The following is a 116,307-nucleotide window of genomic DNA, read 5'->3' as shown; positions in this document are numbered from 1 at the left end:
TTCATATATAATTTAGACAGGATTCCGTCAACCCAGCAATGTGTTTAAGTGAAGTATATCTGGGAGAGTGTGAAAGGACTGATAGATTATATGGCCAAGAAGTTACTTCTTACTTCCTGCTAAGGGGAGATCATTCTGTAGAATTGCTCTGGGCTTGAAGAGAAGGATATAGACATCACATGGTGGGGTTTCTTGCAATTCTTTCTCTTAAAAGCTTTTGTAAGTGCTGAGGATGAGAGGAAATAACGGAGCTTTGTTCTATAGCTAAATATACAATCATGCTTTGCTGCTGCCTTATAAGTCTGCATCAGTTCCCCCCTCCATAACCATCAGCCCACACAACTGCAGGCAGAGGCTGAGAGTTTCTCCACTTCATGCCACTGGTGGCTATCGTCGAGAAAAGCTACATTCTCATAGTGTATAGGACGACAGCAGGGGTTTCCCAATGCTGGGATCTCGCTCTTCTGCAACAGAATTGAGAGGGTCAAGTCATGATTGCTGTGTGCCTTGGGACAGGTCCCACTACAATACTTGAAAAGGATAGTCTCTTCAGAGTTGTAGCCCAAACTTAGATCTTTGATACGAACCAGCAGACTTCGTAATTGACATTCTTGTTCTTCGGGTCTCTCCCATGTATGCCTCTTTTGGCGAATCCTGGTTGGGCCAGAGAACAGTGGGGTTGGGAGATTTGAAGGCTTGTTCTGGAGAGTTGTGAATGTTCCTTTAAATGACTGTGTTTCTGTAATGAGAAGAAGAAGAAGAAGTAAAATCAAAGGAAGAATGGCATTATCTTACATAATCTTTTGTTGGATCTACTTTGATTAGGAGGAATAGCCATTCGTAGATTTAAGCATCTGGAATGCTTAGGCCTTATATTCTGTCCAGGAAAGGATTGTATGTGTATTGTTCAGAGTGTGTGTAAGTTTGAGAGTTGGAAATAAATAATTCATCTTGCTTGTATATAATACATTAGTGTTTAGCCCTTGCTTGGTTAGATTAAAATAACCAAAGGAATCTGTTTCAGGTTGGTGGATTGACTGAAACACATTGTTTTGATGTTTGCAATACAAAATCCAAGTTCTCTTCCCTTTGGGCATTAAATATAGAATCAGAAATGGAATAAGACACAGAGGATGCTGCTTTATCATGCACTCCTAAAGTTACTACTTCTAAGTATTGTGCATCTGTTTTACCTTTTCATTATTGTCTATTTTGTGGAAAAGAAACTATAAAAAAAGAGCTAGGAAAAAAAGAACGTTACAAATAGAACATGTAGTCAGGAACAACATAAAGCAGTGTGATTGTATAATAAATAACATCTGACAACATCTTCAGAAATTTTCCTATTAATGTTAGTGTAGTAATATAGTTAGTGCTTTCTCAATCTGTGATGAATTACTGTTAATTTCTGATATCTCTAAATAAAATAGGAAACAATAGAGAGTAGCAGAAAAAGATTATGAAGAGCCAATGCACAGTAGTAGTCTGTGTGGTCCAGTTATCTCACCTAGGATAATGCAGTTTACATGCCCCAAAGTAGAAACAGTCAGTGAGTTAATCCATACGCACACACTGGTTTAGAATTGCTAATGAAGATGTGTATGGAGAGTCTCAATCATCCAGGTCATGGTTGTCTCAAAGGTGCTTTTTCAAGAGGCAACTGGACTTGTTGTTTTGAAGATGTTTTGCTTCTCATCCAAGAAGTTTCTTCAGCTCTGAGTGGATGGTGGGGAATGGAAGGATTTATATTCCTTTCAGGCAGCTGGTCATTTGCATTCTTTTAGAGAGTGGTTGAGGCCACTTGGAGGCTTCTCTGTGACCTCAGGGTCACCTGAGTAGTGCAAATGGGTGTGAAGCCTTCTTGGAACTGCTGAAAGGACTGTGTTGTAGACTAGAGATAGATGATGAGTATTCCTCCCCCTCTGTGGAAAGAGGGCTGTCAGCTGTCAACACAGGAGGAGGGATATGTCATCATCTATCTCCAGTTCATGGCTCAGTTCATTGAACTCTCTTTCATGGCTAAGATAGATTGAAAGGAATATAAACCTCATACTGCTAGACCCAAGGCTGATATGCCAACAATAATTCCAGGTATTTTAAAAGGAAGCTACTCAGATATATAAAACAAGGGACATGAGTGGATCAAGTTTTATAAAAAGATAGGGTCTAAAAGGATAGTGCCTAGAAGAAAATGATGGTGATGGACAAAGAGCTTTTGTTGCTTTGAAAATCCACACCATCTCAGTTTTCATGTCTTTGGACTGGTCTACATTTCTACCATTTTAGCAATACTTTATCTATCAAAAACTGTCAGTTATCCTGTTAATAATACATATCACACCTTATAAAATGCATGTACTGTATTCTGAACTGTGAATAATGGATATCAATACACATCTACCAAATAGAGAGAATATCACACAGTGCATGCTTTTCCCTATATGCCAAACATTACCTTCAACTTTGTCTCTGGTATATCCAAACCCAAAGCACTTTGCCTAAAACTAATGAAAAAGGCAAAAAACAAAAGACATCCCTTTGTCACATTTCGAGAAACCACTGGTCCCTCAGATATTAAATTATAGTTTTCATCATTGCTTACTTTTGGCTATGGTATGACAGCTAATTCTAATTGTAACTCAGCAATGCTTGGGGTGTGTGTGTGTGTATATGTGTTTGTGCATTCCTTATATCCCTGCTATATATAATCTTCATTGTGATACTTTGCTCATAAAAATTGCAGCTTCCTGAGAGTCTGTTGGAGATTTCAAATATCTTTCTGTTCCTGAGAGGAAGACTAGTGTAGTAAGATTGTTTAACAAGAAGGAAAAAAGTGAGAGATCTTTTCCCCCCTCATCTTCTGAGTACCATGATAAAATAGATAGAAATCTTGGTATAGGGGTGACCTGTGACACAGGTATATCTTAGGTGTTAGATGCCTAAGTCAATTCAATAATGTTGTTTTGTAAAATGCTAGTTACTGATACCCTGATGCTGAAAGTTCATTTGGCAATTGATAACCTTTTCTTTTCATTCATGCTATTTTTGTTCCATTTACATTATCCCCCCACACCCAGCCACTCACAATGTCCCCAACCTCCTTGATTTTCTTAACTCGATTCCATTCTTACTTGGCCTTCCTTCCTCCTTCACCTGCCTCTCATGAAGCATCCTTCTGCTTTCATTTCATGCAGCATTTAGATGGTTGCTATTACTATTGATGCACACTGTTTATCTCCCCATGCCACTCTCTTTCTCCAGGAACCTCTCAGCATCTTCTGTGACTTACAAATAGAGTGCACTTTTTGGATTTTATACTCCTGTATTAGGACTTCAAAAACATTCTATGCAACTGCTAATCTAGACAGAGTTCTGTAAAACTCAGAACATTAGCAATGTTCTGGAACATTATAGGAATTGAGTTTACATGATGTACTTACCTTGGTTACTAAATTAACCCATTTCCATGTACATGCAATATATTAAATACACTGTAAGCTGAATTTGCCCAATACATTATATCACAGAAAACTATAATGAAGATTAAAAAAAATAGTGAACTTTAAATTACGGAAATGCAGCCTCTTGGTTATCTTTTGGCCTGATTTAACATGATGTACCAACCCAGCCTGGAAGTTGGATGAGTAGGTATTTAAACCTAGGCTGCTTAAATATAGTGAGCTATAGTCTGTCAAATGAATAGCCTTTTATCACCATTGCTGGTGCCCTGCTGCATGACAAATCCATGTCTTGGCAAATCAAATCAGCAATAGTAGGAGCCTTGAACCAATTTCCAAGCAATTGTTGTCATACCTAGTTGTCTCTGTAATACGTCTCTGATCCAGGTGCCTGACTTTTGCATCATGTTGCCATCAGTGAGTTGGGAAGGAGTTGTTTGGATCAACAGGATGAGAGACAGGCCGTAGACAAACTGAGGTGTGCCCATCCCTTCCCCAGTGAGCAAGGCCAAGTTCTATAGGGAAGATAAATCTTTCTCTTCCTTTATATCTTCTTTGAAAGAATGGGTGGGAGGAGGAATTGTCCGTAGACTGGTTGGAACAAAAGTATTAACCCTTGCACCTTTAAACTGTTATAGATCATGCAAGACAGGGTTCCTCCACAGCAGGCTTAGACATTCAATACATAAATCATAATGGCTTTGATGAGATCTGTATGCAGGACAGGCTTTCCAACAGCCTGTTAACCTTTCCTCTAGATCACTGTGAGAGTCTCTTAACCAAGAAACAATTGATAGCCATGCTTGAACATGGCAAACATCCACTGCAGTGTCCTTGCCAAGAAAAAGATTGAGCCAGCCTGACAATGTGCAAAACCCAAGTGGCCACCTGAAGCGGCAGCAGACGTAATGATATCCCATCAAAGAGATGCTGTCTAGGCCGAGTATGGTCAGATAAGAGGGAGCATGAAGAGCAAGAGACTCAGGAGGGATTATCAGGCTGTAAAGGTGGACAGGGCTTCCCAGCCTTTTCTATATCCCGCACCCATAGAACCCTTCTGATATATTCTCGTACCCCTTACAAAAGTAAATAATTATATGCATATAATTATGCATATACACTAAATTTTCAAACTTGTAAACCCAGGTTTTTGCACCCCCTGGAGTATTGTCTGGCACCCCTGTTTGGGAAACCCTGCAGTAGGAGAATGCTACTTTCAAACTTGCAAGATTCTGTTAATGTAACTTTGAAATTATTACGTTATTTGGCTATGTTTCCTGTGTGGTCTGTGATTGCGAACCTATGACACACATGACAAATGTGACATGCCACAGTATTTTGAATGATATGCCAGTGTTCACCAACACCTGGCAGCCACATTCTCACACAATTTTTGGTGACTGCAAGAATGGAGTTTGCTTCTCACGGGCTCTGGACTCTCCAAAGGTTGCGCAAGAGGAATATGCTATCGAGCTTCCTCCAAAAATGAATTTGTTTTACATTTGATTTATTTGTATTTCATTTTTATAATTATATGGTTTTTCCTTATATAATATATAGCGCCACATGTGATTAGGCTGTATTTTTAAAAAATGAATATGTAAATAATAGTTTCTCTTTTGTTCAGTGGGTGGAGTATGTGACATGCCAGCAGAGTCAGGTTAAGTATTTTCTGAGTGTTTGACATGCTGAGGCCAAAAGGTTCACCATCACTGGTGTACCTGTAATGCTGACATCAGCAATATCCTGAGGGCGCATTAAAAAAAGTAATGTCCTTTGTAATGTTACAGCAATTTGAAGTCATACACAGTCCTCCATGTCTTCACCACATATTCTGGTTGCAGTTCAGGTGCTGTATTTTACTTGTAGCAGTGAAACATCTTTGTCTAATCCTGCTCACAAATAGTGGGTTTCACCAGTTGGAACTCTTGAGTTTTTGTCAAACATGCTGTATTCTGAAACAGTTAAATCTTTAAAAAACCCTGAATCCTTGAATGGAAATTCCTGGAGTTGATTACGTCCAGACCTGCTGCTGTGAAATGCCTTTGAAAGGAGTTGGGGTGTGTGTGGAGGAAAGAAAGACTACTCCATAAATTATGCATATATGGAACATGCTGAAGTGACTTTCTTGGCCCTGGCTTTAGAGATACAGTTTTTGTGAGCTATCCTGAAAGAGAGACTTCTTTTTCATGCACAGATGGTTGGTAAAGAGATGGATCTAGGCCTTCCTCTTGAGAGAATTTGAAGATAGTGATGATTTTTGCTTCTGATTGGAAAGCATTGTTACACTTCCTGGTGTGCACATGACAAGTTATTGAACTGAAGGGATAATGAAGGGAAGCCACAAGGTTTGGGAGGAAAATGTATCCAGCTGTTCAATAAGTTGCAGAGCAGTTGTGATGTTCCTTGATTCTTTGTACAATTATAGGACCATTGGAAAAATATAACTTTCAGATGCTTTAGTTTACAATAAAAACTTGTGTTCTGATGCACCATCTCTTAGTACTAGATACCAGGAACATACTGGTAGAAGAAGGAAATATGGGTGACTTTTGGGTTAAAAATATGTTGGTCTGATATGGTCCAACAGAAATCATCCTACACATTTCTGCAATAATTAAATTAGATAACCTGCTATAATAAACACTTTCTCTGTAAAGTTTCAGATCTCTTCCAAATACTGTTCAAAGTGCATTCCCAGACATTATTTTTCAAATTTTTCTCCCATATTTTCCTTTTAGCTTCCTTCCAATATCTTCTCCCAAATATTTTTTTCCCTTTTACTTCCAGTCACATCTCATTTTTTGTTTCATGGTTGAAGCTGGTTGGCCTTCAGTGTTGTCTGGTTGTATAAAGTCTCTGTTCTCTCACCATTAACATAAAAAAGCAGGATGTGGGAAGAAACATTCAACATAGAATAGAAACTGTCTAGAACATACCTAGATTTAGGTAGTGAATAAATTTCATACATAGAATAAAATGTACTTAGAGCTATGAGGTTTCCTTTAATGAGAAGTACATAATATAAAGAATGTTTCAAATAAATAAGCAAATGCTATCCTCTCCACCTCTGATATGGCTTTTAGAATCTGATATACCATTTAGGCTTACCTGAATAGGAATACACCAGCGAATCCTATTGTGCTCCATTTCATTCAAGTGACATTTCTCAAAACCTGGGCTTTAATGTTTACGGTATCTGTTTTGGGCAGATAAATATGTGCTGAATGTTTTTGCTCTTTTTGAGGCTAGACCAATACTGTGTATGCTTTCTCAAGCCCTGAGTGGAGCTACTCTATTTATTACCCTGCTATTAACACTTCCCTGGCTACAACATAATGGAGACAACCTGTTGTGGACACTGCCCAACATCATATATAAATTTGCACCTTAATTCTTTCATCCTTAGTTCATTAAGGGAAATATACATATTCTCTCAGCTCTCTGGATGAGTGAATTGGAGGGATGTATCAGATATGGTGTCTCTGAGTTTGCAGACTGCATACAGCATAGTGAATAGGACAAAATGGACAAATGGCTCTTCCTTCTTCATGTGAGGGCTGCAAAAATAAAATACTTTGTTGCTCTTTTTATATACCCTGAATGTCCTTAACAGTCCACACTGGAAAAATCACCAATGGTCATCACATCTGCATCATAATAATCAGCAATAGAATTCAGACCAGAAAAATCATGGACTCCACCTTAGAAAAATCTTTAATGATTGGCTGATTAATGTTATGGATATGGAGTCCATCAGTGATTTTTCTGATGTGGATCATTATGTTGATCATTATGATTATTATGTTGATGATATAGAAATCAGTGATTTTTCCAATGTGGACTCCATGATTGATTCAACAGATGTGTATTCCATTCTCGATATTTTGAATCAGACACAGAATAATGAGGAATAGCTTGCATTGGCATTGGAGGCCAATATGGGATGCAGAAAGCTTTGTATTTATGCCTTGATATGAACAACTGTCATCTGTAGGATTCTAGCTCGGGACAAAAGCACGTTGTGATTATTGCGGTGAATTAGCATGTATATAATTGTATAATTCATTCTTGTCATATTCCTTTTTTGTGATCTGTTAGGATTTTTGATATTTTTAATGTAGGTTTACTACTTTTTGAAGATGTTCTCTTTTTTATTATTTATCTTATTGTTTTCTGATCAGAACATTCAATTTTGTGCCATGCAAATAAAGAGGGAGAATGGTGATGGTATCATTCCATCCAGTGGTCTCTGTCAGTGTTCTTGTGAGATATCCTATCATATAGCATGTCCAGAGAGGGGGAGAGAGAGAGACATGATCACAATTGAAAGGCAGCTACTGAAGCTAGAAGTGCTTTATGGCTTTTGTGCACAATTCTGCTATGAGCTGAAATTCTCCAGTTGCTAAATTCATAACTGGGCCACCATTGTCTGTGACTTAGCAGTGGTTGCTATTGGTCAATGGCTGCTGCACCTTGAAGAGCTTCTCCTTGGCGTATTTGATATTTTTTGGGCTTCTTTTATATTTCTGAATCTGTGCCCCCAGGGCTGCTAGCGTTCCTGAGATGCCGAGGTAAAGGTCAGCAAAGGAAGAAGAGGAATTTGGGGTAGGCGAGCTGTCATCTGGTTGTCGGCTTAGCTCTGTGGTGTACGGAACATCTCCTTGAACCTTAGTGAGGCTAGGAGGGCTTGTATGTGGCATGGTAGAGCCAATAAATCATCATCAGGCTGACACAAGAGGGATCTCTGCTGTCTGCATTTGGTCTCTCCAAGCAGTACATTCCTTCCACTTGGCATTGCACATACCACAACAGGACCCAATGGAGGCTTAGCAGGAATGGAAACAGTCTGGAGGATCATAAGAACGGAAGAACAGACTGCAAGTTAGGTGGATTCTTATGGTTAGGCCAAGGGACCCCAATCTTTTGGGCCAATGGGCTCATTTGGAATTTTGAAAATATGTTATGGATGTTCCACAAAATGTCTGCTACTGTGGGTATTGCCAATTGTAACAACACATTTATCAAAAGACCCTAACTTTTTATCCTCTCAAAATGTTCCTACTGGTACAGTTCACATTTGTTTTCTTTAGAGAAAATGACAGATGGGTACACAAAGCATTCAGGTTCAAACCATTATCATTTCCTCCCCTAAAGATGCCTATGTGGGATCCAGATTTAATTTCGGATATAGGTTATGCTTGAAGCTGATACTTTGTTTTGCAGGATGTTAGCTTCCCTTTCATTATTCTTTTAATTAATATATAATAAGGAAGGGGTGGAAACCAGAGGTGGGTTTCAGCAGGTTCTGACCAGTTCTGGAGAACCGGTAGTGGAAATTTTGAGTAGTTCGGAGAACCAGTAGTAAAAATTCTGCCTGGCCCCGCCTCCATCTATTCTCTGCCTCCCAAGTTCTATCTGATTGGGAGGAAATGGGGATTTTTCAGTAACCTTCCCCTGGATTGGGGATGGAATAGAGATTTTACAGTATCCTCCCCATGCCATGCCTACCAAGCCATGCCCACCAAGCCATGCCATGCCCACCAAGCCACACCCATAGAACCGGTAGTAAAAAATTTTGAAACCCACCACTGGTGGAAACCTGTTAGCTGGCAGGAAATGTGGCCTTTTGGGACCCAGAGGTTTGGTCTGGTGTGGAAGGAAAGACAGATTCCACTTTCCAGAATAACCTCAGTTTAACTGGAAAATCAGGATCTAGAAGACAGTTTTCAAAAGTATCTAGAAAATCCTGGCTTTTCTCATACTTTTGGTAAGGATACAATATTGAAAGTCATTCTCAATAATAGTTTGTCTGAATGAAGGCCTCTCACCTTATTGAGCATCCTCTTCAAAGTGCAGGCTATGTTCTAGAATCTAGATTGTATATTTTTGTACAGGCTGTATGTGAGATCCAGCAAACCTTCACATTATTTTGTAAGCACTGAATATGATTTAGAGACTCCCCAGCTATTCCATACCACAATCTTCAGAGGTTTCACATCACTCACTCACAAACACACACTCCAAGGGGCAAAAAACTAAAAGATGGATTTCTGCACAGGGGAATTTGGATTCAGTTAGGCCTAGGAAAAGAATAAGATTCAGAATCTTTCCCAAAGGATATCTTGAAATGACAGTCAAACTATCAGATTTTTATGCTCTTGGAAGCAGGTGAGTCCTTGAAGTTCCTTGAAATGTAGCATAGCAGTTTGTGCTGCACCTAGCTTTTTCTTATATTCCCATTTAATGTACATGTTCAGAGGATGAACAGAGAGGGATTACATTTTTCAGTTTTTGCCACTCTGTTTTGGGAGGGGATTGATTAAATGGGAACGAGGGAGAGTATTTCCCCAAAACACCTAGAATTAAATGTTGCCTATATATTTTGTGTTACAAATTCCATTACCTTGGGAGCAGTTGACTGTGCTGGTTGAAGAAGGCTACTTGAAGTCTAGCATGGACAGTCTACAGCTTCCAGAGTGGACTTGTTTTAAAGCAATCTGTGTAAGAAAGAAGTTGTGATAAGCAGCTATGTGCCCAAGCAACATCTCATTGATTTGCAATTTTATTAATCCTCTTAATAGTGGACTACAATTTGGCCTGCATCTCATTAACCTAAATCAGATTATAACAATCATCTTAGTGTTTTTCTTTTTGGTCCAAAACAGATACTTTGGATCAGCAAGTCTCTTATTATGTGGCACCTTTCTCCTTTGTTTGTTTGTCTGTACCATTTGGTAGGAAGGATATATATTACTCTAATTATTTTAGTTAATGTTAATAGATAAAAAGCATAATTTTATCTAATTCAAATTTCTGATGCTCTCCATAGGAGTTCAGGAATATGTAATTATCTGAAGGTACCATGTTGAAATTCTAATATTTTATAATAAAAATATCCTTTTTTTTTAGATCAGGCAAGTGTGTCTGTGTGTATAAAAAAATCCACCTATTTCCAGCAGAGGCCTTCTTGGAAACCCATAAATAGTGCATAGGAATGCTTGAAAGAAGGGAAGCCCTTTGTTTTTAAAAATGAAAAATTCTTTTCCATAGTGAGTATGTCCTTGGCCTCCTCTAGTTTCTGAACAACATATCCTGGTTTTATTTCCATTCATCCACTCCCCATTTTCAAACTTAAAAGTAAGAAGCTTGCTACTTTCAGAAGAATGAGTTGCAGCAAGTAGTTTTGCAAGGAAATTTCCTTTCTTGCTTCTTCCTGGTACTTGGCTGCAAGGAGGTAGCTGTTTCTAAGTATTGGTGTGAACCAATACTTGTGTATGCTTCTTAAGTACAACTACTTGCTTCTTGGTTCTTGTTCTTGCCTTAAGGTAAAGTGAACTTAGCAGACAAGGATGTCTGAACATGCTTTCACCATATGATATGCTGCTGTAGAGGTAGTCCTCGACTTACGACCACAGTTGAGCCCAAAATTTATCTTGCTAAGCTAAGTGAGTTTTGCCCCATTTTACAACCTTTCTTGCCACAGTTATTAAGTGAATCACTAAATGAATGATTGTAAATCGAGGACTACCTGTAGTTGTAAGGCTTTTATCCCACAGGTATCAGCTCAAAGCAAGGCATTCTCGAATGGTCGTTGTAGAAACAAATTTGTTGATCAAAGCATTCAAATTCAGCAGAAGACTTAACTAAGATTTACCTTTATATTTATAAAATCACATCACATGACATGTAACAATATAACATATTTCCTTTTATTCAGTGTATTGTTTTCTGAATCTTCTTAAAATATTGATTTAGGGAGTTATTCCGAATACCAGAAAGAGTAGCTGAGGGGCAGGTGGATGGTTCTTTCAGCATTCATGAGTGGGGCCTTGGCACAAATGAGTCATTGCTTAGCCTCAACCTCTGCAAGTATGATCAGTGGTCATGAGAATCAGAAGGTATGACTGAGCCTCTACAGTAGTTTTGCTGATTTGGTATTGGTGAGTTTGCTTTTACCTTGATTATGATTTATATGTTTTGAATTGATATGAATGAATGAATGAATGAATGAATGAATGAACGAATGAATGAACGAATGAATATTTTATAGTGCTTTTATGAATTTGAGGAGCTCTTAGTTTCATCACTGAAAACTAAGTATGGATCTACATATAAATCCAGGTAGTTATAGTGTATAGTGGGAAACTTGGACAAGCAACATTACTTAATAACTCACAACCATTATTGTCCAGTTAAGACCTCACTATGCATAGAGCCCCACATTCCTTTTGACTGATGTTTAGGTCTTTTTTATTTGACATTTAGATTATTCTAACAATATAAACTGCACTTTATACAAAAAAAGAAGCTTGGTTCAGGTGCTCTGAGTACTAAGACCCACAAACATATTTGTACCATCTTAGGTTGTTTTTTTTACACTTAGAAGAGTCAAGTTTTGAAAGAATCTTTGCAGGGTTGGTCAGTTGCAGTTGTTGGATTTGTCCTAGAAAAGGCTAAAAGCAACTTAATTCTACTGACTTTAATACAGAAGAAGACGTAGTACAAATTCTGTCTCTGAAAGACCATGAAAACTATTCTATTTGCAGACACAGTGGCTGACACTCATCTGTAAGCCTGAAGCAGCTAAAAACTCTTGTCTCTGTGCAGGTGTTACCCCAAGCCAGTTATTTTTAGCCTGGACATCTATAAAGTTGTTCTACTGCCAGTAGGTATTGGCATGTAAGGAACAACGTGAGGAATGCTGCTGCTGTTCCAGGCTAGGAGATAGTGATTTCCTAACATAAATCAAACTTGGGACGCTTGAGGCTCCTGAAGTGATGATGGATGAAGACTTGATATTAAAATGGCACTAAACCATTTTAGAGAAATCACCACTGCTGTTTATGTGAAGAAGAAAAAAAACAAGAGGAAAGAAAAACCACAGCTGTAAAAAGGCTTCAGATCTATTTGGGAATGTGCTAACTTAGGTGATTCACCTTAATGCCCATTGTGCATAGACATAGAGCTCCAACTTAGTGTCCTCTGGCTATGCTGGGTACATATAAATGGAATTTTAGCTTGAATTGCTCTAAGAATGGGACTTAGGTCTATGACTTTCCTAATGACAGTTTTTCATTGCTAAAGCACTAGAGAGGCCAGGGACTTATGATATTTGTGAATGGACTAAAGGGCAGAATAGCAATATGGTAGCAGCACCAGCAAGCACATAATCATCTCCTTTAGTTTCTAATTGCTTTTGGTTTAAGTTCTCACAAAACTGGGAAAAGCAGTGGTCCCACAGAGGGCAGTGGTCAGTGCCCTCTGTGGGCCTGAGTCTCCCCTGAGTGAATAGGCCCAGACTTTTCAGCCCTTTTTTGGATTTGCTAGGCAAAACGGGTCAATAATTTTTTTCAGGGACTTGAGATATGGATTTCCACCTTTTGGAACTCTCCAAAATTATTCTATCCCCATCTACTTTGGGGATATGACCCTCACTATGGCACAAGGACAGTGCACATCAGTGGAAGCTGGGGTGGGGGGGGGAAGTTTCCATTCAGCAGAACTGTCAGCCTTTCTTCCTTCAAGAGCATACACATAAGCTAAAATGTTTAGCACATAACCTTTTTAGCAGATATATCACAATTAGGCCACTCATCCCAGAGACCGTTAGCTTAGATTGTAACAAATAATGATACAAGACTGAACCTTTGAAATGGTGGCAAAAGTGTGACTTTCTAACATAGATAGATGTTCAGGCAGTTGTTTTGCTGAAGTGATCCCTAGAAAAGGAGTGCCCGAAGTATTTTCCTAGGGAACTGGTCTTTACGGAAAGGAAAAAGACATCTAGTCTTTGAATACAAATATATGCAGAGAGGGTTAAGTTTAGCCTTGCATCTTCACTCCTCCCAGCTTTGATTAGATAAACACTTATGCTCAAATGAGCCTCACATTTTCAGATCTGCTGATAGGCTGCAGGATATAGAGGGCTGCATGTACGCTAGATACACCCAGACCCCATTTGGATTGCAACTGCTCCATCGGAAGTGGAAGAGCCAGCAAATATAACCAATATTGCCTCTCAGCCTAGCAATCCATATATTTATGCCCATTAGATCTTCAACACATAGCTATGCAGAATGAGTCCATCTTCACCACATCCATATCCTTTACACTTCAAAAGTGCAGTCTAGAAGGGTGCACAAAAATAATACTGCACTTGCATTTCAAATCAAATTGTATGACAGTCTGGTAGGCCAGGTGAAATGGAAAAAGTATTTTCAGATGCCTCTATAAATTATCTTCCCTCTTCCCAAATCCGCCACTAATTAAGAATTCTTTATTTTTGTATTTACCTTCTTCCAAAAGAAATTATGATATAAGCAATTATAAATTATTTTAAAATATAAAACTTTAGAATATATGTGTGCAATCTACAGCATTTATTCTCTCCTCTAGTCTTTGAAATTTAAGTTGTTTTTTCTGCTAGACTGAAAACAATCATGCAGGAGGAAATTGATCACAGCAGGGTGTGTTGTGTGCAAAGTCCTGTCTCCAGTTGCCTGAGTATATAATTTTAGACCCTGACAAAAATATTAAATGGAAAAGTATGTTTTTAACCTAATGACTTTCTCTCCAAGTCATTTGCTTTTAGAAGAGGCAAGAAGATCAGCAGGAGAGATTCTTAGGGCTCATCCATGCCAATATTATAAAGTGCCCTCACAGCCTAACCCTAATTATACCTTGGCATTGAGATGATTCAGTGCTGTTCTCTGTGTGGTAATTTCAAGGCAAAGAATAGTGGCTTCTCCACCACCTTCTCCTTCATCTTGCATCTCCATGAATTATTCTCTTGAAAACCAGAGAGGGATGGCTCAACAAGAGTTGCAGTTGATAAGAATGTTTTTAAAGGTTCCAACTGTAATAATATCAAGTAGTAGTTGTTCCTATGGCTAAAAGACTTTCTTGATAATCCTAGAGTATGAATGAGGACATGGACTCTCTGTCCTCCATCTTCACTCAGCTTTTAATTTCCACAATTGCACCCAGCATGCTGCTAGCCCGGAGACGAGTCCTTCCTCTCTCCCTCTTCACTACAAGAGAATAACTTTGGCATCTTAGAATAAATTATTGGATATAGAGGTGGGGACGGAAGACAAATTCTCCTTGTTCCATGCTAGCCTACATTAGATGCAATCTAATAGATCACTCCTGTTTCCACTAAAAATTCAATGGAAATGCACATAACTGCACTGGCAAGAGAAAACAGTCCAAGAAAATTGCCAAGATAATTTAGCAGCTTCTATCTTGAATGACTGCAAATCAGCCAAACCCCTTCATGTGTGTGCCTTCTTCCGAACTGCCACTTCCCATTTTTCAGATTGGAAATTGGCTTCTGTTTTCCAGGGAAGCCACTACTATAATGCTGGGACATCTTGGACTGGCTTCAGCCTACTTTAGCAATAGGTTTCCTATCAGCCGGAAGCTTCTTTGTGAGGAGATATCCTCAGCAAGCAATAAGTGGTTATTTTCATGACATACCAACTAGGTTCTGTGTGTGAACAATGAGTAAAATGTGCAAGGACACAGGTTGTAATTTCTAGGTCTTCCAGAAAAAAATAAATACAGGGAACAGAGTGTAAAATATGTCCAGGTTTATTTCCAAAAATGGCAATGTCTGTTAACTCTCTTATACATCCCTACATCTCATTCAGAAAAATGGCATCTTCCATACCCTGTAACAGGTTATGCCAAACTCTTCCCCCACATCTACCACTCTCAATTTCCAGAGGACTTCCAGGTGAAAGCAGAGCACGGGCTTCTCCCTTTCCCCAGAAGGTCAGATGCCAATCTCATGGTTTCAGTTCCCAGCCACCAGTGGGGAACCACAAGAAGCTCAAAGCCAGCTGTACCCTGAACAGTACCCTGTTCATTCCTTAAGGAAGAAGTGCATCTTGTCATTGATGTTCTTGCGCTCAGGGTTGAGGCGCTTAAGAATCTGTGCCAGTACATTGACTGTCTGTTCACTGCTTAGTCCAGTCTTCTTGGTTTGGAATTTCTTTAGGAGATCCTTAGTGGTCATGGGCTTGCGAGTCAGATATCGGCGCACAGCATCTTCCGTCAGCTGTACATCACTGCAAAAAGGAAACAGGTTAATGGACCAATCCAGACACTAGGTATTGTTCTAACTTTGAGAAGACATTCACAGAAAATCATTTCCGTGTATCACTTACTTTGGGAAGTGAACACTTTATTGTGTGAAGAGCTATATATGGCAACTTGTGCATAGTTCCAAGTGAGCCAAATTTGAGTTGCATATGTCAGGAAGGCACCAGGTTAGAAAAACTTAACCTTATTAAACTCTTCATGTGGCTTTATGTTAAATTTTGCACAAAGAAATCAAATAATTACCATTTAAATATTATTGGTATTTCATATATCTGCATATCAGTAGTCTAGGTTTAAGTAGTCTTGATGGCAGGGGCAAAGTACCAACAAGGCACATGGTGAAACACTGGAAAACTAATGTACATCTACGTTTAGAATGACAGTATTTAAAAAGGTGAGAAATTGCACAGGTTTAATACAAATTTTAAAAATATTTCAGATAATGGTTATTTTATTAGAATCTGATCTTAACCCTTTACGAATATAAATAAAATATATTCCAAAAAAGTAAGTTCACTTATACCACTTTCTTTGGGGGGGGGGGGGAGCCTATCAAATATATGTTTTTACAATACTGTTTTTCACCAAGCTGAATATAATCAGGTCTGATTAGCACTTGGATGGGAGACCTCTATGGAAGCCAGAGCTCTAGACAAGACTAAGAAATTGGAAAAATATCCTGAAAGGAGGTAGTAGCCTTTTTCATTTTTTCCCCTTAAAAATGTTACTGGATTTTTTTAAAAAAAGAAAATGTTTATTTCTGAATGTGACGTATACAATGTATTCTCATGTTTTTAATACCATATTTAAAATATGAATATTTTCACTACTGATACTATTTCACTTAAGAAACATTAATAGGCAATTGATGACCAGATGCCATACGTTTTGATATAAAGCAGATAGTTCAGTGGGCAATAAAGCAGTAGAAGTGGGCAAAGCTGGGATTTTTGTTTTATTCCATGCAATGAATGTTGGAGAATTCGTTTTACAGAGGATTTTTTGGAAAGTTTACATGTCAGTTTTTATATTTCCTACTTCAGTATTGCAAGAAAAGCATAGTGTTAATTTTCAGCAATGATATACAAACGAATCTCTAGAAGTTATAGTGAAAAAAAATCCCAGGGAAACACACTAATCATGATGCTGGAAAGTAGATAAGGGTTGACCAGAGTCTGTGACTTGTCTATGTTGGTCACTAAGGTAGGATTCAAACAAAACGATTTCTCTTTGCTTTTCTTAGATTTTCTCCTAGTACAGTATGTGTACAATTAGGCAAGTGAGTATATTGACCATATCATTTTTATGCATATTTTCTATCTCCAAGCTGTATAAACTTGAATGCTTATTGGATATAAGCATATCAGGTGATATGTATATGTAAGCAATATTTAAATATTTATTATAAATGCCTGACTTATATTTAATGAACTTTCGGTGTTCAAAGCCCTTTTTAACATTTCATACACTTTTTCTTTTGTTATTATTCCAACCCAATCCACCACACAGTAGCCTCACTTCCTATTTCTGCTTCCTACTAGCTATTCATATACTTACCCACTACTGGGCGTTGATTTGCCTGACTGTGGCTGTGGGGTAGATTTCCCAGATGTGGTGGCAGCCTGGGCTCCAGCATCCATTTTCAACCTCTTAGCTGCTGGGAGTTCACTGGACCCTGCCTGTCGCTTGCCTGTCCAAGGCAAACAAAGTCAGATAAACTTCAAGCTACAATTCAGAAGCACCTTCTGGTCCATTCTCTCCTGGCAAACAATTCCAAGGACTCTGGCCCATGTAAGGACAAGTGGGAGAGAGAAAGAACAAACTACCTGGAGTCTTCTGATAGCTTTAATTCAGTCTCAAGATATGACTCTGTTCAGTGCCAGAGATCTTGAAAACTCATTACCATAGTAGGAGAAACTTCACAGCCAGAGACAAATTTGTTTTCCTACTTCACTATATGAACAGTTGCAGAATTAAGATCTTTAAACTTTAGTTCAACAATCCATGCTCTGAAAATCATTCTGAAGGAATACTTTGGACCTCACACAAGTGAAGCATCTTGTGAGATTCAATAAAGTAAAAAAGCTTCCACGCAAATAAAAAATCACTGGCAATGTTGTCAGAGTTATGTTAATTTTAATATCTTTAATAAGAGATTTAATTAAAAAAAACTCTTTTTAGGCTTATATCAAACCCTGAACAAAGTATTGTCCAGATTATTTTCATGAGTAGCACAAAGGTGCCATATTCACAAGAATTCCAAAGCACATCTTCCAAATCATTTTAGGGAATGCACAATTCCAGTAGTGGAACAGTAGCTAGATGAAATACAAACAACGTATTACTAAAAGCCACAGAAAAAGAAGCAGATAACTAAGCAAGCTTAGAGACTTTACTACTGAACACCAGTGCTTGGCTGAAGTAGACGACCTGTGCATTTTCAAACTGTCTCTAGGCAAGCATTTGAAATACTTGCTTTGAAAAGGAAGTCTTCACCATGGCCTCCCAAAAATACACTGAGTTTAGAGGGACAGCAAAGAGACAGATACGGTGAAATTCCCACACATGGCCCTACCTTGCTCCAGCTTGTTGGCTGCAGCCCGCAGCATGGATGAGGTGCTGCCGGCATCCACCAAGGGGGTCCCTGGACGGCTGTTCCCTTGTGAGCTGCTGGCTGAGCCCTTGCGCTCCTTTTTGGGAGGAGTCTTCTTTTTCTGTGAAGGTGACAGGAGCATGAGCTCAATTATGCTCCATTGTTCTACCCATGCCTGAGCCTGAGCCCCATACTGTGCTAAAAAGCCTCCTGAGTAGACAGAACATCAGCAAGGACTGCTCTGTGAGGAGCAAAATGAAGTTGGTGCTGGAAGAAGCACTTCACCTCAGACAAGGAAGCAGCAGCAAAATAATCAACCTTGTGCTGTGGAATCCAGAGGGCCAGTTTATGTTTGTCAAATAGCTACTACTAGGACACATTTTAAAACCTCAATGCCAAAAACATAAGCCAGGCAAAACGTTTTATAGAGGAGTTGCTTCTATCCATTAATTTGCAAGGCTATCAAGCAAACCAGACAAATGAGTGGAAGTATAGAACTGGGAAAATAATTTGTAGGATTAACAACTATTCAGTGAAGTTAGGGTATGTGCCTAGTTCACAATATGCAAATATAGTTGCCCATCCAGCTGAGCTGCAGTGGTAGAAACAGAAAGGGGAATTTCACTCTGGCCTTTGTCCTTGACAAAAGTTCTGTTCTAACTCTGGGGTTCACAAACCAAGTAAGAGAAGCAGAGAAGAGATGGGAGGGGTTCCTGGAGATGCCAGGAACAGCAGCTAGCCATCCTGCAGGAGGCAAGTTCAATGCTAGCTACCTCCTCTTCTCTGGGCAAAAGAAGCTGCCTCTGGAATTACCGTCATGAAGAGAGCTGAAGATGCTTCGCTGTCGATGTCACTATCCTCTGATGTCTCCGACTCATCACTGCTGTCTGCAAAGCACAGTCAAGAAATCAGCGGGAGCTTTCTCTCCTTTCTTCAAGACCACCAACCACATTGACATGAGGGTGCTGAGCTGCTATTGGCTCATCAAGCCTGTCTCAAGAAACTTTCATAACTGCTGCAAAACTGTGCTCCAAAATATTCAAGTTTTCCTCAAGCTAACAAGACCAGAGAAAACATTTGGCTGCTCCAATTCCCAAAGCAAATGTTGCTGGAGGTTTATTTTGGTGGCCCTGTGTGGTAAAAGAGTTGAATTCCACAAGAAAAACAGAATTTGGCAGCTGATATAAAATCAGGCAATTTAAAAAACCGATTACCATAATTTGCTCTACTTCTTTTTCTTGTCAAAGCATAAGGCTTTTGGGAACCTGGATTGTATGCTTCATACAGTGCTCGTGATTTCTATCAAGTCATACCACAAACAATTGTATTTTCACTTTCCCAAGCTTGATTTATACTCCCCTTTCCAGAGCTCCTATCCCATCCAGCTTCAGGCTTCATCACCTTTCTTTTTCTTTTTGTCCTGTGGAGTAGGGACCTTCTTCTCCTCCTCCTCCTCTTCTTTCTCCTCTGCAGGCTTCTCCTCCTCACTCTCTTCACTGCTCTCGCTTGCTTCATCTATACCTGAAAAACAACATGGCTTGGATCATGGAGGAATCAGACTTTTCTTGACTTCAGCTTTTCATTTTTTTTCATTAAACTTAAGAGCACATGCCCCCATTGCTTTCCTTTGCCCAGGATGAGGAATGCACATCTCCATTCATTAGTATGTGTGGCCTCTTTTGGCAGTAGAGTAGCTCTCACATCTGGCCAACATTCGCTCTAAACATAAGCCTTACAGATCAGTAAACTAGCTAATCTAATGGGGATGCTGCTACGTCCCTGAGATTTTCTAGGGAAATGTAATTTAAGACATAGAAGTAGAGATATAAAGATCTTTAAATAAAGGATCCTAGGCAGCTTTTATTCAATCCTCAAGGTTTTTTCCAGAAAAAAAAAAGAATCATCGGCTAACAGATACATATGCAAACTACACAATAACTCCAAAGGGCTAATAAATCAGATGTAACAATGCACCCACAGAATGATTTCCAAGATAAAATGCCTTGAAAATAGTGACTATGTCATTAATTTTGCTCATTTGTATAACTGCTGCTGGACTGATTCCACCACATACCTTTTGGGGTGTCTTCTTTGGCGACTTTGGGTTTGCCGACTGCTTCCTCTGCTGAGCTGCTGTAAAATGACAGAAAAAACCCAATTCTGAGCAAAGCAATACACCCTATAAATTGGCAATCTATTCTCAGAAAAAGACCGTGAATTAGCAGCATACCCATGAAGGCATCCTCCAGACGGATGAGACTCCCAACACAGCAAAAGCAGATGCTAGAGGAGCAGCAGCTAAGCCACATGAAGAATAATCGTGCAATTGAGCAGAAATTGTTTGTCCCTCTTAGGGGCACGTACCTTGATCCATCAGACATGTAGTCCACTTCCTGGCCCTCAAAATCTCCATCATCACTATCTTCAAAGGCTTCGTCATCTGATCCTTTCTTCTTTTTCTTTTTTTTGGTGAGAGGTGCTTTTTTCTTAGTTTTGGCAGGCTTTTCACCTATGGAAGGATGCCAACATGACCTATTTTCTTATGAAAAACATTTCAAAGCCAAAATCTATAAGCCATTTTGCCCAAGGGGAAAACGGCAGCAAACACGAATTGCAAGCTATTGTAGAGAGATGGTCAAAAATGGCACAAAAGATAAGCCTATCTTTATGCAAACCAGGACCACCACCTCCTCCTCCTCCTGGATCTCAACAGTAATCGAGTCTGGACCTCTTCTCAATATATTTTGGCTGCATTGTCTATGAATTCTGGGAAATGATCCACTCATCTGGAGAGCACTCAACTATGATAAGAACTACTTTTTTCAAACCCAACCTCCCCCCGCCCTGCCCCTCCCACATGCCGTACCATCGGTGTCACTGAACTCGCTGTCATCCGAACTCATCTCCAGTTCATCTTCCAGGTCATGGATTTTTAGATCGCTGCCTTTCTTTTTGCCTTTCTTCTCTTTCTCCTCCTCTTCTTCCTCACCCTGATCCTTCAGCCGCCGTTGCTGCATGATGCTGAAGTGGTTTAGGACTTTGTTTCTCCTGCAGGTGAGGAGGATCAACCAGATGGCCTGTTAAAACCTACTCAGGAGAGAAGAACTACTTGCAAAAGCTCTTGCAAAAAACTTGTAGAAGATGAAAAATGAAACCGGCATCCTCAAACACCTTGATTTTACTCCATGCCTTAGGATCTCTAGTAGCAGTTATTTATTAAAAATTATTAATCAAATGTATACACTTCCCATCTCACTATTTAAGTGACTCTGATTGGTTTACAAATTGTATATAAATCTATATAAAAGTATCCTATAAATACTTGGTGTTTGACTAGAATACCAATTTGTTTACAAGTAGCCTTGTACATACATACTGCTCTCCAGATACGCTGAAAATGCCAACATTCCAGGCCAGTAGGGGTGATTGCAGTGGTGGGTTGCTGCCTGTTGTAACAACCGGTTTGCCCAGAACTGAAAATGTGAGCACGCGCCTGGGTGGGTGGGTGGTTGGGGCCAGCCACTGGTCGGAACTACTAGTTCACCTGAACTGATCCAAACCGGCAGCAGCCCATCATTGGGTGATTGTCTAAAAAGCTAGGCTTCAAAGAACTGCATTGTAAAGAGCTGGTGTTGCATTGCAGCTAAAAGCAAAAGCTCTGATTTAAATTTACCTGCCATAATCACAGTACTTAACTTTTAAGTAAGGTTTCTCGCTACAACAATTCCTTGCTAGAACAGGAAGGCCTATTTTACAGGTGGGAATCAGGTTAAGGAAGGCCTTGCAGGCCTTTCTGGGATTAGTTCCTGATGGAGCATGGGCAGGAATATCATCTTCCAACTCTCACCTTTCCCATTCCTCCTCAGCTTCCTCTGCAGTCAAGGTGCGATGCTTGGCTATAGGTGTAAAATTATACCAATTGTTGACCGGGAAAGCTTCAAAAGCACCATCTGGACACTGAGTAAAGATGTAATAGGATGTGTTTTCAGTCACACCACCCTTTTTCACTCCTTTGAACCTGAGTGAAAAAAAATCCACACACGGTAACTTCAGGATTTAAAGCTGAAACAGAATGAGAAGGCCAGGAAGAGGGGCAGACTCTTGTTTTGTATAGACAACTTCATGCATTCTTCCATCCTCCCTGAGTAATTCTCTACTCATAATCTGGAGTGGGCCTAACCATTTTCCCAGCAAGGAGTAGTGGGGAAAAAATAGCCCACATTCTAAAGCCAAGGCCAAGACTAGTAATATCAACTACTCACTTGCGTCCAGCCTTGCCATTGACTTTCAGGATCCAAGGCTGATCTTCAAGTTTGAATTCCTTCAGGACAATGCCATATTTCTTGCGCCTTGCTTCCTCACGCAGCTTGCGGTTGAACTCGCTGCCAGCTCCAGATTCTGGCATCTCTTCTTCCTGGTAGATCTTCTTATTGCTGAGATCTCGCTCCATCTTTGCCTGAGGAAGATCAGGAAGTAAAGGGACCAGGAAAGAACCATTTCCTCAAAGGAAATGGAAGGATAAAACTGTTCCTCAGCACATTAATACCATTTTTCCATGACGTATGGATTTCCAAAAGCTTTAATTCCCTGAAATATATATGTACTTTAAAGAAGTATATTATATCTCATGTCAATTCAGCTACAATCAGTTAATTCTGAAAATGATGAAAAGTATTCTACTGAAGGAACATGTATGTGCAACAGGAATCTCCATAGATATGAAGGCCAAGGACCTGTGCTAATGAGATGAGAAAACATGTTTTCTACTGATGCCCCAATTTAAGACTTATATGGCTTCCATCACAATCACTTCCATCCATCACAATCTAATTTTATTTACAGCAAAGATTCGTAAATGCACACATTTAATAACTGCATAATGCAGCAGCACTAGATTTTTTTTTTAATTGTTGCCCTTCATAGGCCTCTGTCATTCTTCCACAGGAGACTTGCCAAACTCAGAAAATAAGATATGCAAATGAAAAATTTTTGTTTTGGTGGCTGCTTGGATTAGTCCGTGCCGTTTTCTTGGCAAGATTTTCAGAAGTGGTTTTCCTGGGCCTTCTTCCTAGGGTTAAAAGGAAGTGACTGGCTCAAGATCACCCAGTTTGCTTTGTGCCCTAGACAGGATCAGAACTCTCCTCAATGATTAAAAAAATTATATAATTATTTACTCAGTAGTAAGTTAGAAGGAGAGGTAAAAGAAACAATGATAGCTTGGGCTAAAAATTTTGGATATATAAATGGCAGCAATTATGGGAAAGAAACTATAAATTAACAATGTCTACAGCATATAAGGAGAATCAATATAAAATGTTTTATACATGGCATATGGCACCTCAAAAATTGGCAAAAATGTTTAAAGATAAATCAGCTAAATGTTGGAAATGTCATCAGATACCATATATCACATAGATACCACATATCATATGTGGTGGACATGCCCAGAAGCGAGAAATTATTGGGTTAAAATTTGAACATGGTTACAGGAAATGATACACCATAATGACTTAAAACCTGAACTGTTCCTATTGGGTATCTTACCAGAGAAATATATTAAAGAAAATATATACTTGATTATACATGTTATTACTGCAGCAAGGATGGCATTTGCACAAAAACTGGAAAGCAGAGAAAATCTTATAGAGGGAGAAATAATTAAGAAAATATTGGAATGTGCAGAAATGAATAAATTAACATTGGCAATTAAAGAAAAGGAAGAATCGGAGTATTTTAAGGTATGGGGCAATTTTATCAATGGTTAGAAAAGAGAGATATATATGAAAATTAATATAATTAAAATTTATGGAGAAAATGTAGACATAAAATGAATTAACATAAAAGTAAGAAATTGGAAAGAATGTTGTAACAAATTAAATGAAAATATAAAGATATGATAGAAATATAGTAAGAGAATGGAGGAGGAAGTAGAAGACACAAAACATGTACTCAGATGAAACACTGAATGATTAATGATGAATTGTATGTTTGTTTAAAAAATAAAAAACTTTTTACAAAAAAAAAAACCTCTCATTCTTCTTGTTTCTAGCAAGATGTCCTAGCCTAGTGCTTCCCAAATTTTTTCTTTCATTACCCAAAATTCTGCATCAGAAAGTTCTTTTTACCTCATTCTAGAAAGTCCTTATTTAAATGTCTCTGTTGTGATTGCATGTCATTACCCAAAGAAAAAACACTTTTACCTACCAGTAATTTTGGATAGTTTGCCCAGGTTTGGGGAGCACTGCCTTAAATCACTACACCAAACTGCCTCTCAAGTTCAAAAAATGGGTTGTCAGGCATTTATTATTTACAAGTATTAAATACATGAAGCCCTCACATTGTCATTTAAAATCATTAAAATGATCACAAGAAGGGAGAACCACTACTTCTCTAGTACAGAGTCTGATCTTTTCAACCAGCAAAGTTTCTGAGGCTGCAAGCCATATACCGTAGAAGCTTGCATGAGGTACTAAAGGCAAAGATAGGTAATCGTGGCCAAAACCTTAATGCTGGACTTGTAGCATGCAAGATGCAGTTTCTTACTGTAAAAATTTTATGCACTGAATACAGGTTCCTACCTGGTGCCAGGTGGCAAAGTTGACCTTGTCAGCAGCATTGAAGGCCATAATATTATATTTCTTGGAGGTGCTTCTTTGGAAACAGAAAAGGAAAATGAATGTTAGATTAAGATTGGTGGCATCCAAATGCAACACCTTCATTCAGCTATATGAACTCACTTGGTGACTTTGGGCCAATAATGATCTTTTAGCTCAGCCCATTTAACAGAATTATTATGGGGACAGAACTGTAGAAGGAAATGCTACATAATTTTCTCTGACCTCTTTCTCTGACCTTTCTTTAAAAAGAAACTAAAAAATACTAATAGATCTTTCAGTTTAGATACAGTGCACAGAATTGATAAATTTCCTCCAACAGGATGTAGGGGTGAATAATGGGCCAAGTTTTAAACCAATAAACAGTAAGACTACTAAGGGCTGTGGTTAGTTTTGATAGTTATATATTATCTCTGATAATCTATGGGAGACATCTCACTGTTGCATTTTATGTCTTGGTTATGGGCTTCCCAAAGGCATCCACCTAATGATTACATAAGGGGAAAATGTGGCCTAATTAATCTTTGGTCTTACCCAACACAACACTTCTTAGTAGCCAAATTGTTATGGACCACTGGGTCTGGCCTTTGCAGGGTGCTGACCACCACATGTAAGACACTTATGTTCTACTTCTCTAAAAAGCTGCTTTGGGCAGAGATTTGTCTGGTGGTCTTTGTACTGAGCAGATCATGGTTGATCTCCCAGAAGCTAAGCAGAACTGGTCCTGATTAGTACTTGAAAATTATAGACCTCATGGCTAGAGGGGGGAAGTCAAAACACAATCCAGAAGAAGCCAGCAGCAAACTGTGTCTAACACTGCCAAGCAAACTGCATGCCTCAGTTGCTTCTGCATCAGCTATGGCCTTGGTCCCCCTGCAGGAGCTGGCTGACTGGCCGTTATTTGCGGTACAGACACAGTATACTCCATTTTCACTTTACAGAATCCACTGGCCAGCCACAGGTGCAGCTGAGCTGGTATCCGGCGATTCTGATTTATTCTGCTATACACCAGAAGTGGAAGATACGCAAAATAAATAATTTTCCTACCAGCCATAGTTCCAGACTGTGGTTAAGACTTAGCACTTCTACTTGAGTCTGGAGTGGTTTGAGGATGTCAAACAAATGTGTCACAGGACAACCTATACCAAGGGAGAGCTTTGTCCAGTCATAATGATCAGCAGACTGCTGAGGACCTATCATGCCTGCATGCCATGTATTGAAGCTAGAGACTTTAGTATAAGTACTCGACACAATTGAGCCCAACATTTCTGTTGTTAAATGACAGTTGTAAAGTGAGTTTTGCCCCATTTTACGATCTTTCTTGACATCATTGTAAGTGAATCACTGCAGTTGTTCAGTGAATTTGGGTTCCCCATTGATTCTGCTTGTCAGAAGGTCACAAGGTAATCACATGACCCTGGGGTATTGCAACCATCATAAATATGAGTCAGTTGGCAAGCATCTGAATTTTGATCATGCGACCATGGGGTTGCTGCAACAATTGCATGAAAAACGGTCATAAGTCACTTTTTTCAGTACCATTGTAACGTTGAAAGGTCACTAAACAAACTGTTGTAAGTTGAGGACTACCTGTACTGTGTTGCAAGACAAAGTATAAAAGACCATCAAAGGCTCTGAGTGTTACAAAATAATGTTGCAGGCTGTAAGAGAAAGCCTTTCCGAAATAACAATTTGGCTTGTTAATGTTGTGTTTCTGTGACAGAAGCATACAGATCATAACTGCTAGCTAAAATGCCAGTCAGAGGAAATCTCTTAGCACACCTGTATGTCCCTCACTGCCATATATGAGTCTGAGAGTCATTCCTTTGTCATAAGCTGTTATATGATGCAGGCCTTCCAGTTCATTTAACTGCTCCACATTGTAGAATCCTTTTCTGTCCTGACTTTTCATCACCCCAACCCCTCATCATTTCAAAACCAGAGCTGCAAGTAGTGCTGTTCATTCAAGGTTGCAGATTTGTTTAATTAATTGGCCAGTGCGGCCAATACATTTGTACCTGAAATGGCAAAAGTAGCAAGCAACTCTTCTATTATTTGCAGTCTTGTTTAATGTTAAGTTGTATCTGACTGGATTATTGCAAAATATTAAAATTATAAAAAAAAGTTAAAAGAATGGAAATGAAATGAAATGTTGAGAGAGAAAAATGTGTACTGACTTGGGAACCCGGACGACATATTCAGTTACTCCCTGGTTGCTGGTTCCCTAGGAAAGAGAAAGAAAAGAAACTATATAAATACAAGAGGAAGCAGGTAAAAGTGGCTGGCCAAGTTATGTCAATGCATGTCAGTAGGATACATGGGTATTAAAGACACAAAGTTTAGCATTGTGAAAATAAAATATGTCGTTATTTAATCAATATATTCTGTCCTATAGAAAGTAAACAGCAGCATGGAAGGTCACAATTCAAAAATAATATAAAATGTCCAAGGATTAAGACAGAGTATATTCCCATCCCAACAAGCCCACCCACTTATCAATGACTAAGATTGACCTGATGGCTGGTTTTGACAATCTCAGAAATGCATGGAAAGAGAAACAGACTTCAGTTTCCCTGACCTAATATCCTCCAGATGCTTTGAGCAATGATCCCCATACTTTTTCAATAAAATTGCCAAGGGCTGGCAATTGCTGATCATGGCACTGCAGTAAAACATCTGAAGGCAACTGGTTGGGAAGGCTAAACCAGATGAAGTTCCGAGTGGAATTCTGGACAGTTGGCATTCTAATTATGAATGGCCTATGTGGCTTTACAGTATTCAGGATTCCATTCAGGATTCCAACCCCCTCCGCCAAGGCTTCTCAAAAGTAATGTAAGAAGGAATTGAGATAACCCTAGCCTCAAATGTAGTTTAGCCATGAAAATAAGAACTCACCAAAGAAGTCATTTCTGATGTTTGAACCACGTTTCTTTTTCAACCGCAGATTCTAAAGAAGAAAGAGGGGCAGTCAGTTTTATAAAAGCCTGGGAGAACAAGTTAGCTGCAGTATCAGAAAAAGTCTAAAATGCCAAGTGAGCAAAGAAAAGCAAAGGGATGCTTTAGCTGGGATTGCCTGGGGGCCCCCTTTAAATAGAGGCTGAGTGCGTTCACGCAGAAAAAAGCTCTGAAAAAGAAGCAAAGCAAGCAGAGAGCTTCTGGTTTTTCTTTTTTCTTTTCCAGATGGCCGGTGATCGTGTGTAGGAAGCTTCTTGCACTGAAAGATAACATTTCTATTTTTCTTTTAGGGAGCATTTTCGTTAAGAAGCAAATAACTTAAAATAAGTGATACGAACCAAACCCAGCTCGGGGACATTCCTTCCTCTCCTTTCTGGCTGAGATCTTTCCTCCTGAGAGGAGCTGGGAACTAGGATACCAAAATCTAACTGGCAACTAGAGAAAGGCGAGCAAGGGAAGATGTGGAGCCCTCGGAGCCCGGACGTCTAAAGCCCCCGCTAAGCCGGCTCGATTCTGGAGCGGCTAGAGACAGAAAGCGGGCACTGGAAGGATGTTGGGATCCATCCCGGAGAGGGAAAGATATCCAGGATTCAGAATGCCTTGATCGATCGGCAAAGGCGATGGCAGCCGAGGACGGGATCGGCCGGGTCCTTTCCCCCGGAGCCTCCCTTCCCTTCTCCGGCGATCCCTCGTTCTTACCTAAGCAGTGTCAGCCGGATCCTCAAACTCGCATGCGCAAACCCTGGCGGCGGCTAAGAAGGAAGTAGACGTTGTGGTTGCTAATAAACTTCCGGCATCGCGTCGCGGTTACTGTACAAGCCTCCCTGTGAGAAGCCCCGCAGGCTCGCTGAGCGTTGTTTTCGTTTTTGATATTGGTCTGCGGAGACCCAGCGTTACAGCGATTGTCAACGAAGCTGGCCAACAGTTAGGGTCTACCGAGCCCTGACACGCCAGGGGGCGAGCAGACCTATAGCGGGCAGAGAGAACGCAAGGGCTAGGAAAGGTCTCTCTCTCTCATCCTTTGCAAAAGAAACGTGCCGGGTGCGCGCGCCGGTCCCTTTAAGGGCAGTGAGAAAGGCCAGGACCAGCCTCTTACGGAAACACAAGGGGCGGAGCTGCGCTTGGTTCAGGTGTCCCCAGGGTGAAGCCCAAGACTGTTCCACGTAGTGCCTGGACCTGACGCTGGAGTCGGCGATGCGCTGCCCAGCCTCGTTTAGGGGAGGACTAGACTGCGTGGTTAGTTTGAGCCAGAAGGGCAGAAAATGCGTCCCCTTGGATTTCCTGGACACTCCAGTCATATCCAGCTTTCTGGATGCTTGGCCAGAACAGTGCGAGAAAATGGCTCTGGCCCGGTTGGGAAGTAGTACCCGGAGAGAGTTTGGTTCCCAAAGCGCTTCCTAAGAACTGGCAGGCTCAGGAAAGATCAGATCCGATCAAAGAAAAAGTGGGAAATGGCAGAGCTTCTCTCTGGAAGGGGGGTTGATTGGGACTCCCTATACTTTCCGGGCAAAAGTCAGCCTTGGCAGTCTTAATCCAAATCACTATAGTTACCAAGATGAGCTTCTTGCAAGATGTTGTTTGGTGGGAGAATGTAAACATAGGGGTTGGAGTCAAATAAATGCCGGTTGTCTCTCCACAGCTTTCTAAATAAACTTTCATGTCAGATTGATATTATACAGCCTCCCCAGGGATGCAATCTGGGTTTAAGGGGCTTCAAGTCAGTATTGATTCCTGATGATTGCCTGGGACGATCTTCGCAGTTTGCAGCTTGCCTTCTTCCCAAAGCTGAGAATGACTGTCCCAGGGCCGCCCAGCTTAGCTTTATGCTCAAGGCATAAATCACGGTCTCCTTTTCTAGCCCGGTGTAAGAGGAGGAGCCTCTTAAATAGATAAATACCACTTGGCGGGGTGGAATTCAACCCTTGCTTCTAACACGGTGTTAACGTGGTCTTTTCTTGTAACGTGTAAGCCTAATCGAGTTCATACCAACGGTTTTCAGATCAGCAACACAGATATGTACGGTTCGCTTTAGAGAACGAGAAGCTGCAGTTTTGTCCATTTCAGTAAACCCACCTTCCGATTTATTCGTGCATCCACTCTGCTCTTGTTCCGTGGCGGTTTGCAGCCTGAACCTGAAGTTGCACTTTTCCGGCTTGAAAGGAAAATCTCTTTGGTTTCCACCTATTGTTGGGAGTATGGGCGGAAACGCCTGTTCCTCTCAGCGGAAGTTGCGGGGTGGGTCTTATGAGATCTTTGAGTTAGCGTACGGTAACCTGGTTTGGCAAGTAGGGTGGGGAGATGGGAATAACTTACTGTATTTAAAACATGGCGTAATTTCATGCTTTGCAATAGGAATATATGATGTATAGCTCCCTTTCAAAGGAGCGTGGGGGTGAACAGACATTTTTAGACTCCACTGTGTAATCCCCTATTCAGTACAGAATTGAACTCAGGACTTACCATTTTAACTATTACACCATGCGGGTTTCTAGGTATATCTCCTAATCAGTTACAGGTATATACAAAACAGTTCATATATAAGAACTGGTGGAACCAGAAAACAGACAAAGTAATAGAAAATGAAGGTAAAGTGCTCTGTGGCTTCAAACAGACAAGCACACACAACACCTCAGACTTAACTGTTCAAGGCAAAAAAAGTGACTAGTGGGTGTGGCACTACCTGGAGACAGCAGAAGAGAAGGAACTGGAGAAAATCACAAAATAACAAAGCCCTGCAAATAGAAATTGAACGACTGTCTAGTTGACATCCTTTGTTTCTTGAGAGTTGAGCCAAGAAGAGAGGCACTTCTTTGTGGACAGTGTTTAAGTTGCAACAGATTACCAACCATGAAAGCAACCTGCCCCTTCCAGCTTTGCTTGCTCCAGGTTTGGTTAGTCATGACATCAGATGTCTGTGACATCAGAAAGAGATCCCAGGGGAGTCACTTGTCAGCTAAGCTGAAATGGCCAAAATAGTTTTGTACATCAGTTTGCAGTCTGCTGGACCAGTGCCTTGTGATCCTGGGATGAGTCTTCAGAATGGGGATTTGCCAGGGCAGCCTTCCAAAATCCACTAAGCCCTTGAAGCATGAACTAAAAGGTACCCAGTTTCTTCCTTTCTGCATATGCTGTAATATTTAGAATAGTATATCAGCAAGCTTCTAGTCATCAGGCTTCCTTTGATTACATTTCCTGGCTTAGGGATGAGGAGGACTATTCGCTTGAAAACTTCCTCAATACCCAATACACAAGGAATTTCTGTAAGCTGTAGCAGAATAAATATGCAAGTTCTAATTCATCCAGTAGGGCTTGATAAACTTCCAGGGAATCTCATGCACTACATGAGTGAAGCTGGTCTCTCTCCCATTTGGCTCTTCTGTCTGTCACTTGCTGCTGCTGCCCCTCCAGCATTGGCTCTTTAGCAAACTTCACATTTACATGTGAAGCAACTGCCTGTGTCGTTTCTCATTCAAAATAAATGGCATGGTGGGAGTGTGATCCAGTATATTTAGGGAGAGAGTTGGATCTGAATTTCTCTGATTGGAGAAACCCAAATCCAGATGTGTTAGGGAAGGACTGAGATCATTCCCAGCCATTATCATAACGGCTGTTTTGGTACAGTTCTGTTCCATCTGCTTAATGACAGTTGAACAAAGAAGAAGAAAAAAAGGCTGCAAACTAAGTGCAACAAATTCTCCCCTTCTGTGGAGCTTTTAAATCAACTTTATGGTCAACTTGTAACTAACCAAAATGACACCAAGAATGTGCATATATTCAGACTCTTCAAAATTCATTATGTTAGAAACTGTCTGAAATTCAGGACAGAGGAAGAAGCAACAGAGTCCTAAAATGTTCCAGACCAGATGTTCCACACTTGAGATTCAGAATTGAAATTTAAGTCCTGATATAAGATTGGTAGACTGAACATGTCAGTGGTTAGTAAGATTTCACTTAGCATTCAGGTAAAGGAAAACTGATATATCTTGCCCAGGACTGTTCGTGTTGGAACACATGGCTTGCGCATATATATTCCCACATTTATATTGTGGGAATATAAATTATTGGATGAGAGTGACTGACAGATTACCTCACTTTAAGATAGCTTTATGTGGAAAAAAGATATTCCACCAGATTGCTCACTCCGCCTAGCGGTATCTACGTTTAATTGTATTGAAAATCTATAAGACTCTGTCCTTCGTAAGCTGTTATGGGTCCCAATTTGCAAAGTGCAATTGTTGTTTAATAGAAACTGCCTGAGGAACACATCCTTCCATGTGACTGTCTTTTCTTTTGCTGCAGAAAAGTTGAAAGACTCTATCATCATCTTTATGTTGGGAGGTCCTGGCTCTGGTAAAGATGTGCAGAGTATCCGGCTAGCTAGCAAATACGATTTCTCCCATGTGGCTATTGGAGAGCTGCTGCGGGAAGAAGCCACCAGAAATACTAGCAAAGGGAAAGCCATTAGGGAGATCCTGCTGAAAGGGGCTCTGGTGCCCTCGGTAAGGCCCTACAGTATTATATATTCTGGGCAGAATCTATTTTTATTAAGAATATTTTAAAAACCTGGGCTAGATGTAGGCTGTGCTTTCTTCCTACTGAAATGAATACAAATTACTCATTAAATTAAGGGCTATTTATTTTGATGAGACTGATAATAGTGTGGATTCAGTCCACTCTATGTTGCATTTTAAAGCAGCTCAGTATTTTCAGAGGAAAAAAAATGATTTCTGGAATAATAACCAACTGCATGATTATAATTACGTAAGCAATATATCTGAGCTAATATTCAGTTCATCCCTTTCATTCTCGTCCTGAAGATGGAGGGGTGTTTTGATGTCTTCAGTTAACCTATCCTATCCTGTTAATTTTACTGTCAGTTAACATGCTTATTGCTCTTCAGAGTCTGGAGATTCTCAGTCAACCAGGTCATGGTTGTCCCAAAGGTGCGTTTTTCAAAAGGCAACTGGACTTTGTTTTTCCTTGAAGCCATTTCGTTTCACATCCAAGAAGCTTCTTCAGTTCTGTTATTGCCATTGAGTTTTACTTTTTCTACTACTTTAAATTCAGCTATTGCCATAGAGAATTTACTTCTATTTGGATGTTAACAGATTATTTAGAATCTTTTACCATGCTTGACATGTCAGATTTTGAGTTAGATAAAACCTTTGAAATTCAGCATATTCTGTGGCATAATTTGGATTAGCGAAGGATGGATGATTATAATTTTTTTTTAGATCAGTCCAGCAATAGTTGTCAATAATAAATTTCTTTGCAGCCACCGGCAATCTTTTCTTAGTTAGAATAGCAGGTGGGTCTCGCACAGAAGTTTTGTTATTAAATGGAAGCATTTAACATTCCAGCCTTAAATAAAAACGGTGACTGGGACTGAGACAATGATGTCGCACAGTGGCAAATGGGTTATTACAGCAGAGGGTTTTTAAAGGCTTCTTTTTAGATGTGGAAAGCCAAACGGATGACCTCCATGCAAACCGGTTTGAAGAATAGCAGGGAATTGTGCTCTGTGATTGGGTAGCTTTTTACTGGATTTAAGAGGTGTAAACTCTGGAGGAATACTACAAAAAAGGAGGCGTGAGCCCAGCACTGCCCATTCTTACTGTAATAATCACCAAATACAAGTGCAAAACATGACACAATCATGATGATGTATTTGAGATCTCATTGACTTCAGTCAAAAATCAAAACAGGTTTTAAGAAATAAGACAGTTCCATCTCCCGCAGCTGTTCAGAAAGACAAAAGGCAAATGGAACTTCTAGAATCAGAAATATATGGCTGAGTATAAAGCCATTGTGGAACAATACTGGAAATACTTTGCATACCCAGCTTGTGGATTTTCTGGAAAGATTTGGCTGCTTACAATGGGAGTATTGCTGAAAATAAATTTCAAAAAACTTTCAGTTTTCCCATTAAATTGCTATAGTTTTGCAAAAAGGCTAACTAGAGATTTATAAGCCAGTTCTAAGGCTTTTTTTTGTGTGTGTGTATGTGATGCATGTAGGCACCCTGTAAAATGATAAGGACTTGGTTCTGTGATTCTTTATAGCCAGTTTCTGATTCTGGTTTTCTAGGACTAAGGAGGAAATTGATATGAACATTGCATTTTTGAGACAATAATACCCTTTAGAGGCAATGACAGCCATTTCTCAGCTTTTCTTTTTAATTCCTTTTTGCCGATTCTCAAAGTCCAAGAAAGCTGAACTCTGTTTACCATTTTGAATAAAGGGGCTGAACTTTTTTCTTGACTTGCTGCCACAAAATTTTGGATATCAATATGGTTAAACAGCTGTCCCTATCCTGAAAGGAAGATGGAGCAGTACGACTTGCAAAATTAGGATCTTAAGAAATTCATTGCACTTTTCTCTCTAGGGCTACATCTTGGAACTGCTGACTGACAAGATGTTAAAAGCTGAAAATTTTAAAGGATTCTTTATTGAAGGCTTCCCCCGAGAAATCAATCAAGCCAGGCTGTTTGAGGAAGTTGTAAGTATAGTCTCTCTGTGTATGTGTGAAAGGACTGCTTAGTTTACAGCAGATGCAGGCAACCTGTAGCCTTTCCAGTGTTCAGACTTCAGTCTGCATCATTCCTCGCTGTTGGTCAAGTTTGTAGATTGAGAAAACTGACACCATCTTGCCTATACTCGCCATAGGATGTCATGAATTGGAACAGGAGTCATTGAAGAAGAATATGGAAGTAAATATTGGGAGTATATTGGTTGGCTCAATATAGGACTGTTCTGTTTTAACTCAAGGAAAGAAATTGAAATGGCTAGTTTAGACCAAAATAAATTTATGTTAGATATTAATGAAAAGCTAAGGGTGAAGCAAGGATGTTAAGAGATGCTGATCCTGCTGCAGAAGATGTGTGAAAGTCTAGAGTAAGAAATGTAGTTCTTTCAGTTCAATTAATTATTGCATTCCTCTCCCCTACTAATATCTTATTTTCATATTGCCATTTCTACGTTAGAAAGAGAACACCATCTCAATTTTTAAACTGAGACACAAATCTTCTGAAAACTTTTACTTGTAGTAATATTTTGGTTTGTTCACAAACATCTGGATATTTAACATAATTTTTCAGTTATTAACAGATTAAGCTATGTATGAGCTAAAGGAGTTTATTCTCTGATCTGAGGTCAGTTTTCTTCATACGGCCCAGATCTGCATTTTTAAACATGATATTCCCATTATTCGAGGTTTCTCAATAGCAACAGCCTTTTGCAAAATTTTGAGTAGCTTTTCTTCAAACCAGGCAAACTGGCTTGCTTTTCAATACCATTTTGCCACACATAGTAACTTCCTCCTGAAATGTAAATATGCTCTGATATTTTAAGCATTGACTTCTGACCATAGTCTTCTCCATTACCATCTAGAAGAGTTTCAGGCCAAGCACTGAACTGACCAATTTATGCCATTCTCATTACAGGTGGGACGTTTGCCCAACATTGTTATAGTGTTTGACTGTTCTACAGAGACTATGATCCAGCGGCTGATGATCAGAAGCCAGCTGGGCCAAAGAGTGAATGACCATGAGAGAATTATCCGGCAGCGGCTTGAAACTTACTATACACTGTGTGACCCTGTCCTCACCTACTACCTGCAGAAAAGCATACTCCGGAATGTAGGTCTTTGCCCTTCCCCCCAATCCTGGGCAAAGAAAGCCTAGCTGCTTGGGATGGGAGAACTATGCTTAGTTTGATTCTGTTTTAGACTAAAGCAACACTTTCCAACAACTTTTCTTTCCCATTAAGCTTCACCTATGAAGTAGGTGATAAATATAAATGATATATAATGATAGCGGTAAGGGGGGGGAGGAGTATGTGACATAGTTAAAATACAAAAAGTAGAAAGTATACTAAGAAAATGTTTTAACATGTTGCTATCACATAGATATACAAGTTACTCTTATACTCACATTAAGGTACACAAATTTGTATTTGGTTTTGGTAAAGCTCACAAAACATTCTGTCCCACACACATAACTAGAAATTAGAGAGAACATTGCTTAGGGAAAACTTAAATTTGCTGCATTAGGGATATTGTATTAGAAGCAACGCTTAATTTACTTTTCCTAATACTGTGTATATAGAGTATTAAGAAATTTGTGGTAGTATTGCAGATATTTAACTTGTATTATGGCTCCCTCTATTCACCAGCAGCATGAATCCTAAATGTTCAAATCACATTCCATTTTTTTAAGCATGTTGCTTTTGATCCAATAAAGGAAAAGAGCTATATAAATTCTTAAAAGTATGAAAAGAGTATTTATTTTTTCCCTTAGAAGAGCTAAAATAATCTATCCAGTCTCATGTTGCTGTCTTGAGAGCATAGCAATCCACATGAATATATCCCAATATCAGTTAATTTCATTGTTTCTTAAACAAAAAATATTACAGTACACCCTAAAAGGCTATTTTAGCATAAAATGAAATATGGAAGAATGAATTGATATTGCAGGCTAACTAGTTCTTACAATTTTCATATTATGTTTTTATTCCTCTCAGTCACCCAACAAAATTGACAGGAAATAACTTCACAATAAATAAAGTGCATAACACATTTCTTCACTGAAATCACATTTTGCATAGTAAATTAACTGTCATAAGATGAAAAAGACTGCTCATTTAGGGTTTTTTTAAAAGTTTGGCTATAACATCTTGGGAAAATCTCAGTGTTCAGTATCCCATAATGGTGAGGGCTTATTTCCATACTTCTCAGCAGCATCTGAATAGATAGCAGTAATTTATTTAAGCATTTTACTGTATTTGGGCTTGTTTAGACATTCCCATAACTGTAACTCTATGAGCTAAGGCAACCCTATTTCTAAACCCGGTGTTATTCAAAGAGCTTAAAGAGGCTGGAGCATTCTAGAAGAGGTATCTAAGAATCCCATCACTGTTTTTGTATTTGCAGATCCTTGGGGAGGAACCCCCAGAAGTAGTCTTTGCCAAGTGCTGCAGTGTTGTTGATGATGTGATAAAAGCAGCTACCTCTGTGGTATAGCTATTTAGTTCTACAGAAAAATAAAAAAAAAATTAACCTCTGGTCTATTACCATGCCTTCCTCAGAACTCTCTCTTTTTTTAAAAAAAAAATCCATTTTGGTTCACAACTACATCAACCTCACCTAATAATCTGAAGCATAGTAAGTAGTCCTGTCTATGATGATGTATTCAAAAATCTGTTAAACTACATCCTGCAATCCTCAAGAAAAGCCATGACTGCAAATGGTTCTCTGTAAGTAAAATTTACTGCTGGCCAAAACATAAGAGTGAAAGATCACTTTCAGAGTGAAAAATCATAGAATAAAGGGGGAATTACTGTTGCAGCATATATGCAAGCTGTAATTTATAATCTTAGTTCATTCCCTTAATTGGGATACTCTTTCTGGAATTCCTCAGTCAAGGATACATTGCCACTTGTTTAATTTATCTCTAGAATTAACACTATGTATTTTCAAAGTGTCATATCTCCAAGTCATGTCTGAGGTAGCAAAATTCCAGGCTAAGACATTCTGGCGATTACTAAGTAGCCATAAGGATTTTCAGCTGGTGGTGATGCATATCAGGAACATGAAAAGATAAACTTGGGCAAATTGGGCACTTTTCCAGCACAACATTTTTGAATTGTAATATATACTTTTCACAGAACTGAGGTCACAAATGAGTATCAGCAGGAGGTGCAGTGACATTTGAAAAACAATTGCATATTAACCCATCATTTCCATTAAGTTATGACTACAGGTAGTCCTTGATTAATAACTGTTCAGTTAAGATGGTTCAAAGTTATGACACTCAAAAGTGATTTATGACATGTCCTAAAAGTTACGACTGCCACACCACCCCCACCTGATCACAAATCAGGCACTTAGCAACTGGCTCATTTACCTTTTGCAACATCCTGCGGTCATGTGATTGCAATTTGTGACCTTCTCAGCCAGTTTGATAGGTTTCCAGCAAACAACCTCAACTGGGGAAGTCGGATTTGCTTAAAGACAGCAGGAAAAATAGTTGTAAAATTAAGTCTGGTCACATGATGACTCGCTTAATGACTGCATCTCTCAGTGACTGAAATTCTGGACCCAACTGTAGTTTTAAGCCAGAGACTACTTACAGTCAGGTCCAGAAATATTGGGACATCGACACAATTCTAACATCTTTGGCTCTATACACCACCACAATGGAGTTGGAATGAAACAAACACAATGTGCTTTAACTGCAGACTGTCAGCTTTAATTTGAGGGTATGTACATCCAACTCAGGTGAACGGTGTAGGACTTACAGCAGTTTGCATACGTGCCTCCCACTTGTCAAGGGACCAAAGGTAATGGGACAATTGGCTTCTCAGCTGTTCCATGGCCAGGTATGTGATATTCCCTCATTACCCCAATTACAATGTGCAGATAAAAAGCCCAGAGTTCATTTCAAGTGTGCTATTTGCATTTGGAATCTGTTGCTGTCAACTCTCAAGATGAGATCCAGAGAGCTGCCACTATCAGTGAAGCAAGCCATCATTAGGCTGAAGAAACAAAACAAACCCATCAGAGAGATAGCAAGAACATTAGGCATGGCCAAAACAACTGTTTGGAACATTCTCAAAAAGAAGGAACACACTGGTGAGCTCAGCAACACCAAAAGACCCGGGAGACCACGGAAAACAACTGTGGTGGATGACCGAATAATTCTTTCCCTGGTGAAGAAAACACCCTTCACAACAGTTGGCCAGATCAAGAACACTCTCCAGGAGGTAGGTGTATGTGTGTCAAAGTCAACAATCAAGAGAAGACTTCACTACAGTGAATACAGAGGGTTCACCACAAGATGTAAACCATTGGTGAGCCTCAAAAACAGGAAGGCCAGATTAGAGTTTGCCAAACAACATCTAACAAAGCCTTCACAGTTCTGGAACAAGATCCTATGGACAGATGAGACCAAGATCAACTTGTACCAGAGTGATGGGAAGAGAAGAGTATGAAGAAGGAAAGGAACTGCTCATGATCCTAAGCATACCACCTCATCAGTGAAGCATGGTGGTGGTGTCATGGCGTGGGCATGTATGGCTGCCAATGGAACTGGTTCTCTTGTATTTATTGATGATGTGACTGCTGACAAAAGCAGCAGGATGAATTCTGAAGTGTTTTGGGCAATATTATCTGCTCACATTCAGCCAAATGCTGCAGAACTCATTGGACGGCGCTTCACAGTGCAGATGGATAATGACCCAAAGCATATTGCAAAAGCAACCAAAGAGTTTTTGAAGGGACAGAAGTGGAATGATATGCAATGGCCAAGTCAATCACCTGACCTGAATCCCATTGAGCATGCATTTCACTTGCTGAAGACAAAACTGAAGGGAAAATGCCCCAAGAACAAGCAGGAACTGAAGACAGTTGCAGTAGAGGCCTGGCAGAGCATCACCAGGGATGAAACCCAGTGTCTGGTGATGTCTATGCGTTCCAGACTTCAGGCTGTGATTGACTGCAAAGGATTTGTAACCAAGTATTGATTTATGATTATTTTTCTGTCCCATTACGTTTGGTCCCTTAACAAGTGGGAGGCACATATGCAAACTGCTGTAAGTCCTACACTGTTCACCCGAGTTGGATGTACATACCCTCAAATTAAAGCTGACAGTCTGCAGTTAAAGCACACTGTGTTTGTTTCATTCCAACTCCATTGTGGTGGTGTATAGAGCCAAAGATGTTAGAATTGTGTTGATGTCCCAATATTTCTGGACCTGACTGTATATTGCCCATGTCAGGAGGTATGTAAATGCCTTGCATTAGAGAATACTACATACTTCTTTCCCTTTCAACTCAAAATAAAAAGCATCTTGTAGGCCTCAATCTTTAGTTGTATACAGTCCTTTGTTTTTAAAATCCCTCTGTAATATCAACTCAGACTTAAACAAAGTAATTTATCCCAGCCCATCATGATGGGTTGGAGATGGGAGGCAGGGAGGGAGACCAAATGCTGAAGAAAATTATTCTTTAGTGGAATAAGAACCTTCATTCCAAGTACCTTCTCAGATCCTGCAAAGCATTTTAGACCAAATTATCCAAATGGATTTAATGATGAATAATCTGCTGGGGGTTCCAGCCATTGGTGCAAGAAGCTAGAAAATCCACTTTTATAATGTACGCCTCTCATATGCTGATACTGAAAAATGAAGCTGTTTTAAAACTTTACATACATGGAATTTCAAGATCATCACAAGCCAAACCACAATTCAGTCTATGGAACCTCACTGAGAAATAGCCTGCCCCTGGCTCACATCAAATATCTGTTCCCACTGCCCTGGCAACATTCAAACCTTCTGAGACCTGTTTTTGGAAACATACACATTTGCATCAGAGACTTTAAAACAAAAAAGCATTTTATTCAACAAAAATGCACAAATGCCTGCTCAAACTATAAAAACACAGGAAGCTCTTAATTCATGACCATTACCAGGCTTTTACAACAGCTATATTGTGAACAAACATCAGCTTCAAAAAACCCTATAGACAGAGAGAGAGAAAGACAGACACCACCCAGCAGACACAGGGGGATGTTTTGTTATCATTTATTTGTGAAGTTAAAAACGAGCGGTAAAAAGTAAAAATTTGAGCATATAATTGTTTGTTCCAATTTCCTCTTGAACAGACAAAAACACGATCAGTCCCAGCAGTGGAGAAAATGGAAGGGCAGGGATGGGGTTGTCTGAAACACCAACACCTTTGTCCGAGGAATGTTCCAACTCTAACTAAAAAGCAGAGTGACTTTTCCTTGTAAAGTTTATTTTTAAAACAAAACAGAAAAGAAAAAGAAGTGTTACCCTGAAAACTGAGGTGCGTGTCAGGCAGGATGGGGTCTGGTGGAGGCGGTTTTAGTCGGCTATCTTCTACAGCTGCTGGCTCAACATTAGGTTTGGAGATCTGGATTTATTTTAAGAGAGATGTGAAGGCGGCATGGCCAAGATTCCCAGAAGAAACCCAGCAATCAGAGCAACAGGCCAGTTCCCTTCCCACCCTGCCACTTCCTGCAGTGGCAGCAGCAGCCGCCACCTCTCTCTCCAAAACAAAAGGTTCTCGGAGATGGGGAGGGTCACATTCAGCTCACTGAGCCTGTGGAAAGGAGAAAACATGAAGGAGTCTGTCATTGAGAAAGGAAATAAGAGAAGGTGTTTATCCCGTGGTTTCAGGTAGGGAACCTCATTTGCTAAAGGTCAGAGCACCCTTGAACATTACAGTTTTTCCGGGTACAGTAATACAATAGAGAAATAAAAACAGTAGACAATAAAACAGGCAATATATGCTTAATATACATGCAATTCTGTCTTTCTAGCTTATTTCTAGCTCATCATTTGGTCTCACCCCAAATGTCACCACCATTCCATTTAGCAAGCAGTTCAATAGCAAGGAAACAAAATGAAACTGGTGTCCGATAGAACTTCCTGTTCATCACCCATCCACTGTTTATTAGGGAGTTTGTGGAATGCTTCAGTTCTCTTGTATTTTATAGAGCCTCTTCCCCTGGCCAGTCACCGAGACAACAGCGTCTCTCATCCTGAAGAAATGCCATGCAGAAAATGAATAAGAAACGGCCTTTCCACTTTAAAGTTTTGCTCATCTGCCAGTGACTTTCATAGAACACCAAGTAACAATTGGAAGGGACCTTGGAGGTCTTCCAACTCCGTTTGAGCAGGAGACCCGATATCATTTCAAACAAATGGTTGTCCAACCTCTTCTTGAAGACCTCCAGTAATGGAGAATCCAACAACTTCTGGTGGCAAGTCGTTCAACTGATTAATTGTTCTCACTGTCTTTAATTCTAGGTTGGATCCTCCATCTGATATTTCTTGTTCTGCCCTCTGGTGCTTTGGAGAATCGGTCAGCCTCCTCTGTGACAGCTATCATGTCACCCTTAGTCCTTTTCTTTGCTAGACTAGATATACCTAGTTCCACAACTGTTCCTCATACAGCTTAGCCTCCAGACTGTTCTTTGTTGCTCTTCTCTGCACTCCTTCTAGAGTCTCAATATCTTTTTTGTACCATGATGACCAGAACTGGATGCAGTATCCAAGTGTGGTCTCACCAGAGCAGTATAAAGCAGCATTATCACATCACTTAATTTTGATACTATCCCTCTGTTGATGAATCAGATTTTTTGGCAGTTGCAGCACATTGCTGGCTCATACTTAAGAGGTTGTCCACAACACGTAGATCCCTCTCACTGTCACTGCTGTTGAACCAGACACCACCTATTTTATACCTTTTTTTTTGCTTAAGTGTAAGACATTTTCTCATCATGGAATTGCATTTTGTTGGATAGGACCAACAAAGCTAGTTTGAACTAACTTGAACAAAGTTCAAGTCTGTCAAGATCCTTCAGTATCTTGGATCTATCTTCTAAAGTGTTGGCTATTCCTCCCAAATTTGATGAATTACCCTTTTGTCTAAATCATTTATGAAGATGTTGAAGGGTACTGAGCTTAGGACAGAACCTTGGGATACCCCACTGCATGCTTCCCTCCATGTCAATCTAGTTCCATTGAGGACTACATGTTGAGTGTGGTTGGTCAGCCAGTTACAAACCCATCTGGTGATGCTGCTGCCTATCCTACACTTTTCTAAGTAAACTACAATCACAGTATTTACCTGATCCATTAATTTAGTCAAAGAATGCAATTAGATTTATCTGGCACGATCTGTTTGACACACCCATGCTGGCTTGTAGTAATAGCTTTACTTGTTTCTAGGTCATTGCATTGCTTGAAGAAAGGACCTTTAGCTTGACAGTTTTGCTCATCTGTCATTTATTTTCCCTACAGAATATGCTATCGGTCTGGTGCACCAGAAGCATATTCACAGAATTTAGTACTGGAGAAAAAAATTAGTGTACCCAAAAGCTCCTGTTTTCTATTATGAAAATAATGATCAAGTTTTCATGGTTGTGAAAATACATTTGTAAACACGTTTCAGATATTTTGAACAAGAGAAAGGCCAGGCTTCTTGGAACCTTTGTATCAATAGCCACATGTTTGATGTATATGCAATCTGTACTACTTGGCTACACTTGGGAGAGGGAAGACAATTTATGGTTCTGATTTAACCAACATTATTGTATTTATTAGATTTTTATCTCACTTTCATTACTCTACAAGCAACTCAAGGCGGTGAACATATATAATATTCCTTCCTCCTCCTATTTCCCCCATAAGAACAACCCTATGAGGTGGGTTGGGCTTAGTGACAGACCCAAAGTCACATAGCAGGCTTTCATTCCTAAAGCGTGATTAGAAGTCTACTGGTTTCTAGCCTGGAGCCTTAACCACTAGACCAAACTGGCTCCTTCCGAATAATCTCACCCATGAGGAGATGTTAGAAATGACGCATACGCTCACCCTTTTTCTGGTGCAATCTACGCTGGCAACTTAGTCTGATGGCAAGAATGTTACATCCTACTGTCTCAATGTGAGCTCTGGTGATACCTTTATTTAAGTTTATATACCTGTCCTTCTTGTCAATGGATGGTTGCTGGTGCTAATAGATAGAAAACTGGGTGCCCCCTATCACAGATGAAGCAAGAGTGGCCAAATACTTAATACTTTTAAGATAAACTTAAAAGTATATGCATAACAAATCCTAGATGGCAGAGATTATATCACAGGAATCAGTTGCTAAATCAAGCTGCTCACCTGCTGTCCCTGCTGTGTGGGGGGTGGCACTGGTCCGCCAGCACCAGGTGTCTGTCCATAATAGGCAGCTTGTTGTCTGTAGTATTCTGCCCACGCTGCGCTATAATCTGGTTGAGGTCCTGGTGGTGCTGCTGGCCCTGCACCGGTCGCTACTTGAGCTGCTTTCAAAAAGAAAAGGATCTCTCTAGTCTATCCCATCCATGCCTATTCAGACGCGCGCACGCACCCCGCCACCTTGATTCAGTGCAATTTACTCCTGTATAAGAATGCACAGAGCAACAAAAAACCTTTGGCATTCCAAAGCCAATCCAGTTTGTCTTGGAAAGCCTGTGGCATTCTAGCTCACCTTGCTTCTTATAATACTCCTCCCAGGCTTTTGTGTAGTCCTGCTGGGGAGGAGCTCCAGGCTGCTGTGGCTGCTGGCCTGTAGGACAACAAAGGACAACAGGACTTGGTTGCACCTGAAGCATTTTGACCACCCAAGAGACCTATTCCCTTACAGAATCCAGAACTTTAAAAGCAGGGACCTCAATTACTAATGGCATTATTTACCAGCAGTCAGCCAAAAATTATAGGTGCGAGAATCAAACAGTAAAGGCTGAAGACTTGAATAATTTTGTTTTGTGTTCAGCATTTTTAAAAAATAATACAAGACAGCTATATTTTATCATACTTTTGGAACTATGGGAGAGATGCTCAGCATTTATAAACTCATATAAGCAGAAGTTTTCACATGCAGTCAACCACTGCCCAGAAAAATACTGGGGAATCATCAGGCACGGCAGAATTATCCTGAAACATATTCCAACAATATGGAATAAATAACAAATATTTGGGAACAAAATCAACTATGATGCTCGATTAAAAAGAAAACACATGGTCAAGATACCCAGTTATTAGGACCAAATATTTTGCTTTGTTTTCTAATGTGTAGAAATTTGCTTGCTTGAAAACAGGGCCTTGAAGTTTAAGGAAACACGTAAATTAATTCAGTTCTTTCAGCTTAAACTCAAAGCACCCAATATCCAGAATACCGAAAAAGAAAATGAAAAGATTAATAGGAAGAGAGAAAAGAGCTGAAGTGTTCTGAATCAAGTTGTCACCTATAATCCTAGCAATCATTCCATTAATGCCCTTTTCCAGTAAAAGAGAAGAAGCACCTGTAGAGTTACCTAGTTTTTTGTAGTACTCCTCCCATGCTTTTGTGTAGTCTGACTGTCCGGTGGGGGGCGGCTGGGGGGGCTCTCCTTGCACCGGTGGTGCAGTGGGGGCTGGGGGGGCTCCTGGAACTGGGCCAGGAGGCTGCTGGTAGTAGTGCGAGTAATATGCTGCCCAGGCAGCATTGGGGTCTGCTGCTGCTGCTGCTTTACCTGGAATCAGATGACAGTCTGAATACAAGCCTGGCCATTTCTGAATCCACAACTGTAATTTGTAATCCACTTTGATGAGGACTAACAGTGAAGTTTGTTTTTTTAAAAAACAGCAAAAAATTCTAACAAACACTTACTTGGATCATGAGGAGCTGGAGGTTGCCATTGTGGGTAGGCATTTCCCCAGCCTTGAGGTGGATATTGAGGTGGTGGTGGTCCCCCAGGGCTGAAAGAAGAGGTGGGGGAGAAATTGGTATAATTGATCAAATGTAAGGATGTACATATAGGGATTTCTAAGTAGCAAATGGGCCAAGAAGTTACTCTAGAGAAATAGTACTACTGCTTGGAGAAACTGGAGAGCTCTCCTTCCTGCCCCACATAGCACAGGATTTCAAGCCAACTTCCCTTGCTGAAGAGGGTGCTGGACTGTCATTAATCCAATTTGCTATCATGGATTAAAATAAATTGCCAGTGGCCAAGACAAAGTGAGTTTGCTGTAGCAGTGAAGTTTCTAGGCCACAGACTGAGAGTTCTAGTCCTCCCTTAGTCATGAAAGCTGACTGGGGGACTCTGGGTCAATCCCTCTCCCTCAGCCCAATTCCCTTCCCTTTCTAAGGAAAATAGGCAGAAGCATTGTGCAAGGCACCTTGAATTATACAAAATAAAGTGAGGATAGAAATCTATCAATATATAAACATTAAAGATAAGTAAGTTTCTAGAAGGAAGCTGGGAAGTTACTTTTTGAGAACTTTTAACTTGCAATAGTGACAATCAAGCTACCAACAATAGACCATGACAAAAAGGCCATATGAAATGGCAATTTGTTTTTATGTTTCCATATCAATGGTTCTTTCTATTTCTATATAGAATAGGTCGTGACCAGAACGGTGGCCAAAATGGCCACAATCAGCCAAAAGCCAAATCCCTTTTGAAAACTTTTGTACAGATAACAAGCAATAAAATTAGGATGCACAGCATAAACCACGTTTCTTTCCCTCAACAGCACTATTACATAACTCTTTGGACACAATTCTTTTTCCTCCATTCACATAATCCTTGAAAAACCCCTCGAACAGGGGAAGGGCTTTTCATGAGAAAAAGTTTTGTCAAAAGGGACTTCCTGGTTCAGCTCAGCACAGTTGCTTTTCTAGGTTCCGAGCTCAGCATCTTGACTGCAGCTAAGACTCCCCAAATAGAAGGAAGTGGTACTTACTGAGGGGGTGCACTGGGTGGTCCTTGATTGAACGGCCCAGGATTGAAGGGACCCATGGGTGCTGGTCCAGGAGGCCCACCAGGCCCAGGTCCTGGCCCAACTGGGCAGAGGGGACCCTAAGAAAGAAACATGTAATCTGTTAGTGAGAACTGCCATATCAAGCCTGGGGATTTCTTGTGCAACTAAAGGTGGGTAGTTACCTCAATCTTCTCCTCAATCAGTTGTTTGGCATGATCAATTTGCTGAGGTGAGCCACGAATAATGAATAATTTGAAATTGGGGTCTCCGTTGGGTGGTAGCTGCCGAGATATTTCTACAAAGGCTCCTGTCTGCTGGTTTATGGCCTTTACATTTTCCCCACCTAAAAAATAAAGAAAAGGTAGCAACAGAATGCTTGATGCACACCTGCTTGGGACAACTAAAGAAAACAGGAGATGCTCACCTCTGCCAATGACCAGACCACATTTGTGCGTAGGTATAGAGAAGGTCATCTCTCCTCCTGGAGGCCCCCAGTTGCCCTGCCCTCTGCCCCTACCTCTGCCTCCAGGAGGCATTCCTGAACCTGGAGGGCCTGGTGGACCACTCTACAAGACAAGAATACAATTAACTTGAATGACGTGGGGAAAGCAGAATAAAATATTGCCCCAGAAGGGTTTCCAGAAGGGAGAGCTCTCTCACTATGTTGTCAAATGGTGCATTTAAGAATTACAATAATGATGTTATTTTCCTGAATGAGATCACAAGAGTGCTCAAACTGCCCTGAAAGGCAGCTTGATATTTCTCCTGCAGTGTGTTCTGCAAAAAGATTTTGAGCACATTCTAGGACACATATTCCATGGACTGCATGGTGTTACCTAGAACTTGGTGGAACCCCCAGTGCTCTTTCCTAAACTACTCTGGCAATGCCAGCCTTTAATTTAAAGTACAATTTACTTAAAATAATAACAATACCAATGATGAAAATAAGCAGGTATGCGCACATAACTTGGGACAAAGCAGCCCCTTAGAATATTCCATCAGAACACTCTGCATGGGTATGTGGCAACAGGACAAAAGTCAGTATGTTTTTGATGTTCTATACAACAAAAGTGGAAACATTTTGACTATTTCAGATATTTGAAAATATAGGAATTTGGGATAAGTTTCTGCTCTCTGCCCTGGTCCCCACCGCGGTACTGCTTAATCTGAAAACTTTTTATAAAACAAAACAATTACAACTGGCAACACAACAATCACAACACTCAAAATATCCAAAAACCTGTCTTCTAAAAGCTGAGCAAAACCAACATGCTTTCTCTCAAAATCACAACCAAATCTACAGATCAATACTTCGTTTTGAGCTCAAAACAGTGGTTTTAAATCAGAATGCTTTGCATTATCTTGGCAATAATAAATTTCATCTTCTGATACAATTTCAGTAATGATAACAGTAAGTTCATTTGGGTCAATATATAATTCTATTTATATTTGTAACAACACAACTCCACCCACTTTTCAGGTAAGCCTAACTGACAGCAACGTCCCAAATCAGATCCAATAAATTTCCACTAAAGAAATATTGCTCAATCTTGTTATATGGTGCACTGTTAGTTTGTGCAACAACAAAAGCTGCTTGATATGCTGAATCAAATGTAAATGCTATGGGGCAGAAATTCTAAACCACAAAAAAATGAAAATCCTTGAAGGAATTATGCGTGAAAATCTGATGAGGTATACCTTTCTGAGTTATATACGACAGAATTAAAATATAATGGAAAAAACTGTTAATAACCAAATTCAAATTAAATTCCAGATTATCAAATGTATTATTAAAGTTCTGGTTATGTTTCTTAAGATGTTTTAGTATCTCTTTAGTCAAATGTGAGTGAAAATGTCTTACAATTGTTTTTAAACTTCCATTTCACTGAGTTGACTGTAGGTGGCGCAAAAAAACTTAAAACCAAACCCCCTCAGTAATATTAAGTTATATACAGGCTCTACTTATGACTACAACTGAGCCCAAAATTTCTGTTCCTAAGTGGGACAGTTGTTAATTCAGTTTTGCTCCATTTTATGATCTTTCTTGTCACAGTTGCTAAGTGAATCATTGCAGTTGTTAAGTTAGTAATAAGGTTGTAAAGTGAATCTGGCTTTCTTATTGACTTTGCTTGTCAGAAGGTTGCAAAAGATGTTATGACCCCAAAACACTGCAACCATCATAAATATGAGCCAGTTGTCAAGTGTTCAAATTTGATCACATGCCAATGGAGATGCTGCAATAATTGTAAGTGTGGAAAATGGACTTAAGTTACTTTTTTCAGTGCCATTATAACTTTGAATGGCCAGTACACAAAAGGCTGTAAGTTGAGGACTACCTGTATATAACTTACATATTTTGAACACATAAGTTATATAGTTTTTTAAAAAACAAATATAACAATTTATATAGCAATCTACAAAAACTATAATACAGTTGCTTAATTAATTCTTCGCAATTCTTTTATTTCCAAGACTAGATCAGCTCAACTAAATTTCAGCACTCTGATGGATGAGATAAACTCCCAAGGAAGGTCATACCCGAAGACTCTGGAGAAGGTCATTGATAATCCTGGCAGCATGTTCACATCTATCAGGCGGGCCCATGATATGGGCAATTTTTTCAGGACCTGTCCCATCATCTGAAATGACAGTCAGAACATGTTCTACAGTCAACTGGAGTTTAAAAATTAGAACCCTTGTCTGTGGTCTGTGAACACTCACTCCCCCTCCCTCTCCCTCTCCCTCTCTCTCTCTGTGTGTGTGTGTGTGTGTGTATACACCAAACAGCATTCACATTCAACAGCCATCCATCCAATTAATGGTTTCCTCCTCAGGAGCAAAAATGCCCCGATTTCATGTGAGGACATGTATAGTACACCCACACACCCACACAGAAAAGTAGATATGGGATGTATACAGTTCTAGACAAGGAAAAACCTCTGTCCAAAATTCAGAAGACCCAATTCAAGGCAGTGGAACTACAACAAACTTGATAGACCCAGGTTTTTATAGGGGAACTTGCCAAGTTTCAGTTACATCTGCCTGAAAAACCTGGATTGTGCCAAGTTTGAACAAAGAATAAAATGTTCTACAGATTTTCAGTTATCTAAAATGTTTTAGAGATTTTGCCTTAGATCACAACTGAGAAAACTGCACCCCCCAATTTCAGAAAAGAGCGCTGGGTAAAATAACGTTACACAAAGGAACAAAAGCAAATTTGAATTAGCAACAATAATGATAACCAAATAAGAATTTGCGTTGAAGAAGGGTGGACGGAAAAGGCACACAAGCATAAACCTGACATTTTACCCTGCGATATGAATACAGGCTCTGAAGTAGGGGTGAAATCTACTTACCTTCCTTACCAGTTCAGAAGTGCACGCGCCGCCTGCCCGTGCGTTGCTCATGTCACATGACCACGCATACTCTGCGCATGCGCAGAGGGTAAAAAACACATTACTTCCTGGTTAAAATCATGAAGTAACGACACCAGGCGGGTGGGTGGAGCCTCACGCTGCCACAGCTACCAGTTCTCCCAACCACCTGCCAGAATCGCTACCGGATCACCCGATCTGGTCCGAACTGGGAGCATTTCACCCCTGCTCTGAAGGTGAGAGAGATTTGGGGTTCTCACCTTGCTTGAACTGGATTCGAACTCCAGCATCATTCTGTATTTTCTTAATCATTTCTCCACTCCGCCCAATGACCACACCAACAGAATGCCGGGGGACTGGGACCTAAGCAATTGAATAAACATCTTATTTTATTTACTAGATCTATATGTTGCTAAATCTTCTCAGATTTGTGGCAATTTATAACAATAAAATTCAATTAAAAAAATAAAGTTTGTGTGTGTGTGTGTATATATGTTATATATATATGTTTTATATATATATATGCATATTCTTTCTAGCCAGGTTTTACCTACGTAAACTAAGTTGTTCTGTAGCTCTGGTTGTGTGAAATCTCATTCACAAGCTTCAGGGCTTTTTTTCTGTTGACAAACTGCAACTCTGTGTTGCTCTCAACACAGAGTTGCAGTTTGTCAACAGAAAAAAAGCCCTGAAGCTTGTGAATGAGATTTCACACAACCAGAGCTACAGAACAACTTAGTTTACGTAGGTAAAACCTGGCTGGGTGTTTGTATGTAGGTCTTTGGTTATTCGGGTTTTCTCCCGCGTAAAATTGGAAGTGTCTTGGCGACGTTTCGACGAAGTCTCATTCGTCATCTTCAGGCTGGTGTGTTTTCGGCTTCGTGCTTCTAGAAGCAATGTGTGATCGCAGCTGTTTCTTCCTTTTAACTGCCAATGGGGGTGTGAACTGATTGGGTGGGAGCTTGGCTGTGTTCTGATTGGGTGGAGGTGTGTTCTGATTGGTTGGGGGTTTGGCTGTGCTCTGATTGGAAGGGGGTTGGCTGTGTTCTGATTGGATGGGGGTGTGTTCTGTTTAGGTGGGGGCTTGGTTGTGCTCAGGTTAGTCTGAGTTGCAGGGGGATTTGAGCTGGTGAGCTGCATTGCTTTTGTTTGCTTTGTATTCGTGGTCGTGCCACATCTTCATGGTGGGTGTCAGTTTGCTTCATACGGATTGGAGGGGTTTAAAGTGGCTAATGATGCAGCTGTGGTCTGGCTTCTGGTTTGTGGTCGTGCCTCATCCGTGTGGGTTTACTTTTTGCGTGGATGTGTGGTGGTGACATCCTGTGTGGTTTTCGTGTGTGTGGGTCTGGTGTCCTTCTTTGTGTTAGGGACTCGTTTGTCAATGAGGGCGGGTTTCCAAATGGCTGGTAGGCGGGAGGTATCATCTCGTTTATTCATGCTGTGTGGGCGTTTTTCTATCTCGATGGCTTCTCTGATTATTCTGTTGTTAAAGTGTTCAGTTTTGGCGATAGTTCTGGTCTTTTTAAAGTCAATATCATGTCCTGTGGCTTTAAGGTGTTGGACCAGGGAAGAAGTTGGTTCCTCTTTTCAGACTGAGTTCTTGTGTTCTTCAATGCGTGCACTTATTCTTCTGTTGGTTTGTCCAACGTATGTGGTGGGGCAGGCGGTGCCTGGGATTTCATATACTCCTTAATTTTCTAACTCAATTTTGTCTTTGGGGTTTCTTAGGATGGTGGATATTTTTCGGTTTGTGCAGAATGCTGTCTTGATGTTGTGTTTGTGGAGGATCTTGCTGATTCTGTCTGTGGTGCCTTTTATGTATGGGAGGAGGAACACACCTCCACCCAATCAGAACACAGCCAAGCTCCCACCCAATCAGTTCACACCCCCACTGGCAGTTAAAAGGAAAAAACAGCTGCGATCACACATTGCTCCTAGAAGCACGAAGCCGAAAACACCAGCCTGAAGATGACAAATGAGACTTCGTCGAAACATCGCCAAGACACTTCCAATTTTACGTGGGAGAAAACCCGAATAACCAAAGACATACATACATACATACATAAAATGAACTACAATGATGCTTTTTATATATAAAAAGTACATAGAACATTATCCAATGAAAGTAATAAACGCGGCTGATGACCTATCAGTCAACAAATACCCTCAGGGAGAGCTCTGTATCCACCAATTTCCAAAATGGAAGGACTGATTTCACTTCTAAGGAAGCTGTTCCAAAGTATAAATACCAGAATAATAATAAAAAAAACACCAGTAAATAAATAAAATAGAGGGATTAATGCCCAACTGAAGCTGTTTTTTCCATTACCACAGAAAAGTACCAATAATGTTCTCACATCTATTCCTCCACCAATCCTTGAACCATATTCATTCCGATCACCAAAGCCTCCCTGGTCTCTCTCTCGTAAGATGTCCATTACCATTTCACAGGCTTGCTGCAAAGAAAACTCAGCATTAATTTTGGGATGATTTGAAACATACCATAGAACATTTCACCTAAGAAATGTTAGAATTTCCAATGAAGAAAGCCTTTTTCTGTGTGTTATCAGGGAAGCTGAGCAATTCCACATCACTGGTAGAGTACAGCTGTAGATAATACTGGCAGAAGATTTTTCAGTGATCTTATGAATTTGAGAAACAAAGATAACAGGAAGGAACAAACTGGAGGGCAAGGACAGAGGTTTAGGCTTGAACAAACCAGGAAGTGCTTTTAAGAGGTGAGATAAACTTTAGGGGGTGATAGGTCAGTGCAGACCAAGATCCAATCTCTGAACCCTCCACTGAAAAAGGAATGTTACCATTTCCTCAGAACAGGGAGAAGAATCCAGTCAAAGCCTTTAGTAAGTCACTATCAACAGGAAGATAAATTAATAGATTACAAATGCTACTTATCTGGCCTAGGATAAAGCCATATGTTCATAGGAAGGGAATCAAGACAGCATTCAGATTCAGAGAGCAACTGAATATATGATTGTATAGTGTGAAAATCAAAATACAAGAAGAAAATTGCAATAGTCAAAGAAGAAGCAACTTGAACTTTAATTGAAAAATTAAATTTAAGAAGTAAAACTGTAAATTTTAATGTTGTTTTAACTCTTCTTTTGCCTGGGCTTTTAGTCATATTTTATATTATTTTATGATGTTGTTTATAAACTGCCACTTAGATAAGATGTGCGGTGTACAAATTTTATAAACAAGTAAATAAAATTTTAAAAAGACAATTTATCATGTAATTCAGCAGAACTGGAATGAAAACATTTGAGTAAACTAACCTAATATTGTAATTATAGCTAAAGCATTAACCTTTTTTATAACTATGTTACTCACTCCTGTTCTGCTAAATGTGCCTCATACAAACTCAAGCTAATGTATTAATAAAGATGGAAGTTCTCTGGCTTTTATCAGACTGTACTTTTAAAAAAAGTTAAACTGTAAAAAACAACTCCAATTCTTAGTAGCAATTGTGCTGAATAGGAAAGAGGCTAATTTCAATTGCCAGCTAGAATATAGAAAGAGTTCTTGGCTCTGTTGCAAACAGATTGAACCATGGAGAAGCTCTGAAGAGAGGATTCTGCCTTTGATCACTGCTATGATATTGGAGATCCTTGCCTTTTTAGAGGGTGATCAGTAGGGGGGAAAACCTGATTTGCTCTTGAAAGGCTCAAAACTGGAGGGCAAACTGTTCTCATTCCCGCTAATAAAATACATCTTAATGAAATGAAATGAAAACAAAAAAGTTATCATATCTTGAGAAAGTAAAACAAAGATGTTTATGAACCAAAGACCTTTCCTCTTCAGTGCACTTTCTGGCTAGAGAGCCATAGCTTTCCATTCTATCTGAACTGAATAATCATACTTTTCTAAATCAAATACAATCAAAAACTAACTGGCAGTATTGAATAGTAGTCTTTTAATCAAAAAGAATAGTGATACAGGGAACTACTAAAAATCTATCACAGTAAAGGGAAAATTAAATTACTCTCAACCCCGCCCAAATGCAAAATGATGAAATCAATAAGCAAAACAAAGAGTTGGCCTTACCTGCACTTTGTATGGGTCACCAATTATTCGAAGAGGCTTGTCTACGTTTGTGTTTTGTGAACCGTCCTGAATTAGAATCATTTTCACTCCAGCCCGCTCCTACATGAACAAGAAATCAAAAGGGTTGCATAACTGTCAAAAATTCCTGTATGCTCTTCCTCCTTATATGTAACTTAAACCAAGCCAATAGTAGAAGAGGAAGAAGAGGAGAAAATGATTTTGATGGTGATATGGATGTTTGTAATACTTCAAGCTCACCTGTAACTGTTTAATGGTCTCTCCTCCTTTGCCGATCACCAGGCCTGCTTTCCCAGCTGGGATCATGATTTCCTGTACTGTACCATTCTGTCCGTTGGCATTATCATGGAACTGACTGGGTGGCCCACCACGCCCTCGAGACACAATATCATCAAGCATCATCTTTGCCTTTCTACAGAGGAGAAAGAGTCAACTCTGAATGATGGCAAGTTACAAGATTCTCAACATTTCCTCTCTGATGACGAAGATTTGAAATGGAATTCCCAGCAATATTTTCAAGCCTGAAAAGTCTACAAATCAGCATGTTCCATGTTTGTTCCACAGCTTCCTGCATAATGGTTAATAGAATTTATTCCAGTTGCAAACACAATCACTTTATTTTTGCAATCATTTGTATTTTTGAATTTACATACTGCATTTATTTTAGTTCTATCTGTGCTTCTTTAGCAAGTACAGATATGCTATAACTGTAATATTCAATGATGATTTTAGTCCCATGCTAGCCTAGAAAAACATTTGTGTTAAGTAAAATGTTTCTCTATATGCAAGATCAAAGTCAGCAGCTACTTGTGCCTTTTAGGTACTGCATGCCCAAATTATTATTGTGTCTTCGTCCTGAAAGGCAACCATCTTCATTAAAAACCCAGCATCTATTTACAAAACAAATTCCTGAATTGTTAAAAGAGCCAGAGGAACATAAAACTTGGTCATTCAAATAGAAGTTGGCTTAACTCCCCCCTCTCCCCCTCCCCCCCAAACAGCATGAAACAAACCCAACTTTTGCAATAAAAGTGATGCCTCTGATCTTCTTGAAAACACTGACAAAGACTAAAAACTACTCACTGCACAGATTCTGGTGATCCTGTCAGAGAGACACTCCGTTCTGGTAGTCCTCCACTGTCTGTAAGGGAAAGAAAAGCCATCAAAAGACAGTTGTCAACTTCTTTCTATATCAATACATTTCCCCAAAGAATCTGAGCCTTCCATCAATCATGTATTATCAAAAGGACCTAGGATAGTTGGATAGGTCTATAAAACACAGCTTGCACTCTCTACAAACTGGGTTCTGGATGTACTTGACTAGTTTGGTGTTAAAAGGAAACAGCAATCAGACAGAAAACGTAGGATTCTTAACAGCTGAAAAATCTACTGCAAAATTACAGGCAGTTCACAGGTTACACAAGACCAGACTTCTGTGATTTGATTGGGTGAAAGAAATAGAAGACATAGTGGTTCCCATATTTACGTATGCATCAACATGACAGCCAACCTACATAAAAGTCAACTTGACAAGTGATCCAAGAACAGAACGGTATTTAAGGCTGTGTTAAGTCAATCCTCAATAATAATAAAAAAAAGCTTTTTAGCTGTGCTGTGTAAGAATACTGCAAGTGTGTTTCCATTTTGACAATATTTTTCTCTATGGATTTATACAGCATGGTAAGCCATAATGTATCTGATTTGATTTTGGTTTAGCAATAATGTGGAAACAGATATCATGGTTCATTGTAATGGTTTGCAAACTATGGTTTAAGACTTAGCATGTGTGAATATTCCAAATGGCTTAGGCAACCAACTATGATTGAGCAAACCATAAATTAGCACAAGGCAAGGCAATTTCTATGGCTCCAAAGACTCAAGTGATCCTTGAGAAATAAAAATAGGCTTATCACAATTAACCATGACCTCCAAAACCCATTCCCACATCTGTGATGAGGCTCCTACTATTTTGGAGACCTCAGTTCCTTTTCTCCAAATGTTAAGTACAACTTTCCGCTATCCAAAGATGTCCTGCTCCTGGTAATATGTAAACATGTAATTATTAAGAGAATCAGAGTACCAGTTATATTACCAACATTGGAATTCCTTGCTGTCTTCCATTGAAGGATTGCCCAGCTTTCCAGCCCAGACGAGACTGGAAAATAGCAACACTTTCTCAATCTTTCAAACAAGGACATCCCACAGACTCTGAACATTGTCTTTGTAGGTCCCTGAAACTGCACCAGTTATGTTTAGTCAGGCGTAATTTCCCACTTACCTAAAGCTCTCCCATGACGCAAAAAAACCCATATTAACTGGCCCTACTGATTGTATTTATTTCCTGATCCAAACTCATGGCTGAGTTCCAGTCAGAGATACTATTAGATCATTGCTCTACCCACTAACACTCCTCTGGCAGTCCAAAAGAAAAGTACAACTGTGGCCTCAATCCAGTGAATGATTGCTCGCCATAGCTTCAAACTAACAACAGCTACACTTGTTACATCTCTCCATCTTCAAGTATAGGTTTGGAAAGGAACAAATATATGCTTGTGTTACATTAACCATGTAGTGACTTATTCTCTATGCAGTTTAGCAAAAAGGACAAATGCTAAGAAACAAGCTTTTGAGATGTCTCAAAGCTCAGATGAAAATATTGTATTTTCTCATGAAAATAAAAGAGACAATAGAATGACTACTTAATGTTACTACTCAAACCTTCAAGAACAAACTAACAATCTGTTTTTTACAAGCTATGTTGTTATTTATTAGAACTGCAATGCTTTCGATTTGATTCCCCAAAATTGCTTTGAAGTGGGAATAGTGAGAGAATGTGAACATTGCACCATTTCTGCAATTTTTCAAAGCAACTATATTTTTTCTCAGAATAACACGACAGCTGTATAATTCTGGGAAAAACCACAATGAATTTAAATAGTTGCAGGCAAGAGTTGCCGTTTCTGGTCTTAAATGAGCACTGAGAGTACTAACACAGTATTTTAAGAAGGACCAGCTAGAATTCAATTATCAGAAAACCCAATGGAATTTGCCAAAAGGCCCAAGAACCATTCCTGGAAGACAGATGGTCACAAGATTGAACAGGTGTCCTATTTCAAATATCTAAGAGTACTCCTTCATTCTGCCAATAGAAAGAAGCTCCATGAAGACCTCATTTCTGAAAATGCACAGAGAAGCTTATCTGCCATCCTCAAATCCCACAAGATAAGAGGTGGACACTATACTGTGAATAGTGCAACTTTTTAATGGTACCCAGCTGGGCCCCTTTGCAATTTTTCACCATTAGGACTTGCTTAATCCAAATGTCTAAGAATGACTCTTTGAATCCCAAAATGTGTCTCTAACACTATCCTGAGACTGGAGACAGGCCTCATGAAAGTGGAAGCTAGAGGGTGGGTAACTATACTCAACTACTGGCTCAAATCCCCCCCCCCCCACCATGTCTCATTAACTATGAGGGATGACTTTCAGTCCACATGGAAAAAGATAGTGGTAACTAAAATCTCACCCTTGGCCTTCTCTCCAGGTCTTCTACTCAGCACAAGACATGATCAGGCTAAAGCACCCATTAAACAATATGTAACAACTGGATCTAGCCAGGCTTCCAACCTTTATTACCAGTGAATCCAAGAGGTACTCTGCCTGCCCTATGACATACCTAACTAACCTTAAAGAACCTAACTACTGGAGGTTGCTTATTCTGGCATGTCGTCATGCACTCCGTAAGCTGTCATGAAGGCCGATATAGGAAGATTCTCTATCCAGAGAGACAATGCTTGTGACTCCACACAGAATGTAGTTCTACAGAAATATTTCCACTAGCCTCATCTCTCCGTTTTTGCATCAAAGCTCATGCCTCATAGAACAATTCTCTATCTCCCGTCAGCTCTCAGATACTAACCCTGCTACAATATATGTTGCCAGATTCTGCATAGCAATACTTAACATCTGCCGCAAACTAGTCTTAATGAACATCTAGTTTTTCATTCTAGAATGCTCTGTATTGAGATACTTTGCCGCACATTAGACTTTCTGCTCCCCTACACCCATCTAATGCTTCTTCCCTTCCTTTTAGATGTTTGCTCTTTAAATTTTTAGCCTTTTGATATACTTTCTATGCTTTTTAATTGACCCTCCTTATACTGTTTTTGACACTAACATTTATTTGCATGATGCTGCTGGTTAATTATGTGCACATGACTGTACATGCCACAGATTTTTGAAACAAGTCTTCAGAAATTCACATGATCAGTGTTCATGACTGATGTGAAATGTTATTATCATGAACGAGACTTAGAGGAAACACTTTCTGTGTGTTCCATAAACCCTGCAGCTGCAAATCCTTCTTTGACTGATTGGGAATGAGACAAACCAACAAAGCTAACGGATAAGATGGGATTAATCTCTCTGCACTTGTGGCTCTCTACCAGAAAGTGGTAACCAAATCCACCTCATAGTCTGCTCTACAATTTCACGCCTACCTGGTGAGATCTGTACTTTGCATCCAGAGTCCTGCTGTATTTTGTTAATCTGCTCTCCACCTCTTCCTATGACTGTAAAGCAAGGAGAATAATGCTGAGAAAATCTTGAGATAAAAGTAGAAATCTTATCTTCTAGCAGGTAGATTTAAATACAACACTTTTTCATCCTTCCTCAAAAGGGATAGGAAAGAGCTTTCGGATATATTGGAAAAGCAGAAACAGACAAATCTTCAGCAGAAACAGACAAACCCAGTGTAAATTTATTTCTATTTTAAGTGTATAACTTTTTCACTGTACAAACTGCATTAGCACAATTAAGTTTAAGACTGCATTGTGTGCATGAAAAAGTAGTTGAATGGAGTATTATTTCAAGATTCCTTCAATTCACCATTTACAGAAGGAATAATGGAGGATAAGTGATTCTCCTAAATGCCCAATTCAAACAAGAGTATTGAAATAAAGATCTCGGAAGCAACAGAAAAAAGATAAATTACAATAGCCAAAAAAGTACCTCAGCACCCATTCAGACAATCTCTAGCTTTCAGAGCGTGAATGCCAGGCCAATTTAAAGCTAGGGCTTTTGAACAAATTGCCTACTGCAAATCAATTCTCCCTTGCTTAGTTAAAACTCAACTTCAGGCAGTGTTTTGCAGCCACCATTCCTTCTGGCAAAAGGGAACTATAATCACTCACAGAAAGTTGATGAATCCAAAGCCAAAGCCACAAGTAATCCAACAAGGAATTCTGAATGCCTGTTGCACTCCTAGCCTGAGTGTCCAAAGTGAATCTGTATTGTTGATTGACAGCAAACCCCTCCCCTCCCCATTCCTGCTAGGATGGGAAATGCTTACATGACGTCTACCTCAAGTTCTCCTTAGAATCCAGCCCTCACCATTTAATGAATGTAAAACTTGCTGAGACTTTGTAAAACAGAATACCCACCCGGCATTGCTGGAGTAATCTTCCACATAGCTCTGAGCAGCATACAAAGAAACGCAAATGCCTGTCATCTCTCAAAAAACCCCCACACAAATAGGGCTACAAAGAAACAAACCTGCCTGAGCCTTCCCTGTAGGAAGCTCAGCCAACTGGCATCGAGAAGCCAAAGCAGCACTGGTTAGTAAAGGTGAAGTAGCAGTCTTTCAACTATGGCAACAGCAGGTTTCTCTGCTCCCTGTCTAATACTCACTGAGTCCCACCATGCCATCAGGTACTCTGTACTCTTCAGTCACTGTAGACCTGCAAGGAAAACGGTCAGCAGCTTAAAGTAAGGAGTGGGAGAGTTATAGAAATGGATCTGGGGTTCACCAGCATCCATCAAGAAACAAAAAAAGGAGAGTTTTCCTCCTCCCAAAAGAGCAGAAAGGAAGGTGGCTGAACAATTAAGCACCGCTTTGTGGAAATCACCATGTGATTTTCCTGCACTGCCTGGCAGGACTCATGAGCAACTAAGTGGCCCAGAGACCACTCCAGCAGCATTTGCAAACAAGGATCTTCAGACAAGTTTCAGAAACAAAAGCTATGAAACTGAAGCTACACAAAGACTTGTAATACTCAGTCATGGCCAAAGAGCACAACGCTTCACTACCTAACAAGGCATCCATGTGCCTGGAATTCACATCTCTCACTAATTTGGATGCTGATCTCCACCTAACAAAACAGCCTTCTTTCTTTAGGGCAGGGAAATGCTACCCCCTCAGAGGTAATCTAAACCCACAATCTCAACCCTGAATATTGGTTTAAGCATTCCAGCTCAAATACTGATGGAGAAAGAAAAAAAGGCCCATAACTAAGTTACCTTGAGGGAGGATGGATCGGTCCAAGCTGAGGTGGTGGAGGCATGGCTGAAAAGAAAAGGAAGAGTCTGATCATAAAGTCACATTCTAAAAAGAAATATGTAAGCCAGTCAAATGGAAACTCTAAGATATTATAATATAACTTTGTATGTAATTAATACATCCCCTAGCAATTAAAAAAAAAATACATTGTACTTACGTTCTGGCTGGGGAGCCATTTTTTTGCTTTCTGGCTGATCTATTAAAAAAACAAAAACAAAGAAAAGAAAATGGATATAGATTAGGATAACCTCCTTTCTATTCTGCTATTCAGAATGAAGCATCAAGATTGCAGCTACAAGAAAGTCCATTCTGGAGGCTGTAGTATTCACACGACAGTGGACGGTAGCATTCACATGACTTATCAACCAGAGATAGGGAAATGGACAGAACTGAACTTTCATCAGTCCAGGTGTTTCAGGAGATGAGGCTGGAAGGGGATGCCCCTGCTCAAAAACCCTGTCCTTGATGTGATTTATGTTTTTTTCTTATGCCTGAGAAAACAGGCTACTGTATCATCAAGAATAAAGCATTCCTATGTAGCTGTCATAAGGAGCCAACAAACTCACTTTGGCAGGTTGAAGTGGTGAGTCTTGGCTCAGAACATGTCCTTGCATAGAGAAGAATCAGTTCCCCTGCACCTTTTCCATTTGGAATATCTATTGTGTGGGGATGTGCAGTGATCGCAACTGTGAGAGCAAGTTGTAAATGACGTTTTGAGGCTGCCGTTATCTTTGAACCACTATTAAGTGAATGGTCTTAAGTTGAGGACTAGTTGTATTTGTCTAGCCACCCTCCATCCGTTTTTATGGAATCTTTGCCTAAATTTGCTGCACAATTTATAAGGACATATCTGCATCCTTTTAACTGTTTCTCGTGGTATGTGAGACTGAATAACTGTTTAAAGGAAGGGATCAGGCAACCTTGTTTAATGACACTAGTCCAGTGACCATTTGAATTTATGATGGCAATGAACAAGTGGTACTTACAATTGGTTTTTGTACTTAAATTAATTGCAGTGTCCCCACAGTCATGATTTCCATTTAAAACTTTCTTTGATAGCTTCTATAAACAGTCAATAGGAGAGCTGGCAGGAGGTTGCAAATGGCAATTGCATGACGTTCTTGTTTAATGACCCCCAATGATATTTGCTTAATGGCAACCAGAAGTGCTGGCATTTGTGTTGCTAAGGATGTGGTCACCCAACTTCACGCTGTATGACTGCACCGCTTATTGACAGCAATTCTCGTCCCAATTACTGTTATTAAGTTAGGTTTGTATTTATTTAAATTTGTAGCTACCCAACTTCAATAGACATTGCGCTTGACTTGGCTCTACTCAGAGTAGGCACACAGTACCTCCATCTTCTAGTTGTCTCTTCTGACCACCAAATCCAAAATCAGGTGTAGTGTTATTCACAGTTGTGGCTGAATCACCCCCAATTTTTGCTGCTATCTAAAAGTAAAATTGACACTATGATTACAACAGATTAAGCTGTAAACCACAGAAAGAATTAAAAATAAAACTGTTAAAACAAAAGTGTTTGAAACACAAGAATCTTCAAGTAATTAAAAATATATCCCAAACCTATTTACTGAATAAAATACAAAGGGTCTGTAGATGAAAAAACTTGACACAATTCAAACTTTTAATTCTTACATATGTACTTTACATTGCTCTGCTAATACAGTTAGAAATTTAACTATGCAGCAACATTTTATATATTGACTCACATCAGGCATTCTTAGTGGCTAGGCCAGGCCCTTCTCAGTTTTTCTTCTCCCCACTTATTTGACCCTGTAGCATGGAAGGTTTACTACAGACACCCTCTTACTTAGATCCATTCCTGTCCCCAGAATTCCCTTCCCAATTTTGGTCAGTTGCAGCTATCATCTTTTTAGCTTTAACACTGTTGCACAGAAACTAAAGAAGGCAAAAAGAAGGCAAAGTCCAGTCATCAACTGCAATAGCAGTTGAAGAAAAGATCAGTAAATTCTACTGTATTGGCTGAGTGAATGGCCTGAGCCCATCCAACACTGCAGCCATATTTTTTGAAAGAGAAAAGTTGCTTCCAAGGAATGGATTAAAAGGAACCCCCGGTTGAGAATATTATGGGGTTTTGTTGAGCTAGGCAGCTGAAATTCAGGATGGCAGAGAAAACGAACAAAAAAAAAAAAAAAAAAGTAAGAATTTTTCAGATAGAAGGAAAAGGAATAGTGGAAAATCAGACTGGGAACAGGGAAGTTCATAAAACAGACTGTGGATGTAAGACTCTCAACACTTTTACAATACAGTATGGCATTTTATTGTACACTATCAGAAACATCAAGGCATTTGGTTGGCCAACTATAGGAACAGACTGTATGATTAAAATTAAACAAGTTCCTAGAACAGAGCTCTTGAGATGTTCATGCTTCTTTTTTCATGTTTTATTGAAGTGATTACAATAAATATAGATAATGGCCACTATGAAAGTTTACTATAGATTTTTGGCTCTCAGCTCTTCTGGGATGGTATTTTTTTTTTTTTTTTGGCCAAAATGACTCCACTTGAAATAAATGAGAATTAACTCAACAGTAACCATACTAACTCCAATGACTTCATAAGTATCTATGTGTGCTATAATTATTCCAATCCTGAAAAACATTAAATAGTTGCTTTGATATGTACTTCCTAAACAATGAAATTCTAACTTTCTCTCAATATAAAATAATATATATTTAGATTATGGGAGGAAAAATGCTTTTTTTTAACCATACATAATGATTACAGAATCTTCAGCAATTATTTAAATTTAATCTACTCCATGGACCAGCATTGGTCCAAAGCATGCCAGAAACTGGTCTGCACAAACAAGTGAAGCCCCATCTGTGGGATGCAGGCAGCATGTGAAATCAAGCCCCCTCTGGTCCGCGGAAAAACTTCTCTCCACGAAACCAGTCCCTGATGCCCAAAAAGCTGGGGACCGCTGCTTTAAATGTCAAATTTGGAAATGATTATTGGTACCATATCCTTGACGTGTCTCACTTGTCCCACTATAATCTTAAAAATAAAGACTATGGTGAATTCTTAACTAAGAAAGGCTATTGTAATGAAAAAAGTAAACTGAACAAAGGATACCTAGAGGGCAGAGTCTGAAATAAGGAAGTTGGCAAGGTACTTTAAAGGACAAAGAAGAAATAGGTTGCATTGATTTTGTACCTTAGCAGTAATAAGTAAAAATGAAACCTGGTAAGACATACACAGACAGAAAAGGAAAAAGTGGTAGCAGGAATGCAAATTCTGAAAAATAATGAACAATTTCTTCTTCAAGAAAGGAATTATAAAAAACTGAACTGTATATTTCATAAAGATTATCAGACTCAGATAATTCTAGAATGATTGCAATGGCATATTCCAAACCAATGTCCAAATGTTTATGCATTAATTGAACACATTAGATTAGCATCTATATAGATGAAAACATCTATTATAAATGCCTGAGTTCAGATTAGTTTCTACATTGCCATAAGCAATATGGCACAACCAGCTAGTTTGCCATTAATTTCAATGTTTTCTTGAAATTCAGCTAAGTCAAGATATAATCAACATCTAGTTGCAGAGATCTCTAAAACACAGGTTATTTCCTTTTTGCTTAAGAAAGTCCAACTTCAAATAATTTAGATGCTTTATGTTTTATTTTGCACCTTACTTTTTTTTTAAAGACATTCAAATGATTACATTTTGGTTTTTTGGCAATATCCAACCATAACTTTGTGGTGACATGAGTAGCAAAGAAATTAATTAAGAAAACAAACAAACAAACAAACAAACAAACAAACAAACAGATGACTGATTCCATTTTTACTGCTCTGTGACTTGTTCTAGCAATAGTTAAATAAATGAAATTCATATCTGGGCTTAATCAGCAAAGAGTTTTTTTTAAAATAATGTTGCAATCTCATTAATTGTACTATAATCCTGGAATAACGTACTTCCATCCTTTTTAAGAAAACAATGCATAGGGCACGATAGCCTATTTGGTATAAAATACCCATGTTCCTAATAATTTTGAAAGTTTGCAGATCAATTCAGAAAATCAACCAGTTTGCTAAACAGTAACCAGTTGCTATTCACTTAAAAATTATTCACAATCATTTTTCTATTGAAATATAAAGTCATATAATTTATGTAAGTCCGTAAGCAACAGTGACTGACATAGAACTTCACAGATGATCTCAAGCTAATTTTTCTCCCTCTGGCTAATATTTCTTCAATAGGCTGTAATGATCATGAGCTATCCCCACATATTCTGTATTTCCTGAATAACAACAAGGCCCTCTGACCAATACTATAGAAGCCCTATTCCAGTGTCTGGAGCTGCTGGGGACAGAATGGGATGAAATGGGCTCCAATGAAATACTAGCAAGACTAAGTGGCTGTGGGTATTGGAAACTTCCTGAGACAAGGTTATTCCATTTTTAGTTCTGGACAGAGTTGCATTACTCGAGACACACCCAATATGCAATCTGGGTCTCCCTACTCTTTGAAGCGCAGACAGATGATAGTATGGCTAGGAAACCCTTTGCACACCTTCAGGTGGTATGCCAGTTACACCCATTCCTGGACCAGGAAGCCCTGCTCACCCCAACTCATGCCTTATGTTTAGATTAATGCAATGTTTTCTACATGGACTGCCCCTGGAGAGCATTCAGAAACAGACAGAATGGAACTGCACAGGTAATAAATGATGTCAGATATACAGAAGATGTAACACCACTATTATGTGAGCTGCACGGGCTACCAGTATGACTCCAGATGCAACTGAAGGTGCTGGCTGTCACTTTTAAAACCCTATATGGCTTGGGAATGGGTTACCTGAGGGACTTTTTCCCAAGAGTCTCTACCTGTCCAACCCAATCTAGCAGATTGGGGCACTATGCAAAGAATATTGGATGGTAGGGACTAGAAGTCAGGCCATTTTTTGCAGTCGTCCCTGCTCTGTGGAATATCCTTCCCCCAGAAGATAGCCCCAACTCTGCTGGCCTTTCATAAGGCTTTAAAAAATTGGCTGTATACCTGAGCCAGGGGTTCAGAATGTGGTACATATACCGTTTGGCTTTACTGTTAACTGATTAAATACATACAGCAGCCAAGAAAATTATCAGTGTCCCACAAATAAGCTAAAATGTTTTGGGTAAAAAACCACCTAACCTTCCCAATCCAATAAAAAAGGCACAATCAATCAACATTGGGTCTTCCTGAGTATGCTAGCTTTTCTACTTGCAAGTATGTGTTAAGGAAAAAAATAAATCAATGACAGAAATGTACAAAAGACAATTACAAGAGCAACAACAGCAAGACTTACTCCTATCACTTATTCTTTGTGAAAAATCAAAGAATTCAATTCAATCACTAGAAGTTTCCAACTGCTTTCACTCCTCCAGGAAGCAAAAAAGGCACAAATATTTGATTCATCAACAATCTTCTTATAGACCCAATGTTGATTGATTGTTGATCTTCAATCCTGCATATATTGGACGTGCACTGAGACACTACTTCTCCACCCTTCTTTCTTGAGGACAAGCTAAGAAATTCAGTGTTAGAAATATGGATTGCATAATTGTAATCTAGATTGCAAGTAGAATCACATTTTATTGTCCTGTGCAAAAAGCACATGATGCAAGGAGAGCATTAGGACATAATGGGCAATCTTGAAACTAAAACAATTCTCCCTACTCCAAAAAAAAAAAAAAAAAAAAAAATCCAAATAAATTTTAAATTCTTTTGCTTCCCAAATAGATAAAATTCATTTTCTAATGTCTTTCTAGTGCACACATGGGATACATCAGGCAAACATGTACTGTACTTAAATTACAATTCCAGAGTACAAGGTAGATATTTTGAAAGGGCGATCCAAAATATTAAAAGTGAACCATGACATCTGGAAGTGTTAAGAATGAGTCTCTAACCCATTAAAACAAGATAGCTTTCTGGTGGTGCTCCCAATACCAAAATGCAGTTTAAAATATTGGCCTCTTCTGCCACGTGAAGCGATACTGCCCATAAACACACACACCCATTTAGCCCCAAGAAACCACCCTTCATGTAATAAAGATCAGGAGGGGCTTGCGGGCCACTCTGTTAGCTTCCGATTGGCAAACAAAAATAGAAAAATAAATAAATAATAAGACGGTAATTTCCTCACTTTCAACTGAGGGAAACAAAAACTTTTTTGTAAAAAAAAAAAAAAAAACAAGCCTTCTCTGTTCCTATTTCCCGGCTTGGTTTCCCAGTCAGAACCGACCCACGTGCGCCGGGTTTCCACTTCCTTTAAAGTAACCTTCCCGCAGGAAGAAACTAACTCGCCCAACGCTCTTTGCTTTCTGCCTCCTTCCTCCCCCCCCCCGAGGCGCGTTAGGTGGCACAGTCCAGAACTCTTGTCACCTCAGGAGTCGACTACCTCAGCCTAGGGCCGATCTCCAGCTTCCCTACAGCACCGGGCCTTCTCCGGGGCAGCCGGGGAGAGATGCAACGCTCCTCGCCCTCAACCGCCCTCCTCCTCCTCCTCCCCACGCGATCGGGTTCCTCCGCTTCCCATCCACCTCAGCTCCTCACCTGCCGGGCGCGCTGAACAGCATCGGCGAAAGCGTCCTTACGGATCCCGCCGGGTCCTGGACCCGCCGCTCCCCCAGCCTGTCCGGTACCGACAGCGTTGCCTCCTCCGGCTTGATTTGGAGGCCCGGCAGTTCCGGTTCCTCCACCCGCGCCCGGCGGCCCAGCGGAAGGTGGCGGAGGACCGCCGGTGCTATAGTCCGACATGGCGGCAGAGATGAACGCGGCGGCAACGAGGGCTCAACGCGGGAACCAGGCCGAACACTCTACCCCCCTTCACACGCACGGCCGCACTGCACGCCGGGAGCCCAAGAGGCGGGACTTCGCGCCATTATCCCCGCCTCCTGTGCAAGCCACTCATCCGCGAGATCGAGATGAGCGACATCGCAGAAAAGCCAGTGACTATAAAGAGAGGCAGGCGGCTTGGACGCCCGATCTATCAGAAGCGATGACAGGCGGGATCTACAGTTTGAGTGTCAGAAGGCTACTCGAATTGTAAAGAGGAAGGCGGCGCTTTGCAGGATCTATACCAATTGGAAATTGAGAGAGGCGGACTGAATGGTCCATGATGAACCTATCGGGGTAGGACGGTAGCTCAATCCCGAGTCTCCAATTGGAAAACCCGCGAATACGTCATTGCTATCAAATGGAGACAACCAATCCGGCAGTTCCAGTCTATGTTGCGGTTGATGGGGGGAATTCCTCTCGCCGACTGAAGGTTGAAGGGCGGGATTAAAGTATGATTGATGGAAAAGATGACCACTCCTACTCGGCAACTCTTAAAAAGACTCCACCACCAACTGCGAAGGGGCCGCTGGAGAACTGAAGCGCGCCTTTCGACAACCGCAGCGAGGAAAAAGCGCAGCCAACCGCGATCGAGCCATGAGATAGGAACCATCGAGTGAAGGCAGTGCACACTTCCGCTTTATTTTCACGGAGGTCTAAACCCATTGGCCGAGAACTCAGCGAGGTGGGTGAGGCGTCTTGCGATCGGCATGCGCCCTTCGGCCAGAGGCATCACAGGGAGCCTTCCCCGCTCCCTCCGAAAACTGAGGCAGGGGATGGGAAGGAGAGGAGGCGCTTCTTAGGAGCGAAGGCCGCAGACCGCGGAGGCTGATCCATGAGCTTTCTGGGGCAGGGCTCTCCAACCTTGGCAACTTTAAGACTTGTGGACTTCAACTCCCAGACAGCTTTGCTGGCTGAGGAATTCTGGGAGTTGAAGTCCACAAGTCTTAAAGTTGCCAAGGTTGGAGAGCCCTGTTCTGGTGGGCAGCGAAGCTGAAGTCATTGCAGAGCGAAAGGCAGGAGCTGCTCGCGGGGACTTTCGCGAATGGAGGGGCTCTTGTTCCCCACACTACCTATTCCTCCAAAAGGCATCTTGAGGAGAACGGCCTTTGCTCCAACTCCAAGACTGACTGACCTTTTGCGAAGAGATCGAGACCCACCCGGCGTGCCAGGCATATAAAGTGCCCGAAGACACTGGGAATCGAGCTGACATATTTAGGATAAACTGCTGCGGTTGCATCTGCACGCTTATTTGTGTTAACGTTTCGAAAGAGAACTGAATAAGTAAATGGAGACTTAAAAGGCTTTTGAAAGTTTGGAATAAGCGATGAAGGCACCAGGCTAGAAACCAAGAAGCTGTGCGCTCCTTTCACCATGGAAGCCGGCTGGGTGACTTTGTTTGCCCAGTCGCTCCAATCACCTCAACTCACCTCACCGATATTATGAGATGTAGAGAAAATAGGAGGAAGGTATTTAGGATGTTTGCCGCCTTGAGGTTATTTATTTAAAAACCAAAGGCAGGATATAAATAACTAAATCGCAACCAAATTTCTGTTGCTAAACAAGGCAGTTATGTGAGTTGTGCCCCATTTTACAACCTTTTTGCCGCAATTGTTAAGCAAAACACTGCAGTTGTTCAGTGAACCATCTGGCTGCTAAGCAAATCTGGCTTCCCCCATTGACTTTGCTTGCCAGAAGCCAGCTGGAAAGGTTACAAATGGTGATCACATAACCCTGTGGGACAGTGTAACTGTCAATTGCCAAGCGCCTGAATTTTGATTATGTGACCATGGGAATGCCGCAATGGTCATAAATCTGAAAATCAGTCATAAGTCATTTTTTTCACTGCTGTTGTAACTTTAAACAGTGACTTAAATGGTTAAGTCGAAGACAACCTGTGCACAAGGCATAATCCTGTGTAACTACTAATATTATGGTCCAAGCTTCTCTAGGCCATAACTCCCAAGAGAATTTCTTCCCACACAGTAAGCAATTTGATAATAGATTTCTATGTTCTAGCATTCTTCTACGCCACATAACATATAGCTACATCGTACTAAGGGCAGTATATTGGATATATATGATTTTGGATAGCACAAATGTAATTGTAATTGTGGGGGGCAATTCCCAAGATCTTTCACAATTATTTTTGAGATTAACCTGATAATCAGATTATCAGTGATAATCTACTGTGATGTGAAAAGCCAACTAAATGTATAAAAATCCATTACTAATTGGCCATTGCCAAATGAGATCAGCATGTGTGATTATAATTTGTCCCAAGATGCATCATTTCATACTTGCTACTATATACCATTTTAATATCCATTCACTTTCCATGAACATGTTTCATCTGTTTTCTTACCCTTCTAAAATTACTGCATGTGATCAGCAAATGTTTTTCAGCATTCGTCTCAATTTATCCCTAGTTAAAATATATTCATCCTAATGCAGATCTTTGAGAGCAAGTTCAGTATGGTGGTTAAGGCATTGGGCTAGATATCTGAAGTTCATGAATTCTAATTCTGCTTTTGGCACAAAAATTACCTGAGTAACCTTGGGCCAGTCACTCATTCTTAGCCCTAGGAAGAAGAGGAAAAACACTTCAAAAAATCTTGCCAATAATACTGCAGGGATTAATCCATGTGTTCACCATCAGCCACAATTGACTCGAAGACCTTTGACACATCCTACTGTTTGTCATATGCAATCATTCCTACTCTACTTTCTGTTCTTTAACCAGTTTTCAGTTTATAAAATAATTCCCATGACCCTTAAGTTTGCTTAAGTATCTTTGGTTCGAGACTTCTTTTTGAAAATGGAAAATATATTTGTGGACAACTGTCAAAACACTCTAAAGGATTACTGAGATAATAGCATTTTGCATGCTCCTATTGATTGCTTTTCAGCAGGATATGACACTGCATGGTATTAACTTTATCTTTAATAATGATTTCCATCTTTAGTTGTTTTGTTGCGATAACAATTACCTTCTAAAACAGCAGTGGATGATTATGGACTACATGAACCCTGAAACCGTCATGATTTCACTCTTCCCTTTTGAGTAAATTTTATTTTGTTTATTTTTCAAAATAAAAGGTATATTAAGCCTATGTTAGAGAACAATGGCACAATGAAGTATCATGTCTTTTCAAGTGTTTTTATGTTAGTTCTGAATTCATTTCACAGATACCAAAGTTTGGAAAATGTGTTTTATTTTTCTCTTTGAAAATTTAACATAAAATGCATCAGGAGCAGTGGCAGACATATAGACATATCTCACTGGAGTTAGATTCAGACAAGATAAGTGCTTAAAGTATTATGATACCAGTATATTAAGAGTTTGTTCAGTCCCCCAAAACAAGACAGTTGGTTCTGTGTAAAAGTGCAAACTAGGTATCTAGTTTTTGTGGGAAAACCTATATTGGAGGTCATCTGATTTATCAAATGATCTTCCTATTACTCAGTCCAATTGGCATCTCAAAAGATCAGTAGATTTTCAGTGAGAAGTTCAAAACTACTATTGAGTTATAGTACACCTTTTTTTTTTTAACATTAAGAAGATAACCTCCTGAATCAAATGAAAGACCCTTGTTTAATTAAAGACCGTTTTCCTCAGTGACCAATCAATCCCTCTGGAAAATCCTTACATAAACTATGACCACAGTATCTTTCCCATTTTGTTCAGCCAGCAAACAGTATTTATAAAGGAATTACATTTCTGATCCTGAAAATTCTGACAAGTGAGATGTCATGGAGAGATTATCAGTCGTTTAAAGCCATGCAAGTTGGTTGCTGCTACTACTGTACATTTTGGGTACAACTACTGCCAGGAAAGCATTTGAGGACACCTTATCAAGCCTGTTGCTTCCATTCCTGGATTCTCCAGATGTGTCAATGCCCACATCTTGGAATATGTCACATAAGTATTTCGTGCAAACCAGAGATTCTCCTTTCTTTTGAATATACATGAAGCTGAAGAGGGTGGGGGGATGAGACATTGGCAGCTTTCATACTTGCTTTCTCTATAATCTTCTTTCACGTTCTATACAAGACAAAATGAGAACCTTCTTCCCTATAGGCATCAGGAAAGGGACAAAATATAGGTATGTGGTGGGTAGCAGAAATAGCAATTGGTGGCCTAATAAAGATACAAAAGGCACTTTAAATTTGGAACTTGACAATCCTGCGCCTTGTCCTTACTGAATCTTTCTTGTAAAATGGAGTGGCCAGAACTACTAGCCAAAATACTCCAAAATAATATTGGGACATGCCAACTCTTGCCCATCCTACCTGTCGAATCAATACACCAGTGCCAATACCATTTTGGAATGCCCATTCAGAAGCAGGTTTTATTTAGTTCATGATATTAATGCTAAATAAATGGGTGTAGAATCCTACCCTTATTTAATAAAACTCATAAATGTACAGTATTTCCAATGAAAATAATGTTAACATTTCCCAGATGAAAGCAGCTTAGAAAGGACATGATCCTATTGTGCAAGGAATTGCATCTTTCTCTATTTTTCCTTCTGGTGAATCATTCTTCACCTTTCTCCCTGGAAAAATCTCCTTGTATCAACCCGAACTTGGTGATGCAGTGGTTAGAATGCAGTATTGCAAGCTAACTCTGCCCACAGCCTCAAGGCTGACTGAGCCTTCCATCCTTCTGAGGTTGGTAAAATGAGGATTCAGATTGTTGGGGGCAATATGCTGACATTATAAACCACTCAAGAGAGTGCTGTAAAGCACACTGGGATGGTATATAAGTCTAAGTGCTATTGCTATCCTGTTTTCTCACTTAGACTTTAATAACCAACTGAAGTAGATCTTACGAACAGCAAGCTCGTATACATGATCAAAATCCACTCTCCTATAGATAAGGTGGACTGTAGCGAATATACCACTGAAAACACTATAGTGGGGCAAAACATCCACTGTCCTTGGCACTTCATTTGAAGGAGCGTCTTATAAGAACTTCCAAGAGGAACAAAAAACCCTGCTTACTTGCAAGAGATCCTTTCTATCTACTGAATGAGGTACTTTTCTCAAATGGAAGTGCCAATTCTCTATCTGATTACCTCTTGTAGGTAACTAAAACTGAAGTAGCACTCTAGTCTGACAAAAACATAAATCCTCTCCCATTTTTGAGCACCGCGGTGCCTCTCCCCTCTCCTGCATCAACCTACTTCTAGTAAAGCTACAATTGTGGCAGACACTCAGATGATAAGTCTTTCAAGGATATGACTCAAATTCCAAAAGTCATAGTTATATTATTGTAACCATCATTACAGCTTTCTTCAATATATGTATTTTGCTGGAAATAAGGGGAACCGTAATTAACACTTCTGGAGGACATCAGATTGGAAAAGGCAACAGCAGCTCTTAAAAAGTGACAGTGGAATAAGTCTGTTACCCTCCCATTCATGGCTGTGGTTCTCTCAAATGCAACTGGTTGGTGCGAGAGATTGCATAGAAGAAGGGAACAAGGATTTGTTTATCTGAGAAGAGGCAACATGTCCAGATATGAGAGATGTAGGAAAATAGGTTTTCAAAGACACTCAACCCTAACAGCTTTCAGGATTCTGTATCCACCCCAGAACAACATGAAAGATATATTCCTGAAATCCATGTTGCTCTTGCTTACTTGGTTTTGCCAACTATGTTGGGTGTGACAGAATGCAGGACTCCGCAGCCTTCTCTAGTAGGATTCTAGATGGGTACCAGGTTACCTATTTTGAATGGGAAGATGAAGTGAAACATTTATTGAGACACTGGTAAAGGGGAATTTTGTGGACTGAATAGCTCTATAGCCTCCATCCTGCCTTTTCCAACTTTCCAACATAAAGGAAAAAATGAATACCCAACTGCAATGTAATTCAGTTGGTCATAAATAAAAGAGGAGAGCAATACAAAGCAGAGTTGAAAGAAATCCTGAATGCATGGCTTCAAGGACCTTAATTATGGCAACAATGAAGCTAGTATAGCTAGTGCAAATATCTCAAAATGAGTAGAAATATGTACACACCATATTAGGGGATCTCAGCAAAGTGCTTCGATGGTTACCACAAAATAGTAGCCCTTGTAATGTATTCCAACATTCTCTGCTCCCTCAGAGTAGAAGGAAAGGAATGGGGATAAAATGGGAGAGGCTTCAGTTCAGCCATAGAGGCCCAGGTAGAGACAGCAATCTAGTCTTATAAGTTAAAAACAGTCAATGTGCAAAATATACAGTTTCCATAATACAGAGACAAGTAAAGTGGATCTGGGCTAAAATGCAAATACCAGGGGCTTCAACACCCCTATAGTTTCTAGGAGGAATGGAAGAGGGAAGAGTCAAAAGGAATTCATCATTGCAAATAGAAATGCTAAATGAAGAGTGGAATCTATTGGCCAAAGTCCTCAAAAATTCATATATTCCTGTTTCTCAATATCTGCAGAAGAAATTGGTGGACTCCAGGGAATAATCACAGATATTCTAGTGTCATCAATGAATTGAAATCTGGCAACACGTCCAGAGCAATCATTGCTTAGCTCCTTTTCCGCTAGATTATGACATGGCTATTAATATGTCATGGTTCTCATGTTCAGTTGTTGGGGACAAGATGCAAATTCAGGAGCAGCAGGTGGCTCAGAAACATGTCTGTTTGATGAGACCATCTCTGCAAATTCCAGAATGTGGGCAAGAAAAAAAAACTACCTCCAAGAGGTCACTTTCCCTCCCACCCCCAACCAAAGCCTTTGCAGGATAAACTTGGTTGTTAGTAAGTTGGCTCTTGTTCATGGAGAAGTTTGTACTTTTGACCAAGGTGGCCTGGATCCAATCATTCCAAACACCCTCTTAGCTCTCCATTTCACAGCAATTACAGTAGGATATCCCCACCTTTGCTGCCCTTCCAACACCTTTCTTGTGAGCTAGGTCCCCTGCCCTTTGGCGACACATGGTCCTCCTTCATCTAGATGTTACTCCCAGAGCCTGCTTCATGTTCTCATACACGACATAGCTGATGCTGACAGCAGGAATAACCTTCATGAAATTGGGGGCGATGCCACGGTAGAGACCCAGGACCCCTTCCCGGGAAAGGATATTTCTAAAGAGACCCAGCATGGTTAGCTGTGGCGCACCTTCAATTGATGCTGCAGTGAGACAGTGAAAAAGAGAGGAAAGATTAGTAGAATGCCTGGCACAACATACCTGATAAACCAGGTGAAGTTCAGAGAGTCTTGTTTGAATAGGATCACCAGGTCCTACATGGCTCAGACTCAAACCCATGGGACAGAGCCTGAAAGTGTGCAGAGACAGAGAAGGACTGACAGATCAAGACTTGAAGTATTGCATGCCAGAATTAGAACAGGACCTAAAGATAATCTCACAGAATTGGGACAGAACCTAGTAACTATGTCTAGATTCTCAGAGTCAATCCTCATTGTTTATATAACAAATGATAAAACCTGAAACAACAAAGAAAACAACCTGCCTTCTATTTGTTCTAGCCCCTCATGTTGAAAACTGATTCCTCCTTTTTCCTGGAGTAACAGACAACCATGAACATACATGTCAGATTTGGAGACCTTTCCTATCCCATTTTCTTTCTCAGTTTCTTTCCCACTAATCTCCCCTATGTCCACTCCTCTGATACTAAGACTTCATTATCTTCCCTGTTATGGTTATCCCACATATAATGGCTGTCAACCTGCTCCGTTGAGGATGCTCCTTCCTTACCTTGTGCCTGCATCCGGGTTCGCACCAGGGCTAGGGGATAGCTGGCAATTTGGCCACAGGTACTGGAGACGGTGCCACAGGCCAAGAGGACCAAAACTCCTGGGTCAGCGGTGTTCTTGCTGTACTTCTGTAACCAGGTGTTCTTTAGTGTCTTTGGTGAGAAATGTGAGAAAGAGGGTAAGGTGATCTGGGCATCAAAAGCCAAGCACAAATAAATTGAAGAAAAGGGAGGGAAGCCAGTGATAGGAACCCCCTTTTACCCGTGAATAAGCGCTCTATTAAGGATGAGTAACTAATCCTCAAAAAGTGTTCTAAAGAAAGAGCATGTCAGCCTAGCTTCTTCCTTGGATAGCTTCCTTATTCTTTGAACCTACACACAGCCACTGACCTCATAAACAGCCAGGTCGATACCAGCATAGGGGATAATGCCCAACATATTTGGTAGGTAGCCCTTGTAAAAGGCAGGGATTCCTTCCTTCTGTAGGATCTGCCTGGCACAGTCTGCCACTCCTGAGTACTGGCCTGTCTTGCCGAGGGCCAATCGTGTCTTCATGACCTAGTGGGAAGAAAAATTAATGAATCAGGTGTTAAACAAGAAAACAGTCTCGGTACCTGCATCTGTTTCTTCCAATTTTACATCTTCCTCCACCTAATTTCAAGTGTCTTCTGCAAGTGATTATTCAAAAATGTAGCATATGTTTTCTTTTTCCTGGTGGCTTGTAGGATGTCAATTAAAAAAATAGATTGGCCCAGACCAGCTTGGTTATGATCCATCTCATGTTACTCTTGGTGAATGGGGTTCCCTACCTCTGCAAAAAAGGAATGGTTTTTCCAAGATAAACAGTTGTCTATGCAATTATCTCTACCTAAACTGGCAGTGTTTTTCTATTGTTTTATTTTGCCCCCCAGATCATGTTCTTAAGAATTCCTAATTAGGAAAAAAAAACCATTAAGCAATCTATTCTATCTGAAATTGGTGACACAAATTCTTTACTAGGCTAACATCTGAAATTGATAATGAATTGGATGAATATAGGGTTTAGAAATTAGGGATGCCCTTTCAGATCATTCCTGGAATTGTTTGAGGAGTATACATTTTGATTAAAAGGTCACTTGTTGGTAGAGGGCATGGCTATCAGACACTATAGTACCAAAAAGGGGCAATTTTACCTCCATGGGGTAGATTATTGTCTGTGCTGTAGCCCCAGCCAGTGAGCCAGCAACAAATCTCTCCTGTACCCTTAAAGTTTCCTGTGGCCCACGAATTGCTCGTTTTATCTGCAAAGAAAAGCAATGGATTTAGTCAACTGGAAACTCCTCCACTTTCATCTCAATTAACTGAGTAAGAGCAGCATGCATAAGAAATTACTACATTTTATACCAGGGGAATGGTATGTTGCTGCACTGGGATATCAGTTTCTGTAGGGATTTCAGTAATAAGCAATGAAATCTTCATGATAACTTGGCTAGATCAGTTATTTCATTTTGCTGGATTTTAGGTTGAAGGAGATTATAATGTTGGAACGTATAGAATTTTTGTTATTGATTAGTCTGCTTCTCAATTTTTTTCCCCAGGAGCTCAAGACATAACCCACCAGACTTCCTTCTCCTGTTTTATTCTTAAAAGCAACTGAACTTAACAATGTGTCCCAAAGCATCCAGTGAGCTCCCATACCAGAAAGCAGAGTTGAACCTGAGGACTTCCCATTCCTAGTCAATCATCTAACTACTATTCTTTTTGCAACAGATTCCCAAGGGAGAAAAACAGACAGAAAGCATGGTATTTGGCTCTGAATAAACTTCTAGTCCAGCTATAACTATAGTTGCTAGTGTCCCCTATTTTTGAAAAGCATCCAAATGTGAGCTAAGTCTTTCTTAACCAGGCTTCTCTCTGCTCTTCTTAAAGGAACCATGAATCCAGAAGGACCCCCAGATTAACAGCAAGCTTGTAATCTGGGGGTCCTTCTGGATTCATGGTTCCTTTAAGAAGAGCAGAGAGAAGCCTGGTCATTTGGATGCTTTTCAAAAATAGGGGACACTAGCAACTATCATCCTTTGCCTTGTTGTAAAGGATGGACAAGTACAATTTGTATTATGGAGCTGCCACATTTGCAAGTTATGGCTCGTACGAAATATGTCATCCGAATCCATCCCATCCACTACCATATTGTAACACCTTTACTTTGAGAGCTGCAGCTGTTGCGGCTTGGTTGTGGGTATTAAGCGTGCAGAGCTGCAAACACCTTTCAAGTCCATACCTGCTCATAAGCCATGAACTTGATGGCAGATTCAGGTGCAATCTTGAGAACGTTGACGCCATTGCCCCGCCACAGCGAGCTCATGCCTCCCTCGTAAATCATGCCTTTCAGTCCACCAAGCACATTCATGCTGTTGTTCTTTGATGCATGGACCTGCAGGTAAGATGCAGACATGTTAGTTTCTGCCTCTTCTATGCGGAGCTCTTGTTTATGGCATAAACAAGAATAATCATGTACTATATGGGGAGAAAGCAGTGAAAACACTGTACAGTTGGAGGACTATTAAGGACCTTTTAAGAACTTTAAAAATGGAGGCAATGTGAAAGACATACATGGTGTAACTGTAATAATTCTTATTCACCAAATCTGTTATCTGCAATACTGTTAAAGCTCAAAAAGAGGGAGTGGCTATGCATTCATCTTCCAAATATTTAGAAAGTTGAAGAAGCCTCTGAATTATAGAATATAAAGAGCACATTGGCTTTGTTTGCCGCAGTAATGCTTGCAGATAAGCCTCTTTGCATTCAAGGGTGACAGCATGGAATGACACTTTGGGGGTACTACATGTGTTCATTCACAAGGCCTCTTTAATCATTTGTCTGAAATGGTATAGAGTTTCCTGCCTGAGGAGCAGGGGTTTGGACTAGAAGACCTTCAAGATCCCTTCCAACTCTGTTATTCTGTTAACATTCAAACCTCTTATTTTTGCTCCCACCTATTATTCAGCATGCAATTCAAATGGAGAAGACTACATTTCTTTTCTATTAAAATCTTGCTTTGATTGACAGGTAGGTAGGCAGGCTGCCAAGAGCCCAGTTGTGTCAATGATGAGGGAAGATGGGAAAAGTCATCCAGCACACAAATGTGTATTTTGGACAACTGCTCACTACACCTACGAAGATAATTCCCCCCCCCCCCCCCGCTTTCCCTTTGCATTTCTCTCCCCAAGAATTGCTGCTGCTTTCAGGTACTATTGCAAGGCATAACCCCACTCTCCTTTCTCAATCACAAATGCTTGTTAGCTCTTTGCCTGCATGAAAACTTTCAATCGATCCAACGGTGCAGTTCCAGTCCTAGAGACAGCACCAGCCATAGCTCCAGCTATGAGTTGTTTCCACCACATCCCAGTTTTCTTCTCTTTCTCAGAAAACTCATCAGGAACAGTGAGGCACTCCCCAATGTCAAGGACCTATCAAAACAAGGGAAAAAAAATAAGGGTTCAAGCACTTTATTTTGAAATACTATTGGGAGAAATATGCTAGAATCAAAAGTAATGGGCAAATATTCTAAAGGAACTCATGTTCAGGTTTCACTATACTGAATTCAAACACTATTGATATTTCGGGTTGTTATATTGATCATCAAAATCCAAACAGATAAGTTTGGGCAAATCAAATATTAAAAGCGGGACTGAAGTTGAACCCAGGGTCAAAATATGCTGGGGATCACTATTCTGCATAACTGCTCAAAAAGCAAGTTCTATTCCCACCTTCCTGGTGAAGAAAGCTTACAGAACACTTAATTTCCTTAAACTTTTTAACCAAATTAAGTCACTAGAAATGTATTCATCTTCTCACATTCTGGCCTCTCCTTTTCTGCACCGACATGTAAAGGCTTCCTACCACACTCTGCTATTGAGCCTTCCTACACACTCCTGTTTCCAAAAATTTACCGCAGTCTACATACCAAGCCAAATCAGGGGTTGTAAATCACAAATGAAGCTTGCCTGATTAGCTGATCACCTGTTGAGAATCCTGCTCAAAGGTACATGGAGGTTAATATTGAAAGCACTGTGCTCAAGAACTCAAATAACTGAATAAAAAATGAAAATCAGGCCGGCACACATAAGACTATTTTGCAAAAAGCTTTAAAAATGGCATGGATTATCATATTAAAATAGTTATAAGAATCAATGTATATCCTTATCTAAACTAGGAAAAAAACCACAGTCAAAACACCTTGGTCTCTGCCCATTGGTCCTCTCTGTTTTGGCAACAGGATTAAAGTCTTTTACCTGCTCTTTTTAAGGATGAAAAATAAAGTAATCCAAAAGGAGAAACTAGAGACTGAATCATATAAGATTATAAACTGAATAGCCCATACTGTAAACACTGCAAATTCAAAACATTGCCTTCCTATCCAAAAGTGTTTTTCCTTAAAAAACACTAAATGTTTAACATTAACATTACTTTTTATTTTAAAGATCCTGGAAATGCACAGGTGTACAGGGAACAGAATGATAGAGTGCAGCTGGGATAGTAAATTGATTCAATACCAGCAACATAAAGACCAGAAACACCAGATTAAAATATCTTCTCAATCAGGCAGCTCACAGATGATCTGGGGCAAGAATAGGTTCCCAGGGTTATCTTGAGGATAAAATGTTATTATGCTAAGCTCCTTGGAAGAAAGGCAGAATAAAAATACTGCATAACAAATCAATGAATTTATCCCAAAAATTACATAATTATGTAAAGAATTACACAAAGAAACCAGTTGCTACAGCGTTTATCAAAAAGTGAAGAGGATATAGGTAGTGTACAGAGATCATCAGCTCCTTTGTTGTGTGTCTGTAGGGGTTGATTAAGGGCCCTGTTAAAGGGCAAAACAGACTCAAGTGCTGCTTTTTTATACCAACACCAGAAGCAGAAATTCATTCTGCATGGAACCCCGTTTCTATAAACAGGCCTGCTGAAGTCCCTATATTCCTGTTTTTATGATGAGCTACAAGACATAAACAGAATCAAAGGGGCTCAGTGAGGCAAAGGCAGGGCAACAGGACTAGAAGTCTAAGGAATCTGGAGGGCAGAGCAAAAGAAGAAAAATACTGCAGAAGGAAGCACTGCCTGACCTACCAGATCGTCTCCCACAATGGACTCCAAGCCTTTGCCGTGTCGATGGTCAGCCTCCCATAGTTCCACCAGGGTCAGCAGCTTTGCATCACTATGGATCCCTGAGACACTGGGGCCCTTTCTGATAGAAAAAAGCTTTTCCATGATGGGTAAGGATAGGCAAGATGAGAAGAAGGCAAGGAAGGGACGCAGCCAAGCCTTCCAGCAACCTTCTAATGGGATTGAAGAGCTAAAAGTGGATGAGGAGGGACTTGAAAGAGTCAATCCTATCAGCATTTGTGGATTATATGATGGGAAATGGACCTGCTCCAATCCAAGCAGAAGCTGAGAAAGAAACAGATCTTTGGGAAAGGATGGACTTTTGAAATATTTTGATGCAGAAGGCGGCAAATTCAAGTGAAAATCTGGCTCCCACCAAATAGAATGTAGGTATAATTTGACATTTTCCTAACTTTTAAATAAAAGGAAATTGTACTCTTTTTAAATTTTAACACAAAATGTTATTCATTGAAATGGGGCTTTGCAGGAGACCTTCCCATGGATTGCATACAGATTCCATACATCACCCCAAGCCTGTCAGCAAATATGGGGATACCATTGGTAACATGAACTGTCTTTTGGTCTCCATTCTATTCCAATCAATGGAGTCCTCATTATTTTCTGTGAATAAGGACTGGAATTCCAACCATCTTCTATCCTTATCAATCTCAAATTACAACACAAAACAGAAGAATACTTCCGCTGAGATCACATGATCAGACATCCCAATTTTTCCAAGACAATCCTAGTTTAGGGTAAACTCCCTGACCCCAAAATAGGAAAACATTAGTTTCTAGGAATACATCCAGCAATAGCAGGATAAATAGCAGGAGGCTTCAGCTGCAAGACTGTGGGGGCACCTACCCTCTGGAATCAGTTGCCCCCAGAGATAAGGAGAATCCAAGACCTTAGTGCCTTCCGCCGTGCCCTTAAAACCCACTTTTTCCAGCAAGCTGGGCTGGTTTAAGAAGAAATTTTAAATGTTTTAATTGGTTTGTATTTTTAATTTTGGGCCAAATTTATATATATTTTAATTGTTTTTTAATATTTGTATTTTATGTTTTTTAATTCTGGCTGTACACCGCCCTGAGTCCTCAGGGAGAAGGGCGGTATATAAATTTAAAATAAATAAATAAATAAAGACCATTAGATGATTAATACCAGCCACAATGCAGGAAATAGTTTCCATTTCATCACTTACTGAGCTTACAGCTATCTTTTTTTTGGGGGGGGGGGGCAGCAAATGTCTGAATTTAATTTATTCAATTTGATATGGCTGTCCACTCCAGAATACTATACCCTGGTAGATGGCAGCAGTTGGTGTTTTTTAATATCTTTTTGCTGCCATTTAGTCAATACTGTAGCCTAGATATTTGCAGCCCTAATTATGCCTGCTAGAGTATTTGTTTTGGATTAATACTGCAGTAATAAACATATAAACATATGCAGATTAATGGTTTTTACTCTTGGAAAACTAGTCATCGTATGTTGAGTTTAATTTAAACTACATGATGGTTGGTAGGCTACATTTTTCTTGAGATCTGACTAGGCTGCCTTGACTTCTACCTTGACATATCCTAGGAAACTTCTACTTTCTCTGTACTCAGCACATCTGCTACAGATGACTTTGTGTTTAAATATAAACTTTAATCTGCCCTATTTCAATCAACTGATGAGATTAACACAGCGAGAAGATAGAGACCTTGGCTAAAAGCCAGCCCAGAGATAACAAATTTTCAGATCCTCTTTTTCCTAAAGGATCCTGTGATGTCCCTCCCTCACAGGGACACATGTATTTGGAAACCCAGATCAAAGGCAAATGTAATCTTTGAAATGGATACACTGAAGTTTTGGCACATCGTAAAAAGAATTTTCAGGCTCCATCACAAAGACCACAAAAATTGCGTAAATCAAATAGCCCTCATTCCAAGGATAGGGCCTACTAATCAAAACCCAAGATAAAAATCAAGGCCAGCCACTCCCATACCAGGAGAATTCTACTGTGAAGGAACTAGCCAAATATAATCAAGATACCTCTTGCCCACGGCAAAGAATGGCCTCTGCTATACGAGTGAGACCATCAGATGGCTTTACTATTAAAGGATCTTTGTTCAATTTTCCAAAAGAAAAGAAAGAATACATTCCAAGCATGTGGTCAGGAAAAACCCCAGAATTCCAGATGGGACAAAACTGATTGGGAGGGGATGGAAGAAAAAAAAAAAAGCTGGTTTAAATCAAAGGCAATATCTCACACCCCAAATACAGGTAGTCTTTTACTTATAATCACAATTGAGCCCAAAATTTCTCTTGCTAAGTGAGTTTTGCCCCATTTTACGGCCTTTCTTGCCACAGTTAGACTTAGACTTATATACTGCTTTACACTGCTTTATAGCCCACTCTAAGCTGTTTACAGAGTCAGCATATGGCCCCTAACAATCTGGGTCCTCCTTTTACCAACCTCGGAATGATGGAAGGCTGAGTCAACCTTGAGCCTGGTGAGATCTGAACTGCCAAATTGCAGTCAGCTGGCAGTCAGCAGAAGTAGCCGGCAGTGCTGCACTCTAACCCAGGGGTGAAATCCAAAATTTTCCCCTACCAGTTCTGTGGGCGTGGCTTGGTAGGTGTGGCAGGGGAAGGATATTGCAAAATCTCCATTCCCACCCCATTCCAGGGGAAGGATATTGCAAAATCTCCATTCCCACCCCACGCTGGGGCCAGCCCGAGGTGGTATTGCCGGTTCTCTGAACTACTCAAAGTTCCGCTACTGGTTCTCCAGGACCTGTTAGAACCTGCTGGATGTCACCCCTGCTCTAACCACTGAACCACCAAGGCTTAGTTGTTAAGTGAATCACTAGAGTTGATAAGTTAGTCACCTGGTTGTTAAATTAATCCAATTTCCCTATTGACTTTGCATGTCAGAAGGTCGCAGAAGGTGATCACATGGGACACCACAGTCATAAATATGAACCACTTGCCAAGCATCTGACTTTTGGTGATGTGATTATGGGGATGCTGCAAAGGTTGAAACTGTGAAAAACGGTCATAAGTCACATTTTTCAGTGCTGTTGTAACTTTGAACTGTCAATAAATGAAGTGTAAGTCAAGGACTACCTGTGCGGCTTCTGTCTCTCTGTTGCTGCTTTCTACTGAGACTGGCACTCTAGCTGCAGCCCACTTCCCTCCCTCATCACGCTTCTATACAAAGGCATACCCCCTTTGTTTCTTCTCTATTCCAATTTCCCTCTAGTCACATAATTTCCTCCACAAGTAGAAATTACCCAAGGTTGGGACCAGAACCAGTAAGTTAAAAGCACAAGGAAAAAGATTCAAGTAGACACCAGGAGGAACTCTGACTTTGTACAGAGTTCAAAGCTGTAAGCTGGTGGAATAGGGAGCCACATGAAGCAGTCATTCTCCTTTGTTGGAGGTTATTCTACTAATAATCACTGACTGAGATGGGAGGCTGCAGAAATTCAATAAATAAATAAATCCTGTGCTGAGTGGACGTTGATGATATCTAAAGTCCCTTCTACCCTATGGTTTTGTCTACATTCTATGTTTTTGTATAGAAAGGCCAACCGAATAAACTTGTTCCCATTTTCTGGCATTGTATGTCCATCTTTAATAAATCATATTATTTCAGCATCTTAGGGTTTTTTCCCCCCTTTCCCTTGTTTCTAACTTTCATAAATGCATTCCTTGCTTTTGTCATAAAGATAACTTTAACACAGCATTTTTCAAACTTGGCAACCTTAAGATGTGTAGATTACAACTCCCAGAAATCTAGGAGTTGAAGTCCAGACATCTTAATGTTGCCAAGTTGCTTTAACGTGTTTCCCCCATGTGCTTACAGACTTCAACCCCAGCCACTATCTGCAACATTCAGAAAAGCAGGAAAGAAGTCAGAGAATATAAGATAAATTTCCAAGTTATTTGTTTCTTGACTGATTTGCCGAAATTGCAGACTTTCTAATTGGTGTGTGTGTATTTGTGTGACCATGTAGAGAAAAAAATGTAAAATTCAGAGTTGGAAGAAATGTAATTGCTTTTAAATGACAGAATTCAGCCACTCAAGTTTGTGAATAAATAAAAAATCCCCCAAATTAGAATCTGTGTTTTAGCTAGGATGCTTGTGGTTTAAAGTCAGCTTTGAAATGGAGATTGTAAAGTAAATGTTATTTTAGTGCAGGCAACATAATGCTTGTGAGCATCCATTAGCATCCCATTGGCACCTATACCCTGCCTCAAAAAAAATGGGCATTAATAATTCATTTTAAAATTTAGTGAGAATGCCTACAACCCTACCACTGAACTACACAGCCAATCTACAATTTCTTTCTCTTAACAAAGATGACCTATCTGGCAATAAGGACATAAAACAAAGGCAAAACTCTTATTTATGTTTCTTGAAATTAGTGTCTTTCACCTGTTACAAATAACAGAAATAATGATTGACATGAAGACACAGCAAGGTATATAGAATGAAAAGGTTACTTTGCAATTCCAGAATTCTGTGTTCAAACATTTTTAAAAGGTGCAAGCATCTACACATACAATTTAATTGTGTTCAGGGGATTGATCAGGAGCAGGGTGGGAGGAAAAAGAGGCTGAGGTGGGTGGATTAAAATATGTATAAGTCAGAATACCTCCCATCATGTCTTGTCCAGCAGTGTGGATAGGATATGGCAGGATTCTTTGCAATGAAACACTGAAGAGGATCAAACTGTGGGGATGCTACCCTGCAGTTCCACCCATAACAAAAAACAGAGAAGTAGGAACATAATGCAAAAGAAAATTCATGTTTGGATAGTTCTCACTCAAATAATGTATGCTCTAAAGAAGATTTCCCCCCAAAGGTCAACAAAGTGTTTCATTTCTTAAATATATATGCCACTCATCTCTCTAATAAAGAAACCTCCCTGAGCTCTTCCTCCAGTTTTCCCTTAATAACTGGCCTCATTTGAGGATCTCTATTTGATAAAGAGAATGCAAATGATATTTATAAGACTCCCCCAATCTTAAGAACCTTAATAATGTCCTCCATGCAGTCCATGGTAAGGAGTGATGGTAGTTGTAGTCCAATAACATCTTAAGGCTCTCTCCCTCCCCCACAGAATGAATGGGCGGAGAACAGCCTTATTGTCCCATTCAAGTCCTTGGTGCTCTTTATGGCCATTTTCTTCCCAGTGGAAATCTAAGCCAGGGTTTTCTAAGGACACCCAAGAAACTGCCTTGGATCCCCTAATTTGAGACAGAGTTATTTCAGACTAAATATGTGGCAATAATTACAGCTGGCTGGAAATATTCACTTCAAACTGGGGAAACATATATCCCACTAATGCAGTTGTCTAATGTAAGGAAGATATAAATGTTATTTTCCCCAAAGCTACATCCATGCTAGATTCAGTATCTTTCCAGACCTAGTCGTCAGAGCAAAGAGATGTGATTTGCCCACTGGCTGTTCACCTATTGGGTCTGATTTCTTCTAGTTCTGTAACTCCAAGCTTGCCAATTTTCAAAACAGTGGAGAGGGATGGCATAGACAATAATCCCAGGTTTGGCTAGAAGGGAAATATGGCTTACCATTGAGTGCTTCCAATAGTGCACTATCTCTTCCATGTTCTCTAATGGATTGAGGATGAAGTGGTCTCGCCACTCATTCCAGTCAATGGTCATAGTGCCATCTTTGTCGATGCTGCAAAACACAAGCCCACACAGTACCGAGGACAAGGAACAATATTGGGTTGATTCTACCCCTCTTCACTGTAGAAACAAGAGGGCAACCTAGAACAGAGAGGATGCTTTGTTCAAATGGTAGGACAGAATGCAGAATAGAAATCCCAGTGTCTTTGCTGGAACTAGTAGCAGGATCAGTTCCAGCTCTGAGAGTGAAAACTCTAAATAAAATGCTCAGAGAAGCAGTTTTTGGAAAACTATTAACTGGCAACATAAACGCCAGGGCTTTACAGGCCATTTTAACTTTCCATTCTTCTACGTCAACACATAGGGAAATAAACATTATAGATTCAGGGAAGGCACTGAGAGCTGATAGGATAAATCAGAAGCCTCAAATCATTCTTGAGCACTGTCCTCTCCTCCAAACTTTTAGTCCAGCTGGTCAATAGAAATGAATGCAACTGCTAGATTTCATTCCAACCCAGCAAAATGAAACACCTCTGGCCACATTTCAAATATTGTAGGATAAGGAGATAGGAGGGGCACAAAGCAAGAACAGTTTGAGTCTCACCTGTGCAAGATTTTCTCTGCTTGTTGGAGAGAGATGTAAACTCCCAGGCACTGGAAAGTTTGCTGGATCTCAGAGACATCGATCTGGCCTGCAACATAAATACAAAGACAAAGAGCATGGCTATCCATTTGGGGGATTAGGGCTCAGTCCAGGAAGCTGAGCAGTTAGGAGAAGCCTAGAAGGCTTCTAGTAGGATGAAGTGAGCTGTACTCAAAATTTTCATGGGCCTAAGAAAGAGAGAGAGAGAATCAGAATCAAAGGACTAGTGGGTCTGGAGAAGTCTTAAACAGATTGCAAAAAAACAAAAAACAAAAAAAAAAAAACCAGATGCTACCTGGTAGCATCTTGGAAGTTTTTTCAGGGCAGTATATTGCAAGTGCAGGGAAAGGGACTATAAAATCAGCCATCCCTGTTTTCCAAACTGCCAATATTTAGCCCTCTGTGAATCTTCCCTGCTTGAAGAGGAACTAATGGGGAGTTAGAGAAAATGCTTAAAGAGCTAGAGGACAAACAACCTCACAGAGCTCTGCAAAAGACCAAAAGGGAGATTTTTGGTTGGATATTGGAGGGCTGTACTAGAAGAGAGAATGAATGAAAAGGAAAACACAGAGCAGTCAGTATAAATGAGTGCTGGGTGAAAAAGAAAACATAGCTGGAAAATGGGCTCCAGCAACACTGTCAAAGATTGATCAGCTTTGTTTCTACAAGTCCATGCTTGTAAAGGATGGGGTGGTTAACAATTGTCTCAATGTTATGCCCCAAAGGCATCAATCTGGTCCCAGCTCCAGGAAATGCTTTGCTAAAACTAGACACACAAGCAAAGCAATGTCAGGTCTGGGTAGGGTATGTATTGTCCACAAACAGTTGAACAATCAACCACCTTTCTCCCTCCCAGAAGGTTTGGAACAGAGAGGAAAAAAGAGTGATGCTAATTGGTTATACTGTTTTTTTCTATAGTTTTAATGTTTAAATTAGCACCGAGAGCACTTTTTAAGTCAAAATATTGATTAATAATGCCTGCATGTATTCTCGGACAGAGCAAGGTTTTTTTCACTAGACCTAAAAATACTAGAGGCAAAAATTGAAATCTGGATGATAATTTTGTTTTAAACAAATCACATTTTGTACCAATATTTGAGACTGATTAAGATGCCTAAGCAACACTCATTTGGAGAACTACAATACAAGCCAAGAATGTAATGGCAGCTATCCTTATCATTCTAATCCCTATGGCTTTCCCTTATAAATCTGTACAGTACAGTACTAAGAATTTACAGGTCAGTGGTAGACGATAGTATTGATATACAAGCCACCTTGTCAGGTTCACACATCACATAATGTGGTTTGTTGATTATAGCTTAGTATTCTGTGTGAATGTATTAAACCTGGTTTTTAACCATATTTTTCATCTTAGTCATAAACATAGCTGCTAGTGGACTTAGAATTTTCTCAATATGCTATCACAGTGGTTCTCAACCTTTTCTTCATCACGGATCCCCTTTAAATACCTGTTGTGGCCACGGGCCATGGTCATGGCCCATCAAGACTTAACTCAAGATTTAAATCATAACATTTCTTCAAGACTTTGCAGACTCCGTGACAACATTGCGCCCACCCAGGGGTCCGCAGACCACAGGTTGAAAATTACTGTGCTATTTCATAAGAAATTGGCCTGCAAGCTCCTTTAATCTACTAGTCAGCATAAGGAGGAAATGATGGAATTGGGAACACAATCATTCAGAGGGTAGCAAGTTGGGTAATATTTACAGAGGAACTGCAGGATTCCCACAGAACATCAATTTAGCCATGACTACTGTAAGCCGCCTAGCTGATGCAACTCTTTATTTGGGAAGAGTGGAGAGCATTTGCATAGGAATTGGGAGGGAGAGTACAGTCCAACAAACATCACAGAACTAAACTTTAGACAACCAAGAGTTGGCAAAACAGCAAGACTGTGCGGGAAAGTAACTAGTGAGGGAAACCAGCCATTTTAATCACCTCCATTTTTCCATTTGAAATTTCTGAATACTTTCATTCTCACAGGAAAATTAGCACGGACCTGACTTACAGAATATTTTTTCATTTGGAGAGCTGAAACATTTTTCCATTTTTACTTGAACAAGCATAAAACCATACCGGCATGATGTCTGCTGACCCCGTTACCCAGAGGTGGGCTGCTACTGGTTCGCACTGGTTCTCCGGAACCGGATGTTAATTTTCTGAGCAGTTCGGAGAACCGGTTGTTGGAAGAAATCTTTGCCCACTTTACAGGACTAATCCTGCAAGGGAGGCAGGAAGGAAACATTCTGGTATGCCTATATTTCTAACCTAATCCTTATCTTAATTGCCCTGCTGCTTTAAGTGTTTTCAGAAACTGCCTCTGGGTTAAGCTTGTTACATTGTAAGCCTTGTGCCCAGACTTTCTGTCTCTAGACTGAGCTTCTCCAGAATCCCCCCACTCCCTGGAATTTTTTGTGATACTTTTATTCCTGGGGCTTGACTTTCTTAAAGATTGTTAAAGGGTTGTTTTAAGCTTTTTGGAGTATACTTCCAACACGGCTGGAAAAGCTATTTATAGAAGAGTTGGCATAGCTATAGAAGAAATGGCTCAGAGGCAGGATGCAAGCTTGGCATTCTGCCTGATTTTTTTTTACTGCTTTTCTGGGGGCAAGTGATCTTTCCTTAAATCTGGATGATTACCTAAGGATATCTTGTGAGGTGAATGAGACCAGCTGGTATCTTTAAGTGGTGCGAATGGATCTAATGATTGCTTCTCCTGGGTGGGAAACTGTGCTTTGTTAGTTCAGAGCACAGGAATCTCGTCTATGGGGATTCTTCAGTCATCTAGGTCATGGTTGTCCCAAAGGTGGTTTTTTCAAGAGGCAACTGGACTTCTGCGCGTGAGCAAACCAGCAGCCAAGGTAAGTGAAACCCACCACTGTTACGACCATTGCAGCATCTCCACGGTCATGAGAGGGCGGGCGAGGAGAAGCACCTCTCAACGTGACATCGAGTTGGCTGTGCCCACCCAGCCAGTCATTAGGGCAGTGAACCAGTTGTTTAAAAATTTGCAGCCCAGTCCTTATCTTGCTTATCATTTTCTTGCCTGTGTTCCATCTATGTTGTGGCCCGTCAGCGGCCTGTGCAGATTGTAGCTGATTCCAACAACAAGGAGGCTGGTGTGGTGCTGCGCCAGCAGCCTGTGCAGCTGGCACTCGAGTCGGACAGTGAGGAGGCTGGAGAAGATGTGCCAGAGGCAGGGATTCAGCCAGGGCCTTCAGAACCTCCAGAAGCTCCTTTAAGTGAAAAGGATGAAGAGGAGGAGCCTCTTCTCAATGCACCGGCGCGCAGAGCTGCCAAAAGGCAGGAGTGGCTCCTCAGGAGGAGGTCTCCTTGAGAGTAAGGCTTAATTGGCCACTCCCTTAGCCTATTTAAGGAGGAACGCCGCTTGCAGCAAGCTGTAGGGAACAACTTTAGTTCACTCTCCATTGCGTCTGGATTCTCTGCAAAATTGTTTCTGGGCTTTCTGCCAACTCTAGTAAGACTGTAATTACCTTATCTTAGAATTCTTGTAGGCTGTTAAGACAGTTTATTAACAGCCTTTGGTTGATAAAGACTGAGTTATTTGAATAAAATAAGCTTTGTATAGAGTTTGTGTGTGCTGCGTTCTTTGGGGTCCGTAGCTGGGGCAGAACAATCTAACATGGATTTTAGATCCTGAACATAAATAATATTGGAACTAAGGATGACATAAGTCTATCTCACTCATGGGCTGCTGAGGATGAAAAGAAAGACATGTCATTGGGCACAGCCTGCCCATTAAAAAAAACATTGCCAGGGCATGTCTGTAATTCATTCAGTCCAAGTGGGAAAAGGGTCAGAGACTGTGTACTTAGTACAACAGAGGAATAGCACAAACAGGACAAACTCTCTTCTCCCAGGACTGCTTTTAAATAAATGACTTGAATCACACAGCCTGCTAAGGTCTGAAGTAGTCTGTTTAGCTCTGGATTGACATACTCTGTAAGCCCAGAAGTTATTATTTGTAACCACTGATTGTATGGCTTAGTGTGACATGGGAACCCACTCTGCATTTGGTTTGCATTCATTGGGAAATGGCAGAAAAACTACCCTTGGCCTTTACTCAGAGTAAAAAATCCTAGGAAATTAATTCCTGAAAGAAAGAGGTTGCTTTAACCCAACAAGCTGGTTGGGGTTCATGGGAACTGTGTTCTGACATATTTGCATAGCTCAAGAAAGGATGCTTTAATTGGGTATTAGAAAAAAAAAAATTCCATCAGAACAATTATATAAAAAGCAGTAAATGGCAGAACTGGAAAAACTGCCTGGCTTTGTAGGAGCAAATATGCAATTAGGTGTCCTGCATAGTTTTAATGCAGAATGTTTTATTACCCCAGAGATATCAGAATAAAAATAGGAATAGAACATTGGAAGCACAAGATGTGTTCACTGTGTTCAAAATAAGAAATTTCAACCAGGCTAAAACAAGATGCCATTAGCTATTCTTCTGAGTTCAGTGAGCAACTATGGGATTAGTAGGTGGCTCTTTTCCATTTGTTTTGAGATCTGTAAATATATTGCCTCACCCTTCCTTATTTTAAGACACTTAAAATAAGTGTCTTAAATAAGAAAGCAATGTTCACAATGTTAGTGCTGAGTCTACTATAACTTAAAGCTGTGGTGTGGAAAAGTCCTTAGACAAATTAGCTATTTGTTCTACTAGCCATTTCTCATAAGTGGGTAGTAATTATGCTGGATTTAGCCTGCCAGCCTGCCTGCCTGCCTGCCTGCCCCTCTCCCTCCCTCCCTCCCTCCTTCTCTCTCTAGCAAAGGTGGGAATCACTCCTCCCCAATCACTATTGATTGGCATAGACCAGTGGTGAAATCCAAATTTTTTTACTACCGGTTCTGTGGGTGTGGTATGGCTTGGTGGGCATGGCTTGGTGGGCGTGGCAGGGGAAGGATACTGCAAAATCTCCATTCCCTCCCCACTCTTGGGGGAAGGATATTGCAAAATCTCCATTCCCACCACACTCTGGGCCCAGCCAGAGGTGGCATTTGCCAGTTCTCCAAACTACTCAAAATTTCCGCTACTGGTTCTCCAGAACCTGCTGGATTTCACCCCTGGTATAGACCGTGGAGACAGTAGGAGAACCAGCCCAATACAGTGCTGCCATCCCCAATCTCTGGAGCTGATCCAAAAGTATACCATGTTTGATGTACTGAAGGCCTCAGAGGTCAAGAAGAGCAAGAATGGATGCACTACCCTCACCCCACCTCACCAGAGCTATCTAAAAGCATAACCAATGCCATTTCCATTCTATACCCTAGCCTAAATCCTGATGGAAAGGGGTCCAGATAATCTGCTTCATCCAGGATCTTCTGAAGCTGCTATGTGACCACTTTCTCATAATCTTACCCACAACTTTGAGTCTTCTGAGTTTTTAATTTAAATGATAGAAGTTATTTTAGAATTTGCATGTATATTAGGGCTACACTCTGCTTTGGATTCAGTTGGGAAGAAGTGCTTCAGGACAGAGGAGAACACACACACACAGTCCCTTCTTCCTTGTTCCTGAGGCTCCTTTGAGGAAACTTCCAGCTCCTCTAGTAAACTGCAGAAGAGGATTGTGTTTGCATTCCTCCATATTCTGAAGTGCTAAATTGATTCCAAAGCACTGCACAATCCTAATCTCGCTCCTCCTCTCAATTAGCATATTCTAATTTTATGCAAAGGATCATGTTCCATGTTAGTTTCCCGCCCCCCAGGAGTGTAAAAATGTCCACCCATATGAATCTAGAATCCTGATTCAGTCCTGCATATCCCCTATTTCTGAATTTATAAGGCTCAGGGCAGATAATAATTATTATTCATCCTACCTCAATCCTGGTTCCTAATGTTATTACATATAATTTAATTTTAACTGAATATAATTAAAATAAATTGTAACTGATTTAAACTTGTCAGTAATCAATCTAACAATGAAGTGGGGGTCTCAAATATTTTTCTACTAGGAAGGATATCATTTTTTACTGTGCACATATATGGACCAGAAGAAATCATAGAAGCATTCTTCCTATGTATTGAAGAAATGGCATATCTATTGTCATCTGCTTATATGCACTTTTATTGAAAATGATATTTTTAAAAAATCAGTTGCCTAATTGTATTAAATAGACAAAAATATTTATTTAATGTCATCTTCAAAGTAGTCAATCACTTAAACGCTACTACCTTAATAAAAAAAAATCTGATTTTGTCTGAAAGTTGCTTAGATTTAGCCTGTGGAGAATATCCACAAAGTTTTGCACAGTTAAGTTCTGGCAAACCTCCACAAGGTCAGTCCTGCATTAAATCTCACTGCAGTAGTCTATCTTGGAAATAATGGAAAATGGAATGATGGTTGCTAAGTCTAAATTTCAAACCAGTGGGATATTTTGTTTGTGTGCTTTATTATGTTTTTAAACCAAGCAACACCACACATGCCTAGGTATTTTTGCAACGAGACTGTAGTTTAGAAAGATGCTTTCTTTGGCATTTTTCAACCCACAGTTGCTCCCACACAAATACATAGCCAGCTCTCTTAACAGGAAAAAGAAAAGGAGAACATTGCCTCTTTCTCTGTATGCTAATACAAGGAAAAATCCTGAATTGCTGCTTGATGGGGTAGAACGATAGCTAGTTCAATGGCTGCTGGATGGGGTAGAACGATAGCCAGTCTTTAATAATCTCCAATAAAATTTGACCAAACTGTTTTTGTGTGAAACAAACTGATGCTATCACCCACAATCATCATCAAGATGACTATTGTTGGCTTGAGTTACAGAAAGAGCACAATTTCATCAGAAAGAGGGCTTTATGCCTGGGTTCCAAACTAACATTCTCTTTTAGAAGAGGGGGCAAGGAGGTGGAACTGGAGGTCATTTTCAAAATTATCTTAGGAAACCAGTTGTCCCCTTTTGTGTATGTATAGTCTTGAAAAACGAAGTCTTGTAGAAGAGCAGCCTTCCCAAATTCCATGGATTCTGTTGTCTCCAACTAGTGTTTCTTTTGCTCCTGGGCCAACTTTATATTCTTCTCTACGGGCTGAAATCCTTATTTTTGGCCCCACAGGAAAAGACACTGAGCAACCAGAAAAACTGAATCAACAGAGGTTTTTTTCCTTTTCACAACTAGGACAGCTCTTTTAAAAGGAAGGTTGTTGTGGATCTGGCTCACACATTGTATCAAACTCTGGTATGCCAAATTATAGTTTACTGAATAAAGTGTAATTGGCTATCTTGACTCAATGCACCAAGATGCAAGCTAGGGTTTTCAAACAGCCAAGGAAGGCCAGATTCCTATTTTATACTAAGCCATTATCTTGTTTCTTTGATTTGAGCTTAGTATATTTTTGAGAATGTGAGAAAATTGCCATCTCTGTTTTCATAGGCTTTCATAGGACAGATAGTTGACTAGAGAAGCTGGCTACTCAAGGGGGCTTATCGCTAAACAAAGGACCTTCAGGGCCAGGGAGACAGAACGTATAGCGACAAAGAAGAACAAGCATGATTCTCCAGCAGTAGTTGAGAGGGAGGGGTCAGAATAGAACATGCATATTTCTCCATTGATTGCACTAGGTCAGGGGTGTCAAACTCGCGTTGTCACAGCAGTATCAACATGACGTATTGGGACTTTCCCCCCCTTCGTTAAACCAGGGTCAGCACGCGACACATCCGGCCCATGGGCCACAAGTTTGACACCCCTGCACTAGGTGCAAGATGCAGGAGACTGGTTGAAACCTCTGCATTCACTCCCAATTTGCTGGACTCAACCTAATTCAGCAAGCTGCTTCTCCCAAGTATTCCTCAAAAATCTGCATATTTAACTATCAGTTTTAAACCTCCAGTGCTAAATTCTTAAAGAAAGTTGATAAAGAAACTTTTTTATATTGGCCTTTCCCCCCTGTCCTTCCCCTTACTTTGATGCAAGGAAAAACAGCACCTGCTTAATGTTTGCTGAGTAAGCAGCAGTTTAAAGACATGGCAGAAAGATCTGGAAATAAGGCTGCAGCTTGAGCTGAGCGCATTAAATGGAAACACAAAGTGCTGAAAATAAAATTGCAAGCCAACGGGGAAGACCCTTATGTAATAGGAAGCTATATAATCCCCAGGGCTGTCTGACAAGGACTTCAAAAAGGGATTCAAATCTGCACTGCATAAGAGCAATATAAAAGGAATGTGTCACGAAGAATCAACTAAAGCCTTCATCCTTTAGCAACCAATGCTTTTAGCACAGTCTTTACCAATCTGGTTTGGACCATTCTGGCTAGAAATTCCAATTTGAAAGCAGCTGGAGAAGCTAATCTGGACAATTTCAAACTCAACATTTCTTTTTTCTTGTTCTCATTAGAACAAGGCCAGTTTAAAAAGTTACCTGATAGTTTCAGACTTTTTTTTTTTTTATTATTATTCAGTTTCAGAAGTCGCCAGAAAACTACAGTTTGTAGCATCCTAATCTACCACACTGTTGGTTCATTGTTTCCAAGTATTCTCTCTTCAAATGGAGAGGGAAAGGCCAAAGTGAAATTTGATTAGTTGTTTGTCAAGTTTACTTTCATGTCTCCTTTAAAGAGAAAAATGCAACTCCTGCACAATAATAACAGCATGTCTCTATGCAGCTCAGGAACATCTTCAAATTCAAAAATAAATGAATAGGACATATTTATGTAACCACACTGCCCAGATCCTACCAATGTTAACTTAGCGGTAAGTGCTGCTGTGTTCAGTGGATTTATTTCTGCTTTGTCTGTTTAGAGAAACAACTTGCTTGGCAAAACACAAAATAGTTCTGTAACAGGGAAGGCCATACAGAAAGGAAAAAATTTTCAACTGCACATTTTAAAAATTTGGGCTTGTCTCTTTTCTTCACCAGCTAGGGGTTTCTTGGTGTGTGTGTGTGTGTGTGTGTGTGTGTGTGTGTGTGTGTGTGTGTATAAAAATGACATATGGAACCCATGGAGTCATTATATATATATTTATTTATTATTTATTTATTGGTTCGATTTATATGCCACCCTTCTCTGGAGACTCAGGGCGGCTTACAATGCGTTAAGCAATAGCCTTCATACTTTTGTATATACCTGCTTAGTAGGGCTTTTGCCCCCCCCCCCCGCGGTGCTCTTTTTTATACAAAGTCATCTTATTGCCCCCACAATCCGGGTCCTCATTTTACCTACCTTGGAAAGATGGAAGGCTGAGTCAACCTTGAGCCTGGTGAGATTTGAACTTGCAGTAATTGCAGACAGCTGGTAGCTAAGTGCTACTTAACAGCACTTTAGTCTGCTGCGCCACCAAGGCTCTTATCAATATATATATGAATGATGAGTCCAATGTATTTTATACCATAAAAGCTTTTATGGTATATCCATTATTTCCAGACATATGAATCAGAGAGAAATGAGCAAGAGATGTAAGAGTAGCATCCTGTGATTTCATGGCTAAATACAACATATATTCAGCCAGGTAATGCTTAATTTTGCCCTAATCTGGACTGATCATCTCGGATTGCCCTACAACAGCACTCTGCCTGATAACAGGATATACTGCATTGCATCTAACTAGTTCAGAAGGCAGCACCAGCTAAAAAGTGGAATGTGGCTGCTTGTGTCTTCTTATAAGAATGTCTATGAAAGGAAAGAGGAGCCAGTTGAAAGAATCTGCAATTATCAGGTGTAAGTTGGAAGGACTATGACAGCAGCAATAGTAATAATAATATATGTAAGGCTTTCTATTGCTAGAAGCCAAGGCTATAAGAAGCCTTGCCTGTACTGTATCATAGAACTGACTAGAGGTTAACCAGGCTTTAAAAAAAAAAAAAAAAAAGTAAATAGAACAGAGCAGATACTTCTTGGCTTTTGGAACTCAACCCAGGAAAAGAACAGAACAGATGACCAAAAGAACAAAAACTCTGAGGCTCTTATGCCCTGGACCTCTATTTTCACAGTTGGGCATCAGGTATTAATTGAGTCCCAAACAGATGAGGCTAGAGGTGCATGAGAGAAGAACAAGTCAGGATATATTGTTATCAGTGAAGATACAGAAAGGTATTATTTCTGAACAAATGTAACATGGAAAGAATTGTATGAAATGGGTTAAGGTGTTCATGAATTTAGCAAATCACAATATGAAGTTACTATGCTAGCCTGAAACCCAAGCCACAATGGCTGGGTTCACAACATGCTAAACCAAAATCAGGTAACCTACATTCTGGCTTTAAATACTGTACGATCTGTAAGTCTGAAATGAAGCGGGTTTTTTTATTTAGGTCCTGTTCAAATACAGAATAAATATATATGAAATACTCCTTACTATTTTAAAAGACATTTTAAAAAGACAGGTGCCAATGGCTTTATTAATAGGTCTGTTACAGGGGGGCAGGGAAATGAAGAAAATGGCACAGTTATAAACCAAACACTACATGTTGTTAAGCTGGAGAAGAGTTTAAAGAAAAGTGACTCCACTTTAGGCTCAGACAGAATGAAAGTCATACTAATATTTGGAGGGGTTTCCTACCATCATTGTTGCGATCCAGGCTGTGAAACATCAGCAACAACTTCCGTTCCCGCTCCTGAAGGTACTGAGCAAATTCCTCAAAGTTGAGTTCTCCATCATGATCTGTGTCACCTTCCCGTAAGATATCCTGCAAAAAGTAGAAGCCAAGTGAGTTTTAGAAAGAAGTTGGAGTACTGCAATTCACCAAAGTCACGGGTGTCAAAGTCGTGGTGTCACATTGCTGTCATGTGACATTTTGCAATGTTTTTCCCTTCGCGGAGCAGAGGTGGGCGCGGCCTGCGTATGACGCATCTGGTCTGCGGGCCACCAGTTTGACACCCCTGACTAAAGTGAACATTACCATTTCAAAACATTTTGGATACTGCAGGAGGAAGTTATATACCTAAGTGATTGTTTTAATGCACATTTTCCCACTACAGTGGCCTGGTACTGTAATGGACTACAATTCTCATGTTTCATGGCCAGTGCAGGAAAACAGGAAAAAAAGTCTAACATAACTGGAAAATACAAGTTGATTACACAATCCACTTCTCCTATTGCACAAGATATGCATACCTAGCTCTGTACAAATGTTGTCAACATGATATTTTAAGTGTGGATATCATCTGTCTACATCTGTCATATCTTTTGATTTGTACTGGAGGTACATGCCTACATTTCACTGTAAGAATATGTTTAGATTCCTGAAAGAAAATGTTCAAATTCCAAAAGTTCACAAACCAAACACCCTACAGTGAATTATGTCCTTTACATATGACACTTACTTATAAAATGTTTCAAACTCCACTTGTAGTACCTAATTATAGTCCCTACTGTTGACCTGCAAAGGAAATAATATATCTATATTTAGCAAACGAAGAGGTGAGGTGGAGAAAGAACAATTTCCTTAATGCTGCCAAGTGATTTCATGGCAGAGATGACACTTCCTCGAAGAATTTCCTGATTCATAACTTCGTCTTTTAGGCAGTGCTTGTGGTGGATATCTCCTGGTGAAGATATCCAGAAGGCCAGGGTAAAATATTTCTTCTTGACACCATTGCTTTTACCTAAGGCAGGGGTGTCAAACTTGCGGCCTGAATGCGTCATCTCTGACCACGCCCACCCCATTTTAGCGAAGGGAGGAAAAATTGTGATACGCCACATGACAATGTATCATTGCGAGTTTGACATCCCTGATTCTAAGGAGACACAACCCCTCTTTGTACAGTCGCACTCTGAAATTTACAGTCCAAAGACATGGAGATCTTTCTCTTTCTCCTACAGGAGGTCACAGGAGGCTGATGGGGAGGCCTGCAACGGGGAGGGAATGTCCTGGGGATGAAGATCTGGCTGAGGAGGCAGAAATTCTTGGGGAGACACCATCTTTGCTCACAAGCTAGTTAGCATAACTTTGGCTGTCACTCTAATTTGCAAAGTGTTTATCCACCATTGCTATTCTATCTCCAAGAGGCTTAAGTGTAATGTGAGCTGCAAAGTCATTTAGCTGGACAAGGCCAGACTTGATGCTACATGCAGGTTTTGCTAAACCAGACAACAAGGATTATTTCTGCTGTTGTGAGTCTGAAGACAGAAGAAGTGACTTAAAAGTAATTTCTAATTTCAGGCAGCTCAAAATGTTGCAAAATATGTTGTATGTTCACTACAGCTTTATTCATGAAGATAGTACCTTTGTGAATATAAAACCCTGGAGAAGGGGCAGTAGATTTTTTTTAAAAAAAAACAAACCCTGCCTTTCCAAGAATTTCTCTTAATCTAAGCATAAATATATAGATGGGAATAAAGATGGGATAAACAATACCTCCTTGCCAAATAGTTAAAATGCAATACACATAGCCCTTGACTTATAACCGGTCACTTAGTGACCATTTGAAGTTACAACTTGTCTTAAAAAGGGGATTTATGACTGGATCCAAAATTACAACAGCACTTTCGGTTTTCAGCAAAACCACACCATAGCAAACAATGGTTTCATTTAACAATCACATTTGCACTTGCGACCTCCCAAGTTTCTGCTTGACTGCCACAAAAATGTAAATTTTTTTTGCAACTAACAATTTATGATTGTAATGGGCAGGGTCCATAACTCAAGGACTACTCATAGTATTTTTTGAACTTTTGAATTAAGAAAACATATATTTTTTAATCTATAGCTCTTACTGCAGAATAGAATAGCTTCCATAAATTGTTTTTTGAACAGGGCTGCCAATTTATATAACTATAACAACCCAGTCTCCTATTTGGGTGTGAGATGACAGAGCAATCACTACCATGTTCATAATTACCAGGAAAGCTCAGGTGACGCAATCTAAATAAAAGAACCAAGAATTAAGATGTAGAAACTGGGACCAACAGGATTTTGTTTCTCTCACTAAATTCCAGCCCAGTAAATATTTAATACATTCATACAAAGCAAGTTTACTGAGGGGAGGAATGTGCCTACCATTTTTTGCTCTTATATGAGTTTTCCTGTAATAATTGCAACATCCTGGATGCACTGATGAGAACTCCTGTACACATATTTCAAATAGTTCTACCCTTTCTTATTCATTCAATAGCAGCCACTAAAAGAGGTTTTCTCTTTTTAATATTTCATACCTTGTCTTTTCATTACCTCACCTTTCCTCCCCCACCAACCCTGTTCAATTCAATCACCATTTTCCAGATATAAACCATTGGCATAATAATAGTTCTGTCTTATTTGGCTCAGTCGTTTTTTGGTCTCGCTCCACATCAGTAATAACTTTGATTCACAAAGTCAGAGTTCTTAAGAAAGCCAGACACTTACTTAGATGGGCCAGGATTTGTTTTCAAAGAGAAATCCAAAGATCTGCTTCAAAGGAAATGGGCACATCTACTTTACTCCATTTTGTAAATAAAGTGAACAATCCAAAGTCTTTCCTTGCAATTCTTTTGGTTTGAACAGCAGGGTGGTGTTCTCACACACTTCCAGGGCACTCACATGACCAGTCTGAGCAGGAAAACGAGCCAGACAAACCAAAAGAATGTAAACATAGAAGTATGAAAATAGCCCAATGCCACATGGTTTAAACAAGCTGTGAAATGCTCTAATGACTAAAGAGTCTGCAAGTTGAGTGCCTGACTTCCACTAGCTACACTCAATTTCTGAATGGATTCTCTTTTTCTGATGCCCAATGGTTTGCCATACATCAAATTACCTGGCTCAGTAAATTTTTGATGAATGAGAATAAGTTTGGGACTATATTTTACCTCACACTAAACTTGTTGGTTTAGTTAGCACACAAACCATGGCTTATAAATCCCCAAAGTTGCACGAAGATGTCTTTCCTGCAGTTACTGAGCCAAATCTGTCAATGGCACAAGTGGATTTGAGATCAAACACTGGCACAGTAACCAAAGTGGCCATTAGTCAAAGTGATGTCCCACTCCACTATAATTTGAGGACTACAAAAAAAATGGGATGCTGAGTTAATGTTATTTGTCCCTTCCCCAAGAGGTCTATTCAATTTTGCTTCACATGCCAAGCCTTGACAACAAGGTGCATTTAATATTCATTGTGTCCAAAAGACCCAAAAGGACACCAAAGTGTGCTACCGCTGAGGGAAGGGAGGACCTGACCTGCTTGAAGGGAAAAAGCCATAATAAAGAGCTCTGCAAGATGACTGCAGAAAGTGCCTTCCTGGGTTTTCTTTTTTTGGTGTGGAGAGTTTTACAAATATACCATTTTGTAAATCTTTTGTTTAAAATGAGAAAAATATTGATGGTATGTTAAGAATGTTGGTTTTAAGATAATAAAGCAACTATGGTGGTCCAAGCAGAATAAAGGGGCAAATGAAAGAGGAAACAGTAGCTCCAGGAACAGCAAAGGACTATCTCAGATGGGATTTCTCATCAATAGTTGTTCCCATAGGTTTACAGCAGAATTTCTCAGGGGTCTGTGGAATCAAAATTACTTGTCATATATTGAAAATATTTGCAAAAATGTAAAACAATGTCACATTTTCCATTATTTTTGTTAAAAGATACAAGGATTTCTCATAAAAATGTTTTACATATGCTCATATTTGACACTTATGTTTACATTATTCAACAAACATTCTATGAATGTGTCGGTTTTAATTTTTAATATAGTAAGTATCACCCATGCAAACAAGTCCACCATGATTTTTAAAAGTGAGGTGTCCTGAAGGCAAATATTAAGCAATACTGATCTAGAGGTTAGGAAGGCTGTACTTAGTGTACTAGATAATCTGTAAGTATACCTCTACCTTCTTCCCTTGCTGTTTCTAATGCAGAAGAAATAAATCAGAATGTAGTTTTTGGATATGAAATGAATCTTATTAGTTAATTTGACTTGTAAACTAAGCCAATACTTAAGTGCACTGACAGCAACAATGCATCCAAGAACTACCATAAATGTACCTGAAAGGTACATTTTGGCATGCAGATAGACACAATCAATTTTGCACAAAATTTTTCAGAGCAAACAAGCTGAGATCCAGGAAAAGTATGGTCCATCCTAAATAGTTCTTAGTTATCTGAATGCATCTTGAGAATAATCATTACAGTTTAACATTCCTTGCCCTTTCTGCAGATTAAATTCCCTTTCCACATTATTTGCAAATCAAGGATATAATGCTCAATAAGGCAAAGCTTTAATAAAATCCTCTATCCCATGGGACTATTATTTTGGAAAACTATATAGATGTGTACATAAATATACAAGAAACTAAGTTTAAATAGTTTGAAGATTTTTAAGGTTATAATCCTACATACATTTACTTCAAAGTAAATCCCACTGAGTTTAATTGAACTAGCATCCAAACTGACCGATTAATCTGCAGACACACACATCCTTAATACTCTCTTGTAAATTCTACTGAGAAAACTACAGTCTTTTACAACAGGTTGTAGCTGCATTTTGGGGTCCAGAATTGATGTAATGATCTATTTAAAAAAGGAAAAATGTTTCTGCTTTTATATTTTAGGCTGTGTCATATTTTATTAACTGGTTTTCTTTTACTTCAGATAATATACTAAATCTAGGCACTGACCAGATTAGCATATTTAGTTAGGACTTCTTTCTTTTTTAAGCTGGTAGTTTCCTTGGTAACCCACTTTAGCTTGGTTTTAATATTAGATTCAAAATAGACTATGAACTGTCCAACAGCAATGTAGCTTCAGAACAGTGTCTGTAGAATGCCATCTTGTTGTCTCCTACTACAGTGTCAGTGAAACTAGTTAAAAAAAACTGTATCCCATCTAGAGGATTTGTGATCATTCTCATTTGTGAATCATTGAGGTATCTAATAACCAGAATTGGGAGGAAAAAAACCTTAAGGGGAAAAACTGTGGCTTGATTTATACCATATGGTTTATTACCTTATTAGCTTGGTAGCCATAACACACTAAGCCATAATTTATTATTTAAAAGCCTAATAGCTACATTCCCATAACATGCTAAACCCAACCTAAAAAACTTACTGTTAAAACAAGTTGTGTTCTGTAAATCACATCATATGGTTTAATGGTATGAACAGCCCCTGAAGCATTTTCAAAGAACCACTATGAAAATAAGTAAATCTATCCAATGATCAAGCAATCTCATTACAGCACTACTGCGGATCAATCAAAGAACATGTGTCGGTAGCACTTTGTACAAGTTCAGAGACAAAACTGAAACTGTCCTAAGTGAAAACTGTTGGGCATTCTTATTCTTTTGTTAACTGCTGATCCTGAGTAGTTTTTTTGTTGAATTTTTAAGTTATTGAACTGCATCAAGGTTAAAAATTTTCCCCCCATGAAGAACCAGACATTTTTTCCTACATTTTGTAGGAAATTTTGTACGAACCTTTTGTAGGAAATGCCATTTCCTTTTCAATGGATTGCTTGCAGCACTGCTAAAGACAGCTTCTCCTGCAGTTGTTTAATTGACTTGTGCTTAGAGGTCGTGGTACTTTAATGTACTTTTAATTAATTGACGAAGAATGATGATGACCCCATAAGGACTCCAAAAGAGAGAAACTTGCAAAATAGCCACTGGGGAAAGGCAAGGATCTCAGAATACATGCACTGTTCCAAAGTGGTCAGTTCAAAGAGAATAGCTTTATTTCTTCTTCCCACAGCTAATTATTAATGTAATGATAACAATTACCTAAAATCACCACTAATCTGATGCATTGATACCTCCTTTCGAAGAGCCTTTTCCTGAGGACAGTAATTTTCATTACTGTCCAGAGCAGCCAAACAAACCCCCATCCAGGGAATATGATTACTGTGCTAATTTGCATTTATTTTAAGTGAGTAATGATATTTGGATTTTGTTGCTACTGGCCCCACGGCTTACCTTTTTTCCTCTAGGTCTCTACACAGCTGCCAACTGAGCCAAACTTCAGTGGTTTGGCTGAAGTGGGCTGTAATCCACAACAGCATATACTTTTTAATATCACTGTCACAAATCACCTTGTTGGTTTTGGAATAACGTTGCTGTACAGGTTTCTGAGGATAGCCCAGCCTGATTACAGCAAACAGCAGCTGAATCTGAGAGTCTTGCTTTTAACTCTTAGCATGTGGAGTTGGCTGGGCTACTTTAAGGCAGGCATTTTACAGCATAGACCCTTTATTGCTGCAAGAATGTCCTTCTCAGGACTGGCCTGAGGGCCCATATAAAAACTCTGCAATATATCAATTGTATAAACTTACTATGAACTAACATGTGTTTCTCAGGGTGACCAGGCCGAAGGAAAGGGAGGACTTCTGCACAGTACTGGGATTAGATTTATCACCAGGGTGAGAAGCTGAAGCCACTTAAATTCCTGCTTCTAAAACCTGGTGAAAACCTTCCTTCAGAACTGGCCTCCCTAGAGAGCTGCCTCTTATAAGACGGGCCTCTCTAATTACCAGACAGAGGGCCTAAAAACCAAGCACCCGACCCTTGTATAATTCATGGGCTATTCTTTTGGCTACTCTATTTGCCTCTCCCGATTATGGAGGGGGCCGAGGGCTTTTCTGGCCCCAGGCTGATGCATATTACTGCATGCAGGGATCCGGCGCGTGCGAAGGGATCCTATGGGTTTCCTTTGGCGCACTAGTAGAGGTCCTTCCCCAGCACCCACGCGTGGAATCGAGCCCTCGCAGAGACAGCTCCCCCCGCTGGCTCTTTTTGTGGGCAGGCGCCGCCTATGCAGGTTCAAGGAAACCGAAAAGGGAGGAAGGGAAGGCGAGCCGCGGTTTGGGGGGAGCTGGGTGGTGGGGGAGCTGCAGAGCCATGCTGCAGATGTACTACGGAGGAAGCCTGGGGAGCCCAGAAACTGGCTCGAGCAATCCCATCCGCCGTCGAGCCCCATCTATCTGCCGCCAAACGGTGTTCCCCCGTCTAGCCACTGACCTGCTCGGCTTGGGGGCCGGCCTCCATGCCCATTCGCGCCAGGCCCTCCCGAAGCTCGTTGATGTCCACTCGCCCATCCTTGTTGGTGTCTAGCTGCTCGAAAAGGCTGGCCCAGCGCTGGTGCCGCTCGGGATCGCGGAAGCCCTCTTGGAGGGACACCTGCTGCGGGGGCCCAGACCCTTCGCGGGGCTCTAGCATGACACTTGCTCTCCCCACTAGATCCCCGCGAAGGGCGGCATCAAAGGCGGCACGGCGGACCACTGCTTGCCCCGTAGCCTGGGCCGGGCTCCATAGCGTCGTTGCCCCCTGCACGCTCTCCTTTCAGCCTCGCTTTGCAAAATCGGTTCCACCCTCCCATACAAGGGCATTTAACGATGCGTTGGTTAACGTCGCCTCCCACAGCTGTTTCCTCCTCCCCTTAAAAAAAAAGAAAAGAAAAGAAAGAAGCTCTCTGCAAAGATAGCAGAGCGTTATTCCTCCTCGAGAAGGTAGGCAGCTCGTAGAAGATCGCGGGATCAAAACAACGCTCGGGCATCCGTGGGTCAGTTCAGTTGCAAGAGAAAGACCAATGCAATGAGCTTTACTGGCCGAAAAAATTAGCGGGAAGTCTTTTCTCCGGTTTGAATTTCACCGCCACGGCGAGGAGTGGGGGGGGGAGGCTTCCCTCCGCCCATCCGACATCCTCTATTGCTTGTGAATTTAATCCTGGGATTTGAACCTGGTTCCTCCTAATCCACTTTACTAGATTTTGGAAAGACTGAACTACTATATTGTGAGGAACAGAGTTGGGAGTTGTGTTGCTTACTTTTAACCAGACCCTGCTCTGGAAGCAGTTGATAGCTCTGTTCTCAAATGGAGATACTGGAGGGCTTTTGACTAAGCCATAATTTTCTAAATTCATACAAAATGTTGAGTGATCTGTGAAAAATTAAACACCAAAGAAGCAGTAAACCATGTTATAATGTGGTGCCATGTGTGATCTCCTTCTCTATGGAGTGAAAATACTTCTTTGCGCCTACAGATGAAATCTGGTCCCTGCCCTTCTGCCAGGGTTGGCTATGGGCCATATGTGTTCAATTTAAAGTTCCTTGTGAGCATATGTCAGAAAACCCGAGGCTACTATAAAGTTAACAACAGTGTTCCTGTGCAGATTCCAGCTCCAGGGGATAATGAGTATAATTTGCTGGTGAAACTCCCCCCCTCCCCTTGTATTTTTGTACCATTTGTCATTTTAGTTTTTAGTCTGGAATCACTATTTATATGGCTTTTAGCTGATACATTACCTGATTTTACATTTACACATTTTGCATACATTCCACCATCATGGTGGCATTTATTTATTAGATATCTTTAGTAGATTTTTAATCCTGCCTTTATTATGTTTAAACAGAGAGAATGACTGGCCCAAAGTCACCTAGCCAGCTTTCATGCCTAAAATGGAATTAGAACTCACAGTCCTGGTTTCCAGGCAAGTACCTTAACCAATAGACCAAACTGGCATTTGATATTCCTGAACTCATCTTAAACAATTAAATCCATTTCAATAAAAATAATACAGTACAACTAGGTCTCAATTAGTACAGATAATGAATCCCAGTAAGTGCTTGCATTATTCACATTTCCACGATTTGAAGTTTTATTGATATCTAAAATTAGGTAATTGGTTCCAGCTTAGAGGTGAGTTTTCTTTCACTGGTTTTATATTTCTTCATTTGAAATGTCTCCAAACTACTTTTTGATACAAAAACCTTCTAAGATGAATCATAACACCATTTAAAACATACCTAATAAAGGTGTTTTCTAGTTCATACTTATGACCATTGCTATGTCCCAAGGTCATGTGATCACCTTTTGCAGCCTTTTGACAAGCAAAGTCAATGGGGAAGCCAGGTTCACATAACAACCAGGTTACTAACTTATCAACTACAGTGATTCAGTTAATAACCATGGCGAGAAATGTCATTTAATGGGGCAAAATTCACTTAATAACTGTCTCACTTGTGCTCAGTTGTGATCGTAAGTCAAGGACTACCTGTACAAAGTCCAGCTGCCTTTTGAAAAAAAAAATCACCTTTGGGACAATCATGACCTTGGATGACTGAGAATCTCCATACACAAACAGCTTCAATTATGTCTGGGAGCCTTCTGATGATTAGTAAGAATGATGAATAAAAAGGTACTGTAAGTTAATGAAGTGGGAAATAAATGAGGCAAATAAAGACTGAAGCTTCTGGATGCTTTTGAGGATAGCCTGTTGAAGAGTTTCTTGCGGAGATTTAGCTTTCTGAGCTTGACACTTTCCAAGTATCTTGGGAGGCTGGCTGGAATTGCAGCCCAAGCAGAACGTATGGCAGGAGGCTGCATTAGTCCATCCTGGCATTTATCATAGTTGCATTAGGTGTGCAGGAAAGAGAGTCGCTGCAACTCTGTTTGCATTTTTAAGTTAAATTTTCAGTTAAATTTCCAAGATTTGTTTCATTGATCATGAATGAGGTTGGCAAATTTGGATTTTCCACATCAGTCACCTAAGCCATTGAATCCAGTTCTGCCTATATATAGCTCTCCACATAGTTTAAATCCATTGAAAAAATAAAGGTCCATCTTGTTCTATGGCAGCTGACTCATACTGTACTGAATAGAGTGAAGCAGCTATTTATCTTAGAATTTCATGAATGATAATGACACTACTGTAATGGCAATAGTAATTTAACAGTGGATTATTTTATGGCTTTATCAATTTTATAAATAACTTGGCAGGGAATGTACCTAATACTCTATCCTCCTCCTACTTTCCCCCAACAACAACAACAACAACCCTGTGAGGCGAGTTGGACTGAGAGGGAGTGATTGGCCCAAGGTCATCTAGCCGGCTTTCGTGCCTAAGGAGGAATTAGAACTCATAGTCAGCACTTGAACTAGTAGACCAACCTGGCTTTCATTAATGCATTTTAGCTAGAATGGCAGGAGAGTTTAAGAATTTTCTATATCCTTTTGAATTTTTAACTTTGATTTTTATTTGTGTATATTTTAATTCGTTCTTAATTGTTTTTAAACTGTGCTTTTATTCATAAATTTATATGGTTTTATTATGGTGTTATAAACTGCCCAGAGTCACTTAGGTGAGATGAGCAATATAGAACTGTAATAAATAATAACAATAACAACAATAAAAATAATGTATTTTTCATGCCATCTAGTACTGTAGTTCTTTGCATTTTTGCAACCTAGATATGCTAACTCTATTTTATTGCTCAGGAAAAAGGTACTAGATCCAATTATCTAGCCCAGGAGAGCTGCTTTCCTTCCTCCTTGCACACTTAACTACTTCCCACTAATCAGTAATTATATGTAAATGCTTCCACCAATCAGCTGGACACACATTTTCATACTTCCTTTCTTACCCCCTGCCTATTGCTGTCATTAGAGTGTCGTAAGCAATTTCACATTGAATGTCTGCTTTGGCACATATCTTGCCTCCAGATCCTTCAATCTTGAATGGGCTCCCCTGCCCCCTTTGGTAGGGTGATTTATTTGGGCTGCAGAAGTTGTTAATCATGCATGCTTGCACCTTCCCTACCATCTTGCTGTGCATGCAGAACTGAAATGTGAACCCATGCATTACTCGTGAAGCCTGCCTGGTTCGTGATTGGAGGGGTCCTGTTTTGCTTTCCCGCCCAGACCAGCCACAGACCAACCACAGAACTGCTGTTAACTCTGTAACTGCTGAATAAAATGACAGATCTCACCTCACCCCCACCCTATATTCAAATGCTTGTTTTTCAATTAACTGACTATGTTTCTGTCTCTTGTGGCAGCCTGGCTGAGAGGGAATCTGGCATTTAATGCCCACAATTTTAGAAGACCCAAGAAAGGATTGAGTTGTGTTTAAAAAATGAAAGAAAAAAGGGGTAGGTGGATAGGGTTTACTCATACAGAATAGAAATGTTAGTTTTTTCCCATGCCTTTCTGATGATAAACTATAAACTATTTCCATAATAATATAAATAATATCAGATGTATTATCCTTAATGGATCATGGAGGCTATTTTTCATGAATGAAATACAATGTTGCAAAAATGGTCTGGCAGCTTCAGTTTTGCTCCTAATTCTCAGGACTGGCATTGTCTAATCTCATCTACTCTAGACCATTATTTCCATTGTTCCACCTGTGTCACAAAACATAAGAGAGCAAAGAGAGGTACTTCACCCTTATACTGAAAGTTCTTATAGTTGCAACCATGGCCAGGGATTGGTAAGGTAAAGGTTTCCCTCGCACATGTGTGCCAATCGTTCCCGACTCTAGGGGGCGGTGCTCATCTCCGTTTCAAAGCTGAAGAGCCCGCGCTGTCCTAAGACATCTCCATGGTCATGTGGCCGGCATGACTAAACGTCAAAGGCACACAGAATGCTGTTACTTTCCCACCAAAGGTGGTCCCTATTTTTCTACTTGCATTTTTATGTGCTTTTGAACTGCTAGGTTGGCAGAAGTTGGGACAAGTAACGGAAGCTCACCCCATTACGCGGCACTAGGGATTCGAACCACTGAACTGCCGACCTTTCGATCGACAAGCTTAGCGAGGTTTCTGATCCAGAAGTGGCAAATTGATGACATCACTGATCATATGTTACATTTTCTTTGACTCTTCCAACCTCTAGTTAGCTAGAATCTGTCCAGTCCTGAAGTGGGCTTACAAATCAGGATGGTTTACAGCCAATTGCATTTGAACAGATTTTGAACAGTTTACCTAGCATTTCACTGCTAGGTAAGCTACACATCTCACATCAGCTACACGTCTCACAGCTTTGAAGTGCACAGGCTGAGGCCATTTGAGAATTCAACAGTTTGCCAATCGTTAGCTGAGAATTCTGCAGTTCCAAAATCATTCCTCTTCTTACTCTGTGGCTCCAAGTTGATTGCTTTTCTCCTGTAGGTAAGCTGTAAAAAGAATGTTCTTCCTGCTAATTTAACCCACCACCCTTCTTTTCCTACCAACCTTCCTACTGTTGATCCCAGCAACTGGAACGTTGCAATATACCGTAGGACAGTATCTTAATAGATCAAGAATGAGAAACTGGATCTAGGCCAGATCCAGACCTCACCTTTCTGAAAAGCCATGATAATTCAGGAATTTGTCCTATACTTCAAAATATGCTTCCCCACAGTGACTAATGTGTCAAATAAAGATCTTTTCCTCCTTTTGTCTGTCCTGGATATACTACAATTAAATTCATTATATGGCCTTGGGTACCATGAAAAAGATTTATCATGCACCTTGATTTATTTTCCTTTTATATTTAATGAGCTTTTCTTTTTGAGATATTTGCAGGGGAAGGAGAGAAACCTTTAATAAATGCATAATTAAGAAGGTTTTATCTTCTTCCCATGTTTAATAACCATATATTTTTCATATTTTTGAATTACCCATCTCTTTCAGAGATGGATTCTGGATGGTATTGCTAACCTATTATTGCTGTGAATGTAAACTTTTGCCCCAGCTAAAAATACCCATTTTTAAAGCTACAAAGAATATGCTTTATTGAATTCAGCAGGATTTAAATTTTGAATAGGCCTGCAAATAACACATTTGTAGCCTTTCTGAATGCAGAAGATGCTTCAGCCTCTAGATCAATTTGGTGGTCCCTTCCTACATCTTTTCTTTTTTTGTTTAATTTTTTAAATTACATTTCAAAGTCAGAAAATTAAAATACAAAATTACAACAAAAAGGAGGAAATGGGGAAGGGGAACAACAGAGAAAATTTAAAAAGAATCCCTGCCAAAAAATAATAATAAAGAAAAGTTACTTCCAACCGTCTTTGATATGGATACAATTATATAATAAAATGCTTTCATGTTTTAACTTAACAAAGAAACAGACAATCTAAATACAAAAGATATATATACCAAGTAATCAAATAGCAAATACCAATATGTTATATCATTTTTCTCTAAATAAAACATGACTCATAAATACATCATAACAATTCTACAAACACAAATAATGCTAGATATTTCAATAATCAAATATCTTTAATAAAACATCCTCTACTAAAATATAAAATAAAATGTATGTCTATTAAACTCCAACAATACACAATATTTTTATAGTTATAACAAATTTAATCATCAAATCCCAGAATCAAATCTTCATTTTTATCTTTATTTTTTTTTAATTTTTTATTATATTTTTATTGTTAAGGAATAACAAAAAAGAAAAAAAATCAATACAAAAAATCAATAGTAACATTTTTATCTTTATTGACTGAAGAGTCCAAAAGTGGTCTACACTTTCCTAGATCTTCCTTAACTCAGTAATAGTGACCTGAACTTACTGCTCTCCAAATATAATGGAATTCTGATCCAGAACTCCAAAGCTTAGCTGGGAAAAATCGAGATCCCAATATGTTTGAAAGTCTATAGATTAGAGAAAACTGCTCTAAAAAATAGGATACCTTGGAATAGTAACCACCAAAACTGAACTAGATAATTCATGTGAAGTGCTTTGATTTTTTGAAAGTACTATACATACATTCTTCGTTTAGTGACCAAGTTCAGTACCAATGACTAGGTTGTTAAGCAAAATGCATACTAAGTGACTATGTGACTGAGAGAAAAAGAGAGATGCTGGAAAGACCACTGATTGCTACCGTCTCATTCAATTAAAATTATCTCTATGCCAGTGTTGAATGAATGAATGAGCAAGAAGGGACCTTGGAAGTCTTCTAGTCCAGCCCCCTGCTCAAGCAGGAGAACCTATACCCGTGATGGCGAACCTATGGCACACGTGCCACAGGTGGCATGCGGAGCCATATCGGTGGGCATGTGAGCTCAGATCTGGCGTGCATGCGGACACCGGCCAGCTGATTTTCAGGCCTTCTGGGCCCACCAGAAGTAGGGAAACAGACTGTTTCCTGCCTCTGGAGGATGTCCAGGGATGGATGGTGGTGGTGGTGGAGAAGGCTGTTTTTGCCCTCCTCAGATACTGTTCTCTCCCCAACCCCACACACACACACCAACAGACGTTCAGGAGTTAAAGACCAAACCAGCCGGAAAAATCCTTTTCCTTATGATAACGGAACTTGGCAACAACCTAGTGGCTGCCTGCCAAAAGTTTATTATGTACAAAGAGGAGAGATAACTTCTCCCCACTTCTAATACATCAAAGGAAAGCAGTTCAATAATTACGGAATTAAATCAAGTCCAGAGATACTTCCAGCAAAGTCTTAAAGCAAAAGTCCAGCAATGCAGAATGGCGTGGAAGCTTTCAGCTTTGTTCGTCACAAGGTTTGACTGGCCACCACGCTCCCTTTTATATCCTGTGGGGTATGGTCCAGTGACTCAGCCTAATCTCGGGCACGCCCTTTCTTCTGTTGCGCGCGCTTATCTCTGCGACGCTGGCGTGGGTCCAGCCAAGACTTATTACCCTCATCACTGTCCATCTGTGGCTGCGTGGACGTGCTTGGCCCTGGCCCTATCTCTTGCTCTTTGGCGGACCGAAGGCATTGCCAGAGAGGAGGGTCCTGGAGAGGGAGGCCTTGCCAACTCCTCTCCTTCACTCTCGGAGTCCTCTCCTGCTGATGACACAGGCTCAGGTAACGGAGCCACAACAGATACCTAGAAAGGCTCTGGAGCCTGGGGAGGGCGAAAAATGGGCCTACCGGGCCCACTGTGTCATCACGTGCCAAGGCAGGGGGAGCGCGGGGGTCGCACACACATGCACAGGGGGTGGGGCGCATAGAATTATGGGTGTGGGCACACATGCGCGTGACAACCCCTGCTCCCCCCACTTTTGGCACGCGATGGCAAAAAGGTTAGCCATCCCTGACCTATACCATTTCAGATAGGTGACTGTCTAGACCAGGGATGTCAAACTCGCGTCGTCATGGTGTCGTCACGTGATGTATTGAGACTTTCCCCCCCTTCACTAAACTGGGTGGGGGCGGGGCCAGTATGTGATGCAACTGGCCTGCAGGCCACGAGTTTGACACCCCTGGTCTAGACTCTTAAAAACCTCCAGTGACGGAGCACCCACGATTTCTGGAGGCAAGTTGTTCCATTGTTTAATTGTCCTCACTTTTAGGAAGTTTCTCCTTAATTCCAGGTTGCTTCTCTCATTGATTAGTTTCCAACCATTGTTTCTTGTCCTGTTTGGAGAATAATTTGACCCCCTCTTCTTTGTGGCAGCTTCTCAGATACTGGAATACTGCTATCATGTCAACTCTAATTCTTCTTTTTTTTAGACTAGCCAAATCCAAATCCTGCAGCTGTTCTTCATACTGTATGTATCAGGCTCCAGGCCTTTGATCATCTTAGTTGCTCTTCTTGGAACTTTTTCCAAAGTCTCAACATCTTTTTTGCAGTATGGTGACAAAAATTGGTTGCAGTATTACAGGTGTGGTCTACTAGAATTTTATGAAGCGGTATGGTACTAATACTTCATGTGATCTTGATTCTATGCCTCTGTTTATACAACCCAGAATTGTATTAGCTGTTTTGGCTGCTGCTGCTGCACACTGCTGGCTCATATTCAAATGATCATCCACTAGGACTCCAAGGTCCCTCTCGGAGTTACTGTTTTTGAGCCAGGTCTTGCCTAATCTGTACTTATAATCTTATACCTTTATTTTTTCCTGCCTAAATGTAAAACTATGCTTTTCTCCACATTAAAATTCATTTTGTTGGATCAGGCCCATTGTTCAAGTCTGTCAAGAGCTTTTTTGGATCCTGAGCTTGTCTTCTGGGGTGTTGGCCAGTTTAGTGTCATCTGCAAATTTGATGAGTTCCCCTTCTAATTGCTCATCTAAGTCATTTATGAAGCTATTGAAGAGTACTGGGCCAAAGCGGAGCCTTGTGGTACCCCACTACTTACTTCTCTCCATGTTGATGTAGTACCAATAAGGGTTACTTGTTGAGTATGGTTTGTCAGCCAGCTACAAATCTATCTGGTGATGATGTTGTCTATTCCACATTTTTCTAGCTTACCAAGAAGTTACTTTAATTCTGTTGTCAGCTACATGACATTTTGTTGGAAGTGCACACATTGGTTGGGAAATGATTTTTATTACCTTTTATTTCCATTATATTTGTGAATTGTCACCAACCAAGGTAGCCACTAAATGAGAAGTAGATGTACAGATGCAATCTTTTTTGTACCAATGGAAGTGAAGATTGATGTGATTGATGACTAGGTAGAGACATCTGTTTTCTACTCTTTCAATATCAGCTCATGTTCTTTTTTCTGAGTTTGCTGTTTTCACCACAAGTCCTATCAAAAAGTTCACAAGTGACTCATGAATGTTCCTACTTGTTGAACGAAATGTCCATCTGGGTTTAGTTCCAAGTGGGGAGAAAGACACTGGAAACATGGAGACAGCTTGGAAAGATGGTTTAATCATGGACAGGACCATATGGCTCATTTTGGGCAAAATGAGCATATGGAAGACACACACACACACACACACACGGTGTGTGTGTGTGTGTGTGTGTGTGTGTGTATACACACATACATACATGGTGTATATACACGGTATATACACACACACCCTTTCTTGGGCCCTGCCATAGAACTTCCTGTTCCTGTGTAAGGGCAGGTATCCTGATTGGTTGTCAGACTCCCATGGGGCCATGCAGGGGTAACTTTGTAGGTTGTCTTGAGTCCCAGGCTTGGTTGAATCTTGCTGGGTGATGATGTAATGAAGAGGGTTTTGGCCAATTCTCATTATGGCTGAGGGCTAATCCTACCTTTGTTGGATCTTGGGTGAGGGTATTTGCTTATGAATAGACCTAGCCATCTCTTTATCTCTTAAGTGCCATCTGCTGTGGGCTGTTGAGGAGGGAGGGGGCTATTAAGAGTGAGTCTGCTTCCTGCCTCTCCATTTCTCATCCAAGGAAATATAATATTCTGCCTTTTTAATATTTCCTACAATATTTCATTCTTCTAGGAGAAGGGTGGGTGCTAACTTTCTACATACTGCTACTGATCTTGAAATACTAAAAACACAACATGAACCAATCTCTTTGACCAGGACAGGAGCCTACAAATGAGTCTCCAAACGATGCCCCACTTTTTAATAAACCTCATGGCCTATGAAGAGGATGAGCAGTCAAGCAGCAAAGGTCTTCTCCCCGGTGTTCAGTTAAAGGGAGCTGTGACAGGTACAGTGGCATGGCAGAAGGAGGGGGGTGGGTGTCCAGGGGCTGGAAAAAAGTGTTCCACCAATGGAGGCTGATGCTACCCCTAATACTGCAGATCTCCACTTCATCAACTGTAGAACCCACGGAGCATGTTTCCTGCAGACCCAGAGATGAACTGGAACTAATTGGCTTAGCTGCCCTCGGGAGACGACCTCTAGCCAATCTGAGAACAGTGCAAATGCCCCCTGTGGTGGTGGGGAGAGGTGCTCTCTCTTAAATGGAAAAGTAGACATTCTATTCAATTTGAAGCATCAACTTTCTATTCTCCTTCCACTTGGATAAAGAAGCAGGATTTTCCAGCCACCCAGTTGAGCTTCTACTGCTTTTTCACTTTGAAATGAATTTTATGCCGTGTCATTTTGATGACGACTTGGAGTCAATCTGTTTACAACCCAATCTGATGAGTAAGTTCAGTGTACATCGGAATGCAGCCTTAGGGCCAATTCTGGAAAAGTTTCCACAATAACTTCTTGCTATGAATTCAGCAGAACTCAGGGACCTAAATACTAACAATTAACCATGGCATGACTTTTTTCATCTAAAAAGAGCTCCTCCCTAGGTTGTTTGGTACCACAGGCCACTTCATCAGTTTCATGAGTATCTCTCTGTAGGAAAAGAGACATCTTAGACCTGTCTTTCATAATCTACACCCTCCAGGGGATTGCAACTTCTGAAGGTTCAAGTCAGCATGGCCAGTGACTGCATGGGCTGGGAATTTTGAGGATTAGGACAGCATTAGCCAGATAGGAAAAAGGTAGCATGTAGAGGCTTTCTCTATAGGTGTACAGCTCCTGCCTTTCCAGTCCTAGAGACTGTTCCTAGCCAAGTTAGGGATTTTAAGCATTTAGTTTCAGTAGATTGGGTTTAGGATAAAAAAAAAAATTGCTGTGTTTCCGGATGAGAACACACAGTAGGGAACTATGACAATCCAACTCAATGTTTCCTGAGGCTCTTCCACCTGATTCAGTACATAATTTGTTTCAGATCCTGAATCAGATTTGAAACGAATGCAAATGGTTTCTCTTTCCTTGGAGGCATCTTTTCTCTTCAAATAATACAGGACAACTTTAATCCTGCAACAACACTTTGGAATTAATGATTGCAAATTAAATATTTAAACTTCCTTTACAATAATATTTCACAGACTGAAAATGAGAAGCAGCACAGCCTACCCATCTCCCATACCATCATCATCCTATTCATGTATTTTGGGCAGAATTGAGTTATATCCCCAGGGCCTAGAAAAGCAAATCCTTGCAATGCATACCAAGCTATAGACCTCTTAATCTCTAGCATTTTAGGAAGCATTTTAAAAATGCCAAGCTCTAATAAAATCTATTACTCATTTTTATTATATTATCTTAGTATAACACTGTTATACAATTTGCTCTATCCCACACACCCTCCTACAAACTTGATAGAAATTATACTTGGAATATTAACTTATTTTTCTGAGTGTGATGTGCTAAAGGAAGAGAGTCATCGTATGCCTAATTCCACCTACTGTAGTTTAATTTTGGCATTAGCCTAATGCAACCTCTGGTCACATGTACTGCTGAAAAGTGGACCCCATCAATTTTGATTGAGATAATGTGGAAATAAAAGAAATAGGTTTTTAAATTAAGAGCATGTCTCTATGAATAATACATTCTAGCTGGCAGTCCATGCCTGTTCCAAAATGAAAAGCCAGCTTTGGGTGACCTTTTATTACAGGTGCCAAGGCAAAAATAAATAAATAAATAAGGCTTCAGTTATAGCAGTGGGATATAGCTATGAGATCTCTGGCTTCCATTATTTGAAAAAAAAAGGAATCATAGCCTTTGTCTTACCTGTAGGTGCTAACTGGCCATTTAATGACAGCCCAACTTTAGCCTGTGAATAACCACAAGCCTATTTAATTGGGGCAAATGAATGAAAACATCTTTATGATTGTCACATCTGATCCTAAGTCCTAAATCTTAAATTTATTTTTCCTCATTACAGAATGATATTTTAAAGTCAACCATTCGTGACTGAGCAGGTATCTTAACTTTAAATCACACTAAATCATCATGTAATTTGGCTGGTTTTAGTTGAATATGTGTGAATCTAAGCATTCACTCCTTTCAGTCTAAGGCTGTAAAAGATTCAACTTTCCTTTTCATGCCTTGCCACCACTGCTTCATGTTGTTTAGATCCTGCTTATTTCAGAAGAGAGAATCCCAATGCATCGTTTAATAGATTAAGAGAATAAAGAAACATTTGGATTTTTTGCTGCCTGCACCATAATGTCATGTTGTAGCTCTAGGTAGTATAATTGCCTTATTCTATTTGAGTGGGTATATAAGAACTATATGCATGCATGCCACAAAGTGCTCAATTTGAA

General features: G+C 40.1%; 4 protein-coding genes across 12 annotated transcripts; 1 reads left to right on the top strand and 3 right to left on the bottom strand.

Moving 5' to 3' along the window:
• Positions 1-15,037: 15,037 nt before the first annotated feature.
• On the bottom strand, positions 15,038-29,948 carry GTF2F1 (general transcription factor IIF subunit 1). Of its 3 annotated transcripts, none has more exons than XM_034434430.3 (14): positions 28,428-29,948; positions 27,669-27,720; positions 26,951-26,997; positions 24,738-24,810; positions 22,422-22,615; positions 22,007-22,177; positions 21,026-21,207; positions 20,524-20,668; positions 20,234-20,292; positions 19,561-19,680; positions 18,973-19,046; positions 18,142-18,280; positions 17,124-17,256; positions 15,038-15,532 (listed from the first exon to the last, which is right to left on the bottom strand). In XM_034434430.3, the coding sequence occupies exons 2-14, from the start codon at positions 27,678-27,680 to the stop codon at positions 15,328-15,330; spliced, it is 1,554 nt and encodes a 517-aa protein (XP_034290321.1). In that variant the 5' UTR covers positions 27,681-27,720; positions 28,428-29,948; the 3' UTR covers positions 15,038-15,327. The 3 variants fall into 3 exon arrangements, with proteins under 3 accessions (XP_034290321.1, XP_034290320.1, XP_034290322.1); XM_034434429.3 differs by having other exon boundaries at positions 28,067-28,449; XM_034434431.3 differs by lacking the exons at positions 15,038-15,532; positions 17,124-17,256 and adding an exon at positions 17,755-17,884 and having other exon boundaries at positions 28,067-28,449.
• A 4-nt stretch (positions 29,949-29,952) lies between these two features.
• LOC117675605 (adenylate kinase isoenzyme 1) lies at positions 29,953-36,797 on the top strand. Its single transcript, XM_034434432.3, has 5 exons — positions 29,953-30,828; positions 32,028-32,227; positions 34,114-34,227; positions 35,171-35,365; positions 36,658-36,797. The coding sequence occupies exons 1-5, from the start codon at positions 30,768-30,770 to the stop codon at positions 36,745-36,747; spliced, it is 660 nt and encodes a 219-aa protein (XP_034290323.1). The 5' UTR covers positions 29,953-30,767; the 3' UTR covers positions 36,748-36,797.
• A 3,303-nt stretch (positions 36,798-40,100) lies between these two features.
• On the bottom strand, positions 40,101-67,331 carry KHSRP (KH-type splicing regulatory protein). 6 transcript variants are annotated; one of them, XM_034434435.3, is made up of 20 exons: positions 66,408-67,331; positions 61,169-61,265; positions 59,971-60,009; positions 59,774-59,819; positions 59,165-59,214; positions 57,976-58,047; positions 54,560-54,617; positions 53,717-53,888; positions 53,459-53,557; positions 51,754-51,852; positions 49,657-49,759; positions 48,561-48,661; positions 46,447-46,588; positions 46,205-46,365; positions 46,005-46,120; positions 44,929-45,017; positions 44,594-44,791; positions 43,768-43,845; positions 43,422-43,579; positions 40,101-40,848 (listed from the first exon to the last, which is right to left on the bottom strand). In XM_034434435.3, exons 1-20 carry the CDS (start codon positions 66,609-66,611, stop codon positions 40,840-40,842), a joined length of 2,091 nt encoding a protein of 696 aa, XP_034290326.2. In that variant the 5' UTR covers positions 66,612-67,331; the 3' UTR covers positions 40,101-40,839. The 6 variants fall into 6 exon arrangements, with proteins under 6 accessions (XP_034290326.2, XP_034290325.2, XP_087744715.1 ...); XM_034434434.3 differs by having other exon boundaries at positions 40,101-41,290; positions 66,408-66,870; XM_087888589.1 differs by lacking the exon at positions 57,976-58,047 and having other exon boundaries at positions 66,408-67,117.
• Positions 67,332-69,887: 2,556 nt separating this feature from the next.
• On the bottom strand, positions 69,888-104,396 carry LOC117675607 (mitochondrial adenyl nucleotide antiporter SLC25A23-like). 2 transcript variants are annotated; one of them, XR_004594250.3, is made up of 11 exons: positions 103,750-104,396; positions 96,384-96,510; positions 85,809-85,896; positions 85,145-85,256; positions 77,701-77,859; positions 76,671-76,823; positions 75,583-75,690; positions 74,801-74,968; positions 74,413-74,563; positions 73,885-73,972; positions 69,888-72,421 (listed from the first exon to the last, which is right to left on the bottom strand). XR_004594250.3 is itself a non-coding variant. In XM_034434438.3 (10 exons), exons 1-10 carry the CDS (start codon positions 103,945-103,947, stop codon positions 73,642-73,644), a joined length of 1,449 nt encoding a protein of 482 aa, XP_034290329.1. In that variant the 5' UTR covers positions 103,948-104,396; the 3' UTR covers positions 69,888-73,641. The 2 variants fall into 2 exon arrangements, 1 of the variants encoding a protein (XP_034290329.1); XM_034434438.3 differs by lacking the exon at positions 73,885-73,972 and having other exon boundaries at positions 69,888-73,826.
• Between the last annotated feature and the right edge of the window lie 11,911 nt (positions 104,397-116,307).

The sequence above is a fragment of the Pantherophis guttatus genome, chromosome 2, assembly GCF_059756535.1.
Source record: "Pantherophis guttatus breed Tessera chromosome 2, ASM5975653v1, whole genome shotgun sequence".
Taxonomy (NCBI): domain Eukaryota; kingdom Metazoa; phylum Chordata; class Lepidosauria; order Squamata; family Colubridae; genus Pantherophis; species Pantherophis guttatus.
Note: the sequence above shows the minus strand (reverse complement) of the source record. Positions and strands in the feature narration are given on the sequence as shown.

Coding starts and splice junctions, on each gene's coding strand:
- LOC117675607 (XM_034434438.3), bottom strand. CDS start 103,947: ATGCTAGAGCCCCGCGAAGGGTCTGGGCCCCCGCAGCAGGTGTCCCTC. Junction 96,511..103,749: donor CCGGCCCCCAAGCCGAGCAG/GTCAGTGGCTAG, acceptor TACTTTTTGCAG/GATATCTTACGGGAAGGTGA. Junction 74,564..74,800: donor TCGACCTGGCTGTTTATGAG/GTCAGTGGCTGT, acceptor TTCTCACCAAAG/ACACTAAAGAACACCTGGTT.
- GTF2F1 (XM_034434430.3), bottom strand. Junction 19,047..19,560: donor GGACAAAAAGAAAAAGAAAG/GTGATGAAGCCT, acceptor TGTGCTTTGCAG/ACAGCAGTGATGAGTCGGAG. Junction 18,281..18,972: donor CTTCAGCTCTCTTCATGACG/GTAATTCCAGAG, acceptor TCACCTTCACAG/AAAAAGAAGACTCCTCCCAA.
- LOC117675605 (XM_034434432.3), top strand. CDS start 30,768: ATGGGGATTTGCCAGGGCAGCCTTCCAAAATCCACTAAGCCCTTGAAG. Junction 32,228..34,113: donor AAGGGGCTCTGGTGCCCTCG/GTAAGGCCCTAC, acceptor TTTTCTCTCTAG/GGCTACATCTTGGAACTGCT. Junction 35,366..36,657: donor AGAAAAGCATACTCCGGAAT/GTAGGTCTTTGC, acceptor TTGTATTTGCAG/ATCCTTGGGGAGGAACCCCC.
- KHSRP (XM_034434434.3), bottom strand. CDS start 66,611: ATGTCGGACTATAGCACCGGCGGTCCTCCGCCACCTTCCGCTGGGCCG. Junction 43,580..43,767: donor GGAGTATTATAAGAAGCAAG/GTGAGCTAGAAT, acceptor TTTTGAAAGCAG/CTCAAGTAGCGACCGGTGCA. Junction 41,291..43,421: donor CCACACAGCAGGGACAGCAG/GTGAGCAGCTTG, acceptor GCATTTCTTCAG/GATGAGAGACGCTGTTGTCT.